The 143,728-nt window shown below is 44.8% G+C and overlaps 2 protein-coding genes across 4 annotated transcripts; both read left to right on the forward strand.

The window, feature by feature from the left end:
- Positions 1–20,562: 20,562 nt before the first annotated feature.
- On the forward strand, positions 20,563–74,185 carry Rab22a (RAB22A, member RAS oncogene family). 3 transcript variants are annotated; one of them, XR_016538687.1, is made up of 8 exons: positions 20,563–20,832; positions 21,454–21,533; positions 50,562–50,643; positions 58,998–59,069; positions 59,154–59,260; positions 59,838–59,947; positions 67,621–68,449; positions 72,090–74,185. XR_016538687.1 is itself a non-coding variant. In XM_090352566.1 (8 exons), the coding sequence occupies exons 1-7, from the start codon at positions 20,797–20,799 to the stop codon at positions 67,716–67,718; spliced, it is 585 nt and encodes a 194-aa protein (XP_090208692.1). In that variant the 5' UTR covers positions 20,563–20,796; the 3' UTR covers positions 67,719–67,743; positions 68,271–68,586. The 3 variants fall into 3 exon arrangements, 2 of the variants coding, with proteins under 2 accessions (XP_090208692.1, XP_090208691.1); XM_090352566.1 differs by lacking the exon at positions 72,090–74,185 and having other exon boundaries at positions 67,621–67,743; positions 68,271–68,586; XM_090352565.1 differs by lacking the exon at positions 72,090–74,185 and having other exon boundaries at positions 67,621–68,586.
- A 23,433-nt stretch (positions 74,186–97,618) lies between these two features.
- Vapb (VAMP associated protein B and C) lies at positions 97,619–141,227 on the forward strand. Its single transcript, XM_090352567.1, has 6 exons — positions 97,619–97,814; positions 122,549–122,701; positions 133,102–133,205; positions 136,448–136,528; positions 138,183–138,359; positions 140,388–141,227. The coding sequence occupies exons 1-6, from the start codon at positions 97,757–97,759 to the stop codon at positions 140,544–140,546; spliced, it is 732 nt and encodes a 243-aa protein (XP_090208693.1). The 5' UTR covers positions 97,619–97,756; the 3' UTR covers positions 140,547–141,227.
- Positions 141,228–143,728: the final 2,501 nt, after the last annotated feature.

The following is a 143,728-nucleotide window of genomic DNA, read 5'->3' on the forward strand; positions in this document are numbered from 1 at the left end:
CAGAAGATGGCTGCTCAATGAAGCGGGGTGGGAGGGTGGTTACCCCCACACCTGCTCCCACCAGCTTGGATCAAATAACCCAATGGCACCTTGTGTGACTCAATGACACAGGACTGTCAAAACAAAGTTGTATTCTGGAATACTCAGGAACAATCAACAAAGGCAAATGACCGAGACACAGCTGTCAGGTCAGGAGAAGATAACACAAGGGTAAAGCAGTGTGCAGTGTGTGCCTGAGGATTTCCATCCACAGATTCAGCAAACCTGTCTCTCATCTCATCTGGAAACGCAGATTACCCAGAAACGTCTCAGGCCTGACTGAGTACCGGCCTCAGCAACAAGCTTCACCCGGGCCTGGGTGAACCCATTTTATGCACATGTCTATAGGAGCTCTGCCATGACCAATTTTCCTTTCCAGCAGACATGTTCTCACTCTGTTCCTGATGGAAGGGAAGGGTGCAGAGAAAGGACACGGGGGGGGGGGCAGGGAATCGCCTAGACTCCAGGTCAGCACGGACTAGACTCTCCCATTGCCGCCTGGTGGAGTTGGTGCACAAGCAAGAGAGACAGACAAAGCAGAGCTCAGTCTCCCCCTCCTGCTGCCGCCCAACCTGTGTGATGCTGACCAGAAAAAGTGAAGATAAACAAGTTGCCCGGGCCTCCTCCAGGCCAGTTTCAGCAAGAGCCCAGCCGCCTGCCTAGTTCCAGGAAGATCGATGCTCACCTGCATGGAGGTGTCAATGCAACCTGCTGGTTCTCGCACCAAAAATTGGACAGCTGTGCCAGTAACACTACTGGTGCGAAAAGGCCCAGGGTCCCTCCTGGCAGACAGGAAACCGAGGCCAATTTAGGCAGCAACTGATGAGGGTTAAGTGCGAGGGTGCTCAGGTTTTTCTCAACTACTGACCACATTTTCCTCAACTCATTATTTTAAGTTAGTAGTAAGAGCTTATTAAAATTTTACACTGGTACATAAGTGAAAATGGAACAAGGGAACGTGAGTGGAGGGATGGGGTACACAGATGGAGAGGGATGCAAAGGGCCACACTGGACAAGATACACTGCTCCTGCTGACTGACAGCAGGAATACTAAAATAAAAAGAAAGGAAAATGCACTCCACACCAATTACTAGAGAATTTAAATACAGAATTACACTTTTGTTCAAAAAATAGCATGTGTGGGCTGAGAGTTTGGCCTAGTGGTAGAGAGCTTGCCTAGCATGCACAAAGACCTGGGTTCAATTCCTCGGTACCACACAGGTAACAAAAAGCCAGAAGTGATGCTGTGGCTCAAGTGGTAGAGCACTAACCTTGAGAAAAATCCAGGGATAGTGCTCAGGCCCTGAGCCCAAGCCCAGGACTGGCAAAAAAAAAAAATAGTATGTGTGTAATAAAAAATAGTATGTGTGGCAAAATCAAAACCTGTAGCTTTTATTTGAATTAAGGAAAGGAAGGGGAAAAACAAGGTGATGAAACCAAGGACAAGGGATGGACCAGTGTCCCAGGAATATTCACAAGGCAATATGTTGGAAATGAACTTCACAACTCGGGAGGGGGTTGGGGGAGGGGAAGTGGGAGAAAAACAAGGGAAGGGGTAACATTGTCCAATAAGTAATGTACTCACTACCTTATGAATGTAGCTATAACCCCTCTATACGTCACCCTGACAATAAAAGAAAATTAAAAAACAAAACAAAATGTGTAGCTTCGCAGCAGGACCACAGACGGATGGCTCCACACCGAGTCACAGGTGATGAAGGGCCACCGGCATTGGTTCCTCAGCAGACCTCACTCCAAATCCAGCCTGAAGCCAACTGGAAAACAACGAAAGTGCATGGCAGAGGCTCCCAGCTCTGGAGCTCATGAACAGCCCTTGAACCGCAGAGGCCCAGGGGCAAATCCTCCCACGACACCAGAGGCTTCTTAGGGTCCTGGGCACCCTATACACGTTCCAGAGGAGAAACTAACTAGCTGGTTTAATATCTACTTGGCAAGCCACTCTGTTTAATCACAGAACTAAAGACCTTGGCAATAAGTTCCACAAAAGAATAGCAGTTACTACAGAATATTAATGATCCTACTAGAGTACCCTTATGAAACAGGGAAATAAAAATTGTAAGCCATAAAATACTGGTTAATAGCTAACCCTTAATGGGTAACTTTCTATAAACTAAGAATAGTATTCAGAGCTTTTTGTTATATCCTGACATCAGCCATGTTTCTAAGAAGAACGCTGAAGCTCAGAGAGATTAAGAAAGTTGTCAAAAGTCACACAGCTAGAAAGTTGCAGAGTCAGAGTTTGAACCCAAGCTACTAGGCTCCAAAAACTATGATATGCTCTACTAACAAAGAGAAAACTTCCATTTTCATTTTGATTTCCTAGATCTTGGCTAAGTTCCCTGCCCATGGTTCTTTTATCTTGAAGACCCTTAGGACAGCCTCATAACTTAACACCCAGGTGGCAGAGCAGTGTCCTGACCTCTGGGAGAGAGCCAGTCTCCATGTTAGTCTGCCATCCTTTCCACAGAAGCTCTGGCCCAGGCACATCTGTTCCAGCTGTTTTTGCAGGCATGGGGAGGTGGTCAGCAAAAACAAGTTGAGGGAAGGAGGGATGGCATGAAAATCAATATGAATGTGTGAAAATGATGAAGAAACGAATCACAGGAAGAAAGCCATGATCTGCCTTGGCAAACTCACTCCACAGGCAGGCCAAAGTCAGGAGGATTATTAGGCCCCAGTGTTCTGCCTTCCAGCGGTTCTTCCACAGACATGCAGAAAAACTAACAAGCTGATGCTCAAGGCACCACTGAAAATGGAGAGCAGTAGGTGGTGGTGGTGGCGAAAAGACTTTGTTCAGTCTCAGTGACTAGGGAACAGGCCTGGCCTTCACAGTGGGCTCAACTAGCAAACCAGAAACAAAGCAGGGAAGCGAGCTTTGAGCCCCAGGCAACCGGGCAGCGGAGATCCAATCCCAGAGTCAGGACAAAAGCACAGAAGGCCCTGGGTCTGCAGCAGCTTCTGCCTTGAAGTGGTGTTCACTGCTAGAACCCAGGCTGAGGAGGCCTAGAGGAGAGAACGGGCAAGGGCACAGAGCAGAGAGGTAGCAGTGGCATGGAAGGCAGACCAGGCCCCTCAGAATGTAGAGGAGCACTCTACCAACACAGGAGAGAAAAGCACCCCAAGCCCACAAGGGCCCAGAAGAATACCACAGGTGATGGGCAATGATTCTGTTCCCATCAGCTAGACACAGCCTTGTAATGATGGCACACTGAACTGGACGTGTGGAAAGCACTCCAGCTGAGAAGCAGGCCTTCCCTTGATTTGCCCTGAGGACTGCAGAGCAAATCAGAAGGGAGCTCATCTGCATCCAGCTAACGTTAACCATACATCGTAATAAAACACAATAGAATTGGATTTACACAATGTAGTGAGAAAAATCTAACACAAACCACACAAAAGTCTTCATTTCTGACATTCAAAAGAATTCCACCGAACATGGGAAAACGATAAAGAACAGAAGCAAAATATATATATATATATATATATATATATGAGTGAAAGAAGAGCCCAGAAGGTCAGAAATGATAGAATTAATAAAGAATTTTCTTTAAATATCAACTAAAAGCACGATTATTTATCTAACTTGTTTGTCAGTCATGGGGCTTGAATTCAGGGCCTAGGTACTGTCCCTGAGCTCTGTTGCTCAAGGCTAACACTACCTCATCGAGCCCAGTGCCACTTCTGGTTTTCTGGAGGTTAACTGTAGGTAAGTCTAATGGACTCTCCTGCCTGTGGTTGGCTTTGAACCACAACCCTCAGATCTCAGCCTCCTGAGTAGCCAGGATCACAGGCACGAGCCACCTGTGCCTGGTTAAAAGAAAACTTTCCCATCTGTTACAAGAAAATATGTCCAAAAAAGAGAAAGGAGATCCAATTATGATTATTATATTATTATTTGCCTATTATTTTTTTAAGTCCTAGGGCTTAAACTCAGAGCTTGAGTACTCTCCTTGGGCTTTCTTAAGGGTAGAGCTCTACCACTTGAGCCACAGCACCACTTCTGGCTTTTTCTGAGTATGTGGTACCAAGGAATTGAATCTGGGGCTCCGTGCATGCTAGGCAAGCATTCTACCACTAGGCCAACCCCCCCAGCCCAATTATACCTGTGAGTAATGAGAACCACAGTCACCAAAAGCTGAAAAAAGTTACTGGCAGATTATGCAACTGAAAAACATTACAGAACTCAAAACAGATAACAGAAACAAACAAAATCAAGTCAGAAAGAAAAAAGAGCTGAGGACCAGTTCCTGACACATGTGTAAAATGGGAGAAAAGAAGACAGGAGATGAGAAATAGAAAAGATTAGAAGAAAAATGGCTTAACTTTTAATTTGATAAAAAAAAAACCCATAGGACTACATTTTCTAGAACTCATCAAATCCCAAGGAGAATATACATAATGAAATGTCAACCGACTGCTAAAAGCCAGTGAGAAAGAAAAGAGTCTAGTTAAAGGCTGACAGTGCTTTTAAAGGATAAGTGGAACTGAATCTTAAATGTAATTTGAGGAGAAAAAAAAGACATATTATGTGTTACTATATATATATTACATTGTTATACATATTATAATTACATGTTTTTAAAAACATGCAAACAGGAACACAGTAGACTTCTCATCAAGCAAGTAGTACATCTGTGGTAAATTCCTGTGATCCCAGCTACTCCTGAGGTGAAGATTTAAAAAAAAAATGAGACTCTTATTTTAAAACAAACTAAAGCAAAACCAAAAAAGGCTGGGACATGGCTCAAATAGAAGAGTATCTGCCAGCTAAGGAAGTAGGAACTCTTAAAAGTCCAACCCCAGTGCCACAAAAAGGAAAGAAAATGGTGGAAAGACATCTGTCTTTAGAATACAGAAGAAAAACAAACTCTGTCCCTGAAGAAATATCTTTGGAAAGTCTATGGAAATACAGATGTTTAAAACAAGCAAAAGCTTAAGAACTCACTGCTAGCAGACAAGATATATACTATGAGTAATGGTTTAAAAAAAAAGTTCAGAAAAGAAGACTAGAAGGAAATTGGAAGGTACTCAAAGAAAAAAAAAATGGGTAAACAGAAGCAGTACTTTTCTGTTTTGGGTTTTTTGTTTTTAAGTCCCTTTCAAAACTCACTTTAAAAGATAACAGACTACTTAATCAAATAATGCATTAGGGGGATTATAGCCTGGGTGTCCATAAAATCGAAGTAAGGCAAGAAAAGCAGACAGAAACCATACAAAGTGGAAAAGCAAAGGCAGAAACTGCCTGTCTTCATAGAGAACCTCATGGTCTAGGCAGAGATTTCAATGAAATTACAAAGACACAAAACACAATTACCAAAAAATTCACATGAAGCAATTGTCAATACCACACAATAGGACATGGACATTTTTCTTCAAGGGGGGGCCCTTGAGCTCAGGGCCTGAGGACAGTCCTTGGGCTTTCTCAAGGGTAGAGTTCTACCATTTGAGCCACAGCACCACTTCCAGCTGTTTCTATGTATGTAGTACCAAGGAATCGAATCCATGTCTTCGTGTATGCTGGACAAGCACTTTTACCACTAGACCAAACTCCCGACCTGACATGGACATTTTTAAAATATTATTTATGATAGCATTAAAAACATGAAACTCTCAGGAAGGAAACTTAAGAACTTCTGTATGAGTCCTATAAGAGAAATGTTAAACAAACAGAAAAACATTCAACTAGTTAAAGCACTTTCATGGATCTGAAGACTTGGTACTGGTACAGTCCCAACTTTTCCCAGATTTACTCATAAGTGTTATGCCAATCAAACAAAGCTCAACAATTAATTTTATAGCAATCAATAGGCTGATTCCAATTTCATATAAAAATTGAAAGAGCCAAAAATAGCTAAAACAATTTTTTGGAAAAAAAAAAAAAGACCCAGCACTGTGATTGTGGCTGCAAAAGATCAAGGAAAAAGAAAGTCCACAGAGTGAGACACAAATCAAAAGTCCATTCACTTTTCACAATGCCAAGGTAATTCTGAGGGAAAAGGACAACCTTTTCAGCAACAGGACCAGAATAACTGGATATATAAGGGGAGAAAAGGAATTGTGATCCTGTTATAATGCAATATAATTAACTCAAAATATTATACAAATATAAATTCAAAGAATAAGACAATAAAAAGTTGTAGAAGAAAACAAAGGAGAAAACTGGTGTGCTCTTGGGAAAGGCAAAGATTTCCTGGACTGGGCAAAAAAATCTACGTGCCCTAAGAGCATTCTGATTCATCAGAATGAATTACTTTTGTCCTCACAAGAAGAAAATGGAACACCGAGCCACAGACTAGCAAAGAAATACTTTTTAAAATATATTTTTGTCAAAGGCTTTATATCCAGTTTATACAAAAAAAATTTCAAAAAAGAGGCTCAGGATTTGAATAGACAAAGATTATATATTCACACACACAAAGAGAAAGAGAAGGGGCTGGGAGTTTGGCCTAGTGGTAGAGTGCTTGCCTAGCATGCATGAAGACCTAGGTTCGATTCCTTGGTACCACATACATAGAAAAAAAAAAGCCAGAAATGGTGCTGAGGCTCAAGTGGTAGAGCTCTAGCCTTGAGAAAGCCCAAGGACAGTGCTCAGACCCTGAGCTAAAGCCCAGGACTGGCAAAAAATAAATAAATAAATAAAGTAAATAAATAACAAAAAAAAGAAAGAAAGAAAGAGAAAGAGAAGAACAGCATCAGAAGTAATTAGGGAAATGTCCAATAAGCAATAAGATTAGCTTACATGCCCACGCTATTTTGTTTTTGCCAACACTGGGGCTTGAACTCTAGGCCTGGAGCTCTCTCATAGCTGGAGCTCTACTACTTGAGCCACACCTGTACTTTTGCTGGTTAACTGGAGATAAGACTCTCTTGGACCTGCTCCACCTTGGAATCCCAGTCCTCAAATGTGAACCAGGCCCAAGCCACAACACCTAGCTCTAACACATTTTATTTAACATAGTCAAAGCACCAGAGGGTTCAAGTGAGATGTTGCCCTTGGGAAATATTTTTATTCAAAATGGAAGTAGAGCACTGGAAATGGTAAACTTGCCCCTTTATCTAAAACATATTTAACAGTTTGAAGCAAAATTTATCACTTTGTGCAATGGAATTTGTAACGTATGGATAGGAAGCATGTGACATAGACATGACAAAAAAAATGGAGCAATGCCAGACGGAGGCTGGGGACTGAGCTCTGTAATCCTTGCTGCACAGGAGACTGAGATCTGGTGCATGGCCTTTGGAAGTCATCAGAGACAGCAAAGTCCATGAGAGTCTATTTCCAAAACAACCAGCAAAACGTCCTGCTAGACGTGTGGCTCAAGTGATAGAGCACCAGCTGAGCAAGCAACATGTGCAAACATGAGACCCTGAATTCAAACCTCAGTCCTATCCTCCCTGACCAAAAAAACCAACTGCCGGATTCTAATGTTTTACCTACATTGGTGCAATGTCACTGCAAAGAGGCTGCCTCTATTTCTTTAAACCCTTGGACCGTGTCATACAATGCCTGAAACGCAGCAGACAGACACTTAATAAATACCCATTTCTATCGAAATCAGTCTCGTGAGACTCTGATTACCAGCATTCAATTCACCACAGCCCAGCAGCCTCGGAGAAAGCTGAGAAAATCTAACTTCTCAGACAGGCAGGAGATGCAAGATCCAGCCTCAAACCACCTGGAGCAATGTTCAAAATGCGAGTTACAGAGTAACCAAAGACTGGAATTAATTCACTTCGGTTTATAAAACCGAGACATTTCAATCTCAGAAGAGAGAGAGGTCGAAACTATCAGATAAGCGCTAAAACAAAATTAATGAGTGCTAGCATTTGATGTGATGTGCGTGCATCCTATCTTCCTAGCAATGAAGACAATGGAATTACATTTTGGTACATAATGAGGAGCAAAGGAAATAAAAAACCTGAAGGCACTGAAATCTGAATTACAGGGAATTTTTTTGCATTTTTTAATGGCATGATCATTTTAGTCCTATCATTTAGAACTGGTTTGTCTAACCAGTTCCTGGGAGAGCTGTGCATTTAAGTCTGCCAGTGGCCACATGCAGCTACACAACAGAGGCCTCTGCTACTCCACTCATGGGTCCTACCCCCTAGACCGCAGCCCTGCCCCTCCCGCTTCCTGCCTGCACTCTGCCTGTCCCTGGCCTCACAGTAGGACAGCTTGGGAAAGCATAGCCCCATCTGTGACATATGGAAGATACATTAGATGTCATTAAATCACACCAGGGGGAAGTTATTCCCTTCTTAATTCTCTAACTAAATCAAAGGAATTTTCCTTTTGGTGCTGTATGTCTCCAACACTCCCCTAAGACCAGCAGGCTACAGTATCTATCCAGAACTTAATGTCATGTCATTTCTGTCTCATGATAGTCTGATTAAGTTCCATTTAGAAAAAACAGTACGTTAAAATGAATTAAGTAGATTACTTGATATAAAGAAAATGATGGCGGGCTGGGAGTTTGGCCTAGTGGTAGAGTGCTTGCCTAGCATGCACGCAGACCTGCGTTCGATTCCTCGGTACCACATGCATAGAAAAAAGCCAGAAGTGGTGCTGAGGCTCAAGTGGTAGAGCTCTAGCCTTGAGAAAGACCAAGGCCAATGCTCAGGCCCTGAGCTCAAGCCCAGGACTGGCAAGAAAAAAAAAAAAAAGATGGCTCATGCTTGCAATGCTAACTACTCAGGAGGCTAAGGCCTAGGGATGGAACTGTGAAGCCAGGCAGGAAAGTCCATGAGACTCTTATCTCCTATATTAACCAGCAAAAATGCCAGAAATGGTACTATAGCTTGAGTGGTAGAGTCTTAACCCTAAGTGACAGCATCCAGGCCCTGAGTTCAAGCCCCAGGACATCTGAAACACATACATCAATGCAACTTAGGGAAAAATATTCTTACAAATACAACCACATTCCTATCTAAGTAAATATTAGTTTTCTTGTGAATCAATTTCCTAGACCCTTTCAAAATAACATCCCATCCATGTCCAAATTGATAAGATTATCAGTGAAACCTTCTCCCTGTGCTTGTGAACAGTACCTCAGTTTTTTTAACCATCCTCAGAATGCCAGGTTTAACTAATATATATTATGCAAGCAATACCAGATGCCTTTCCTCATTCTGAGTGAATGAAAGACCCCGGTATTAGCTTCAAGGTCCACTGTGAAGGCCTCTGGATCTTTCCTGAGGTTTGAATAGTTTTCACTAAGTTTTCAAAGATAAATCAGTCAGCAGCTGATGAACCATGTAAGAGGTGGGCAGGCCCACTCAGTTCTCTTTGAGGGGCTATACCCACTACCTACCCCCCCAGCATCCTGGCCTCCAGCCACCACATGCTAGGGGCAACCTCCACTCCCCATTCCCCCTCAGTGAGAATTGCCTCCAGTGGAAGGCAGAGGGGAGCTAAGAAGATGAGAAATCTCTGGCGTGGCCACCGGAACCCCTCATTCCTCTCTCTGGCCTCACTTCTTGCCTGCCACAAGGCAGGGGCAGTCTCCACACACTCACTGCTCTAAGACAATAGTCTTTCTTCTCTTCAAAGTCTGTTGTTGGCCTCACCCACCCAGGGACTCACCCTGCTCTCCAGACTTCACAGGGACTCCAAGCCCCTCATCTACACCTCCTTTACCTGGATCTGCTTTTCTATTTTTCCAGAAAAGTCATCTTAAAGCCAAATCTACATCCTCTGTTTACTGCTTACCAGTGGAGTCCTAGCCCCCTCCTTGGCCCCCAGAGCTAGAATCTTTGATTAGCTCACTGATATGCCCGCTGTGCAGAGGCCCTCAATAAAAGTCGCTGAATGCATGAGCCAGTGGCAGCCATCTGTGGGGCTGGTTGTGCAGTGTCCCGACACTGTACGCCGCTCTCAAAAGGCTTTTCTAGAATTTATACTTCTGCCCACTGATAAGATGGTATGTTGTCAGGCAACTGGGACAGGAACAAGGGGTGAGGCCTGCATCAGGCTATCATGAGCAGTCAATTATCCTGGGCTCTGACAAGTCTAGGCCGCACATAAACATCAGGAATCTGAAGTATACAAGGCAGAAGTGAAATATGAAGTAGCAGATAAATAATTCCTTGTTCAAATTGTGTTTGTTATATATTTTACATATGGGAGGACACGTTACCACCTCCATTTATGAAAGCTTAATAGAAGGCAGAAAAGCAAAGTTTCCTAGAGAAAATAATTTGTAATGATAACTTCACACTTTCTTAGCCCAGGGAGCCAATACTGACCATAGGCTAGGTTCGTGGGCAAGCATGTAAGGAAGCCATCATGGCTCTACAGGTCAGAAGGAGAAGAGAAGATGGGGGAGGGCTGGAAAGAAATGCTGCTGTGCCTGGCAGGTCTGGGTCTTTCTATGCTGTGTGCTGGGGACACATACTGACCACCTAGAGTGGCTGAACTAGGCCCAAGGCTCCTCCTACACAGCTGTGTGGCTGCCACCTGCCTCCAAGGGGAAGGCGCACAGTTCAAATTCCATATCAGTACCTAGGCCACAGACCCCTTATCTCCACCATCCAACCAACCCAGAGCAGTTCTGAGTGCACACTGATCAGACCCATCCCTCCACAGAAAGGCCTGCCCACCTGGCAAAGAACAACAGGATTCATTATCACCTGAGGCCATGTGACTGTTTTTTAAAAAAGAAAAGAATGGGGACTGGGAGCATGGTTCAAAAGGTAGAGCACCTATCTAGCAAGCCTCTGACTTCAAACTCCAGTACCACCAAAAACCAGACACAAAAACCAAAACCAAAACACAAAAATGAGGGAGACAGGGCGAGGAAGAGATAGAGACTGAGACAGAGAGCTCCGTTCTGAATGGAAGGCGCCAAGGAAAGCATGTTTCAGGAGCTCACCACTCGGCGGAGGTATTCCGCTCCTCCATACTAGCTGAATGCGCAGTGATCAACATTTAGAAAGGCTGGTGCAGGGGAGGGGGGTACTGGAGGATGCGACTGCTACGGTGAGCACTCCAGCTCCAGCCTGCACCCGTGTTTTTGCAAGACACCATCTATCTCAAAGCAGGCCAAGCACGAACCAATGCCTAAGTCTGATGCTACACAAATGTGCTTCATAGGTTCAAAGTACAGTAGATAGACAATTTAGTAAACTTTAACAGGTTACTTTTCAAAAAGAAACAAAATTCCAGTATGAAAACACAATGGCAAACCTGCCCAGAGCATGTTTACTAATGGCTAAAGCTAACAGGAATCCCTAATTAACAGAATACTGAGTTTTGAGTGGTGAAGAGACAGGGTCCCCAGACTCCAAGAACTTCCAAGGGAACCAAACTAGGGTCATCACCCTTCACCAATAATGCTGCCATGAGAGCAGGGGCCCTGGGACACAGGTGGCACAACCAGGAGGGATAGAGGGCTCTCTGGAGAGACAGAAGAGACACAGAAAGCTTTCCTAAAGTCAAGTGACAAGAGGTGGACCTTAAAGACCAAGTATGAATCAGACACCGGGACCAGAGGGTGGATCTGGAAAAGGGAGAACATTCTAGATATGGCCCAAGGCCCAGCAGCAAGACCTCTCTGTCACCTTCACTTGAGGCTGGGGTGCCGAGATCTCACAAGAGGCCACCAGGCCCCAATTGAAAAGTCACTGTAATTGGTTTTGAGGCCACCAGGCCCCAATTGAAAAGTCACTGTAATTGGTTTTAAGTGGAAACGTGAGAAAAAACAAACACAATAAAACATGCCCAATGAGGTGGCTTTATTGGCCCAGACAAGAGCAGAGCTGGAGCTGGAGGCAGAATGTCGCAGCACGTCCATCCAGGCAAGCATTTTCATTAAGAATCCGTTCTCCAGGCATCCCCAATATTTACGACTTTCCATTCAACATGTCATCCTGTCACTATAACTCTGTGTGAGATATGACACCCTGGGCCAGACCAATTATCCACACGATCCAATATTCTGTCTCTGACACAGCACCAGGGACACTAGATGAGGACACGACAGACAGAAGTCTATGTCTGACTCGAAATGTTAGAATGACAGCAGGCAAGAAAGTCAATCTTATATGCAAAATGTGTACTTAAAAAAAAAGCATGTATTATATTGAACTTACACAAATAATAACTCGTTTTTAAGATGGTCTCAGTAGCCCAAAGTCCAGGCCTTAAATGATTTGAGGAAGAACTTGAATAAAGTACTTTCACTGTGTTATTGACAGTGGTTTTGTTTCTCCATAACAAATGACAAGGACTAACACAAATTTCTAAATCGGAACTATTTCTACTAGCTACACCAGATGAGCCACAATCCCTCTGAAAGATATAGAATATAGCTGATTCTTATAGGGGAATTGGCCACCACACAAGCCCTTGTTGACTTAACTCAATTTCAACAGCAAGTTGTACAGGCAAACTTCCTCTATATAAATGTCATTCTCTAACAAGGCCCACACTGATTTATGAGCTCTCATATGAGCAGGTCCTTCCAATGCATAATGTTTTATATTGCAAATCTTTGAGGGCTACTGATGGTTATTACTACCGCCATGCAAGGGGCTGGCTAGAAAAACCAACTTAATTCATGAGCAGCCGTCCTTTCTACGCCATGCATACATGGAAATTCTTCTTTGATTTGTGGCTTTAATCACAGCTTCCAAAACCTGTCATTATTTATGACTCTGACTTTTACACTGCTGGTCAATGGGAAACATTTACTCAAGATACCTGATAGGCAAGAGCTATGCCTGTCAAAACAGTTTCCCTATCTCCATCCCCCTAACCCACCAGGCCTGGAGAAGGTGACTCGAACTTAAAGCAACACTGATGGAGAAGACAATTACTAAACATGCACTGAGTTTCCTAGTCAGAGATAAAGCAGATTTAAAAAAAAAAAAAAAAACTAAGTGATATAAAAGAAAACCAACCAACTTTCTGGGGGGAGTGAGGCAATTCTATTTTCCTATTGTTCAAAATATCTGAAATAACCAAGCAAGCTTGGCCAATGATATTGTCTATCAGCTGATCACCTCAGCCACTTTTCTTAGGTGGGTACATTCCTCCCCACAAAGAGTGAACTCTAACATGGACCACAGAGCCCCTCTGTGGTTTCTATGGCCACCCCATGCTCACTCCCCTCTTCTCTTCCCTGCTGTCATTTTCTCTGTCTTAGTCCTTCCCTCTATCTGCACTTCCATCCTCCTCTTTGCCTTGACTTTTGTTTTCAATGAAAGCATAACATGCACAAAGTGTACAGGTACCACTACAACCTGATAAATTTATACAAGCTGAACCTGCCTGCAAAAGCTGCAGTCAGAAGAAGAGAACATTTGCCCAGCATCTCCCAGGCTCCCCTGCTGCCCATGCTCTTCTCCCCTCCCCCTATCGCACCCGGGAGCCACACTCCCAAACTGCCCACAGCCTCGACGGCTCTGCCAGATATATGCTAGCGTAGACAGTCACACTGTGTGTGCCCTTTCCAATCTGGCTTTCTCCATGATTGTGATGGTCATTCATCTTGCTGAGGAGTGCTGTAGATGGCCCATCTTATAGGTGCACAGTTTGCTGCTGTGATTACACACAATATTTGTGAAAGCTCCGTTTTCTGACTCTTAAGAAGGGTGCTACCATACACGTCTCATTCTGTTGGGGATGGAAGTACGAGTGGGACTGCTGGGCCATTTGAATCCTAGGTGCTTTTTGTTGTTGTTGGTGGTGGTGGTGGTTGTTTCGTTTTTATTTTCTTGAGGTTTTCAGAATAAATGCAAAGATTACAGATGTGTTCTAGAGTCTCCCATCCCTGAAGGGAAGCTTCTAACCCAGGCTCTCCTCCTTCCTGAAGAGGATATGCCTTCTCCTGCTCAGTTCACCCAGGAGGCAGTAACCTTCCCCAAAGTGACTGAAGCCAGGCCAGCGCCTGATCAATACATGACACCTGAGCAACGGCCTTCCCAACTAGTTCCTGTCTGGCATCTGCTGGGTAGCTACACTAATCCATGCTTACTGACTTCATCGAAGACCTCGCTGCCAATCGCCCTGGCTTCCATTGTGATTAGCAGTGAAGCCTCAGCGTCAAAGTCTGTGTGCTTCACCTCCCAGTCTCCTCATCAGTGAACAGATGAACTGGTATTTGAAGGCCAAACCCACTTTCTCTTGGTTTAGCTAGGTTTTTAAGGCAAATATTCTGTTTAAAGGGTTTTGCTGTTTTTTTTGTTTTTTGTTTTTTTTGCCAGTCCTGGGCTTGGGCTCAGGGCCTGAGCACTGTCCTTGGACTTTCTCAAGGCTAGAGCTCTACCACTTGAGTCTCAGCATTACTTCCGGCTTTTTTCTATGTATGTGGTACCGAGGAATTGAACCCGGGTCTTCATGCATGCTAGGCAAGCACTTTAACTACTAGGCCAAACTCCCAGCCCCCCAGCCCCCAGGGTTTTGCTTTTTGTTCTGGGATTTTATTTTGTGATGAGGAGAGCCAATTACAACTTTTTTCCCTGGAGAGAGTATCAAGGAATTTCTGAGGCTCATCTATTGAGGTCTTAGGAAATGGAATATTGGGCAACCAGAGTAAAAAGCATCAGGTGGAAGGAGGATGAGACTGACTGGGCCAGGAGCTGATGCTTGACAGTAACCCTAACTACTCCAGAGGCTAAGATTAGAGGATGGAGACTGGAAGCCACCCAGGGAGAAAGTTCTTGAAATTCTTACCTCCAATTAACCACCAAAAAGTTGAACGTGAAGCTATGACTCAAGTGCTTGAGCGCTAGCCTTGAGCACAAAAGCTCAGAGACAGTGCCTAGGCCTCCAGTTCAAGTTCTAGTACTAGCATGAAGTAAAAAAGAAACAAACAGAAGAGGAAAAAAAGCAAGAAGGGAGGCAGAGAGGAAAGAAGGAAAGGGAAGAAGGGAAGGGAAGGGAAAGAAAGACTGACTCTGCTTCTGCCACTCCCAGTTTGGTCCTTTGCCCACGTCATTCTGCCAGGAGGAAACAGGTACATGGTTTTGGTCCCCAGTAATCACAGGAAAGATGAGCCACCAAGTGTAAGCAGTCTGTCAAGGGTCATGAAACAAAGCAGGGCAGTTCCTACACAACACTAAGCTCTGCTCACTAAACCTAGTGAAAGACCCTGTTCAACTCTCCACCTGGGTCTGTAAATAAAGTTCTACCAGGCCAGCACCATGTCTGTGTGCTTTACAGCAGCTTCCAGACTATGGCTACAGAGGACAACCGTGTCAGAGGCCTTCATATCACTGTAACTAGCTCATCCTTTCCAGAAAATCAATTTGCCCAACTCTTAGAGGACTTTCCTATCTATGTCTTCAGTCTATTTCTCAGGTATTAGAGCTCTCAGTTAATTCCTATTCCTACTCAAAATATTTCACGTAGGGACCGGGAGTTTGGCTTAGTAGTAGAGTGTTAGCCTAGCATGCATTAAGACCGAGGTTCGATTCCTCAGTACCACATACACAGAAAAAAAGCCAGAGGTGCTGAGGCTCAAGTGGTAGAGCTGTAGCCTTGAGAAAGTCCAAGACAGTGCTCAGACCCTGAGCTCATGCCCAGGACAGGCAAAAAAAAAAAAAAAATCATTTCACTTAGCCAGGCAAATGTTCATAAAAATGTAACTGACACTCATGGATTCCAATGGATATAATCAGAGAAAAGGTGCAATGAGCTACGGGAGTGGCTCAAATAGTAGAGCGCCTGTTTAGAAGCACAAGACCCCGAGTTCAGTCATCCCCAACACAGACCAAAAGCCATCCAATGCTTTGGTTTAGGGCTTAAACTAGTCCAGTTTCTGCTTTGGGAGTACAGAACTTGATTAGAAGAATGTTTTTTGTTTTTTTTTTCTTGTGACCAAAGCAGGCAGCTGAGTTGGAAGTCACCTCTCATTCAAGGTTGACAGTCTCAGCGCTACGATGGGAAGAGCTTGTCTGTATTCACTGGCTGAGCTCATCCTGTTTTCACCAAACCTCCAGACATCATTTGGTGGCACCTTGCTTTCTCATAAACGGAAGCATGCCCTCTTCCAACATTTTTTCCACAGATACCTCTTGAAAACTAAGCATCTGAAAGAATACTGTCCCCCAAATACTAATGTATTCCAGGAGTCAGTCTTTTGAAGCTGAATGTATCTTACAATAACTCTGCAACCAATTCAGAATTGAAATCCAGCCTTCCAACTCCTCTTTCAAATGTTTCATCGTATGTGACACTTTCATCTCCTTCTTTAAAGCCTTTTACTATGGAAATGTTCAAACACGCTAAAAAAGAGTGATCCCCGACAACCAAGTTCTACAAGGTCAGCACTCTGCTGCCTTTTCCCCACAGGCCTCTCCCTGGAACTTTTTGTTTATTTGTTGGAGCATGTAAACTATACTTTGCATCTCAAGTCATTTCACTCATGACTGTTTCTGTTCGTCCTACCTTTTTTATTGGTGCCAGTATCTGGGGTTGAATGCAGGGCCTCACATATGATCTGGCTCAGTGTCCTCGCTCAATGCTGATGCTCCACCCCTCGAGCCATTGCTCCACTTTGGGCACTTTGCTGGTTAACTGAAGATGGAGTCTCATAGACTTCTCTGCTTAGAATGACTTCAAACCTTAGTCCCCAGATCTCAGCTTCCTGAGCAGCAAGGATTACAGGTGTGAGCCATGGGTACAGGGCTTCTATTAGTCCCTTCCATTTATACTAAACAACAACTGCGACACCACTATCACATCCACTAAAATGAATGGTTCTTCATTATTTAATACCCAGGTCATTATTTCCAACTGTTGCAATGTCTTTTTTTCAGCTGGTGTACTCAACCGCGGATCTAGATACAACCATTATTATGTTTTGCTGACAGTCTCTTTGGTCTCATTATATCTGCATAGAAATTCCTCTCGTTTTTTGCTCACCCATCACTAGCATCCATTAGATTCTAATTGGCCAAGCAAATCTTCCTGGCAGTAAATACCTCCTCCACCTCTGCACACCGTAAGCAAACCCTGACCTTCTGCATATAGTCTCATATGAAAACCAATAGCCAGACCATCCCTTCCCCCATACTCTCTGCTCTGAAGAGAAGGAATTTAAATTGCTTCAGCCAGCCAATTCTGTAAAATTAAATCATTTCTGTACTGCGATGGCCTGAAGACTCTGAGTGATTTAAAAACAAGGCATTCGTTTGTTATGGCTTCTTTTTGAAATTAGCCAAACTTAATCAAGAATCACAAAGTAAGCTTTGGAATCTGTTACAGTTAACAGTAATGACATTTATGGAGCACCTAGATCGTGTACAACATTGAGTTATTAAATAAATAAATAACAATGACCTGCATCACTGACTAAGAAACTCAGTCTAAACCAAGAAACACTGCATCATATAGATGAAATTGCCCACAGAGACAAAAACACAGTACTGTTCTAACCCCATGCCCCTACCACGGGGCTGAGGGCTGAGTACTGAGGTCAATCTGAGTGGTGCGATAAAAAGCAGACGAGTCAGAGAGATGGATCTTGACTGTCAGTTCACCCTGATTTAAGTCTTATCATTTGTGACATGCAATAATCCAATCTACCCCACGGAGTAGCAGCTGTTAACACTGAATTAGAAGATTTTCTATGAAAATTTCCACAATGATAATGAGTAAGATGAAATTACTGAATACAATGCTGTGCGAGGCACTGGGCTAACATGGTTTTCTTATCCTATCTCACCTAACTCCCACACCAGTCCCATGATGTTGTTCCTATTCTCAGGCATTTAACCATCGGTGAGTGATGTCCACCTCCCTCCTACTCCCCTTAACACAGCCAATACGACAGGGAGAGCCAAGGAGTGGGAGTCAGAACGTTAGAGGTCTTGCAGTTATTGATGGTGTGGTATTGCTACCCAAATTCTACTAGGGTGATGCATAAGGTAAGAGCTAGGGTAGCATAAACCGAGGAGAAGGGGACACCCTCCTCTTACGGCTACTCCATCCACTGTATTTGGAACTTCATAAAGCACAGCATCTATTCCTTCCACTTCTGCCCAAACAAGAAGCTCCCAGGCATGATTATATCCACAGCAATAATGGTGGTCTCTTCTTACTGGGGCAAATCGTCAACTATCCACTAAAAAAGAAAGGCTTATTTTATGACAAGGCTCAGACGTTCAACATTTGTAAGACTAGAACCAAAATTAAAATCTTCACTTTCCCCCATGCCAGCTCTTACTTGCACTTGGTACATATTCCCCAAAAGACTGGCAGAGTTAGCTGCTAGTAAGGAGGTTCAACTCCTCTGTGGCCACCATGATGTGAGAAGGCTGACAAGCCAAGAGGCCCCTGGCGGAGACCTGAGGCCCTGGCCATCAGCCCCAGCAGATGTCCTGGCAAACTGCCAGAACCTGGGCCACCAGAGAAGAGGCATCACAGACCTTCCACCTCCCAGAGGCCCACCTGGAACCAGAGGAAGCAGGAGTACCATCTCATCAACTCACAGAACTGTAAGAAACAATAAAGTGCACTGTTTAAGCCACAGAGCTTAGATTAGATAACCAAAAAACAGATCACCTAGAAATAGCTTTTCCATCTAGTCCAATAGGCACAAAGACAGGCACCTTGGTGGTGGATTAAGGTTTTCAATGAAGATGTCCGCTGACTGAAAGATTCAGCCCCCTGGATGTGAATATCCACTATCTGGCTTCAGAATATCAACTATGCCAGGCACCTGTGGCTCGCACCTGTAATCCAAAGTACTCAGGAGGCTGAGACTGAGGATCGAGATTTGAAGCCAGCTCAGGCAGAAAAGTCTATCAGACTCTTATCACCAATTAACTACCAAAAACCCAGAAGCAGAACTGTAGTTTAAATGGAAAAGCACGAGCCATGAAGAGAAAAAGCTAAGAGACAGTGTCGAGGCCCTGAGGATGAGTTCAAGCCCTGCACCAGCACACCACACACACACACACACACACACACACACACACACACACACACACACAGAAATTCAAATACTTATCAATAAGCATCCTATTAATAATAATAGCGTTCAATACTTGAGGATGCTTCATAGTACACATTTTATTTATTTAATTCTCACAAAAGCATTTGAAATCGGTCTATCATTAGGTCATGGGAGCTCAGTGTAGCACCAGTAACTGGTGCAGAACCACACCTGTATTAATAATGAAGACTTCACCTGCCTGTCATCTGACTCCAGGCTGACTCCTCTTGGCCTTCCAGTTGGGCTGCTTTAAGAGTTACCCCTTCAAAAGGAGAAAAGATGTATAAACAATTTAACACTGCACAATCTATGACAAGTTTTCAGTAAACACCAGCGATTGTCATTAGGAAACCTGCAGCTGGGGAAAAGAAGACAAGAAGTACCAAGTATGACTGGGACACAGAAATGAAACCCCAACTCCCATCCGCCATTCTGGTGGTTTGTACAGACCTCTTTCACTAGCAAGCATCCTTGAGTTTGGTAATTCTCTGGGATGGGTCTACTCTCCCCTGTGGCCTGCCAGATCCTGCAAGATGGTAGCTCCTTCTGATTCATCTTTGAAAGCCTTAGAATTGAACACATGGCCTGGGTGGTGACCAGTAGGTGCTCAAGAAATGCATCTCGAGTGGAAAGGAAATACTTCACCTGCCACAAATTAGAACTTGGCATTGCCAGGATGGCATCTACTCTAGCTATCAGCTATCTGCCCTTAAAATGATTACAAAAAAGAGAGAAAGAGGGAGAGGGAGAGGGAGAGGGAGTCTGGCCCAGTGGTAGAGTGCTTGCCTAGCATGCATGAAGATCCGGGTTCGATTCCTCGGTACAACATACATAGAAAAAAGCCAGAAGTGGCGCTCAGGCTCAAGTGGTAGAGCTCCAGCCTTGAGAAAGCTCAGGGACAGTGCTCAGGCTCTGAGCCCAAGCCCAGGACTGGAAAAAATGAAAGAAAGCATGAAAGAGGGAGGAAGGAGGAAAAAGGAAAAGAAAGGCTGGAAGCGCAGGAAGAGGCCAACCCAGGCGGCCGGCGGAGCCCACGGGGCGCCGTCCGGGGCGGGCCCACCCCGGGTGTCCCGCGCCCCGGGCGCCTGCTCCACCCCCCGAGGGCGGCGGCGGCGGCGGGAGAGGGGTGACAGGGAGGCAAAGTTTCCGACGACAGCCAAAGTCCCGGGCCCGCGGGGGCAGCGCCCCGCGCGCGAAGCCGGCCTGGACGGCCCGCCCCGCCTCCGCGCACCCCCTGTCCGGGACGGGCGCCCCAACTCCGCCTCACGGCCGTCTAAGTCGCCCTGCAAGTCCACTAAGTAAAGGGGTTCGCCTGCGTGCCGGGAGGCGCGCAGGGGCCCGCGGGGACCCGGCCGGGGGCAGGGGGCCGCCCGACGCCCCCCGGAGCCCGGCCCCACTCACCCGCCATCTTGGGATGGGCCCGGGCCGGGGGCGGGGCCGGGGCGGGGCCTCGCCGGCCACGCCCCGCCCTCCACCAGCCGCTCGCCGGCCGCCCCGCCCTCGCAGCGAAGGTGGCTGCCGGGGTGGGCGGGGAGGTCAGCTGACCCGGCCGGCGTCCCAAGATGGCGGCGGCGGCGGCGGCGACCCGGAGGCCCCGGCGGCTTCCTGGCTGCTGAGGGGGCTCCGCGTGGCTGGCGGACCGGGACTCGGCGGGCGAGCGGCTGCCGCCCTTCCGCGGCCCGCGCGGCCGAGGCTGGGCCGTGCGGCGGCGCCGGGGGATGCTGCCGGCGGCCGGGGCCTGTCCCTCCTCAAGTTAGGGCGGCGGCGGGCCCGCGCGCCGGCCTCCCCGGCCATGGCCTTGAGAGAGCTCAAAGTGTGTCTGCTGGGGGTGAGTGGCGGCGAGCCGGGCGGGCGGGGACGCGGGGCCCCGCGCTGCCCCTCACTGGGCCCGGGACCCGCGGGCCGCCGCGGCAGCCGGGCGGGCGCGGGATCCCGGCCAGGTAGCGCCGCCCCGCTCCTCCAGGTACCCACTACTTCCGGACCTCCCGGGTCGTCCGGAGCCGCCGGGGCCTCCCGGCCATCGAGGGGACTTGGCTGGACTTGTGGGACGTCCTGCCTGGCTTACGGAGTGGAGGGGGAGGGGGAGGGGGAGGGGGCGGGCTGGGCGAACCCGGAAGCCCCGGCGAGTCTGAAGCTTGGCCGTGGCCCCTACTCTGGCTCTGTTCTAAAAGTGAGGAAGGATCCCGTAACTAGGCCCTCGGATGTCCCAAAGAGGGTGCGGTCGTTCCTGAAGTTCCTGAAGTTCCTGGTCAGGCGATTTGTTCCTCAGAAGAATCTCCAAGTTTTAAAAGCTCCCGACCCAACCCAGCCCCTCCACTGCCGCCTCACTGGTGCCTGTCCACTTTTGCCCTCTCCCTTCACGCCGCGGGATGGCTTCTGAAATCTCCACCTTGGGCCAACAAGTTAGCACAGGAGCTTTTCCTCAGCCATCTATCTCATTCTTTTTCAGGATACAGGTGTTGGTAAATCGAGCATCGTGTGGCGATTCGTAGAAGACAGCTTTGATCCGAATATCAACCCAACAATAGGGTAAGAAACCAAGTGTATTTACCATCCATTAAAAGTATAATGAGGGCCGGGGGTTTCGCCTAGTGGTAGAGTGCTTGCCTAGCATGCGCAAAGACCCGGGTTCGATTCCTGGGTACCCCACATACATAGAAAAAAGCCAGAAGTGGTGCTGTGGCTCAAGTGGTAGAGCTCTAGCCTTGAGAAAATCCAGGGACAGTGCTCAGGCCTTGAGTCCAAGCCCAGGACTGGCAAAAAAAAAAAAAAAAAAGTATAATGAAAGCCCTTCCAAGCAAAAGTGATACAGGTAGGCCCTGGAGTTTGGCCTAGCGTGCACAAAGACTGAGGTTTGATTTCTTGGCACCACATACACAGAAAAAGGCCCTGAGTTCAGTCCTGAGGACTGGGAAGAAAGAGTTACAGGTGTACCCTCTGCCATCTTGCACTCTACCATGGGAATTGCTGGTGCTTGGCAGACCCAGAAAGACAAATATAGTGAAGTCGATTGTATTTTAAGGAAATTCTCCTCATATTTGGGGAAATGGAAACTTCAAAAAATTATGAATTACCACTTAATAATGGACTAGATGCAGAAACCTCAGCTATAAGTAATTACAGTTATATCTTAAAGGAAGGCAGATGAATACAGGTCCGTGTACTGTTTTGCAGGTGTGTCATTCAAAAGACATTCAGATGGTTTTCTAATTCTTCCTGAAAAGAAATCGAATGGGGTCCAAACCCTTCCCACACCCACATTAGTGGTAATAATGAATTCACATTTTTATGTTAAAATGTAAAGGTTCGTTTCTGATCTCTGGGATAATGGGAATTGACCATCTATAGATTTAATTTTTAATTCTCTAAAATGCTTTTCAGATGATTTGCATACCTATATTAACTCATGTCACTAGTGTATATTAATTAATAAGTTGAAGTTTTTGTGGGGTTTTTGGTTTTAGTTTTGGTTTTTTGTTTTTGGTTGGTCATGGAGCTTGAACTCTGGGCCTGGGCACTGTACCTGAGCTCTTCACCCTAAGGCTAGCCCGCTACCACTTGAGCCACAGTGCCAGTTCTGGTTTTCTGGTGGTTAATTGGAGATAAGAGTCTCATCGACCTTCGAGCAGGAGCTGGCTTTGAACTGTGACCCTCCAATCTCAGCCTCCTGAGTAGCTAAGATTATAGGTGTGACCCACCAGCACCTGCTGGCCATAAGTTGAGTTTTATAAGCTGAAATACATTATGGCTGGCAAACACTAAGAAACTCTTACGCTGTTTTTATTCTGAAACCCCAAATGATGTCCTGTTTTTGATTTGTGTGTGTGCGTGTGTGTGTGCGTACATAATGTTGACACCGAGGCTAAATTCAGGAATGGTGCACTGTTTTTGTCCTTGTCTGCTGAAGACTGCCACTTAAATCACAGTTCACTTACATTCTTTTGCTGGTTAATTGAAAATGGAATTTTATGGACTTTTCTGTGTGGACTGATCTATCCTTAGATCTCAGCCTTCTGAGTAGCTAGGATTACAAATAGGAGCCAACTCCACCTGGCTGGATTCCTTCTTTTATAGGAAAGTTTGGTGTTGTCCGTCATTAAGAAAATATAAGGCTTGTCTTCTGAATACACTGCTTTTCATCTCATTGAGAACTACTTTGCAGCCTATTAGGGAATTCCATAATATTGTCTACTGAGAAATTGTAAATTGTTGTTAGCGCCTGTGCTTAATTTTTTTTTTTTGATACGATCTTTGGTAAACTGCACAGTTCCTATGCATTTAAGGGATGGGTATGAAATCTACAACCATTTCTGGAATTAAATGTCTTTATTGAGCTAGAAACCAGTGGCTTATGCCCCTAGCTACTCAGGGGGCTGAGATCTGAGTATCCCATTTTAAAGCCAGCCCAGGCCGTAAAGTTCATGAGATTTATCTCCAATTAACTATTGAAAACCTAGAAGTGGTACTGTGTGGCTCAAAGTGGTAGAGAGCTGGCCTTGGAAGGAAAAAGCTCAAATACAGCGCCCGCACCCTGAATTTGTGTCCCAGGATCCTTCCAGCAGAAACTGGGCGGGCCAACCTGTGTAAGTCATGGCTTCACTCTGCTCAGGCCTACCTGTCTACTTGCCCAGGAAAGTGAAGTGATAGGAAGTATGACTGCAAGTACTAGTGATTCAGTGAGTGATACACTCACACTGAGTCAGAGCTGAAACCCCAGAACCCACAGATAATGCAGATACCACTTTGGGTAGTCTTGAAAGTGGAGAGAGAGAAAAATGGAGAGGACAGCATCATGTGTCTCCATAAGTCTTGTGGTGATGTCCTGGGCTCTCATTTCACTGTTGTCAGTGGCTTCCAAGCGCATGCCATGGGCTTGGGGTCCTGAGCTGGTGTGCTCTGTGCTCTCCACCTGTTACCTATCCTTGGTTTTTCATTTTGTTTAGCTGGTTTGTTTGGGGTTTTTGTTGTGGTGGTTTTGGAAACAGTGATATTTGATCTCAGATACTTACATTTGAGTGTTTGTTTTTGTCAATAATGAGAGTTGATCTCAGGACCTTAATGCTTATGTAGGTTTGCTTTCTACTTTCACTTTACCACTTGAACCACACTGTCAGTGGAATTTAGTGGTTATTTTGGAGATAGAATCTAGTGATCTTTTCTGCCTGGGCTGTTCCCCAGCATCTCAGCCTCCTGAGTAGCTAGATTATAAGCATGAGCCACCAGCATCTGGTCTGTCCTCCTTTTCTCTCTTTATTCTTTGACTTAGAAAGTGGCCTCCTCCCTCATGACCAACTCCATACCTATCTCCATACTCTGAAGTCCCCTCTCCCCTCCCTTCTTGTTTTTTTTGTCCATCATAAGGCTTGAACTTAGGGCCTGGGCACTGCCCCCGAGCTTTCTTGCTCAAGGCTAGCCCTCTACTACCTTGCGTCATATCGCCACTTCTGATTTTCTGGTGGATAAGTGGAGATAAGAGTCTCCTGGACTTTGCTGCCCAGATTGGCTTTAAACTTCCATCCTCAAATCTCAGCCTACTGAGTGGCTATGATTACAGGCATGAGCCATGGGTGACGGGCATGAGTCATGGGGTGCTTACCCCACCCCCTTTTTAATTACTTCTTCCACCCTTCAGACTTGTTCCCACCCTGCCAAACTACAAATAAACTGGTCCCTAGCCCTACTACTAAAATCCTGGAAGAAATTATTTTTTTTTCTCATCTGCTATTCTTTCTATGTCATACCAGTTCCACCTTTGAGGCCTCAAAATCGATCTTCTTGGCTGTAGTCACCATCTCGTGATCAAGTCCAGCAGCATTTTTTTCCTTAACGTTTCTTTGTTCTTTGAGTGCTAGTGATTTAGACCAGATATCAGCAAATGGTAGCCCCCTGTCCTATTCTACCTCTCATGTTTGTAAATGAAGTTCCATTGGAAGTCACAAACATTGGTTTATATGTTGTCTTTGTTTTGTTTAGGCTATAGTCAATTCAAATAGTGACTCAGTTCCTTTGGTCCACTTGGCACTTCTCAAACAAGTTTGCTGGACTCTGATGATTTAGTCAAACTCAGTGTCATGGAACTTGCCTGTAGACAAGGAGAGTCATATTCTGTAACTAGAGTGCAGTAAATGGCTGCTTGGCCATTTTCTGTGCTACACAAGAAAAGCATAGGGCTATTGAGTGCAAAGCCCTGACAGGCCGCCTCCTGGAAATAACTGGTTCCTACAGGAATTGTGGAAGGCGTGATGCATAGAAGCCCTGATGTTTGAATATTGAAAATTAGCAGTTTATACTTCCATAAAATATTTAAGGACACAAGTATGAAGAGCAGAAGTGTACAGATTGGTGGTGGTTGCATGAAGGTCAGAAGAGACCTGGAACAAGCCTTCAGGTGCCAAGAGACCATGTTATAGAAAGGCAAAGGCAAGGCAGTTTGGTGGGAGTGGGGTGGGATTTGTCAGGGTAAAGTGGACAGAATAGAGCAAGACTATAGGATGGCCAAGAAGGCTGCTGAGACAGCAGAGACCAGGTCATGGACACCCTTAAGATGGGAGAACATCTAACAGTTATATCTGCTGCTTAGAGTGCCTCTGTCTTCCCTAGTTCCTCTCTATCCCTGTGGCTTGTGTTGCCTCCCTAATGTCTTCCGCCTCCCCTGCCAATGAGGTAAATGTTGGTCTACTTCGAGCTGTGTCTCTAAATGTATCCCCCAAATGACCTATCAACAGCTTTACCTGTGAAGCTCACCTTGACCATTAGGTCATATGACTCAAAGTCAGCTTTTCCAGCCCTTCTCCTGGGGTCCTAGCTTATATTCCCAACCCGTAATTTAGATCCAGTTTCTAGCAGAATTCCATATCCGTGATTTCTTGTCCCCTAAATGCCTCACTCCTTGATTCATCTTTCCTAGTGTCCCAATATGTCATTCAGTGGATAAGAACCTGAGCACAGCAAGTGTCTGCAGCTGAAATCAGGCCTCGGCTCTGAGATAGCTGCGAAAACCTCCATGAGAACAGCTTAGCTGCTCTGTGGAGGATGGGAGGCCTGCATCCATCAGGCCTGTGCCTGATATAGGGAAAATTCAGTGACTGGGCAGAGGAGTACAGGAAGCTTGCGGTAAATGTCTGGTTGTTATTTATACTTGAACCACATGCTTTGATTCCATTCCTCTTGAAACATGCAGAACACACAGCCCAGGCTCAAGTATGCTGGGTAAAAGAATGATTCTGTCTGCATAGGGATGAGTCCCACACCCTGGGCACCCAATACTGTCGTCCCATCCTGTAGATTGAACTCACCACAGGGTCTGTGCCCAGGCACACTCTGAGGCTTAATGTGAGTAAGCTAATGAAAAACTGGGAGGCTACACCTCTCTCTAGACTCTACGGTCTTCAGTCAGGTCATCGATGTGGGCATCCTTCTTGAGTCCTTCCTAACTCTTCTCCACCCCAGCCAGTAGCAAGTCACTAGCTCCTGCCTGGTGCACTTCCAGAACCTGTCCACCTCAAGTCTTGTCTAACATGGAGGCCTGCGTTTGCTCTAGACTGCCGCCAGCCCTTCATGGTCGAGTCCCTGCAAAGTAAGGTTTGTGAGTGGACTGGCTCCATGTTGTTAGGAGAATTCTTTAAAATTATACTTTCAAATGCATAGCAAAAAGCCAGAGATATTGGAGCTCAATAAATGGTAGGGTTGTTTTTTGTTTTTTTTTAATGAACTCTTTCCTTAATTTTTTTTTGGCCAAGGCAAGGCAATGGAGCATGTTTGTTGGGTTTTATTTTGTTTTTGGTACTCATATTGGGACTTGAATTCAGGGTTTGGGCACTGTCCTTGCTTGAGCTTTCTAACTCAAGACTGGCACTCTACCACTTGAGCAATGGCTCCACTTCCAACTTTTTGGTGTCTAGTTGGAGAAAGAGTCTCCGACTTTACTGCCTGAGTTTGCCTTGAATCATCATCCTTAGATCTCAGCTTCCTAAGTAGCTAGCATCACAGGTGTGAACCACTGGCGCTTGGCCTCCTTGCAAGTTGTTTTGTTGTTGTTGTTTGTTTTTGCTTTTCTTTTTTTTTTTAAGGGGGTAGGCAGATATCTGACAATGAAATTGGCCACAGGGAACATGTGTCTTCGGCGTTAGCGGATATCTTCTGAAGTGTTGTTCTGCTCTCACCAGCACTGTGCCAGAGATCTGACATTGCCTGTTTGTGGCAGCATTTGTAGAATTCGTCGTCGCTGTTGGAGGGTGTGCAATGACGTCTGATTCTCTGCTCTCTATCCCTAGTGACTAAAACTACTGAGTATTTTTTTTTGAGTTGTGGTCCCATTTTTTTATTAGCACATAGTAATTGTACAAAGGAGTTTCACTGTGATTTTCCCTATGAGCCTGTATCATAGATATATCAAGTTAACCCCTATTCTTCTTTCTTATCTGCTTTCCTTTGTTGTACGGTTTGAGTGAGATTCATTATTCCCTTTTACACATAGATAGAATGTGCTTCAGTATCATTCACCTCCCCTTACCCCTTTTCCTTTTCCTTTTCAGTTTATATTTTTAGAATCTTGTGCTGACTTGAATCCACTTGGCTTTGATTCCCAAGTAACTGGAATCATACTCATGCACCAGCACCTCTGTCTCTTGGTGAATGCATTTCTTACATTTATCAGTCACTTAGGTACTAACTTTTGTAAAATGCTATATGTGAATTTTGTGTAGGCCTTCTGTATTGTAGCCATTTGTTGGTTCTGCTTACTGAAAATATTTCCACCACTCTGGGAAAAAGGGTCTTTTAATGAAGTAGAGTTCTTGTTTTTAATGTGGTCCACTTAATCAATATTCCTTTCTGATGAATGTTTCACATGTCTTGTTTAAGAAAAGTTGGTAGCTAGGTGCTGGTGGCTCACACCTGTAATCCTAGACACTCAGGAATCTGAGAATTATGATTCAAAGCTAGACTAGGCACAAAAGTCCATGAGACTTATCTCCAGTTAACCACCAGAAAAGTGGAAATGGCACTGTGGCTCAAAGTGGTAGAGTACTAGCCTTGACCTGAAGAGCTTAGGAACAATGCCCAGGCTCCGAGATCAAGGCCCACACCAACAAAAAAGAAAAAGCGGGGAGAGGGGGAGAGAGAGAAATTAGCTTTCCAAAGTTCTGGAAATATTTTCTTGTTACGTAATAAGGATTTTGTTTTGCTCTAAGATTTAGATCTGTGATCTTAACTGTTCAGGAGGCTGAGATCTGAGGGTCATAGTTCAGCCTAAACAGACCAATCTGGTAGACTCCTCACCTGTTAACCAACCAAAAACTAGAAGTGAAAGCATGACTTATATGGTAGAGCACCAACCTTAAGTGGAAAAAGCCAAGCAAAAGCAAGAGGCCCTGAGTTGAAGTCTCAGTAACAGCAAGCACACATACACATTTAGATCTAAAATTCACCTGGAAATGATTTGTGAATAAAGTGTAAGGTATAAATCAGATTATAGTCTGTTCCATCCCATTTTCTTTTTTAAATGACTATTCATAACCCACTGCTCAAAGTCATTGTTGTCCTAAATTGAACATCCATATATTAAAGCTGTTTTTGCATCTTTTATTCTGTCTTTGGTCAGAGTTTCTAACTTACTTCACGTACTATATAAATTACATACTGTAAAATGCAGCAGTTTTAAGTTGATATTTCAGTGAATTTGTACAAATACCTTAGTTTTGTGAGGCAGATCATTACCATACTCATTTTTATCACTTTACTATCAAAGTTGATTCTGTTTTATCCTACTGTTGGCCCTGACTCCAGGCAGGCACTGAAAAGTTTTCTGTTACTTTAGATTTGCATTCTCTATGATAGCTATTGTGTATGTACTTTAGTTAGTTAACTCCTTTTTACTGCTGAGTCTTAGTGCATTGTATGGTATATCAAAAGTTGGTTATTCACCAGGTGATAAACATTTGAGTGTTAACAATTTTTTGCTATTTAGAATAAAGCCACTCTAAATATTCACAAGCATATAGTTTCTTTCAGCTATCTAGGAATATGGTTTTTTAAGAAACTGAAATCTATTTTCCAAAGCGGTTTTGCCACTTTATGTCCCTCACCGTGTGAAAGTTGCAGTTAAACTGTATTGTTTTCAATTGATCTGTATCCTTTTCAACTCTCTGAATTGCTAGGCTTTTTAATTTTAGCCATTCTGTTAAGTATACAATTATGTCTCACTAGTGTAATTCATATTTTTCTTATGACTCCTGATGTGCTCATTTTTTCTTATACATATTTGTATCTACTCAAATCTTTGTTTTTAGTAGAGTTGTTTTATTCCTCCTAGTCTATAGCTTTTTCTTTTCTTCACAGTTATCTTTTGCAGAATCGAGATGTTGGTTCTTTTTGTCCCTCCTGTTTTTGGGGGGCCCATGTATTCTGCTCTTGAATTGTTCTTTTATAGCTTTGTCTTAAATTTGGGCCAATCTATTTCTGCTACTTGTGTTTACTATCACTTTGTTTCACATGTTAATCTAGTTATTTGAACATTTGTTAATGTTGAAATCAGCATTTACTGTATTAATGCATTGTATATTTCTGAATTTTCAATTCTGCTCCATTGATCTGCTTGGCTTGCTCAAGGTTATCTCTCTTATCACTTGAGCCACAGTGCCACTTCGGAGTTTTCTGTTTATGCAGTAGTGAGGAATTGAACTCAGGGCTTCATGCAAGCTAGGCAAGGAATTCCTCCATTGGATAGCCTTCTTTGAAGAATTACTGTTCATAAAGTTCATATACACTCCTGTTGTCATTTTAATATCTTCAAGGTCCTATAGAGATAGCGCCTCCATATTCTTTCTCTCTCTCTCTCTCTCTCTCTGTCTCTGTCTCTGTCTCTGTCTCTCTCTGTCTCTCTCTCTGTCTCTGTCTCTCTCTCTCTCTTACTTTCTTTCTTTCTTTTGATTTTTTGTTTTTGTTGGTTGTGGGGCTGGAATTCTGGGCCTAGGCCCTGTCCCTAAGCTCTTCAGGCTTATGGCTAGTGCTCTGTCACTTAGAGCCACTGTACCACTTCTTGTTTTCTGGTGGTTACTTAGAGATAAAGACTTTTGTGCCTAGAATGGCTTTGAACCATAATTCTCCAGAAAGCTAGGATTACAGGTATGACCTACTGGCACCTGGCTCTCCTCCATTTTTCTTTCTTTCCTTTTCTTTTTTTGCTAGTCCAAAGGCTTGAACTCAGCATCTGAGTACTGTCCTTGGGCTTTCCTCAAGGCTGGCACTCTACCTCTTAAGCCACAGCACCACTTCTGGCTTTTTCTGGTACCAAGGAATCAAACCCAGGGCTTCATGCATTTTAGGCAAGCACTCTACCACTAGGCCATGCTCCCAGACCTCTCCTCCATTTTCAATACCAGTAATTTAGGTCATTTTCCAGTCTCTCTGGCTATCCGTTTTATTGGCTTTCTTGCTGAAAGTTTTTGTGTATTACTAAATATTAATTATAGAGCTGAGGGTTTCACTGGATCCATGTCCCACATGTACATGACCTATTTTGTGATGTCTACCCCATTTGTCTTTGCAAACCACCTTCTGTCTCTGTCTCTGTCTCTCTCTGTCTCTGTCTCTTTCTGTCTCTCTCTCTCTCTGTCTCTCTCTCTCTCTCTGTCTGTCTCTTGTGTCAAGTGTTTATCCTCTCCCCCTCTCCATTCCACATATGAAAGAAAATAGGCAAGAACCATGATCATCTCATTTTCTGAAGTAGCAGGGATTACAACATGAACTACCAGTGCCCAGCTAGGGTTTTGGTTTTTTCTCTTTTTAAGACTTTTGACTTTCATAGATTTCCTTCCAAATTATTTTTATAAAGTTGTCAAAATTCTGGAAGTGGACCTGTGGCTCAAGTGGTAGAGCACCATCCTTGGACAATAAAGCCAAGCAAGAGCTCAAGGCCTTGAGTTCAAGTCCCAGTACCAGCCAAAAAAAAAAGCCAGAATTCTATACTAATACCTTTTTTTCATTTCTGGTAATATTTTTTGCTTTTAATCAGCCCTGCAGTATGTCTGTTCCCTGTTTCATTCATTTCTGTTCCCATCTTTATGGTTTCTATTCTGTCAGTGTACTGCTCCATTTCTAACTTTTTGAAATGGGAGTTTTGATTACTGACTTTTTGGTCTTTCTCAGCTGTATTTCTTTTTGTTTATATTCATTCATTCATTTGGTGGTAGTGAGAGTTGAACTCAGAGTGTACCTGCTCAGCTAGGCTGGTGCTCTACCATTTGGGTCATGAACCTAATTTTATATTCTTTCTTTCTTTCTTTCTTTCTTTCTTTCTTTCTTTATTTATTTATTTATTTATTGCCAGTCCTGGGCTTGGACTCAGGGTCTGAGCACTGTCCTTGGGTTCTTTTTATCAAGGCTAGAGCTCTACCACTTTAGCCTCAGCACCATTTCTGGCTTTTTTTTTTTTTTCTATGTGTGTGGAATCGAGGAATGAAACAAGGGTCTTCATGCATGCCAGGTAAGCACTCTACCACTAGGCCAAAGTCCTGGCCCCTTTATATTTTTTGTCTTTTCTTTTCTTTTTTTTTTTTTTTGGTACTAGGGATCAAACCCAGGACGTTGCACTTGCTAGGCAAGCGCTTTGCCACTAAGCTACATCCCAGCCCTTTATTCTTCATATTTTTTTAATCCTAACAGTGACCTTTATTGGATCCAGCAAATTACCATTTGGTCATTTATTATTCCGTTCAAAACACGTTCTAGTTTCTATTATGGTTTCATCTTTGACCCAAGTGTCATTTAAATAGATATGCATTTCTCAATTCCAAATGTAGGAATCATTTTTTCTTAATGGTTACTGGCATAATAATTGCTCTAAGATAATTTAACTAAATCCTTTAAGTCCTGACAGGTATATGATCCAACATGTGGTCAATTTTGACCACACGTTTATTTAAGAATATTACATTCTCTTCAGCTGCTCAGCTGTTACATGAGTAAAATTAAGTCACAGTTTTTAATTATGTGAGGTTTTTCTTTTATATTATCCTTGTAAAGTTTTTGACCTACATGATTTTGTCAGTTGCTGATAGAGAAATGGGATAAAGTCAACCACTGTGGTTGTAAGTTTTTTTATTCCTTTTCATCATGCAGTCAGTTCCATCTGTTTATAGCCATATTAGGAAGTATAAAACTTAGAGTTCTATATGCTACTGTCAACACCAGCATTATCAAATGTACTCTTCAGCAATAGGAAGATGTTTTGCATTACAGTATAATTTACCTATTATTGAGGTAACAACACTGTCCCTTGGCCAGTATTTGTATGCTGCATTTTTTTCTTATCCTTTGTATGTCTTTAAGGTAGGTCTTACAAGCAACTTAGAATTTGATTTTGATAAGTAGACTCCATGTAACTACCACCCTCATCAAAATGCAGAAAATTTCCGTCGCCTCAGAAAGTTCCTTCTGAGCCCTAGTCTCTGTATCATCATTGTGATTTCAATCATGTAAAATTACCTATTATGAATTTCACATACATGAAATAATATAAAACATGGTCATTGGCATCTGATTCTTCTCTATGAATGGGGAAGTAGTATTTTCCACATGAAGCTTTGTTGCAGGTATCAGAGTCCTCTTTTTAAAAAATTGGGGCACAATTATTCTCTCACGTAAATAAGACCATAATTTGCTTATCCTTTCTTCTGGTTGTGGACATCTAGACTTTTCAGCTTTCTGCTATTATGAATACAGATATTGTAAACACTATTTTACAGCTCTTTCTGTGGACATACATTTTACCATTGGGTAGATAGTTTCCATTGGGTAAATAAGGAAGAATTGCTTGCTTTAGGGCAGATACCTGTATAACTTAAAACATTATCAGTGTTCCAGAGTGGCTGCATCTTTTGTTTGTATTTTGTGTGTTTTGCCAGTCCTGGGGCTTGAGCTCAGGACCTGGGCACACCCCTTGGACACTTTTTGCTCACGGCTAATGCTGTGCTATTTGAGCCATAGTGCCACTTCCAGCTTTTATATGTGGTACGGAGGACTTGAACCCAAGGCTTCATTCATACATGCTAGATGAGCACTCTACCACTAGGCTGTGCTCCCAGCTCCAGTGACTGCATCTTTTCTCCTTCTGCTGGCAATGTATTATGTTGGGTATGTGCTCACCAGTGTTAATGCTTTGGTACCTACAATTGAATTCTCGCACTATGGCATCCCGTTGTGATTTTAATTTGCCTTTCCTAGATGAATAATACCAGGCATCTTTGCATATGTTTACCATTCATATATATGAGTTGCTCTTCAAGTCTTAGGAGAGTGTTTTTGGTCTTATTTCTTACTAACTTGTAGAAGTTCTTTATATATTCCAGATAAAACATTTCTACAGATATATTTATCATGACTATTCTTCCATTCAGTAGCTTGGTTTTTTTTTTAATTTTAATCATTATGTCGTCCAATGGAATTAGGTTTTAATGTTGATAAAGTCCACATTGTCAGTTGTGTCTTTGCTTCCTGGCCTTCTGGTCAGTCCCTATGTAATCTCAGCTTGACCTAAGGTCTCGAAGATATTCTACTACATTTTCTACTAGAATCTTCCCAGTTAATTTTATGTTAAGTTCTTTGGTCTATCTCAAATTAGTTTTCCTTGTTGTGTGAGCTGGAGGTCAAGTTCATTCTTTTCCTTGGCGTCTCTCCAGTTGTAGTTTCACTTGCTCAAAGACTTCCCTTTCCCCTTGACTAGTAAATATAACAACACTAAATCTCCATTTATTTAGATGTTCTTTATTTTCTGTCTATATTATTTCAGAGTTTTTGTGTGGAAGTTTGTTTTAAAAATATAAATATTTGGGCCTAGAGTTTGGCCTAGTGGTAGAGTGCTTGCCTAGCATGCACAAAGACCCGGGTTCGATTCCTTGGTACCACATACATAGAAAAAAGCCGGAAGTGGTGCTGAGGCTCAAGTGGTAGAGCTCCAGCCTTGAGAAAGTCCAAGGACAGTGCTCAGGCCCTGAGCTCAAGCCCAGGACTGGCAAAAAAAAAACAAAAACAAAACACAACTATATATATATATATATATATATATTTAAATATTTGAGCTACTAAAAATTAAATTACATTTTTTAAATTTTTATATGCAATCATTTTGTTACCTATCTGTAGAATGCCAATTTTTTTTTAATATATTGATCTTGTGTACTTTTAATCTTGTTAAATTTGTGTGTTAGGAGCTGTCCTGCAGTAAGGTCCTTGGAAATCTTTTGCCAGTCCTGGGACTTGAACTCAGGGCCTGGGCAGTGTTTTTGAGCTTTTACAAGGCTAGCACTCTACCATTTGAGCCACAGCACCACATCTCGCTTAACCCAGGACTTGGTAAGAAGGCATTCAACCATTAGGCCATACTCCCAACCAGAATTCTTTATTATATAATCATGTTATCTAAAAATATAGTCTGGGGGAAATAGTTGTTTCTTTTTTTTAAATGTTTTTGTTTAATCCCCTCCCCCTTCACGCCCCCCCCCCTCTTTCTTTTTCCTCCCTTCTGTCTTGGGGCTTGAACTCTGGCCCTGGATGCTGTCTCAGAACTCTTCAGCTCAAGATAGTGATAGCACCCTATCACTTTGAGACACAGTTCCATTTCCAGTTTTCTGGTGGTTCATTGGAGGTAAGTCTCACAGACTTCTATGTCCCACTTGGCTTTGAACTACAATCCTCAGATCTCAACCTCTTGAGTAGCTAGGATTACAGGTGTGAGCCACCAGCACCTGACTTGTTTTTCTCTTTTTTGTATTTGTTTACCGCCCCCCCCTCCGCCCCATGTCTTGTTCTACTGGCTAGGACTTGCAGTATCATTTTGAAAAAGAGTTCTAAAAACCAAACTGTTTGCCTTTTCTCAGAAAGCCTTACATGGAAAACATTTAATACTGTACTACTGAATATTTCTCACTGTTGAGCTGGGAATGTGGCCTATTGGTAGAGTGCTTGTCTAGCATGCATGAAGCCCTGGGTTCAATTCCTCAGTACCACATACCCAGAAAAGGCTGGAAGTGGTGCTGTGGTTCAGTTCCTCAGTACCACATACCCAGAAAAGGCTGGAAGTGGTACTGTGGTTCAAGTGGTATAGCGCTAGTCTGAAGGAAAGCCCAAGGACAATGCTCAGACCCTGAGTTCAAGCCCCAGAACTGGCAAAAAATAAAAAAATAAAAAATAAATTCTACTTTATAATGTTGGTTGCTAGTTGCCAGTTACTAAGGAAGGTTCTTTCCTTTTACGGATCCTCTCTAATGGGGACTTTTGAACTAAATACTTATTCAGATCAGGAAGAAAAGAGCAAAAATAACTATTTAACACATATCTTACCATTTCCTTTGTTTCTTATTCCTTGAAAATTGAGTTTTCTTTTAATGTCATTTTCAGTCTGAAGAACTAAGCATTTCATGCATTCAGGAATACTGGTGACAGATTTTTCTCAATGTTGATCTTGTGTCTTCTGCATTGCAGTTTCATATGTTACTTACATTTTAAGATTAACTATAGTGCTGGAGGAATGTTGCTTAGTGGAAAAGTACTTGAGTAACATGGGCAGCACCTCAATTTGATCTCCAGCACAACAGAATACTAATAACAGTAACTCCGTTCTTAAAATGTATATATTTATACGTGATTGTTTTTGTTGGTTTTGCTTAAATTTAAATGCATGATTTGTTAAACATAGACTTTAAGCAGATATTTAGTTGTCTGTTGCACATAACACATAGCAGCTTTTGACAGAAATGTATTAGTGCCTCCCATCATTTAATTATAAATGACAAATAGTATGATAATCCTGAAGGGCTGTAGTCATGGCTCTGTGGTACAGGACCTGACTCACAGGTGTGGGTCCCAGTTAAAACCCTTGTACTACCAAAAGAAAAAAAAAAAAGACAAAGAAGAAAAGAAAATCCTGAATACATTTTTGACACTACTACATTGCTTTCAATTAACACTGTGGCAGTATTCATTGTACCTGCTACTTTAAACGTCAGCCCCTGCTCTTTCACTAAATAAGATGGATAAAGCGTGCCTTTGTATTTTTTCTTCTTGATATTTTACTTTTCAGAAATGTTTCCACTGCCATCTAGTACTTTGTCATTTCTCCTCTTGTAAACTTACACTCTATTTCAAGTATACTAGCTTTAAGCTTAAATGACAGTGCCTTAACAAAAGAGAAAGAAAAGTTGTGATATGTGAGAAAATACGTGTTATATGTTTTCTCACAAATAGACCTTTGCCACTATTAAAATCTGAATTTTAAACAAATTCTTAGACTGATGGTTTATATCCATTAGCTCATTCAACTTTTAGTACCAGTCTTGTCTCTAGTAGCTTTTCCAGAACTACCACCTTCACCATGAAGCTTCATGAGTTTTCCCAACTCAAATTTGAGCTTCTTTAGCAGTGTTACTTTCCTAGCGAAGACATCATGGAGTGGATAAATGGATGGCAAGCCTTTTCTCTCTATCTTTGCCATTGCTTCCTGGAATCAGCTTATTAACTGCTTTCCAGTGCATCATGAGTTCCATCTTTGGGATTTATTGGACCTGTTACTACAAACAGAGAAGGTCTAGAGTATCTGGTTGTTTCATAGTCTTGATACCACAGCTTCCATCATGATCTGCCACTTGTTGACTAGGGAATCCATTTTGTCTTGGATAAGATCAATGCTGTGGTAGTCAGTTTTTGCCCACACATTCTCAGTAGGAAACTTGAATTTTCTAATTGCAACTTCATCATGTTGCAGATCAGCAAGGCTCACTCCAGACCCTGGCGCTTAAGGCCATCAGATGCAATTTTGGTTCCTTTCCTTGAGTCCATGTGACTAGTGTTTTCCCACTATTCCTTGTATTGGACATGGCTAGTAATCTCACAGCATACCAACCTTTCATAGAAGATAAATCATTGGAAGTGGTGCTGTGGCTCAAGGGGTAGGGCAGTAGCCTTGAGCTGAAGAGCTCAGGGAGAGTGCCTAGGCCCAGAATTCAAGTCTCATGCCCAAACAAAACAAAAAAAAAAAAAAGAAAAGAAAAGAAAAATCAGCCACTTTCCTCTTAGCTCCCTATCAACGGTCTTTTGTAAGATACTTGTTTTTACTTATTACCATGGTGCTGTTCCGAGAACCATAGGCCACCAGGTATTCTTACAACTGTCTACATCTGTAAGGTGTTATCAGCTAGAGCTGTTGATTTTTTTTTTTTAAAGTCCTGGGGCTTGAACTCAGGGTCTGGGCACTGTCTTTGAGCTTTCTCCAGGTTAGCGCTCCACCACTTGAGCCACAGCACTACTTCTAGCCTGTTCTGGGTATGTGGTACCAAAGAATTGAACCCAGGGCTTCATGCATGCTAGATAAGCAGTGTACCACTAGGCCACATCCCTGGCCCAGAACTGTTGGATTTAAATGTAGGTATTTTTGCCATGCTCAATCAAGACATTATGTGAAGAAAAACTTGATTTAAGACAAATCAGAGATTTGCTTATATCATATTCGCCCTTCCTGCTGGTGACTGAAGCTTCAGACTTTGTTTTAATACTTGAAGTATGACTTTAATGCTGTACGAATTGCATCATCTTGCTGACATTGGTACATGGTCCACGCAACCACCATCTAGCTGAAAGTAATGATGATGATGATGATATCAGTTTTTGTTACAGATCTAATGGGAGGGTTTTTGTTTTGTTTTGTTTTGTTTGAACTCAGGGCCTGAGCACTGTCCTCGGGCTTTCTCAGGGCTCGAGCTCTACCACTTGAGCCCCAGCACCACTTCCAGCTTTTCTAGGTATGTGGTACCAAGCAATCGAACCTGAGATTTCATGCATGCTAGGCAAGCACTTTACCACTAAGGCCAAACTCTCGGCCTAATGAGAGGGTTTCTGTGTGTTTTCATCCTTTTGCCACTTTCAGATGGTATCGTTCTCTTCCTAAATTTTTCCCTTGTGGCCTAATCATCATGCCTAACCATCTTGTATATTTTCATCATCTTTAAGCTAATCCTACCATCCCCAACTCTTTTTTTTGGTCCTTGAAGTTGTTCCAAGCGAAAATCACAAGACACTTTGAACTCTAATGGAGACCGCTGTGCATCTCTGCAGCACAGCAGCAGCAATCTGTACCCTCACTTCAGAAGGATACCTTTGCTCATTGATTTCTGAGTGTTGGTTTTTTCTTTTGTTTTTCTTTCCTTTAACACTTGATATATGTTACTCTGTTTTTCTTGGCCTCCATTGTTTCTGTGGTCTGACTGTCATCTATAATACTACCATAACTGACTTTTTTTTTTCTTCTCTGGCTACTCTTTTGATCCGCTCTTTAGTGTTTGTTTTCAGCTTTCTATACTATGCTAAATCCAGGTTCATTGAGCTTCATGAATATGAAACTTGATTTTTCACTCTGTTGGACACACATTTGAGGGTTAGGTGAGCCACTGACGCTCTGAACTTGTTTTCCCACCCCATCCATTGTTTGCACTTTCTTCTTAGGGTCATATAATTTCTAACAATTTAGCTTCATTAAATTGATCCTTCAAATTTAACCAGTATTCTAGTCAGTATATCTAGGTGAGGTTTTTGTTGTTGTTTTTATTTTTTATTGTACAATTTTCATTTGGTTCTTGTATTTTATATGCTAAGTCTCCATTTGCTCTCTGAATGTGACTTTTTCTGTAGGTCTTTATTTTATTTTATTTTTTGCCAGTCCTGGGCTTGAGCTCAGGGCCTGAGCACTGTCCTTAGACTTTCTCAAGGCCAGAGTTCTACCACTTGAGCCTCAGCACCACTCCCAGCTTTTTTCTATGTCTGTGGTGCCAAGGAATCGAACCCAAGTCTTCATGTATGCTAGGCAAGCACTCTACCACTAGGCCAAACTCCTGGCCCTGTAGGTCTTGATTATATTTATAGAACTGGTTTTTTTTTTTATTTCATTATTTCCAACACTGGATTGTCCATCTAAATTGCTGCCCACTGTTTTGTTGTTTTGTTTTAACTTAGTCCTTCAACCTTTATTAACCAAATTATGTATTTATTGGCAGTCTTGGACTTGAACAGGTCTTCACACTTGCTGGGCAGGTACTTTACCTCTGAGCCATGCCTGCAGCCTCTCTCTCCTGTTGTTACTTTTGACAGTGAGTCACAGTTTCTTGAATATCTGTTTTGTGTACAGGATGCTACAGGAGATGAGTTAATAGAGATTTTAGATTTTCTTCCTTGAAGAGTACAGTTTTCATCCAGGTGCTGGTGGCTCACGCCTGTAATCGTAGCTACTTAGGAGGCTGAGATCTAAGGATCTCGGTTCAAAGCCAGCCTGGATACTAAAGACCCTGTGTGAAACTCTTACCTCCAATTAATCACTAGAAAAGGGGAAATAAGGCTGTAGCTCAAGGGGTAAGGTGGTATCCTTGAGCTGAAGAGCTCAGGGACAATGCCCAGGCCCAGAGTTCAAGCCCTCAACCCACAAAACAAAATGAAAAAGAAATTAGGATTGGGACTAATCATCTTGAGCTTGTAGAAGTTTGGCTTTGTTTTTCCCCAAGATGATTATGGTGAAGTGTTGTTTTTATCCTTGTGGCAAAGCCTTCTTTCTGGAACTTTACTTTGGAAGTATCACTTACCTGAGTTTTTTTTTTTTTTTTTTTTTTTTTTGCCAGTCCTGGGCTTGAGCTCAGGGCCTGAGCACTGTCCTTGGACTTTCTCAAGGCTAGAGCTCTACCACTTGAGCCTCAGCACCACTTCTGGCTTTTTTTCTATGTATGTGGTACCGAGGAATCGAACCCGGGTCTTCATGCATGCTAGGCAAGCACTTTAACCACTAGGCCAAACTCCCGGCCCACTTACCTGAGTTTTTATTCATGATGTACAGTGATCCTCTGCAGTTTGGACAGAGTCAGGTCAAATTTCCAACCCTTGTCTCCTATACTTGTCAGCCTTCTAGCAGCTGCTGTCTGTTAGGTTCCTAGGAGCGTCCCAGTAGTGTGTGGAGTTTAGCAGGCAATTGTGGCTTCCGGGAGTGTGTGTGTAGATCTGCAGCTCCTTGCTGCTGATAAATGCCCTCTCAGGTTCCAGCCACACTGGTGGTCTACACCTCATCATCCATCCACCTTGATTCTTATATCTTCTTCCTGCAGTTCAGCCACAGACACTGTCTTTCCAAATACCTGATGTTCTCTCCCAGATCGGCCTTGGGACTTACCTGGTTCTTAAAATTGTTAGGATTCATTCCAGAGGTTTTCTCTATCTCTAATTAACAGTCATTGTCACTACACAGCAGTTCTGGATTCTTTTCCCCAGTTGACTTGTTTACTTGCTTATTATTTGTTCTAGGACTCCTAATGTTTACACTCTTAGAGGAGAAGCCTTATGAAAATTTTCCACAGCCCAATTAAAAATATGTTGTGTCTAGGATTTACATAATTATATATACATCACAGTCTGTTTCCTAATCTCCCATGTACTGTGTGTGCACACTCATGCGTACCAGTCCTGGAGCTTGAACTCAGGGCCGGGCATTACCCCTGAGTTTTATCCTTAAGGCTAGCACTCTTTCACTTGAGCCATAGCTCCACTTCAGCATGCGTGCGTGCGTGCGTGCGTGTGTGTGTGTATGTGTGTTTAATTGGAGATAAGAGTCTCAAGAGACTTTCCTGCCAGGGCTGGCTTTGAACCATGATCCTCAGATCTCAGCCTCCTGAGTAGCTAGGGTTATAGGTATGAGCACTGGTGCCCAGTCTTTGATCTACTTTGAGTCCTCCTTTTACCCACTTCTACTCTCATCCCACTGAAACTAAACCATTGCTGTAGAGTTCCACATCAATTTGGAATACAGATGTTTTTAATGTATTTCTTTCTACAAAGCATCTGGTGTTTTCCAGATACCTTTTTAGTATCATTTCTTTTCCCCTCTTGTTACCTGGGTTTCAGCTCTGGTCTTTGTACCTTTCAGGGAAGTCTACTTCCTCCTGTTCCCTGGCCTCAGTGTCCAGCCCTAAAATGTCGAAGTGGCACATAATTATGCAGGTGATTTAACGTACTTTCTTTCATAGCACTTTCACTGTAGGTGATTTAATGCATTTTCACAGCTTCAGTGACTCCAAATATTTTTTGTTTGTTAGTGCAGGCATATCACCTGTTTACTACTGACCTTCTCTTTCCACCCCAAGACCCCAGAGACCAGCCTGAGTATAGGTACTGTCACTATGAGGACCACTTGGCAAAATCCATCAAAATATAAGTAGCAGTAATAATAATGTCCTTATTATGTTCTTTAAATGTAATGATTCAGTCCTTGAATCAAACCTTTGTGTTTTCTAGGTCAGATATAAAAATCACAAAGACTTGTCATTCACATCCAAATAATCAAAACAAGCAAGGTATGTTTTTCTAAGTCCATTAGACAGTGAACATAAAAAGAAATCTAAATGAAGTAAACTTGAGAAGGTGACAGGCCTTTCAGGAGAGAACCCTCACTGCTTTCTTCCATTGAAATAAATGGAGGGCTGGAGAGATCTGCTATAGATGGGCACATTTAGATTGCTCAGTAGAGGCTTCAGGAGGGCAGAGGATCTTACAACAACTTATCCACACAAGTCACTGCTTCCACTGGGCTTAGGATGACTCATCCAAGACACAGGAAGCAGGGGTGGGCTAAACAACAAAGGTTCCTTAGACCTTGACCCATGCATTCCTGTCTCCTCTTCCTTGTCCATTTGCTATGAAGCTCATCTAATAACATGTCCATTTTAAAGTCAGGTCAGTAGGAGATAGCCAAACTGAAACAAGAAGGGAAGAAAAGATCTTTTATTATTTTTTTTAATACAAGAGCTGTCAGATGCTGTCAAGTCTTACATGCACATAATAGACTTCAGAAAAGAATTGATAGCAAAAACTTTCCAGAACCGATTGAGTGATCAGGGTATAAATTCAAGTATAACTCCAATCAGAATAAATACAACACAAACCATAGCCCAGGTGTGTTTATAGAGTCAAACTGCTGAAAACCAAAAATAAAGAGCAAATCTCAAAAGCAGTCAAGGCTGGCCTTTAGTCCCAGAATTCAGGAGGCCATGAGTATTGCAAGTTTGAGGCCATTCTAGGCTACATGGTGAGATCTTGTTTTAAAAACATAAATAAATACCTGACATATACATAACTACGTGGACTGTCCTCTAATTTCTAACGTTTGGGTTTAACATTTGGGTTTTTCTTATACTCTAGCTTGTCTAGGATAGAGACAGGAATTAACTAAAAATGAGCACAAGGGAACTTCTAAGGACGAAATGTTTATCTTCCTTTGGGTCATAGTTACGTGAGAATGTGAAATTTCAAAACTCACTGGACTCTAGACCTACACAGTTCATTTTATTGTACATTTATTGTGCAATTATATCTAAAATTGTGCAAAAGTATTTCATGGGAGTTTGACCTAGTGGTAGAGTGCTTGCCTAGCATGAACAAACACCTGAATTCCATTCCTTGGTTCCACATACATAGAAAATTGTGCTGTGGCTCAAAGGCTATAACCTTGAGAAAGCCCCAAGGACAATACCCTGAGTTCGAACCCCAGGACTGGCAAAAAAAACAAAAAAGGTATTTCCATACTATTATACCTGAATTAAAAATAAAGCGTGTGTGTGTTGTGTGTGACTGTCTACACTAAAGTGCATATGAATACGTATATGTGTATGAATATACATGTATATATGTGTGTACTTATTCATACATTCCTATCCAAATAACCAAAATAAGCAAGCTGTGTTTTGGACAGCTGAGCATTCAAAGAAACTTTAATGAAGTAAACATATATATGCGTGTGTGTTTATATATATATATATATATATATACATATATACATATATACCTATGCACAAGGCAGATGACTCACAAAGGGAGTTTTACTTTAGGTCACAGTTTTGGAGGCTCTGGCCTATGATGAGGAGCACAGCCTATTGATGGTTTAGGGAGCATGTAGTGGCACCAAGCTGCCTACCTCACACAGCCAGAAACAAACAAGACCCAGGATCCCACAATTCCTCAGAGGGCATCTCCCATAACACGAGGACCCCAATAGCACTTCCCCATGGAGCTTAACTAGGGACCAAACTGTACACAGATGTGCCTTTGAAAGACATTCATGAAACTATTCCCAGACTTGAGAAAAGAGACTTGAGGTGCAGAGAGATTAATTGACTTGTATGCCTAGTGGCACAGTCGGTGACAAAACTAATAGCCAAGTCTGGGAAGGCTCTTTGAGGTCTTCCTTCCTGTTCATATACTGTTATCTTCTGCTGCCTGACCCAGCCATTGTCTGTGTGGAACTGTCTCTTGCAGATAAGAGCCTCTGAGATCCCAGATACAGGTTAGTAATTGCACAGGGTTAATACTTGCAGCATTGTCACCTAGTAAGATCTGGCTATCTGAATTACAGTGCACTCACTCAATGTAATTCAATAAAGGGAGAAACACCTGAGGAAATTGTTCATGCAAATGAGTAAGTGTAGAGTGAAGAAAGTCAGTTTGGAATGTTACCATCTTGTTGAAAAAAAATCAAAGGAATGTGCACTGGTGGCTCAAGCCTATAATCCTACCTACTCAAGAGACTGAGGATCTGAAGATCATAGTTCAAAGCCTGCCCAGGCAGGAAAGTCTGTGAGACTCTTATCTCCAGTAAATTACTCGGAAAAAGCTGGAAATGGCACTGTAGCACAAATGGTAAGAGTGCTACCCTTGAGCACAAAGAGGCTTAGGGACAGCACTCAGGCCCTGAGTTCAAGCCCCAGGACCTGGGGCAGGGGGGAGATGCAGGGGAAATCATATACATAGACTTCTCCCTGACTCCTGCGTTTGAGCTACGGAAGCATAGGAGTGTGTGTAATTTCTGATTTCAGTTTAGAAATGACTGTGGTGGCTCCTCACACATTGACTGCATTCGCAGAGACCCTGCCTCACCTCTAGTGAGAGTATTCCTTTCCTTTGCCCAGGTCTTACCCTTTGTCCCTTCCTACCCATCAAGCTTGCCTCCTCTTTGCCTAGGATCTTCCCTTCTTCCTGACCTTTTCTGTCCAGTTGTTCTCACAAGTGAGTGCCTCCTTCCCTCACCCCCCATAATTTCTGACTATATCTCTTTTGCCCTGGAAGTTCCCATGGACAGTAAAAGTAGCAGAGTGGGGAGTTGCCTTCTGAAGCAAATCAGATTACACCATCACTTCCTTCCCTCCGAGTGGTCCCTCACTTAGTTGTCCTGCCAAAGCATCATATGTGGGCAGTATCCAGGTAAACACTGGCTAGTTTATATTGATTATGCAAGTATCTGTTGGAAAAAGTGAAACTGAAACTAGGTGAGTCTTTTCAGTTTTGTAAAATTATTAAGCGGTTATACAAAGCAATTCCATAAGTTAAATTGTAAGGTCAGTGCTTCTTGGTTCTCCTCCATTTCCCCGTAAACTAGTTGGGTTTGTTTGGTTTGTTTTTTTGTTTTTTGTGGAGGGGGGAGATCAGCCATGGGGCTTGAACTCTAGGCCTAAACACTGTCCCTGAGCTCTTCAGCTCAAGAGCTCAAGGCTAGCACTCTACCACTGTGCGCGGCCACAGCACCACTTCCGGTTTTCTGGTGGTTCCTTGAAGATAAGAGTCTCATGGTTTTTCATGCCCTGGCTGTTTTGGAACACAATCCTCAGATCTCAGCCTCCTGAGTAGCAAGGATCACAGGTGTGAGCCACTGGTGCCCAGTTGAAACTAGTTTTTAACTTTACTAATATTGTTGCTTAGAGCTCATTTTACAAAGAGTAAGTGATTTTTCCGAAATACTCAGTACTACAAATGGAGCAGGTAGAAAAGAAAGGGCAGTCATAAAGTACTGGCTCACCACAAAGAGCGCTCACAGCCACCGGCCCTCAGTAGCCTCCAGACTTCACTTACCACTCCACCTGTACCAACCCTGTACCAGGTGGCCTCAAACACATTGACAGTTCTCTGCTTGGGTTCCAGTTTTGCTTTTTTAGATTGTGGCCCTTGGGGTCTTCCTTCATCTGTGGAACTGTCTTTCCTCAACTTCCAGGTGCAGCTCACAGTTCACCTCTTCTCTGAAGTTACCCTGTAATAATCATTTCTTCTTGATACTGTGACAGATCGGAAAAGTCATGGACAGACACGAATTTAATCCTATACTTTTCTGGTGATAAAGGCTCTAAAATCAGTGGGACTGAGAGTTTGGCCTAGTAGTAGAGTGCTTGCCTAGCATGTACAAAGACCCGGATTTGATTCTCTGAGGAGAGAATTTGTTTCCTTGCCTCATCTTCAACCGGCTGGCTTAGCTGTGGCCTCTTCCTTCATCTTCACAGCCCCTCACTCCATCCTCTACTCCCATCTCCTTTTCTAGCTCTGGCTCCTCCTTGTCTCAGTGTGAGTTCTATATCAGGACTGCCCTATGTGATCCGGAATGCTCTTCCAACACAAAATTCTTACATAATCACATCTGACAAATCTCTTCTGCTATGAAAGGTCATCTGTTCACAGGTTGTGAGGTCAGGATATGGCCTGGCATCAACCCTCTCATTTGTACTTAGACTTGACTTTACCTCTCTGCCCCTATACCTTTCCTGAATTCTTGCTATCTCCCAGGGTACTTAACCTTGTAATCGTGTTTACATAGCCAGTCCCCCAGTGCCAGCCCCTCAAGAACAGTAAGTAGTAGGGCCTTGATTCTCAACTTGTCTGCCCAGTATTCCCGCCATACAGTGAAAGGGCAAATGTTCCAAGGAGATCAGAAGAATACTGTTGAAAGAGCAGCAGAACCCAGCTTCCTGGCCTTGTATCCCAGCATCTCTCCTGTGCCTGGTTCTTGTCCATAGTGCTCATTTGTACAGTGGTGGTGGAGTGCTAAACTGCACTCTGAAAACCCAACAACAATAGGCCTTGAGCCCAGACAGCTGGTTTTCTTAATTGTAGTGTTTATGATGCAAAAGGATTGTGCCTGGAAGTTATGTGTGACAAACATATGAGAGGAGAAGCTGAATGAACTTGCGTTAGTTTGCATTAGTTACGGGGCTATCAATTGTTATAGCTCTACATATTTTTACAGTATATTTCCCATGAATCCCATCTCCCTTCCCACAACAATTTCAGCTGGTTTCATTGTTGTTTTCATAGGTGCAAACAATCCACTTTGATCATAATCCATCTGATTTTCGTTCTTGTTCACACAGTGCCCTCCCACTACCCCCAGCAAAGCCTGTTTAGGGAGGCTAAATTGTTTTTTTAGGTAGCTTTAGGTTTAAATAGTTTACCAAAGGTTTTGTGTGACTAAAATGTGGATAAAAATCCTGGGGTGATCTTATGTACCCTGTGAGTGCTGAGTGCTGAGAAGAGAGCACTAGGCAGAGTGGTAAGTTAGGTCTGTCTAGTCTCTACATGTGACTAGTCTCACAGGGCAGAGTTTACTGAAAGGATTATGGATGTGTGACTATGGAACACGAATCACATAATTTGGTCTAATTAGATTTGATGGTGTCTGACGATGGTTTATCAAGATATACAACAAATATGCTGTTAAGTATTTAGAAGTTAGTTCTGTTGTTAATCTTAGGATTTATGGAGTTGTCCCTCCTCAGACAACAGTGGTATCCATTCAAGGAAAATAGAGGTTCTGCAGTATTAGTATCAGTCATACCTGTGTTCTGAGAGAGTTAAACAAGTTCCTGCCATTAAGAAAAGAAAAATTTTAAACATCTTGAAGCAAGTATTTTCATTGGGAACACGTACTCTGTCCAAAGATCGTGACTACTTGGTGTGCATGGAAGTCATATTTTTAGAATGTCATGAAAAATGGAGGAGCGTATGAAAGGCATTCTGGCTTTAGGAAATAATGCTGGTAGGGATTTTAGATTAAAGAGGTAATAAGATCTGCCTAGGCAGACTGAAGAGAGACGGTTTAGCAGTGAAAAATAAGGTTATCAGACAAGTAAATGGCAGGCTGGAAAATAAAAATGTATCATTTGAATGGCAGGGAGCCATTCCTTGTTTTTCAAAAAGCAAGATAGTGAAGTTATCCTACCCTCCACATGACTTAACTTGAACGTCACAGGAGTGATCCTGGAGTTGAAGCCATGATGAGAAGGGAGTTATAGTAGTCCCGCCCAAAGACAGGGTTCCATTTGTAAATCCATTTCAGGGATTGAGGTTGGAATGTAGATTAAATATAAACTGAAGAACCAGCAGCTCTACTATAAAATCAGACACAAGTAATAAAGGACAAGATATAGTTGCACACTAGTTCTGTCCTGTGAAAGGCAGACACTATGTCTGGAATCCTTGAATTTGGTATGCTATGGGTAGGGCAGAAACAAGCTCATCTTCACCATGTTAAGTGTAATGAATTACCTGTATTATGTAGAACTGCTGTTCTGAACAGGGAAAGCTAGAGAGCTATAGCAAGAAATCCATTATTGAGTCAAGCAGGTGCTTCTGTTCTGGTGCTAACCCAAAGTTCACTGGAGAATACTTGAGAGCAACAATAAACAACACCCACTCCCCAGTCTGACCTGCCCTTACATAAGGGAACCAAATCTAATTGCTAAGGTGGAGGCAATATTTCTTATAGATATGCTCTTGACAGAGAGGGTCTGGGAGTGTGGCCTAGTGCTAGAGTGCCTGCCTAGCATGCACAAAGCCCTGGATTCTATTCCTTGGTACCACATACACATCAGTGTACGTGAATTATTGTACCTTCTATCTGGCAAATACAATGTAACCCTTCTATTAATTACAATAAAAATATATATATATAAAAAAGAAAAAGCCAGAAGTGGTGCTGTGGCTCAAGTCATAGAGCTCTAGCCTTGAGAAAGCCCAAGCATAGTACCCAGGCCCTGAGTTCAAGCCCCAGAACTGGGGGGAAAAAAGGCAGAGATTGCCATACACCAGTGGTTCATACTATAATCCTACCTACTCAGGAGGCTGAAATCTGAGGATCACAGTTCAGAGCCAGCCCAAGCACAAAAGTCCGTGAGACTGTCATCTCCAGTTAACCACCAGAAAACTAGAAATGGCGCTGTGGCTCATGTGGTAGAGCACTAGCCTTGAGCTGAAGAGCTCAGGGACAGCATCCAGGCCCAGAGTTCAAGCCCTATGATGGAGCAAAAAAAGAAGTCAGCAGAGCTGCCTGTTGCTCTGGGAGAGACATGGGCCCAGAAGAGTAGGATGTGATCATCTCAGGGAGGTGAGCTAGGACTTGGAGCAGAGGAGTCTCTGATTCAACCCATGAGTGAGCAGCAGAAAGGCCCCTAACATGCCATGAGAACTCAAGCATCAACAAGGCAGCAGTTGGGAGTGCACAAGTTGAAGGTGGAAATCACAGCCAGTATGGAAAAAGCCATCCATTCTAGGTTGGGAATGTTGACTGGGGAGCAACAGAACTTAAAATCCCTGGTTGCTTGTGGTGGTTGTTGTTCAGGGAATACTATGAAAGTGAATCCCCTGAAGAGCAGGCAGTGGGGTTAGCAAAGAACTGAAGAGCTGGTGTTAGAATGTGGCGTAATTGCTGAGTGGAATGAACGATGGTCTTCGAGGCAGCCCAGCCAGCAGAGTAGGATCTTTGTGCTAATCACTAGCCTGTTGATTTGGGCAAGGCAGTCCTCTTGCTGAATACAGGAGGCAGGGAGAGATGTCATTGCTGCCTTTCTTCGTGTTTGAGACAAGACAGACACGATTACTTGGAGAGTTGGTGTCATTGTCTGGTGAAGTTGCTACTGAAAGCCAAGCCAGCACGTGTGGATACACCCAAGAGAGCTTTGAGCACAAGAAGACAGGAGAGTAGTCTGGAGGTGTGAGGAGTGTTGAACGAGGGGTCCCAATCCTTCAGGACTCTCACTACCTCACCACTGTTTTCTGTGAACGTGGAAGTCTGTTTTCATTAAGGGGTTGGACTTCAGTCTTTTCTGATTCTGTAATGAAACATTTCCTTTGTCAGCCTTGGACATGAAGCATACCTCCAATCCTTTCAGCATCTTTGCCTACATATACAGCATGCGTGGGTGCCATCTACAGCCTGTAGGGAGGGGGGTTGCGGGGGTAGAGGGATTGTCACTATAGTGTGATACCACAGCCATAATTGATGGAGTTGCATTGCATGCTTTTAGGACTAATTGCATAGTAAACTCAAACATTTCCTGGAGCTGCATTTAAATACTACTAATAATAATGATAATGCCTTGCATTCGCATAGTGCTTTACCATTTGCAAAGCACTTGCACATACATCATCCCATTTAATTATCTCTATAAACCATACTTTTTAAATGCTTAGGTTGCTCCTAAGTGAGAAATCATGTGTCACATCTTAATCAGACACAAAGTTCTTGATAGAAATTATTTATTGAGTGCTATAGAGGCTGTCTTGCTTCCTGTTCACTTTCCCATCATCACAATCAGTAGTTTGCAGGATATTTGATGTTCCATAAGTTTATATAAATATTTCAGAAATTCATTGTATCAGAGTTGACATTTATCTGAAAATGTGTGGCATGTGTTCATTGTCTTGTATAGAGTGATTAGGTTATGATTCAGAGCATAGCTTGGCACTCAACCCCAGATGGCTTATTACCTAGTAGAAAAGAAGACAGAGCCATCTCTAGGCTCTGAACCAGGCTGGGATGACATGGAGACAAAGGGCTTCCTGGGCTAGGCCTTTGGGCAGAGTACCTTCCTGAGAGTGAGAAAGGGTGACCTAAGAACTACTGTCCCTCCATCAGGGCCATGGGGGCCTTGTGAATAGTGGTGGCTTGAACTCAGGTCCTCACACTTTCACTTAGCTTTTTTGCTCAGGACTGGCTGAAGGAAAGCCATGGAGCCTCACTTACCAGAACCACTCCTGCTTCTAGCTTTTTTTTTTTTTTTTCCTTGCTGGGTAATTGGATATAAGATTTATCTGCCAGGGCTGGCCTTGAACTTTGATCCTATGATCTCAGCCTCCTGAGTAGCTAGAATTACAGGCATGAGCCACCAGCAAGGTTGTTTTATAATCAGGACTCAAATAGTTTCCAGGGTGCTGTGCAAGTCAGGCCATCCCTGCACAGGTCTCCCTTCTCCCTATCTCTTGATCTTTGTTGAGTGTCTTAATTTTATTAACTGCAGTGTTACCCTAGTTCTTACTAAGATGTTTATATGGGTATGTGGCCTGGGAATTAGGGAAAGTCAACCTCAAAATGGCCTAATAATATTTAATGGTGCTCAGAATTCCTGAACACACTGATTTTTAGCGACAGCTTCTTAATGCTTTACTAGGGAAGTTGACATCTGGATAACCAAGCCATGCAGAGTTCTTTTGATTTTACTTAGGCAAAAGTCTTCCTTCTTTGTGCTGGGCAGCTGTGCCTAATGCTTTATTTTGACAGAGACTGTGCAGCCAGCATCTAAGTATCTCATAAATACTCCAGAGAGAAACACAGTTAGGATATAGTGCAGAGCTGGGAGTTTGAATGTTAAGTCTAAGTGGTGTTTCCAACTGGGGCTGGAAACGTGCTTTAAATAATTGTATTCTGATCATTTAGGTCTCTCTTTATAGGGCATCTTTTATGACCAAGACTGTCCAGTACCAAAATGAGCTACATAAATTCCTAATCTGGGATACAGCTGGACAAGAACGAGTAAGTCACTCTTTAATTTACTATATGTGTTTCCGAGGCCCAAACCAAATTAAAGCTCCAGCTAAACTGTCAACGTTCCTGTCATTTCATGTTCCTCACTTCTCTCCTGTGCGCCAGAGACACATTTATTTCCATTTGCGTAAGCCAGCCTTTTTCTTTTCAATTAGAGCCACAACCTCCTCTGATGGATAATGGATAATGGGCACTGAGGGCATTTTTATACTTTTTAGTGTCTTCAAGTAAATGCTGACTAACAGGCCTGATCAGATCCCACTCGAGCATTGTGTATAATTTGAGGCTCTCTCCTCTAGTAAAGATATAAAGGAATTAGTGGTAGGAAGGGAGAGTTAAGCACAAGTCATTTATAGCCGCCTTTTAAAAGCTAAAGAGGGAACTTTACAGCATATAAAGTTTGAGATGTAAGTGAAACGGATGAGCTAACTAACACCAGTGCCTGGCCGTAAGTACTTAATGCCTAGCGGTAGCGTTGACCAGAAGGGCTATTCACCTAAGGAAGAGCTAGACCAGCGTGGGACCAGCTGGCAGCAGCCCAGCCTGCTAGGATTTGAGGAAGCCCACCTAACTATGAAGGCAGTGAGAAGGGAGCTATTTCCCCTCTTTTTGGGCACCAAGTCCAGTTTCCTTGCCAAGGTGCCTGTGGCAGCTACCCCATTATTCAGCTGTGTTTAATTTTGTTTTCAAACAGTACTATCGAAACAGAACATCTGATGGATGCACAGTGCTATCTTAAGCTCTTAAAAATATACCAGAAGTAATAAGGAAAAATAGTCTTGTCATCAGAGTCTTATCTGAGACAACATAGATACTATGTATGGTATAAAACCCGACAAGAATCATCACAAACAAATGGAGGAAACAAAACAAGCAATTACTGGTGTCCTAGATGTAGACACTGCATTTGTACAGATTTAATGTCTTAAGTTTGTTCTTTTGGGTTTCTTCCATTTTTTTTAATCCTGGATGTCATGCTCCCATGTAGTTACTCATCTGAGCTCTGTCTCCTTGTGGCCTTCCATTCCCCACTCACTTTTCAGTGCTGTTGTGAGCATCTAGAATGGGGCTCTTAGGGCAGTTGGACCTCTGCCCATTACCATTCTACACAAATGCCACTTATCCCAGGGTCCTCTCACATATACCTACATACAACCTGGATCTGTTCTATTAGCCATGAACTGGTAATCTTTTTCCTCCTAGCAATATATATGCCCTTCTGCAAAACCTCACTTCCACTTGATGATGCAGCAAAGCCTTCATCATAAAGAATCATTCTGGAATGTAGACCCCATTATGCTTGCCATCAGAGCCTGTCCCATGGTACACAGCAATATATAACCTTTTTATTAGAACATGAAAAAAGAAATACCCAGGGGTGTATGCTTCTCCTTCCTGCTCAGCTGTAGCAGCATAGAACTAGCTGGCTTGACTGCCTCTTGTTTACTGCTTCTCCAACAGGAACCTGCCTCCCCTCGAGGCAGGGAGGGTTGGGGTGGGGGGGCATGCATCTTCAACTAGGCAGGAGATGCTCATGGGGGCCAGACTGGGGGGTAGGCCCTGATTAAGAGCCCTTCATTAGGGAGCATCAAGAGAAGAGCCCCACTTAACAAGCAATGTTTTTAGCCAGTTGTTGGTGGGCAAGCACATATCCAGGGTTGCCAGATTGTAGGATTTAAGAAAAGGCAGGCATCTGATAGCTCATCACAGATTGTTTAAAATGCAGGAATCATCACACAGGATGCATCTGTAGGCCTGTTCTGGTTCAAGGACTTCACAATTGTCCTTGGCAGGGCCTTCAAGCCCCTCATTTTGCCAACCACACAGCTAGACTACATTTTTAAATCCCCCACCACTCTGGCCTCCAGTTGCAACCTGCCCATGGCTCTCCAGTGTGCCTCCTAGTTTAAACCTCCATACCCTTCCACCCATTATCCCTGGAGAGCCAGTAAGCCTTCAGAACCTACCTCAGGTCTCAGGTAGAGACCTCAGACAAGATGCCTGCCATGCACCTGTGTAGTTCCAATCCCAGTCCAGAGATTTTTGGGGGTTCTTCCCTCCCCTTCTGCCCTTCACACTGCTTGCTCTGCATGTCCTGGTGACTCCATTGTCTTAAGTGTATCTCACATGTGTCTGTGTTTGCCCCCAACTACTGGCACTGAGCTCTCAGTCATCTTTCACCATCACTCAAATGTTCTGCAGCGTTTTTTGTTTTGTTTTTTTTTATTGGTCTCTGTACTTTCCCCCCACTATCCAGCCCAGCCGTGTCACTTCCGCCCTTTCAGAAACCCTGCTCTAGTCCCTCCTAACACTGTTTAGTGACTACCTTTGTCCTCTGGCCCTGTTTGGGAGAGGCCTGAGGAGCCCATATGCCCTGCTCCACTTCTGTCTTCAATGCCTCCATTGGCCTCTCACCCAGAGGTTCTCATACACTTGTCATCAGGCCCCTCCTGTATTAGTCCTTCTCATGGGAACTTGCACTGCTCTCCACTCACAGGCTCCTTACCACTTTTTGGTCCCAGGTTCAATGTCACACCTTGGAGTTTTCCCTAACCTTCTGTACCTAACCAGGGTCCCAATTAATTCTCTTCCATTGACTTTATTACTTTTCTTCAAGACACTCATTATGAGAGTATAACTAGATGTCCTTCTGTGTAACCTTGACTGTCTCTCGCTTTGTACATTGAGAGCAGAAACTGCCATGTCTTGTTCTCTACTAATGCCATTCCTAGCACACGTGATGGAGAGCTGATATCCAGGTAGTAATTAGGTGGACAAATCAGCAAATTAACTCTGTGCAACCTCAACAAGCTTTGTCCTCATCTGTGTGATCATCTCCTGTTCCCCTACTCATCTGCCTTCCATCAGACTGCTCTCAGGCCCTGGCATATGGTGTTGATATCGATAAACTTAGGTCAACTGATGGCTAACTCCGCATAAGCCCAGGTAAGGACAGCCTCTCTACCTTCATTACCATGTGAAGAGTGCCTCCAATTAACATGTTCCAGCACTTGCATTTTTGTTTAGTTCTCTACAGAGATAAGATCCATAATGGAGCCCAGTGCTGTTACAGAATCAAAACCCTTTTTTGATGTGCTTACATCCTCCCCATTTTGCCCTAGCATCTGTTGCCTCTCGTAGCTTTGATACAAGTTATTGTTCTAATAGTCAAGTTATAACTGACTGTAAAATGATGTCCTTAAGGGGCTGAAAGTGGTTTTGAGCGTTTATCCAATATTACATGATGCCTTGGTCAGTGGGGTCTCCTTAAATTATATGAAGAGAGAAATGGTGATCAGGATGCGGGTGTACAAGCTTAGAGAGGAGTCCTGTGTATATCAAAGGGTTAAGAAGAGCCTCAGCAAAGCCGACCCAGAGCCTTCAATCATTTCTTGTAAAAATTGTCGTTTTTACATTATAGGAGGACCATGAGAATCAAGTGTGCAATGAAGGGTTTTCTATTGTGCCAGCATATCAGATATTTATCAGAAGATTCATAACCAGGTTATCAATTAACTTGCTTCAGTACTCGTCTAAAAAATTAGATCCTGGCTGTAAAAAAGAGCCTAGATTCTTTTTTAGCTGCCAGGTAAAATGAAGCTTGTTTTCATGATTTTACATTTATTTTCTCAAGACAGCCTTTGTGAGTCCTCTTTGCTCCTATTATTCACAGTTCTGAATGAGTTCATTTAGTCACCTTTTCTTGCCAGTTATCCTTCCCTAATGGTGCGAGTGTTGAGATGGTATAGCACTGCATGAATGAGCACTGTTGAATACATGTCATAAATATACTGTAAATGTAGAGAAACACGTCAGATGCTTACCATCTGTATGTGACAATATAGAGGAAAGCATTTTAACCACGTCTTATAGACTCTATAGTCAGACTTTAAAGATATACATCCCTGCATGATTCTTCCTGGTGGCCTGAGCTCTGTGAGCTCTGAGGAAACACTCGTTTATTATGACAGCAGTCATGAAGGGAACTATTTGCATGTTTAAAATCAGGGGTAAGTATAGGAGTTTAGGGTCACCTAGAGCTTGGGCCAGCAGACTGTGATCTGTGGGCCAAACCCAGCCTGTTGTCTGTTTTCTTCTAACTAAGTTTTATTTTATTTACATAACTATGCTTGTTTGTTTACATTTTGACTGGGTGCTTGTACTTCACAATAGTACAAATAAGTATAGAAATCTCATATCCCCCAAAGCTGAAGCTGTTTATTACCTGTCCCTTGCCAGAAAAACTTTGCTGTCCCCTGTTCTGGATCCAGCTTTGGAGCACATATGTCTTCAAATGTTACTGTCTTCTCCCTTTATACCAAACAAAAAAGAGAAGGGTTTCAGTGTGGTAGCAGAGACACTTAAAACATCCCATAAACCACAATTATATGTAAATATTTTTAAATGACCATTTGAAGGTCTACACAGCAACCAAATAGTCAGGTACTGAAAAGTAGGCAGTGTTGGGTACCACATGCCTTTTTATATATACTGTCCCCATCAACGTGCCTCAATCTGTGTGACACAGTAGTGAAGATTCAAGCTGAATGCCAATTCTTTTAGTTTGTAGTATTTGATCACAGAGTTTGGGGCTGCTCGAGCATTTAGAAGAAGAGCAGAAAGATGAGTCCAGCAAGGAGAACAACCTGAAAATCTCTTTATATATCCTCTCAAGTCTTTAGTTGACTCCAAGACAGGAAGAAAACATTACCAAACCTAATAGAGACCAACCGCCAGAGTGGTAGTAAGACTGTACAGAGATTTCACACATTGCTCTGCCCAGCAGAGTTGGAGTTGAGTCTAGCCCATTGAAACTTCCGGAGGGCCAAGCCTGAGACCAGGACATGGCACTAAGGACAAACCCAAATAGACCATCCTGACTATGCAAAACAGCCTCAGAGTGATTAACCAGTCAACTAGCCTTCTTCAGAGACATGATAGAAACAAGGTCTACCGCATGTCGCTCACACTATTGAGTGCATACACAGAATCTCCATACTTAGGAAGAAATGGGAAAAGGAAACCCAGTGAGTAGATGTAATCCCCAAAATGGCTCCTTACTGGAATTTGTGGTATCCAATTAAAATAAGTTCAAAAAAGTTTTTTTTTTTTTAAGTAGTCATGGTCTTACTCTCACCCAGAGTGGACTCTAATACAGAGAATCAAATGCAAATACTGGACTGAAAGTCACGTTATCTAAGATGAAAAGTTCACAGGGTGGGTGATAGAACAAATTAGACAACAGGAAACTACAAACATACTCAGTACCATAGAGGCCAAGTTTAACCTGTGTGAAATTGGAGACTCAGGGAGAGTGGAGAGAGAGATGGAGATAGGAAAAAATACATATTCAGTAAATAGTGGCTGAAATCTTTCCACATATGGTCAGACCTCAGCTCACAGTCCAAGCAGTTTAGAACACAAACATGAGTGCTATGAAAATCTGCGTAGATAAATCATAGTCAAACTGCAGAAAACCAGAGGTGAGGAGAAAATCTTAAAAACAACTAGAGATAGGACAACATATTCAGAGAGTAATGTAAATAAATAATGGCTGACTTCCTACAGAAACATTGGAGAGCTACAACCACTGGCACAGGGTATTTAACGTGCTACAGCAAAAAGCAGAGGAAAACACAGCAACTGTCAGCCTACAAAAAGTATCTTTCAAAATAGGGCCATTTTCTAGGGGGGCGGGGGGTGGGGAAGAAATGAAGAATTGAGCAGCTGCAATCCCAGAAAGTTTTTCAGACTGAAGGGAAGTGACTGCAGTGACACTCAAATCTCCAGGAAAAGGAAACAAGCACTAGAAATCCACCATTTCTTTTTCTTGTCACCTTTAAAGGCACTTGGACATTTAATGTGAATATTACACATTGAGCTGTAGAGCAGAATAGATGTACATTTTAAATATTTGATGACAACAGCCGAGAAAGGTAGGATAAAAGGACTTTGACTTTTGCAGGGTTCTGGTATTTTACATGAAGGCTCTTAAAAATAATACAAGAGCCAGGCACTGGTGGCTCATGCCTGTAATCCTAGCTATTTAGGAGGCTCAGCTCTGAGGATCGCAGTTCAAAGCCAGTCTGAGCTCAAAAGTCCATGAGACTCTTATCTCCAATTAACCACCAGAAAAGTAGAAGTGATACTGTGGCTCAAGTGGTAGAGCACTATCCCTGAGCTGAAGAGTTCAGGGATAGCACCGGCCCCAAAGTTAAAGTCCCATGACTGATATAACAATAATAATAATATAAGAAAGCATAGCTAAAAAGTCAATAGGAGAATTAACCTATGGAGTAGGAATTTTCTATGTAAAACAGAATTATTACCTATTCCCAGACACATCAAGTGAGAACATAAAATGTGAAGGAACCGAGCATCTCACTTAAAGGAGAGGGGTGGTCAGGTTGTACCAGACAGTAGGACTCTGCCACATGATACGTAAAGATTATCTAACCAGTGCCAGGAGTTTGTCCTAGTAGTCTGAGTGCTTGCCTAGCATGCAGGAAGACCCAGGTTCAATTCCTCAGTACCACATACATAGAAAAAGCCAAAAGTGGTGCTGTGGCTCAAGTGGTAGAGCTCTAGCCTTGAGAAAGCCCTGGGACTGGCAAAAACAACAACAACAAGCACAAAAAAACATATATATCCAATCAAAGCTGAGCAGTGGTGGCCCTCTCCTGTAATCCTAGCAATAGCTAGATCTCAGGAGGCTGAGATCTGAGGGTTGTGGTTTGGAGCCAGCCTGGGCAGATAAACGCAGCTAATCTTCAGCTAGCTAGCAAAAACCCAAAGTGGATGAGGTGTGGCTGAAGTGGTAGAATGCCAACTGTGAGGGTAAAGCTGAGAATGAGCACAAGGCCCTGAGTTTCACACACACACACACACAATAGCTGGAGAGTTAGAGCATGGAAGTGAGCATTCTGGTGCAAATCATAAGAAAAAAATATTGTTGTGGTTATGTTCATCTCAATAAATAGAAGACAAGTTATGATCAAGGTTAAAACCAGCATGGAAGGTGGGATGGGACGGTGAAGTCTGTGTCTTCTGGAGAACTTGTCTAGGGATATGCATATGTGTTGATTTATCACACATCTGTGAGGAGGGGGAAACAACAATAATCTTATAAAGGACATTGCCATCAGAAATACATGAGAAACAGAGGCAGACTTACCTTGATTCCACTCTGCTCCTTTTCATTTCCTCTTAGGCTATAGAAGGCAAGCCAACATCTAGCCATCTTTTTAACTTAGTGATATCATCACGTTTTGTAGTGTTTTGTTGCTTAAAGATCTTTGTTTTTTTTCTCTCATAACTTGATGTTTTATTGGAAGTTAGCAGACTTTTGCCCAAGGACAAATATTTCTCTCACAGAGATGACTAAATTTTTGAACATGGAGACTTGGGTCTGACACATTCAACCTGGTCTCATACATTCACCAGTTCTTGGTCACTTCGGATCCTGAGTTCAAGGATGTGCTGTGCACACCTGCTGTCTCCTATTTAACATGAAAGTTTAAAGGCTAAAAGTTTATAGACTGGTAAGCCAGTCTATACTTGTGCATGTGGATTCTGCACATGTGTCATATGCTCTGCTTTAAAGGTAGCTGCTGCTTGTGTATGGGGTAAGCCACCACCAATGGGGTGGTACTGTGCCACAGAGTGATGGCATAGCTCATGTATGGGTAAACTTGGCTTTAAATACTGACATCCCATTTGGTGTGACATATGTTTGTTTGTTTCCCCATTCCTCCTTGCTGCATCATTGCATATAAAGGGGAGGGTCACAGAAGCTGTGCATGCTCATGGGAGGAAAATGAGGCCTCACCTTAGGAACTGCATGGAGATGTTCAAAAAGCAAGCTGTACTCATTCAAACAGTATGCACTTAACTGTGTACTTAGGCTAAGGACAGTCGTCATTTAGATTGCAGGGTGATCTCTGACACCCCAATATACCCACTCCTCTAGAGAACTGTTTACTGCATTATTTTTATCTCCCTTGTAGTTTGAGAAGCCAGAGTTTAAAGGACTATTGAACAAATGAATTTGGGAATTACAACATTGAGTTCAATTAAAAAGCCTTTTAAGCTGAAACAATTGCTTATAGCACCATACTTAACTCCTATAAAACTGTATTCTAAACTATCTTCTAAGAGACATTTTGGTGTTACATTAGAAGTTTTTGCCTCTTGTAATTATGGGTTCATTTTCTTTAAAGCATTATGTCATCTTCTGTGGCTTAAGAGAAAGATTTGCTTTTTTGTGTGGGGATAATGGTCTTAAAAGTCTAGTCAGAGAACGTGTGTAACTAGTCCCCAATTCTGTTATTTTCCCTTTGCAGTTCCGAGCCTTGGCACCAATGTACTATAGAGGGTCGGCTGCGGCTGTCATCGTTTATGACATCACAAAAGAAGTAAGACTTTAGCCCCATTTTGCTTAGATGCCTTTGGACAGCTTAGTTGATGAGGTCTCCAGCTGCCCTCCCTTTTTATTACAGGAGACGTTTTCAACATTAAAGAACTGGGTGAAAGAGCTCCGGCAGCATGGCCCACCTAATATTGTAGTCGCCATTGCAGGAAATAAGTGTGATCTTATCGATGTCAGGTGAGTTATTACAGCAAGATTACCATGCGATTATATGTTCCTTCTCTTAATGAGCAATATCCAGTGTACGAATCTGGATTCTGTTTTATCTGTGACATTGAAAAATTTCTTTTGTTATATGTTTGGAGTCCTGAAGTTTCAAACTAAAATTAAGACTTCAGGCATTTGAAACTAATTATATTATATAAAGAGACAGGTGTGTAATTTACTTAAACACAGATCGTCTCCCGTTGACGTTAAGATCAGTACCCCTTCTTCCCCCCCTCCCCAGCTTCTGTGATACTGAGTTACAAAACACAGAAAGTAGGTTATTGACAGTTCTTCAGTCCCACTGATTCCCAGAACGAGATCTGTTTCAGGGACGGGAGGGAGAGGATCCCCAGCATCCCATCGCACTCTCTGTTGTTGAAACAACAGACAAATGGTATCATTTGAAGAAAACCCATGTGTCTAGGCTCATCCCCCAGCCACTTGGAATGTCCTTTGGCATCCTGTATCGGGCTAACCTCTGGGCAGACAGGGACGACATTGAGATCTTAATGTGTAGAATTTCTGATTTGCAATTATTGCCTTCCAGAGAAGTCATGGAGAGAGATGCAAAGGACTACGCTGACTCCATTCATGCAATTTTTGTAGAGACCAGCGCAAAAAATGCGATAAACATAAATGAACTCTTTATAGAAATTAGTGAGTATCTCTGTGTCTCTTGCGTTTCCTCTGTGTAGAGCAACTTCAGACAGAATTCTCTTCCTTGTTAGAATTTCTCCTTTTCTTGAATCTCCTAGTCTCCGATGCCCTCCTCAGTGAAGTGAGACTTCAAAGAGGAATGAATGGCTGGTTTCCCTGCCATTGCTGTCACTGCATCCCCATGACTGTCGCTCTTCTATAAAGAATGTTCCTGCAGAATAAATAACTCGCGGGGCACTGAGGTCAGAGAAACTGGCATCTCTCATCCTCTCTATTTAAATGTGTTTCAATTAACCAACTAAGGTCATCAAAAGCAAACAAAATAAATAAAGGGAAATGAAATGCAGGTATAATTTCAATGTAGGACACCCTCAAAAATTAGTACCAAGCAAAGAAAAGACAGGAGGGCCTCTTTCCCTCTGCCATTCCTTTCTAATGTGTTACTGTGATGACTGTGGATGAGAGAGGCGCTATAGGCCTTTGGATCCTCTTACAGATTATATCTGTGTTTATTTGTTTCATTCAAATTCATCAAAATATTTATTGGGAACTGTTCCAGACTCTGGGGAGATAACATGGCAAAGATAGACACAGTCCTTGCTCTCTTGGAACACACAGTCTGCAAGGACAAATAAGTAGGATCATTTCAGATAACAAGACCTTAATGAGGATGGGACGAGGACCTGCCTGCCTGCAGGTGGTCAGGAAAGTCCTCTCTGAGGAAGCAGGGTTGGAACTGAGACCCTCCAAGCAGGCCCTATAGAAGTGGGCTGTGATTAGGGGGTGCCGGTGGCTCATTCCAGAAATCACAGCTACATAGGAGGCCGAGATCTGATGTTCATGGTTTGAAGTCAGTCCAGAGCATCAAAGTCTCTCATTTCAATTGAACTCCCAAAAGCTGGAAGTGGAGATGTGGCTCAAATGATAGATAGAGCACTAGCTTCAAGCAAAAAAGCCCAGGGACAGCGCTCAGACCCTGAATTCAAACCCCAGGACTGGCGCGAGCGCATGCGCGCGCGCATTCTCTCTCTTACTGAGATCTAAGACAGTTGAAGCAGAAAGGGCTCTCAGTCTTTGTGAAGAGGAACCATCATAAACTTCAGCACCTACCCGGGCCGAGCAGAGACTTCCCTGGTGGAGTAGACTGGGGGAGAAGCCCTGAGGGCTGGGCTCAACTTTAGCAATTGAGATCCTGATAAAGTATAGGCTTCTAGTTGCCCTGATGTTCAAATTGTTTTCTAGATTTTGTTCTGTGTGCATATGTGTGTCACATCTATCCATCTGCTGTTGGGCTTCTTAGCTGATTCTGTTATTTGAAAGCGTGATTGGATGGCATGCAGTAGGGGCAGTGACTTAACTGTCTGCATGTTGTCAAGCCCCGCAGTCCCTTCCTCCCTGTCCAGGGGATTCATTTTGATAAGTAGTATTTTAAGTGCTCATGGAGTTGTGACTAGGTCCCTCTCCTGTAGGTATCCTCTCTGGTCTGATTCACTGTATCTGAATACTTAGAGTCCTGTATAGATTATGTCCTAGTTTCCATATATGAGAAAATATGTACACCATTTCTTCCTCTGAGCTTGGCTTATATCACTTAACATAATTTGTTCTAGTCCATCCATTTCCCTTCAAATGACATAATCTTATTCTTTCTAATGGAAGAGTAAATTTCTAGTGTGTATGTGTGTGTGTGTAGACATATATTTATATAAACAGCATCTGGGCTGTTTGTATAATTTGAATATTGTGAATAGTGCAGAAGTCAGCGTGGTTGTGTAAGTGTCTAAAGACACAGTATCCTGACTTGTAACACTCTAGGTAAGTGTGGTATGCCTGGATCATATGGAAGATCTATGTTTCGTTTTTTGAGGAATCTGCAAACCATCTTTCCAAAGTGGAAATACTAGTTGACATTACCACCCCACATCCCTGCCCGTGTTGTTTTTGAATTTTTTAAATTGTGTTTTATGGTCAGGGTAATGTCTAGGGGGCTTACAGTTACATTCAGCAGGTAGTGGATACATTAGTTCTCTCACATTGATACCCCTTCTCATGGTTTTATCTCCCTTTCCCTCCCCTTACCACCTCCCAATCATCTTGTTTCCTCCCTTCCCTTCCCTATTTCAAATAAACACGTAAACGTATATACAATATACCAGGTAACAAAGTGAGATACAGTAACAACATGAAATCAATCATAAGGGAAGAAAAGATAAATAGCTTCAAATAGTACATTGGTTTTGAGTTCTTGATGTTGACCAATCTAACTTGGATGAGATGGAATCTCAAAGTTGTTTTGATTTGCATTTTCCTTTATGGCTAGGGATGTTGAGCATTTCTTCATGTGTTTGTCATTCTTCTGAGTATTTGATTAATGGTTTGGGGAGGGTGTTAATTTGAGGGGACTCCTTGTATATTTTAGATATTATGTCTTTGTTGGATGTATTGCAGGTAAAGATTTTCTCCCCGTCCATTGGCTGTCTTTTTAGCTTAGTAACTTTGTCTTTTGCTATGCAGTAACTTTATTTTGATGTGATCCTATTTGTCAAGTCTCTTTATTTGCTGTGCTCTAAGTCTGGGGAATGTGTGTGCTAATAAGGCTGGTCTCAAAACAGGATTCCTCAGTCTCTACCTCCTGTTAGTACAGAAGAGTTCCTGCCCGGCTTCTGTGGGAAAATTCTTTTTGTTTTCCTCTTTATTTTATTTTTTCCAATTTTAAAGGTAATGTACAGAGAGGGTTACAGTTATGTAAGTAAGGTAATGAATACATTTCTTTTCCATCTGTGTTACCCCCTCCCTCATTTTCTCCCGCTTTCCCCTCCCCCAAGATCATTTTCACATAAAAACTAGTATGATAAGCAGTGCAGGTCAGTGTTAGTGGCTGCCATGATCAAGGCTCTAGATTTAATCCCAGGGAAGGAAAAGAGCCTATTTTAAATGCATAAACTAAGTGTATGTTTATAGTCTTTTTTTTTCTGATCTTAATTTATTTATTTCTCTGAAGTATTTATAAATTGGTTTAGTTTTTTTCATATATTTTTTATTGTAATTAATAGAAGGCTTACATTATATTCACCAGATAGAAGGTACATTGCTTCACAAATATTGATACCCTTTCTCATGTCATAGTCCCCATTTCCCGCCCCCTCTCCCCCCGCACAACTTGATTTCCCCCTACCCTCTCCTATTTCAAATAACCAATCAAGCATATAAAATATATCAGCTAACAAGGTGAAATATTGTAACAATATGAGATAACCAAGGGACAGTAAAAGCGGTAAGAGATAACATAGTACGTTAAGGACAACAATCACTCATTATATGGCTTTTGTTTCTTCATCCTGGAGGTCCTTACATTTAGCGCCATACTATATAGCCTTATTTATCTAGATTTTGTTCTATGTTTCTAGTCTTTTCAAAATGGAACAGCATGGGGGCCTAGTGGTAGAGTGCTTGCCTAGCAGGCACAAAGACCCAGGTTCAATTCCTCGGTACCACATACATAGAAAAAAACTGGAAGTGGTGCTGTGGCTCAAGTGGTAGAGCTCTAGCCTTGAGAAAAGTCCAAGGACAGTGCTCAGGCCCTGAGTTCAAGCCTCATGACTAGCAAAACAAAAACAAAAAACAAAAAAAAAAACGGGCAGCATGGATGTTTTGCTTATTCCCTAGCTGATGTCATAAAGCATGAGCACAGTATCTGTGACACTGGCTCTGTGTGGAAATATAACAGATACAGAAAAGTGCACCATGTTCAAGTTGTCACAAAGAAGTAAAGCCTGTGCTCATCCCCCAGGGTGAAACATGGCAACTCCTGCTGCCCCCTACGAGAGTAACTCCATCCTGTTTGCCAGCTACTCAGATTTAGATTACATATATTTTGTACTTGGTATTTTATATCTTGTTGTGTGTGTGTGTGTGTGTGTGTGTACTGGTGCTTGAACTCAGGGCTTGGATGCTGCCCGTCAGCTTTTTTTCTTGAGCCTACTGTTCTACACTTGAGCCACAGCTCCACTTCTAGCTTTTTGGTGATTAATTGGAAATAAGTGTCATGGACTTTCCTGCCTTAGCTGGCTTCAAACTGCAGCCCTAAGATATCAGCCTCCTGAGTAACCAGATTTCAGGCATAAGCCACTAACACCTGGCTCCTTTTATTTTGTATTCCACCTTTAGATCATCTATATCATTGTGTTAGCTGTAAAATGTTCCTCTTTATGGCTGGTTAGTGATAATGGCAAGCTCCGGGCTAGAGAGGCAGAAGCAGGGATTACCTGTAGTGTAATTATCATTCTACTCTTGGTGGCATTGGGATAGTTGTTTCCAGTTTGGAGCTATTACAAATAATACTGTTCTAAACATTCTGGTCCTAGCCTTTGGTGAACATCTATACACCATTTGGTTAGTTATCTTTATACCCAAGAGAAGAATTGCCTGGTCATTGGATTTGAATGTGTTCAGCAGGCTTTACAGCCTGTTTGCAAAGTACAGGTTGTACACCTGACACCACAACAGTGCTGGGTAAGAATCCAGCCCTCTCTGTGTTTCCATGACAGTGATCAGTTGAGTACCTGCCCAGAGACTTATTTACATCTGTATGATACCTGGTTTTCTATGAAGGTACTGTTAAGTCTTTGGCCTATTTTTCTATTGGACTACCTATATTCTTTGTCTTATTTGTGCTTTATTTTGGATGTAAGTCTTTGGTTGACTCTATATTGGAAATCCTTCTCTATAGTATAGCTTGACTTTCATTTTTTAATCAATCCTTGGATGAACTGAATTTCTAAAAGCTAATTGGATCCAGTGTGTCCTTATTGTCCTTTATGGTTAACATAAAGGCTTTTAGTTACTGCTTAGGAAACATTTCAAGATGTTAACTTCTTCTGAAAATATTAACTCTACAAAAATGATGTCAAATTTCACAGTTGTCTCTCTGATGCCAGCTGTTTTCCAGTTTCCATTTAGGGAGAAAACATGACAAGAAGCTTCAATAAGGTTTCAGTACATTTGTAATTTATTCACACCGGTGTCTAAGAGCACTTGAAAAGGAGTAGAACACTTTTCAGTTGGCATAGAAATCAGAATACAACCATGCACCAGTGACTCATTCCTGCAATTTTAGCTACTCAGGAGGCTAAGATCTGAGGCAGTAAAGCCCATGGGATTCTTTTTTGGAGGATGGGGGAGGCAGTCCTGGGGTTTGAATTCAGGTCCAGAGCACTATCCTTGGACTTTCTCAAGTCTAGAGCTCTATCGATTGAGCCATAATGACACTTCCAGCTTTTTCTATGTATGTGGTACCAAGGACTCAAACGCAGGTCTTCATGCATGCTAGGCACGCACTCTACCACTAGGCCAAACTCCTCGCCTCCTTATCTCCATTTGACTCTTACCTCCATTTAATTATTTTTGACTCCAATTAACTACTACTTTTGACTAAAAAGTCAAAAGTAGAGTTGTGACTCGTAGTAGAGCACTAGCTTTGGACACAAAAGCTCCAGGACAGTCTTCCAAGACCAGCGCACATGCTCACACACACACACACACACACACACACACACTCTCACACTCATACCATAGAGTGCACTACCCACCAGGTCACAGACTGCCCAAAGATGTGGACATTCAAAGCTTGGCAGCCAAGCACCAGAGAGTTGTCAGATCCCCTTTCATTCTTGTTAATGTCAGGAAATGTATCTACCCATTCTTTCTATGTTTACAAAGTGTCTCTGTGCCAGGTACAGTGCTAGGTAGAGCCTGGATCTTAGAAAGCCATGGTACCTTATGCTTCCTGTATGGTTATTGTTGGCCACCTATGCTTATTTGCCTAAATTGATAAGTTTCCATCCCCCACTATTTTATATGTGTCTTCGTCGGCCTTGTCAGTGAGAAGATTCCCTAGCCTTGATACAAATGTTCAGCCTGAGCCTGGTATCAGTGGCTTACACTTGTGACCCTAGAGACTCAATAGGCTGACATTTGAGAACTGCAGTTTGAAACTGGCCTGACCATATAAATCTGAGACTTTTACTCCTCCAGTTAACCAGCAAAAAGCTAGAAGGAGAAGTGTGGCTCAATGGTAGTGTACCATCTTTGAGCAAAAAAGCCAAGCCACAAACCTCTGAATTCAAGCTTTGGTACCAGCACCAAAACGAATGTGTTGCAGTGTTCTTCTAGAGTCCTGATGAGTCTTAGAGTGTGAGGTGTTGGAAATAGGAGGTAGAGGGGCATTCATGAAGCCTTTGCACAAGAAGCAACCCTTGAGTTATCAGCCACAAGGGTGGATGGGTGATTTAAGAGTTCTCTCAAAATTGACATTATGCTTCACAGAGCAGTAAAGTGAAGCCTGCTCATTCTCATGCGTTGTTGGTGACACCGCCTCTTCAGAGAGCAATTTGGCAGCATCTGTCAAAAATTTAAATTGCACATCCCTCTTGCATTTGTGCTAGGTAGACACCAGGAGTACAGAATGTGTCAGACAAATACCCAAGGGCCTCATAGTGTGGCCTGGCACCTCCTCTCTCTTCGCCTCCTGTCTCTTTGCCTCCTCTCTCTTCACCTCCACTCTCTTAGCCTCTCCTACACCCACATCATTGTTAATATCATGGCAGCATTGTGAATAAGTGTTCTTCAGAAGAGGGACGGGTAAACAAATGCCAGTGTGTGTTGTGGAGCTGGCAGAGCAGCAGCTCCTCGCTGATAGAAGAATCCCCATGCGGGCTAGGAGTTTGGCCAAGTGGTTAAAGTGCTTGCCTAGCATGCACGAAGACCCGGGTTCGATTCCTTGGTACCACATACATACAAAAAAAAAAGCCGGAAGCGGTGCTGAGGCTCAAGTGGTAGAGCTCTAGCCTTGAGAAAGTCCAAGGACAGCGCTCAGGCCTTGAGCTCAAGCCCAGGACTGGCAAAAAAAAAAAAAAGAAGAATCCCCATGGTGTATCAAGTGGGAGCCGGGTGGCAGCGGGGAAACGGGCGGCTGTTTGCTTCCCACCTGCGCAGCCAAAGGTTGGGCCTGGGTGGCTAGATATACTGTGGGGGTGCGTGCCTGACTCTGGAAGATGGGTCCTAGGTCTGGTGGCTTCAGCCTTGAGACAGGGTGTGCATGTTCAGGTGGAATCTTTTACCACACAAAGTGTCTTTAGTAGGTATTTGTTTAAATTACAAGTGCTTGCTAAATGCTGTGTGGGATCCTTGTTTGGCGCCTGAGGCACATAGGACACACACACAGCTCACACGCTAGAAGGAACGATACAGAGATGAGCATGGCCCCTGAGCAAGGATGACTGGCATGTTCCATATTTGAAGAAAGAATGACAGGGAAGGAGGGAGGGAAAGAGGGACTATGGAAGTAAAAAAAAACAAAAACAAAAAACTGGTGAAACCCAAGAGGGGAAAGGGAGGGAGAGAGAAGAGACATTATTGGGAAAGCTGACGCCTTAAGAGTCTGGTGGCGGGTGGCGGTGATTGATGCCTTGGATCTGACAAATGTCCTGGGCAGTGCAGGGTGCCAGCATGAGGGGAAGTTGGATGAGATTTGGTGGGCACTTTTCAAGTGTTCACTAAGCTGCCTTACTGTGAGGAAACCTGTCCATTTTTATCAGCAAAATGGTTGTGTCTGAAAGTCAGCAGATGTAGAAAGTTGGCGCTCATTCTCTCTCCTTTCTTCCTGGTTGATACAGGTCGAAGAATTCCATCCACTGACGCCAACCCGCCATCTGGCGGCAAGGGCTTCAAACTCCGAAGGCAAGCATCGGAGCCAAAGCGAAGCTGCTGCTGACAAGCCAGCCACACAGTAGGTGGTGGTGAGTGTTCGCAGGAAGGCTGAGCCTTGCTGCCCACGTCCACCTCGCACTCTCCAGTCTTCTTCCTGTAAAAGGACTCCGAAATTGACCGCACCCGTCTCCCTTTGAAGACGAATGTCGTGGGGTTCCCACACGTGGACTTGTAGTTTAAGACCCTCTGGTGTACAAAGGGACCACGGTGTCCCTGGCTTTGGACCTTGGTGAAGGGACATCTGATTGCATGGATGACAGGACTCAATTGCTGGGTGCTTTTGTAATCAAGATTTTATGTAACATTTGTAAAGGGAAAATTAGCATTTTTATGGTTCTTGGCCTGGAACAAGCCTTTGTGAAACTGGTAATTTTCTTTGTTTCCACTGTTAGAGGAACTTGTGTCATTTCACATGATGGGCAGGACAGGTGGGGGAGTGGGCTGCTGTTGGACGCTGAAATGGATTATTGACGGGACGAACCTGGGAAAGTACTTTGGTTGTGGGTCAGCCGCCAGAGCAGCGCATGCCCACTGTTCGTTCTGACCTTTCATGCAGGTGTCTCCAAACACATTGTTGGCACCTTCTAAAGGAAACTCATGGTTGAGGTGCTGGTGGTAGAGAAGCAGCCTGGAGTGCATTGAACTGCACATGTTCTGAGCTGCCTAACAGTGGTTTAAAAGGGAGGATGAGAAAAGAACATCGTGTAAATGCCGTCCGTTTTCTGTTTAACCCAAGTAAGTATTTTGGAGGGTAAACAAGTATCTATTGCTTAGCATATGTAAAGTTGTAGTCTATATTTATGAGACCATCATTTAAAGATGATAAATTATGTAAATACATTAATAAATTCTACGTTTCATTCAACACTCCATTTAATCTTGCACCTAGTCTTGCGTATGCCCGCCCATCTTTCTTGAGCCTGTCCACATGAGACTCTGAAACACATTTATGTAGTTCAGAGGCACAGAGCACTTAGCTTATAATCTTCCCAGCCTTCCCTGCCTGTCCCCCTATCTCCTTCCCTGCACATCCCATCTGGAAATGATAATAAAGACATATGCCACTTTGACAAGCCTCACTAGTCCTTCCTAGCTGGAGGGGAAAGAATCAACTCCAAGCCCATGTCCTGCTCCTGAGCGTCTGGGCTTTTACAGAGACCTCAGCCCAACTGTTTTAAGAGTGCTCTCCTTGTTAACAATTTAGCTTGTCTTTCCGTTTCCTTTATTTTCCCCTGCCTCTGTTAGTGGTTAACACTCTTTTCCCTCAGGGAGCCTAATGAGGTTTTTAATATAATCTAAAAATAAAGCACTGAAGAGAGGTTGGTGAAAATTTGTTCCTGGTCTAATTTGGCACCCTTCCAACCTGCCTATTGTACGGGAAGGAAATTTACAAGATTAAATAGGAAATGAAACAGCTTGAATTTCAAACTAAATTGTGTTTCCAGAGCTATCTTTAACTGAACAGTCCAAACTTTTAGAAATAAATGTTATTTTTTTGTAGCCTCTACTTGAAATGAATAGATTTTTAATGAAGAAATTATAACTGCGATCAGGTTAAAAAATGATTTCTGTTTCCCTATTGTATGTCTGAAGCACTTGAAATTATTTTATTCCTATTGAAACCCTACAGACAGAATACAGTTAGTAAAAATTCTAACACTGTAAAATTCATAGTCTCCAGTCTTCCTAGCATCTTGCTTCTAATCCAGCACTCCAATAGTAAACATCTGGAAAAATATTCCCATACTGAGCTCCTTATACCTGCCTGAAGGGGGCTTGATTTGATTTTATATACATTCACCCCAAGGGCATCCAGCCACTGCCCTAATATATGCCAGCATTCCTGCTGCTGGTCCTCCTGTCTCCACAGCAACAAAACAGGAATTATGGAAGAAGCAACATTAGGTGCGGGGGAGGGAGTCTGTCCTGTTTCACCAAGAAAAAAAAAAAGACACAACTCCCTAACCTTTGTCAGTAGATGCAAGTGATCAAGGCGATGCTGGGTACCTAGGCAAGCAGGGTCTTAAGAACCTGATCCCAGTGCCTCGGGTCCCGCTGTGACATTGCACCGCATTGGTCCTGACAGCTGGTGTCTGGCTGGTCTCTCACACTTCTTGCCCACAGGACAGGTGACACAGGGCACTGTGCTCCTGCATTTCTTAGCCTTTTCTCTTCTTCCATATTTTCTCTGGCCTGCCAACAACAGATACCTGTTTCAAGCTCACATTCCACACTCTGTGAAATACAAAGGCACATATTAAAGTGAGGAGCAGTGCTTTGTTTTGAACACATTTTGCATGAACCTAAGTAATGATCTCTAACACCCATTTCATATTTCCTTTCTTAATGCTTAATGAGAAAAGGCTAGACTCCAAAGGAATTGAGAACAGGCCCATCCATAAAAATCTTTTGGTTCCCTTATGACGCAGGACCATTTTCAAGAAAACTTCCAGGACTAAAAAGAAAAGAAGAATCATTAATTAGCTGAAAGTGAATATTGATTCCTTTCTGAGAAATTGAAATAAGCTCTTTGCAGGTGTCCAATCCTAGAAACCATTGGTCTCTAGATCTCTCCTTTTACATAAGTGGTTTTCTGATTCTGTGATAACTAATTAACTATCATTTGGTGATTAAAAGAATATAAAGTAAGAGTATGATTAAGTGTCCTTCATGTTAAACTCTGTAAGAAGTGATTGGGAAGAAGTACCTCCTGCAAGCTCTGTTGCCTCCAAGGAGACCTTGGTCACCTGCTTGACAATCCCCCCGCCCCCCCAGGCAAGTTCTCACACAAAGCTTTATGCTTTCAGAAGCCCTGTACGACCTTCTTCTCTGTTGACAGTGACATCTGAAGTATCTGCCTCCTCTGTCATTTTTCCTGGACACCCACGCAGGACCTCATCTTCTTTAAGTGGGCCAGTGCCCTTTCTGATCTTTGCAATTGTCTTGGCTTTTAAATACAAGAAGAGAAAGATAACATTTGATTTCAGAACTTCTCTTTGCTATATTTCTTTTCTCAACTTAAGAAATAGTTTAGGAGGACTTCTAAAACCCAAGTGCTACAGCCATGAAATTGCCCTGTAGGTCACCAGTCCAGGGCTTTCCTGGAATCACCAAACTGAAATGTCTTTTTTTTATGACACTGTATTTAAACAGACAGGTTAGATTCAGACTACCCAGCACTAATCGGCAGGTCAGTCTCCCAAGCTCCAAGAGGTACTTGTTCATCATACATACATCTGTTATATTCTAGCGCGAAGATGGAGGGGTTATATAAATTCTGTTTAGTGCTTTTTCACTCCTTGCAGAACACACCAAGAATGTGATTCCTGGGCCCTCAGAGTACAAGCTACGGGCACACAGTATGTGACTTAGATTTATATAACAGAGCCCCCAAACACCCACATCTCCACACAAGCCTGTGTGAGTAATGGCAGTATCCTCCCCTTCCCTTCCAGAGAGGCCCTTCACTCCGATGCCTCCTGTGTGCCTGGCTTACAACTCTGGGCACCATGCTGGCAGCCTGCACATACAGTCTGGCTCTCCTTACTCAGCTCTAGGCTGAGTATCCAGCGATGTGGGTGGACTCCACAGGCCCAACCTGTGAAAAACCTTCCTCATTTTAATTTATTTGAAAAGGATGAGCAAACACAGTTTGTTTACTTGTTCCACTTCAAGAGACACTCTACCTCCTAACAGTTCATCTTTCTTAAAGGGAGAAATGGAAATGCACCTTCAAGAGCCAAGCTTTAACTATATACCTGCCTTCAAGCAGCATGGCTCATCAAAAAGAAATTTTTCTAATGTTGCAAGGCAATGTTTAGGATATTCTGGGGGACTGTATGATTTTTTTTAATCAAGAAAAATTAGCTAGGAGATAAACAGAATGCTGCATAGTTTCAGAGAAGAAGGTAGCCCTGGGGTTCAGCCTAGGACTTCAGGAAACCGCTTCTGCAAATTCCTTTTGACAGCAGAGTTGCTTGTCCTGACTTCCAGTAATAGAAAACCAGGCAATTTGATTATCCGATTTGCAAGAAATGTTAATGGAATTCCAGGGCATTTGTCCTGTTTTATGTGCAAATGAAAGTCTAAAAAATATTAGAAGGGTATTACATTTTTCAGGAGCCTCCGTTTTTCCATCTAAGAGAATGATAAGTGAGAGACCTGTTGTGATGGAGTTTCATTAAACATAATGAGAAAAGTGAATAAATAGAACCAAGAGTCATCATCTTTCTCAGTTTGTCCTTCAGGATTCTCTTAGCTTATAGGAAAATGATTTACTCTCTGAATCTAGAAGGACTTCCAGCCACATAGATCAAGTTTAATTTGATGGTCTGTACCCTCAGAAATAACTAATATCTGTGTTCTTTCTTTCCAGAGTGTAATCAATTACAAATATGCTAGAATATTTTTGGCTTCAAAACAAAAGAATTCAGAACTTCAATAAAAAAAGGAATTTCAAGCCTTCCATCTTTAGATGGTAAGATTAGAATATATGAACAGTAGACGGTGAAATTAAAACTGTGATGACTAAGAAATTTAACAACCAAAATTTTTTAATTTGTTGCAAGTTCATTTTTAGATCTGCACAGTGCCCAGTGTCTCATCAAAATACTGCGTAATTGCATTGAACACAATTCTGGGTAGCTTTCCACGAACAAGAAAACAGGACTTCAAGTGCCAAGTTATATCTGCCAATTAATGGGCAGTCCTAAGATAGTAATGATTTTTTTTCTAAGAGCTTTCTTTAATTGACAGTTTTAAACTGTAGATCTTAATAGCCTCCTTAATCATGCAGCAGAAACAAAACATTCAGATTTAGTGCCACTGCCTTTCCTTGATTCAGGAACTTTCCAGTGCTTCGGGAAACAAAAGTGTTCCAGGAAGTACACTGGAGGAAGTCATCTTGGTAAGACTGCATTTTGCACAGAGGGCCCATCGTGTTCACATGAAACTTAAACTGTCCCTCCTCGAATCACCCGTGGTCACCTTGTATAGGAGCTGGGCCACCTCCTCCTTGAAGCCAGCACTGGGAGTTTGTGGGACTCCCAGCATGCACTAGGCCATGGTCATCCCCCCTGGACCCCCAAGTGCTGTTTGCTTTTCTACCTAACTCTCACCTCGTGTGGCCATTATTTTTCATTAAGCTTGAATAATCCATTTTTGCCTCCTGAGAAAACAATCTACAGTAGTAGTTGAGTTTCTTTGCCTCTACCTACTCTGTGCCTGAAATGTTAGTATATAAAACTGATCAGAGGAACCAGTCAGCTCAGCCTAGAGGAGAGAGATGACTGGCAGCTGGCTAGCCAGGGCACCTGATTGGTGGTTCTGTTTTTAAACCATGTGTTGCGCTGCGTGGACAGAGCTTTATTGCCCAGGAATAGGCCTTTATCTTTTCACTCTCATCCACCTCAGTCTTTCCACCATTTCTCCTGAGGAGTCACGTATCCCCATCCATCTGATCCTCTTTTAACAGCTTTCGTCTTGCCTTCTCTATGATCAAGATGGACTTCTTGCCTTATTCCTGTCCTCACTCTTCTGTGGGCACTCCCCTAAAGGCGTACTCTCGCGGTCACCTCCTCAGCGCTCTTGACATCAGCAGGCTCACGTGGCAGAGGTTCTGCCTACTCATTCAGGTTGCTTCTGATGCCAGATAGGTACAAAGTCAGCTGAATATGAGGTGCTTCGGGACTTCCAGAGAGGGAATGGTAGCACTCGCTCATAAGGGAACACCACTGATTGGTGCATTTTTAAGTATGTGTTTTGCCATTGGTGATCAGGTAGTGTCAGTGTCAGAACTGTGAGTTGGTTCTACAATATTTGTTCATGTATGGAAAAGTCCAAATCAGAAGTCTAGAAGAACAGTTGCTGTGGGGATGAGCCTAGACGTAAAAGATAAAACAGACTTTGCTAAGCCATTGTACCAGCAGTTCTCAAGAATGTCATCCCTTGTCAAGATCCAGTACAAGGAGTAAGGTATTTGTGCCTTTTTATAATAACTTCTATTATCTTACGGAAAAGAACTGAGTTGCTTACAGTTTTGTCTGCTTTGTAGCACTGCATAAACAGCCTAGATATTTAGCTGTGGCTCCACACTGCATGCCACATTGCTTACCTGTAATGAAATATCACATCAATGGTTTGCCAAGCTTCTGTGATATCTGAAGACGTTATTTTTTCAGTCTTGACCTTGGGCTGGACCTAAGTCTCTGTAAACCATGTAATGTCTTTATTGTCAATGCTGGAAAAAAAACTAGACCTCTTGCTTTTCGATGCAGTATTTTTCCTCCTATGCCTATGCTGGGAGTTGATAGTCTGCAAATGGCGGTAGAGTTGGTATATTTTTCAACGATGTTGTTTTAGCTGGAATATTCTATAATATACTTCTACAGAGTAGAATATGCTAAATCGCTATGAAATTTGTTGTAAGAAGAGTGTGACCGTTTTGTTAATAAAATGCTATGTTTACAGATATATGCATTTTTGCCTTTCAGTGGTTTCTCTGCAGTATTATTCCTCACGGTATGTTCTTAAAATGTTTTGAAGTCATTTCAGAATGATTTGAGGGACTGATCCCAAGATGTAGCTGTGGTGATCTCTCTGAGCAGCCAGGTGTTTGTTTCCATGGATTCAGCCTCCTACATTCTGGGCGTGTGTGTGTGTGTGTGTGTGTGTGTGTGTGTGTGTGTGTGTGTGTGTGTGTGTGTGTGTGTGTGTGTGTGTGTGTGTGTGTGTGTGTGTGTGTGTGTGTTTGCTGGTTCTGAGGCTTGTTCAGAGCTAGTGCTCTGCCATGAGCCACAGCTCCGCTTCTAGTTTTTTTGGTGCAAAGTTGGAGATAAGAGTCTCATGGACTTTCCCTGCTCTGGCTGGCTTTGAACCTTGATTCTCAGATCTCGGCCTCTTGAGTAGCTAGGATTAAAGGTGTGAGCCACCGAACCCATCCTCCTGCGTTCTTTATCTATTGCACATCCCTTGAGTTCTTGGGGTGCTTCTCTTTGGAGATGAGGGTGTGCTGAGTGCAGAAAGGCAGGCCACATCCCTCGAAGAAAAGGGACAACTCTGGGGCAGCCTCCTTTTAATAAAAGAAAAGATAGTTGTGCTTCCCTGTTGAAAATTTTTGTCAAGATACCAGCATTCCCACCCCAGAATTAATTTGTGCCTCTAGAATCCCTGTGTTGCTCATGGCCTGTGCAGGCATGGCCCATGTGTTCCTGTGTCTCCTGCCACCCTGTTCATTGTGCTAAGAGGAGAGGGGAGAGACGAGGGGTCAGACACTGGCAAACATGGGCTTGGGCCTCACCTTCATCCTTTCTGGGAGGCCAAGGTCCCTCTGCAGGCTTGCTAAGCCCTCTCTCTCTCTGGGTTCCTTAATTTCCACAAGATTACATCTGTCATCCTAGCCACTCAGAAGGCCAGGATCCAGGGGAACATAGTTTCAAGCCAACCTGGGAAGAAAAATCAGAGATCTTGTCCAAAATAAGCAGTTAAAAAGAAAAAAGAAAAAAAAAACACATGCTGGAGGCTTAGGATTCAAGTTGTAGAATGCTTGCCTACCAAGCCCGAGGCTCTGTGTTCAAACCCCAGGACCACCTAAAAAGAAAAGAAAAGAAAAAGAAGCATGTATAATTATGTAAACACATTTAGCTCAAGAGTAAGCAGTAGCATGTGATTTATTTTTGCAAGTCATTGCCTGATGATTCCCTCTGATTCAGGTAAAATAAATGATAATGGTTTAGTTACTTGCTATTTTGATTTTTACTCTTTTTTTTGGCAGTACCAGGCCTTTGCTCAGCTGGGGTTCTAACATTTGAGTCATCCTAGTTGTTTTGAGAGACTCTCAAGGCTTTTCCGCCCAATTTGTCTTTCTTTTTACATTAAAAAATAATAACATGGGGGGATGGGGAAGTGGGAGAAAAACAGGGGAGGGAATAACAATTTTCAACAAGAAATATACTCATTACCTTTAACTGTAACCTCTTTGTAGATCACGTTGACAATAAAATTTTAAAAACAAAATCAAAAAGACTCTGAGGGTCAGGAATTGTGTGGCTTAATTGTAAGAGTGCTTGCCTAGCACACACAAAGACCTGGGTTCGATTCCTTGGTTCCACATACATAGAAAAAGCCTGAATTGGTGAATGTGGCTCAAGTGGTAGAGCTCTAGCCTTGAGAATGTCCAAGGACAGTGCTCAAACAGAGTTCAAGCCCAAGGACTGACAAAAAGAAAAAAAGAAAACACTCTGAAAATACCATAAATCTTATGCACAGCCCATGTATGTAAAGGTTACCTAACTAGCTCTCAGATTAAAATATATATGTATATTTGACCATATCCGAATAGCCCAGCCCAGACCCCTTCCTGCACTGTCTGTTCTGACTACATAGCCATGTTTGGTTTGATTTTACATCTTAGTTACATATTATTCCATGTATTTAAAGATGGAATATGAAGGATTGATTCCTGCCTTAGTCCCTCAGGACTGATAAGACACTGGGCACACACAGACAGGCTTGACCACATGCCTGTCCACAGGCGAGGTTCTACCGATCTGGGCCTGGCTGAGGACACTGTCCTCGGCCCCCAGTAGACCACAGCACCTCAAATCAAGTGTACTGTTCAACTGTGGGCCTGGCCAAAGCCACTGCCCTGGTCCCCCAAGACACCAATTTTCTGTTTTCTTGTTAAGCCCACCCCCAAATCCAACCCCTCACACAACCTTCAAATCCACGGGAAGGTGCCCTCGCTGGCAATAAGCAGTCCTCACCTGTGGACAGTGACGAACGATCTCTTCCTTTTCTGGTCTCCATTTTCTTAACACCAGCTACTCAAGAGGCTGAGAGGAATTGTGATTCTGAGCCAGCCTAAGCAGAATACTCGGTAAGACTCCATCTCCAATTAGGCAGCAAAAAGTGGGACTAGTGGTGTGACACAAATGGTGCAGTATCAGATAGGCAGGCAAGCTGAGCAAGAAAAGGGGGCCCTTGAGTGTAAGCCACACTATCAACAGGAAAAAAAAAGAATATTCTCTATGAATAAACCACCATTTATTTGCCCATTCTGTTTTGATAAGCATTGAGTTTTCTTCATGGTTGTACCACAGTGAGTATCTTCAGTGCCCATAGGTGTTTTTCTTTTGATCATCTACCTGAGAATGAGATTTCTTCATGATGGGAAATGTATATTGTTAGTTTTATTCATGTGTGCGTTAGGTCAGTGCAATTTTCTAAGGCCAAGTGACCAAGTTCAAGGCTTCATCTGCCAACACTCCAAGTCTGTCCTTGAAGTCCAAAAGTGTGTTCTCCCTTCACAGCAGTTGTTTCTGAGGACTGAGGCTTGGATGTCCCATTCCCATCTTTGCCTACTTTTAACTCCATGGTGCACATCCTTATCAGGATTGTGTGTATTCTTTGAAATTTACTGGAGCCAGATGCCAGTAGTTCACGCCTGCCATCCTGACTGATATCTATTGATGGTGGTTTGAAGCCAGCCCAGGCAAGAATGTCCATGAAACTCTTATCTCCAATTAACCACCAAAAAAAAAAAGCAAAAACAAAAAGAAGAAAATAGAAACTATATGGTTCTAGTGTACCCTTGAGCCAAAAAGCCCAGGGATGCCAGGTGCTGTGGCTCACGCATGTCATCCTAGCTACTCAGGAGGCTGAGATCTGAGGGTCAAGGTTCAAAGCCAGCCCTGGCACAAAATGACCTGAGACTTGATCTCTAATTAACCTCTAGCAAACAGGAAGTGAGACTTGGCTAAGGGCATGGCCGTAGCCTTGAGCTAAAGAGCTCAGGGACGACACCCAGGGCCAAGTTAAAGCCCCATGACCCACAAAAAACAAAAAAAAAAAAATGGCCAGGGATAACCACCAGGCCCTGAGGTTAAGCCCTAGGATCAGAGGGGGGTTGGAAGGACTGGGAGAGAGATTGGCTCAATAAGGACACTGAAGTTACACGTATCTTCTTTTGTCTTCTAAAAAATAGATATGGGGCCAGGAGTTTGGCCTAGTGGTAGAGTGTTTGCCTAGCATGCATGAAGACCCGGGTTCGATTCCTCCATACCAGGTACATAGAAAAAAGCCTGAAGTGGTGCTGAAGCTCAAGTGGTAGAGCTTTAGCCTTGAAGTCCAAGGACAGTGCTCAGGCCCTGAGCTCAAGCCCAGGACTGGCAAAATAAATAATAAAAAATAGATATGCTTGCCAGGTAATGGTGGCTCACGCCTGTAATCCTACTTACTCTGAAGGCTGAAAAGTCCCTGAGACTCTTACCTCCAGTTAACCACTAGAAACCTGGAAGTGGTGCTGTGGCTCAAGTGCAAGTGGTAGTGTGCTAGCCATGAACTGAACTGCTCAGGTACAGTGCCCAGGGTCAGAGTTCAAGCCCCACAACCGACCCCCCCTCCCAAAAAAAAAAAGCCTCATCAGTTTGAGGGGGAGTGTATAAATGTCACAACTCTTCAAGCGGCCCAAGACCTCTGGGAGAAGGCAAGCAGAGTGGTGTCGGTGACTACATACAAGCATAGAATCTTGGTAACCTGTCAGTGGAGGACCAAGAGAAACAGCAGCAGCCACACCAGAAAGGGAACCAGCAAGGATGTTGAATAGATACGAGCAGACGTTTGCACAAGTGTCCAAGCAACTGGTTGCCTGCTTTCCAGCATACAAGAGCTATTTGAAATGCTTTTCACTGGAATGTAAGATGATTTCCATTAGGAGAGTACGTTATGAGAGAGAGAGCTCTGAAATTTTTCATTTTCTTCCACTCATATTGGGCAAAGACATGATTCTGCACTGAAACTGTCAGCATTTATCTCAGCTTCCTAGAGTTGAAATACTGGGAGTATTGAGGTATCCGTGTGTGTGAATGTGTGTGTGTGTGTGTGTGTGTATGTGTGTGTACACACACATGTGCACATGCACTTGTAAGTGCTAGGGGCTGGAATTTGGGCCTGGGTGTTGTCCTTGAGCTGTTTGGCTCTACCACTTGCTGCAACTCCACTCCTGGTTTTTTGCTGGTTAAGTAGAAATACAAGTCCTGTGGACTTTCCTGCACCAGCTAGGTTTGAGCAGTGATCCTCGATTCTCAGCTTCCTAGGGTTATAGTCATGAGCCGCTGGTGCCCAGCTTTTGCTTTGTTTTGCTTTTTGGTAAGACTGGGGTTTGAACCCAGGGCTGTGTTTGCCAGGTCAGTGACTTGTAGAGCCTGTTAGGTTGAAGAAGAAGAAGAAGAAAAGTAAACTTCACAGCTCGCACCATTTTTGCAGACATTTAGTAATTATGACCTTAAGTAGACTTGGAATGACTTAGCTTTTTTATTTTCAGCATCTCCCAGGCAACAAGTAAAGAACCCAGAGGCTCATCTAAAAGGTGCATCTATGATGCCACTGTTAATGGGAAAAGAAAGGGCCAAAGGGTCCATTTCTCCTTATTAATATTCACTGTAGAATGAAACTTCCGGCCTCTGAGTAACAAAATGGGCGAGGTACCGCTCCATTAGCAAAGGGCACTTTAATTGTGGATCTGCGGTGACAGCGAAGCTCACTGAACCTGCCTGCCTAGAGGTATACTATCATCAACACTGAAAATGCCGGGGTGACCCGAATGGTGGGGCAGGGCAGGGCAGGTCTCGTTGCATATCAATGGGAACACATCAGAGGGTTTTTTTAATTTATTTTTTAATGGATAGGGATGGCCGGGACTCACCTAGTCATGGAGCTTAGACTCAAGGCCTAGGCACAGTCCCTGAGCACGTTTTGCTCAAGGTTGGTACTCTGCCACTTTGTGCTCCCATGCCACTTCTGGCTTTTGAGTGGTTGATTGGAGATGAGTCTCAAAATGACTTTCCTGCCTTCAAACCACAATCCTCAGGTCTCAGCTTCCTCAACACTTAGGATTACTAACATGAGCCACCAGCGCCCAGCAAGTTGACTTTGGTTTGTTTTTTTTGTTTGTTTGTTTGCCAGTCCTGAGCTTGAGCTCAGGGCCTGAGCACTGTCCTTGGATTTTCTCATGGCTAGAGCTCCACCACTTGAGCCTCAGCACCACTTCAGGCTTTTTTCTATGTACCTGGTATGGAGGAATCGAACCCAGGTCTTCGTGCATGTTAGGCAAGCACTCTACCACTAGGCCAAACTCCTGGCTCGACTTTGTTTTTTATGTGAGCTGTTTCCAACACAACAACTTCAGGTTAAAGGTAGCTTTGCTTTTCTGTTCTTAAATTCATTCACAGTGAACTAAGAGACAGTAGTGTTGGTAGGCAAGAGACAAAGTTAACGACTTTGTGGGTATTGAAAGGACAAGTTATGAAGTCTCAAGTTATTAGGATTTTTTTTTTGCCACCAGTCCTGGGGCTTGAACTTAGGGCCTTGGGTTTTCTCAAGGCTAGAGCTCTACCACTTGAGCCACAGCACCACTTCTGGCTTTTTTCTATGGATGTGGTACCTAGGAATCGAACCTGGGTCTTCATGCATGCTAGGCATGCACTCTACCACTGGGCCAAACTCCTGGCCCAGGCATGAGGCTTGAACTCACGGCCTGGGTGCTGTCTCTGAGCTTTTGTGCTCAAGGCTAGTGCTCTACCACTTTGAACCACAGCTCCACTTCTGGTTTTCTGATGGCTCCTTAGAGATAAGAGCTTCACAACCTTTCCTGCCCAGGCTGGCTTTGATCCTCAGTCCTCAGATTGCAGCCTCATGAGTAACTAGGGTTACGTTACAGGCCTGAGCCACAGGTGCACAGCTGGGGGTGATCACTGAATGCCGCAAACTTCCCTGAAAAATCATATCAGTTCAATGCCTGTCTGGAAAGCTCTAGACCCAGAGTTCAAACCCCAGTACTGCCATAAAGCAAAACAAAACACAGCCATTAGAAATAATGGCGATGGTGGAACTAGGTGCCAGTGGCTCACACCTGTAATCCTGGCTACTCAGGAAGCTGAGCTCTAAGGATCACAATTCAAAGCCAGAGGGGGCAGAAAAGCCCAAGAGACTCTTACCTCCAATAAACCACTCAAAAGCCGGAAATGGTGCTGTGGCTCAAAGTGGAAGAGCACTAGCCTTGAACAAAAGAGCTCAGGGACATTGTCCAGAATCTGAGTTCAAGCCCCACAACTGACAAAATAAAAGCACAAATCCTGTTAAGTGAGGTAAGCCAAGATCAGAGAGACAAATGGCACATGTTCTTTCTGCTATGCAAAAGTTAGATATAAAATGCACTGGGATATGACAAATTATGTAGGATTCTAGATATTCCCATAGAGTGAGACCGATAGTCTTAGGAGAGACTCATACGGGTACAATGCCTAAGCACTTCTTCATACTTATAAAAACATAGAGGTGGGGAACCAACTCCTAAGAGATGGAAACAAAAGACTTATTTAGGGTTTTCTTTTTCTAGTGATTCTGTGTTCTGTATGCATGATGCATCCACACGCATCTCAGCAGGAGCAGGACCCAGAATCTGAGGGAAAAGGGTGAAAAATGCAGCAGGGGCACACACTGGACAGACATCCACAGAAGTGAACTACAGAACTCATGGGAGGGAGGGCGGGAGGGAGGGAAGAGAATGAGGGAACAGATGACACCATGCGAACGGAAATGTGCTTATTACCTGACTAATGGCAATGTAAGCCCTCTGTATATCACCTCTAGAATAGCAGTAATTTTTTTAAAAGCCTTTGAACCAACAGTGAAAGTCCTTTTTAGCATTAGCTGCATTTAAATGATGTGCCAGCCAGGCACTGGTACTCTGAAGTCCTAGCTATTCAGGAAGCCAAGATCAGAGGATTGCAGTTCAAAAACAGCCCAAGCAGTAAAGTGCATGACTCTTATCACTGAAAAAAACAGAAGTAGCAGTATGGTTCAGGTGGTAGCACCAGCCATGGAATTTTGAAAAAGCTAGGGGACAGCAACCAAGCCCTGAGTTCAAGCCCCAGGACTGGCCCCGAAAAATTAAATAAAAAATAAAATGAGGCTGGAAATGTGGCTCAGTGGTAGACTGCTTACTAGTATGCATGAAGCCCTGGGTTTGAATCTTCAGTACCATAGACCAGAAAAGGCCACATGTGGCACTGTGGCTCAAGTGATGAGGCACTAGACTTGAGCAAAAGAAGCTCAGGGACAAAAAGAAAAACAAAAAGCAATTATGAGCAAGTTTTAAATGGTCCTAGAGTCTTTGAGGAGAACATGTGGAGAAGTGGAATTAAATTGTATTTACCATAATCTCAGAAAAATGAATGAGTCAAGGTCATTGTTCAAGGAGGCTTTTGGGCTACTGAAGGACATTTCTTAGAGTTAAATCAGTGGATGTCTGAGTTAATGTGTGATTTTGTTTGCTATGGTGTACAAAGCTTATAGGGTTACTGTAAAAAATAGCAATCAATCATGCTATATAAGTCAGTAATTCATTGTACCAATAATAATATAGATTCCATTGTTAGCCCCAGTATACAGTTGCATAACAAAATTATGTGTATTTAGTTTTTTGCACTGGACCTGGAGTTTGAATTCTGGACATGGCTGTTGCCCCTGAGCTTTTTTGCTTAGGGATACCGCTTTACCACTTGAGCCACAGCTGCACTTCAGCTTTTTGGTACTTTATTGGAGATAAGAGTCTCATGAGGGCCGGGTGTTGGTGGCTCACACCTGTAATCCTAGCTACACAGGAGACTGAGATCTGAGGACCTCGGTTCAAAGCCAACCCCGGGGCACTAAAGAACCTGAGACTCTTACCTCCAATTAACCACCAGAAAATGGGAAATGGGGCTGTGGCTTCAGGAGTAGGGTGGTGGCCTTGAGCTGAAAAGCTGGGAGACAGCACCCAGGCCCAGAGTTCAAGCCCTGTGTCCCACCAAAAAATAAAAAAAAAAAAGTTTGTTTCATGGGGGAGGGAAAGGGGGACAAAAACATGGTGAGAACGGGTATCAAGGTTCGAGAAGTAATGCACCCATTATCTAGGGAATGCAACTGTAACCCCTGCAGACAATAAAATACAATTAAAAAAAAAAAAAGAGTCTCATGGATTTTCCTGCCCAGGCTGGCTTCAAACCACAAACCACAATCTTCAGATCACAGCCTCCTGAAGAGCTGGGATTGATTACAGGCACCTAGGAACTATGTGTTTTGTTTTGTTTTGTTTTGTTTGTTTGTTTGCCAGTCCTGGGGCTTGAACTCAGGGCCTGAGCACTATCCCTGAGCTTCTTTTGCTCAAGGCAAGCACTCTCCCACTAAGCCACATTCCCAGCACAACCATGTGTATTTAGTACCTGCCTTTTTTACCATGGGTCTGCTGGAGCATTCTTTGTTTCTGTAGCAGAGGCTAAACAACATAAAAGTTTGTCTTCATTTTTCATAATGCTGTTTTCTTTTTAATCGCCCACATATGGATATGTGTATACACACAAAATGAAGAAAAGACAAATGACTTGAATGGCAAAGGAAAATGAGAAAAAGACAAAGGATTCTGCGTCGGAGAATAACAGGAAGGGAGGCAAAGGTTTCCTCAGGAGACCTCGGGCCCAGAGCAAGAAGCAGAGGAGCTGGGCAGAGCCAGGGACAGCGAAGAGGCAGAGAGCCCCTTGAACTGGGCAGATGGTGCCCAGCTGACTGCAGCTGAAAGCCGAAGGTGCTTCTCTTCTCCTCTACCGGCTTTCCTAGGCCAATCCATCACCATTTATTATTTGTATTGCCAAACATTTCTGCCACTGCAGAACCCTGCCTCTCTGGCTCAGAGGAATAAATAAATGACAGATCAGGACACGGTTTGAGGGCCCAAGAACTCACTCTGCATTATCACAGCACAAAGAAATCAGGGCCTCCGTAGGGAATTAAGCTTTCTGAGACATAAGGAAATGACAGACAGTTCTTTTATGACCTCCTTCCCCTTAGGAGGAAGTAACAGACGGTATTTACTACATTTTCCTGTTCCCCCGTTGCTACAAATTAAGAATCATCTGCTTTTACTTAGCTTCATTTAAAGACTCGAGGAGAGGGTGATGTTTTCACCGAGATACAAAAACAAATGATGACAGTGTTTCTGAAATGTCGGTCTGTTTGGAAGACTTCCAAACCCTGGGATGAACAGAGGTCCTCAAAAAGTAACAAATGACAAGAAGACCCACCATGCTGGTGGGTTCTGGTCCCAAAGAACCCCAAAGCTCCCCCCAGCAGCTGACACAAGCAATCTGCGCTCCTCCTTAAAGGCCTTGGTGAGGAGACAGAATGTGCCACGCACATGCCCGTGCGCGTGCGCACACAGCACGGAGCACTCTTCAGCCTTCCCTTTCCTTAAAGGTGAAACCAAAGCCCAGAGCCTGGTAGCCAGGGCCCGGCCAGCCTGGGTGAGCTCTGCCTTGTGGGAGCCGGAAACACACAAGGCCCCTCTTGACTGATGGGTCATGACAGAAACAAGCCCTTCATAGTCGCCTCTGAACCCAGGTGAGATCCCATCATGCACGCTCCAACACGCAGCTGGCAGCAAGTGGCCTCATGGCGGCTACTCGAGCAGGGGCAGTGGATGGCTTGCTCTGGGAACCCAGGCATAGCTCAGCTCCAAGACCTCACTGTGTCTCAGCTAGAGACTCTCAAGTCACATCCCACTGCCCACCTGACTGTATCATGCCCTCCTCATGGAGCATCTAGAGTAAACCACCCTCAGGGGCGACTCAGGGGTTCCCTGTCCAGAGGACATTGCCAGCCACCTAAACAGCTTTGGTGAGAGACTATTCGTCCCGTGCCCCTGCCAGGGCGGCCTGCACCCCACATCTGCCACTCCAAATAGGAACGTAGCTGGCTTAGCAGTGGAGGGTATGCCTCACTAGTATCCCAGGTTCCATCTCCAGTTCCACCAAAAAGGGTTTTGGTTTCCTCCCCCCACCCCAAGTTGGAGCAAAGCCCAAGATGCAAGGTCTACCCATGACAAGGACACAAAGCCTACATTTGCATTAGCAGATGTAATTAATCCCTGTGGTGACGGGTCACTAGAGTCCATGGTCTAAGAATTCCTGAGTGGGGAGTGCGGGACCCGGGGGTGCCACAGCCCCCTCCCCCCCCCCCCGTCTTTTCCTCCCCCCTGCCTGTCTGTCTGTGGTCTGTTGTCTTTCCTTCCTGTGTGGAGGACCAGAGGTCATTTCTATACAGCTTCTGTTCTCAGATGGGAGAGGCCAGCAACCGAGGAGGCGGCGGAGGACAGGAAACTGCATTGCAGAGAAAGTACAGGGCTTTCAATCAGCTCAATGGAAATAGCAACCTTTTCTAATGATGCTTTCACTCACTGGTTGCATAAGCTGATTTTTTTTTAACTTTTATGTTTTGTCCTTTGTTTTGAGTGGCTTGGGGAGAGATGCACAGGGACAATGGGAGAGGGTGAAGGCCCCCCGCTCCCTGGCTGGCCACTTGAGGCCATCCTGCTTCTGCTTTGTTTCCTGTGGATCAGGGAGAGACCCAGGGGTCAGTGTACCTTTTATGTGGCGTGCTCAGCCGTGTGCCTGACCTCAAACCATGGCTGGATAAATGAAGGTCACACCATGGAAAATCACCAGGGCTGGGGAAGAAGAGGTTTGCCTATTTTGTGAGCACACAAACACACAGATGGACTTAGCTCCTGTAACCCCCTGTTCCCCAGTCTCCTGGGCAGGATGTGTGGGGGGCCTGAGAGCATGCCCCACAATTAAACAGGTCCTCATCCAGCATTTATCATGGAGTTCGTGGAGGTGCAGGGGGAGGGGGGGGGCGGACCAGGAGGTAAATATGTCGCCCTGACCCCTGAGGAGAGCAGAATCTAATTATCTTCTAGAGCTCCTTGGGGGGAATCTCCTTAATAAATCAATACGAATGATTTGTAATTAGAATATCAATTATTTGTATGCAAATGTGGCCTTCTCGGGGCTTGGGGACAAGTCCTAAGGATTGAAAAGACTTTCTCCCTCCACCCTAGTTCTTAATTACATTATTTCGTTCATTCATCAAACATTCATCTAGCACCTTTTACATGCCTGGCACAGAGATAGGGACCCAAAGGGATTTCTAGCCATCCGCTGCTGTGCTCACAGCAATAAAGAACCAGAGATTTCCCAGCCTGGGGAAGAGGGAGTTTTGGATGAGAGGGGTGAGAATCTATTCCCGAAAGACCACCTAGGGCATAAAGACCCCCAGCCAAGGAGAAAGGTCCACTCCTGGGGCAAGAAAGCTCCATGAAACTGCCCCTGCCCCCCTTTCTGTGCTTCTGTGACCTCAGGTGGGTTATGAGCTACTTGCTGGCGCTTGGAGAGGTGGTTTTTAGTGGATGCTGTGTCCGGGCTTGTCTGGAAACTTCAAGTCCTGGCACCCTGCATCCTTTTCTCTCTCCTCCCTTCGTTCCTTCTCCACCTTCCATAGCAAGTGATGTGCTGTAGGCCCTTCTGTGGGCTGTGCTCAGGGTGGAGAGTTCAGCCAAGCAGAGGTAGCTGGCACCAGTACTCATGCCTGTAATCCGAGCTATTCTGGCAGCTGATATACAGGACTGCAGTTCAAAGCCAGCCTAGGTAGGAGAATCTGTGAGTCTCTCCTTAGAGATTAGCTACTACAAAAAGGCCAGAAGTGGACCTGTGGCTCAGCTTTGAGGGAAAAAATAATAGGCCAGGAGTTTGGCCTAGTGATAGAGTGCTTGCCTAACAAGCACGAAGACCTGGGTTCGATTCCTCGGTACCACATACATAGAAAAAAGCCAGAAGTGGTGCTGTGGCTCAAGTGGTAGAGCTCTAGCCTTGAAAAAAAGTCCAAGGACAGTGCTCAGGCCCTGAGCTCAAGCCCCAGAACTTGGGGAAAGAAAAGATAATGTCCAGGCCCAGAGTTCAAGGCCCAGCACAAATACAAAAAACAAATCTCAAGCAGCAGTGGTCTCTTGTTAAGCCCGCTCCCAGGGGGATCCAGATGCAGATGTGGACTTCTGAGGACTGCTTCTCCATGCTCTCCTCCTCCACCTTCAGGTTCTCCTTTTGGGCCTGTGCCTCAGTGTCCTCATCTGTGCACCACACAAACACAAATGAGGCTGCCTCGTAGTGAGAGTGTGCAGGAATGCTCAGGACACGGGCCAGGTCACTGACAAGAGCCTCCAGTCAGGGGTGGTGGCTGGGGTGGCAGCGCTCATTCCTGGCTTGGCTTCCCGGAAGAGCATCTTTGAAAGAAACAAATTGGTAAATGCACTGTGGGTCCGGTCAGGTCCCGGAACAGAGTCCAGTTAATAATGTCCTCATGTGTATCATGTGCGTGGACACACAGATGGCCCAAGGTTAGAGAAAATGATACCATTAGAGGGCCCTGCATAAGGGATGTTCTAGAACTCCCTGTGCTGGGTTGTCCACCTTCCTGTAAATGTACAATTACTGCAAAATCAAAAGTTTATTTAAAAAAATACATTGTCCCCTTTCAGCTAGAATTGACATCTTCCAGTAATTCCAGAAATGATGGGCATGAAGGAAAACAGGAGAAGCACCAAATGTATGTTCTCTCGGCCTTTTACAAAACATGGAGTGGATAACCCACCAAATACTGTTGGAAATGGGGGCCAGGGGGCCACGGAGCACAAGGAACATAACGGAGGTGTCAAGTGTCAACATATACTATGTGGGTGGACTGTGGAGGCTCACATCTATAATCCTAGCTACTCAGGAGGCTGGGACCCGAGGACTAAGATTCAAGGCCAGCCTGAGAAGACAAGTCCAACAGACTCATCACCTACTAACCAGACACAGAGGTGTGGCTCAAGGGGTAGAGCATCGCTGGAGTGAAAAAGTTAAGGGAGACCAATAAAGCCCTGAGTTCAGGGCCCAATGCCATGACCAGTTTTCAAGGATAAAATCGGAACGGTCCCGCTTCAGGTAGATCTGTGCAGACGGTTCCCTGGCCTGGCCTTCTCAGCCGCCTGGCCTCCCACTGCATCCCCTCAGCTGCGTCTACCCCCGTTAACGGGCAGTGTGCGTGGCTGATTCCATTGTGGCATCCCAGAACCAGCCTAGGCTATCCCACACACTAGTCCAACCCCTGCATGACGCCTTGCAGGGTACAAGGTACTTGGCCAGTCAGACCATGCTCAGGATCTTGAGATGAAGAGATGGGCAGAAATGGTTCAAGTGAGACCCTGAAACGAGGAGGCATTCCTCACTACCACAGAAACAGAAAAAGTTGCACGTAGCACTGTGGCTCAAGTGGTAGAGCACTAGCCTTGAGCAGAAGAATCTCAGGGACAGTGTCCAGGCCCTGAGTTCAAGCCCCAGGACCAGCAAAAGAAAAGAAAAAGACCCCCAAGCAGCCAGTGTGAAGATGAAGCACAGGTCTGAGAGAAGATTCCAGGCCTTGCCCATCACACTGAAGGTGGGGCTGTGCCCAGGACAAGCAGGAAAAGGTAAGGGACTGGCAGACATCTTCTAGAGCCCTCATCTGGATCGCACTCCTACCCACACTTGCATTTTAGCCTCATCAAACCCATTTTGGAGGATCTGAGTCATCACTGAAACCACTTTGCTATCACAACCATAGAAAGCCACTGCATGGGCTGTCACCACGCCAGTCACAGAGAGCAAAGCTAAAGAAGTGTGACACATGTCATCCACCCTCACTTTACTGCCAGCCTCAAGACCTTTGCATGTCACTCTTCTGCTTACGGGACCCTTGCCCACTCATTTCTCCCGCCCTCTCTTGCCCCTTCCCTTCCTCTCTATTGTTCTCCTTCTCCTTTTTTTTAATGGTATGTTAAGATCTCATAATTTGGGGGTGGGGGTGTGTGCCAGCACTGGAGCTTGAACTCAGGGCCCCGGCACTGTCACTTAATGTCTTACAAATTGAGCCACAGCTCCACTTTTGGGCTTTTTGCTGGCTAACTGGAGGTAAGAGACTTAGGAACTTTTTTTTCCTAGGCTGGCTTCAAGCCATGATCCTCATATCTCAGTCTCCTGAATAGCTTGGATTACAGATGTGAGCCACCAGTGCCCAGCGTTCTTAAAATTTTTTAAAACTTGGGCCAGGATTTTAGCCTAGTGGTAGAGTGCTTGCCTCACATGCATGAAGACCTGGGTTCAATTCCTTGATACCATTTACATAGAAAAAGCCAGAAATGGTGCTTGGCTCAAGGGGTAGAGCTCTAGCCTTGAGAAAGCCCAAGGACAGTTCTCAAGCCCTGAGTTCAAGCCCCAAGACAGGCAAAAAAACAAAAAAAACTTGTTTTTTTAATATAATTTGAACTTTTACATTTTTCCTCAGACTCTAGAATAAAGTTTAGTTTTCTCTCTTTCTTTCTAGCTTCCTTCTAGTGCATTTTAGAATTAATCGGATTATAGTCTTACAATTTTAGCAAGCATGTAGTCTGGTAGAATGTTAGAGTGACTGAGGAAAAAAAAAGTGAAGAGATAGTGCCTAGGTCCCTCGTTCAAGCCAAAGATCAAAACAACAATAAAAACAAAACAAAAATAAATAATCAAAAAAAGGGCTGGGTACGTGGTGCAAGTAGTACAACACCAGATTTGAAACCCAAACATCCCCTGTCCTATGAGGAGCCTCTCCTAGCAGCAGGGCTTATGGATGAGGAGACTGGACTTGATCTTAGGTTCAGAGGGGCTGCTTGGGTTTTCTGCACCCACCATGCAGTTCCTGTGTTTACTGTCCTAGGAAGGCAGCCACTAAGAGCAAGTGCCTCCCACAAGTACAGAGGCCTGGCCCGCCCCTTTGAGGGAGAAGCAGCTGATGGACAAGTACTTAGAACTTTGCTACAGGGGAGAGTTGCCTTATCTTATATATCTTGTCTTCATGTAGATATTGCCTCAAGGAGATTCCCTTTTCTTCTTCTTCTTCTTCTTCTTCTTCTTCTTCTTCTTCTTCTTCTTCTTCTTCCTCTTCCTCTTCCTCTTCCTCTGAGTTTGTCAGTAGTGAAGTTTTGAGCTCAGGTACTTGGGCTTGCTAGGCAGCTTTCTACTACTTGAGGCACATTCCAGGCCTATCTAGTGGTTTTTCACCTAGGATCTTGCCTGGCTTTGCCTGGCAGCCTGGATGGCCGTCCACCTACTTACACTTCCCGCAGACCTGGGGAGACAGGTGTGCACCGCCACACCCAGCTTTAGTTTTTTGTTCAAGTGGAGTCTCATGAACGTTTCACCCATCTGGCTTCAAACCACAGTCCTCTCAATCTGTACGGGGATTATAGGCATGTGGCTAGACTTACAGGTAAGAGCCGGCATGCCTAGCTTAGGTATTTATTTTCTATGCTGGGTCATACTCCAATACTGTATTATATATTTTTGTTTCTCAAATTGTTCCTGCCTCCGTCACTAGTGTTTCTTTCAGTTAGCTCTTGAGTTCCTGTGACATGTTTGTGGTTTTGTTTCCTGAGCACTTCTTATTTTCTGGCCCTGCAATCTGCTCCGGGTTCAGCTCATCCAGCACCTTCTCCCAACCCAGAATCACCCATGTCACTTGGCAGTCCCACTTCATTTGTGGAGGAATTGGTCAAGAAACTGAGGGCCTGGGCCTGGGTGCAATACATTTTTTTTGCCAATCCTGAGGCTTGAACTCAGGGCCTGGGCACTGTCCTTAGCTTTCTTTTATATATATATATATATATATATATATATATATATATATATATAGTAATTAATAAAAGGGTTACATGATGTTTGCCAGATAGAAGGTGCATTAATTCACATACATTGATACCCTTTCACATGTCTTGGTACCCATTACCCTCCCCCCACCCACCACCCTGTCCTTAGCTTTCTTAAGGCTAGCACTCTACCACATGAGCCGCAGCACCACGTCTGGCTTTTTCTGCATATATGATACCAAGGACCCAAGGCTTCATGCACGCTAGGCATGCAATCTGCCACGAGGCCATGCTTCTAGCCCAGTACATTTTTTGGGGGGTGGGAGGGGGGGTCATAGTGCTTAAACTAGGCCTGGCACTGTCCCTGAGCTCTTCAGCGCAAGGCTACCGCCCTACCCTACAGCCAAGCCCCACTTACTGTTTTCTAGGGGTTGAACTGGAGATAGGAACCTCAGGTCTTTTTGTGCCCAGGCTGGCTTTGAACCTTGATCCTCAGATCTCAGTCTCCTGCGTAGCTAGGATGACAGGCGTGAGCCACCATGCCGGGCCCAATCTTTTTTTTTTTAATTTATTTTTTTGTCTGTTGTGGGGCTTGAACCCTGACCCTGAGCTCTTGCTCAAGGCTAACATTCCACCACTTGGCTGGCACCACAGCACAACTTCCATCAATGTAATACTGTTAACATGAAAACGATTTGGCCGAGTTCTGTCTCTGGCAATATGGAGGGATAACTAGTAGAGAGCTGAGTGGCCCCATCGAGACAACTCATTCTACAGAAGACATTTTAAATACAACGATAGCCTGGCCCCGCAGAACTGTGATTTCACCATGAAGGAACGGTGAAACTAAATGATAAACTGAGTCCCCAGACTGTTTTCTTTTTCCTTCCTTCCTTTCTTCCTTTCTTCCTTTCTTTCTTTCTTTCTTTCTTTCTTTCTTTCTTTTTTCTCTTTCTTTGTGTGTGTGTGTGTGTGTGTGTGTGTGTTTGTGCGCAAGCGCGCACGCACGTGTGTCTACACTAATACTGGAACTTGCACTCAGGGCCTGGACACTATCCCTGAGCTTTTCCACTCAAGGTTGGTGAGCCACAGTTCTACTTGAGGCTTTCCTGATGGTTCACTGGAGATAAGAGTCCCACAGATTTGCTTTCCTGCGACTTTCAACCTGACCCTCACACCTCCCCATCCTCAGTAGCTTGGATGACAGGTATGAGCCATCAGCGCCTACCCTCAAGACTGGCTTTGTCGTCTCTGAGTATGGTCGAAGCCAGTGGCAAGGGCTTTCCTGGGTTTCACTGGATGGAAGCCAAAGATCAGGCCCCATGGAAGTTGAGGGGTCTAGCAGAACAACCCCAAATTGCTGCCAGAGGAAGAAGGTCAAGTGTAGGCGCTGTTGGGGAGTTGGCGGGGTAGGGGTGGGGTTCTTGCTTGTCAAGAACCATGAAGGAGGGCAACCTTCCTAAACATTTCTAGGCCACATTCTGGGGGTCTGAAAACCTTGAACTACAAGTCTTCCTGGCTGGTGCTCTTTACCCTTACCAGGGGGAGACAAGGCACCTCCTGAGGATGAATGACTAGGGGAGGATTCCTGTCCTCTGTCTTGTCCTCTCCCCACCCCGCGCCTGCTCTCCTCTCCCTGGCTTGTGGGCTCTGACCTGCTGTGCACCACATTCTGCTATTCAGAGTCCCTGATCAAACACATGGATTGATAAGGAGCCTCTCCCTCCAGGCCTTACCACAAAAGTCCTATACCAGTCCAGCCCGTGTGCCAGGAAGATGGGGACAAGCCTGGAGAGAAGCATAGTCTGGGGCCTGCTTCTGGAAGGAACCTTGGTGCTTTGGGCATGTTCTCTGGTGTCACGCGGGACAGATGCATGTGGTTCCGGGTGGAGGCTGTTTGCAGAGCAATATCCTGGCTGCCAAGACTGACAAGATGGAGATTTAGGTTCTAATCAGTTGATCTGGAGACTGAAATAAGTCATGGGCAAAAGATCATCCATCGTGTCGACAGCACCAAGCCCCAGAGAGAGCTGTGCTGCTCAGGCAGCCGCACCTCCAACTCACAGCAACACGATGGGCAGGGGAGGCTGTAATCTGGAGCCCACCACCCTCTGCTTTCCGTGGCTGCTTTCAGCTGTTCCCTGTTAAGAAACTGTGAGAACAAACGGAGCCGAGAGCTTTGCGACTCTCCAGGATCACCAGGCCCGGGGCTAGCTTTAAGAAACTGCCAAATCCATTCTCAGTGCTGGAAGGATTTCATCTTGAACTTGGTAGCTGGCCCTACACTCCCTGAAGTGCCCCAGCTGCTGTCTCACCGCACCCTGAGAATCACCAGAGCCCTTGCTGGTGTGGGAGACCTTTGGGCCATGGTTGCTGTGTGAAGGTGCCCAGTTTGGGGCAATAAGCTCCATGGTACTAGTGACTGGTGCCAGACTCCGAGAGCTCGGACAGTAAGGTCAAGGATTGCAAAACAGGGCAATAGGACACCCTTATCGAGAGCCAAGTTGATAACCACAAATATGAGGCTAAGGGAGGTGGGAAGGGCCTTCAATGCTGGTACATGGGAGGCTGAGACAGGATTGTGAGTTCTAGGCCAGCCCGGGCTACTTAGCGACAGACACCCGGCCTCATAGAATAAATAAATAACTATGTACACTACTATAGAATCTTCCTGCTTTCTAAGCTGTTAAGATGTTGTCTAGCAATCCCTGATCATGAGTGGGCACCATTCCTTATTCTAAACATGGAGGCATGAACGCAGATCAGCAGGTGAGTTTCAGGGCTTCCCTTTGCCAGGTCTGCCTTTCACTTCTCTGTTCACCCACAGTAAGGGGCTTTACCGGGTCTGAACGTCTCAAAGAGGATAGCAGAAGAGGCTGGCTGGGGGGGGGGGGCTGCTCCTCTGAACTAATGTAGGAGTGGAGGTCCCAGGAGGGGAGCAGGCTGTTCTGAGTTTTCAGTTTACTTCCTTGTGCTAAAGTCAGAGTCACGCTTTTCAATATCCATTCTTTTCTTCAAGTTCCCAGTCTCCTCATCTGCCTCACTGTAACAGCAGCCATGACCAATTAGTCTGACCAATAGGTCTGAAGATGTATCCAGAATGTGGGATGTGGAGATAAGAGATTAAATTACAATAGTTGAATCTTACTTTGAGATTGAGGTTAAAGCTGGATATAGGTGGCTCGTGCTTATAATCTTAGCTCTTCAGGAGGCTGAGATTTGAGGATTCCAGTGTGAAGTCAGTCCAGGCAGGAAAGTCTGTGAGATTCCATTAATCAAAAAAAAAAAAAAGGAGGAAAGGAAGGAAGGAAAAAGAAAAAGAAAAGCTGGAAGTGGAGTTGTGCCTCAAGTGGTAGAGCACTAGCCTTGAGCAGAAGAAGCAAGGTCAGGGACAATGACCAAGCCTCAGGTTCAAGCCCCAGGACAGGCACTAAAAAAGAAATTAAAGAGAAAAAACAAGATTGAGTTTGAGGAAGACCGCAGTCAGAAGCGGTGGCTCCGTGGCAGAGTACTTGCCCAACAAGAAGCCCCTCAGGTTCCAGCCCCAGCTCTCAGGGAACAGGCAGAACATCAAATCTAGCATAGTATGAAAAAGTATGGAGCCTCTCCTCAGGCTTGGGTTGCCACTGTTTTTGTTCTTTCTTTACCATGATTAGTATATTTATTACACATTAGAATGACGGAAAGTCAGGCTACTCATTTGTTAAATCGGGTGGATAAAGGCAAACAACAAACTATAAAAGAAGATTCTGAAATGATGATTAAATAGAACAAAGGGATTTCAGTTTTAGTTCTATAAATTTGTAAAATAACAATCAAATTGTAAAACCGTTAAAATGAAAAATATGATAGCTTAAGAAGTGTTTGACAGACTCCTTTATTTGTGTCAGTACTGGAGCTTGAACTCAAGGCCTCAGGCTTTCCCTGGGATTTCTTGTTCACAACGAGTGCCCTACCACTTTAGTCATGCCTCCAGCCTAGCTTTTTTTGCTGATTCATTGGAGAAAGAGGCTCACTCACTTTTCTGCTTCTGCTGACTTTGAACTAAGATCCTCCAGGGTCTGAGCCTTCTAAGAAGATAGGATTACAGGTGTGAGCCACATACATCCAGCTGATTTTATAGACTTCTTTCTTCCCTCCTTTTCTTCCTTCCTCTTTTTATTTGTCTTCCTAATGCATTTCATTTGTAGCAGGCTACATAGTTATGTGTATAAGAATGTTAATTAGTATAACTGAAGCAGAAGTTTCATGAATAATACAATGCACTGCAATATTTCTTCTTTTCCTTCTTTCTCGACACCGATAACCTAGTACATTGATTTTATAAACTCCCCCTGGGGAGCCACTACTGTTTGAAGAACACTTGCTGAGTAAAATACTAATCAGAATTCCCCAGAGTATGGGGTTGAGGTAATATTCAAAAACCACTCTCCACTCCCCAGGTCATCATACGAAGGGAGACGGTGGCTCATAAAAGATAAACATGGTATGATTCCACTTACACCACATCTTTGGCAGAGCCAAATCCATACAGTGTAGAATGGGTGTTGCCAGATCTGGGCCAATGCCAGGTGGGGAGTCACTGAGAGGTACAGAATTTCAATTTCAGACCATGGAAGACGTTTTAGAGATAGATGAGGGATGGTGGTGACATAGCAACATGGACATACTTGGAGTCTTGGAAGGGGGTAGAGGACTGGAGAGAGGGAAGATAGGCAGATACCCTTGTAATAAATAGTCCATGCGTATTTGTGAAAATGGAACCAGGGAAGTGGAGGGGATGGCAGGGGGGCTGGTTAGAAGCTTGGGGAGATGACGCAGGGTGAGATGGACCAAGATGCATGGAAACCTCTTTGTATAGATCGCAAGAAATAAACAGAAATGTGAGCTGGGCACCAGTGACTCACACCTGTGTACTCAGGACTGAGGTTCAAAGTCAGCCCTGCAGGAAGGTCTCCAATGAACCATGAGGTAATAGGAAGGGCACTGTGGCTCGTGGAGGTAGAGCGCTGGCCTTAAGCCAAAACAGCTCAGGGACAGAGGCCAGGCGCTGAATTCAAGGCTCATGACCAAATAAGTAACTAAAGAACAAAATAAATAAATAAATACTTAAAATAACACAAAACAAGTTGAACAGGTGGCCCCGAATGATCACTTAAGCCTGTAATTATGGCTATTCAGCAGCAGAGATTAGGAAGATGGTTTGAGACAAGCCTGGGCAAAACATTAGTGAAACACCATTTTTACCAGTAAGTTGAGCATCCTGGATATTTCTGTAATACCAGCTATGCAGGAGGTGTAGGTGGAAGCATTGTAGTCAAGGCTATGTCAAAGAGGAGAATTTACCACCCTCCTTGAAATGCAGCTAAAAAGCAAAAGTGTTTAGGGTTTATTTCAAGTAGAGTGTGTCTGCCTAGCAAACAGGAGTCCCTGAGCTCAAACCCACTATGTCCAAAAAATAAAATTTTAATAAAAAGGAAAACAAATAAATGGTAGATGGAAAATTTTGTGGGATGCACATTTAACTAAGAAAAAAGTAAATATAAAGATACTGTCTGGAGAGTGAGGACAGACGCGAACCAGTGAATTCAAGGCAGGCTAACGTGAGTGTGCAAACCAGATGAAGGGATTTCTATGAAACAGTGTTGGTGGCTGTGCCCTGTGGAAGAGCGTAGGGCCTATCATCTAGAGATTGCAGTTTGAAGCCAGCCTGGGCAAGAAAGGTAGGGAGACTCCATCTCACCAAACACACTGAAATGGCTGTGGTGGCTGTCTGCCATCCCACACATGAGAGGACCACACAGTCCAAGCCAGTTCAGACAAAACATGAGAACCCAATCAAAAATCAAGGAAACCAAGGGCCGGGGGTGTGGGTCACATGGTGGAGCATCCCCCAGCAGGGGTGTGAGTTCAGATCCCAGTACAGAAAGGAAAAAGAAAATAAAAACAACTTTTGTAGACCAATAAAAACTCAGAGGGCTTGCACTCACAAACCCCAAACAAAACTTAAAAGCATACATGGAGTCAGACGTTAGGAGAGCATCCCAGTGGTGTACGTTCAGATGCAAAGAAAAGATGAGCAAAGAGATGGGAACTGCGTGTAGAGCTGGCTTTAGAAGGCAGCTGAGCGGTATCTTGTGAGGTTGGTGGAAAAGACAAAGTACCAACCACAGGACCACGCAGACACGGATGTTTGAGGGAATCCACAGTTATAAATCATTACATCCTTACAGTTTAATGAAGCAACGTAACGAGACCTTAGGATAAACTTGATGACAAGAAGATTGAAAGAAGATTAAAAATAAGTACACAGCTCAAAAATTTAAGGTAACCATTAACAAAATAGTAAATCAAGGAAGGAGAAAACCGTAAGAGAAAAAAAAATCCTACAGAAATGGAAGAAGAAGGAGGAGGAAGAGGAGGAGGAGGAGGAGGAAGAACCATCCAAGTGGTTAACACAGAAACAATGCAGTTCAAGAACAACAAATTCAAATATATCAGTAAATGTAATAAGCATGAATGGACTAAATGTCCCAGCTAGAAAAACAAAGATTATCTTTTAAACAACTTTTATTATTTCAAAAAAATCCACGCAGACAGAAAACTGGCGTCCGCGGCTGCGGGCCATGTTCTCATCTCCTCGTGCGCTGGTGTCCCGCGGTGGGCACGGTTTAAGCCTCGACGAGGACGTTCTCAGGTCGGATGGCCGTCCAGGTTCCCAGCATCTGAGACGCCTTTCTTTACGCAGAGGCCTCCAGCTTCTGCACCTTCATCAAGGACTCGTCCCGGCGCAAGCACCGAGTGCGGGTAGTGCTCCGGGTGTCCGGCAGAGGGGCGCAGACGAGGCCACAACGCTCGGCAGTTCGCTGCCTTTGTAATATTATTTACGGACTGTCGCGGGGCCTGGCACCTACGCCTCGCCCGTGAACCTCGTTTCTAAGGAGCATTCGCATCGTTACTCGAAGTCTCTAACGCAGCCGCGCGCTCCGCAGGCGCAGGGGACCTGGCAATGCGGTGTTAATTGTCCCTGTTCTGTCAAGCCCGCCCCCTCGGGCCAGGGACCGCCCCTCCTTCCTAGGACGGCGAGGCCCCGCCCCCTGCGGCTAAAGCCCCGCCCCGAGGCTCGGCCTGCGCCTGCGCACTGCTCCGAGGGACTCGGCGCGCGCGCACACAGCCTCCCTCCCGCCTCTGCTGCCGGCGCCGGGCGCCGCTTCCCACTGCCGGAGCCAGCCAGCTGCTGCGTGCGTGCTTGCGTGCGTCCTTGCGTGTCTGCGTGCGTACGTGCGTGCGTGCCGTGAGCTCGCCGGCACCGCGGCCTCGGCCTCGCCCTCCGCCCCTGCGCCCGCACCGCGTAGGCCGCCCCCCCCCCCCGCGCGCGCACCCCGCCGCCGACCCCCCGCCCGCGTCGCCGCCCCGTCCGGGTAGGATTTAAAGGGGGCGCGGCGTCCCGTTCCGGTGACCTCCCGGGGCCTCCCGCAAACATGGCGAAGGTGGAGCAGGTCCTGAGCCTGGAGCCGCAGCACGAGCTCAAGTTCCGAGGTGAGTGACCCCGAGGCCGCCCCCGGCCCGGACCCCGCCCCGCCTCCCCGCCGGCCCCAGGCTGCGCCCCGGCCCGGGCGCCGCCGGAGCCGGGCGCGCGGTGACGTCGCCGCCCCGCCCCCTCCCGACGGCGCGGCCGGCCCTGCGCGCGGCCGGCCCGGGCCACGTGCCGCTCCGGAGCCGCCGTCGAGCCGCCCCTCCCCCGGACCCCGCCGAGCCCCGCGGACGCCGGCCCGGCCCGGCCCTGCGGGGTCGCTGCGCTTCCTTTCGACGGTGGAGTGGAAGCGCCATGCGGGCAGCACGCGTTCCGGGGCGGGGATGGCTGGCGATGCACGCGAGCTCCGCCCCGGCACGTCGCGCCTCTGTCCGTCCGCGCGTCTGTCCGTCCGCGCCGGCGCGCGTGCGCCGTCGAGGGAGGCGGTGCGGAGCGCCGGCCCGGGGCGTTTCGCCGGCAGCTCGGCTTCCCGCGTGTCTAGTCCCCCGTCGAGGGTGCGCACCCGGAGGGCTTTCTTGGCGCGGTTGTCGGATCGCAGCCTCCCGAGCAGCCGGGATGCGGGCCGCGCTTCCCTGTGGGTGAAGGGAGACACCTGATGGAGCCTGTGATGGGCGCGGGCGGGAGATCCAGGCGGCGGAAGCCCGCGCCAGAGCGGGCCCGGGTCCGCGTGCGGGGGAGCAGCGAGGAGGATCCTGTCCAGGTGCGCAGGTGTCACCCGGAGCACCCGGACGCCGCCTCCCGAGCGCACGCTGCGCCCCGCCCTGGCGGGCTCCCGGGAAGCACCCCACACCGCCGTCACTTGGGGTACCAAGTTCCCCGTGCCAGGCCACCTTGTACTAGGAGCCGAAGAAGGCTTTCCCGCCGACACCGAAAAGCAGAGCAGGCCGCGAGTTCCGCAGCAGCGCAGGGCTGACGGGTGGTCCCCGTGGGACCTGAGGACGCCTTGAAGGCAGCGCGTGTGGCCGAAGCCGGTCCAGTCTTGGTCGTTCCCAGGCCAGCCACGTGTGATGTAGCCCTCGTGGACGCCGGGCACCGCAGTATGCTGCAGCTCCCTCCCGAGCTCAGCCTAAGCGCGGCCTTGCGGAGCCGCCACCGCCGTTTTCAACAGCGGCCTGTTCTCCAGGAAATACTTTATCCCTGTGTGGACTGAGATACTCGACGCGCAGTTGAAAGAACAGATTATCACAAAATAGGCTCTGTGTCATATAATTTTGCATACCTGATTACTGCGTACTGGTTAACTAAGTTTCCGTTAGAATCTTTCATTTGGGGCTCTGAAGGTTCAAACTATAATTCTAGATCACAGGATGCTGAGATCTGAGAATGGTGGTTTGAAGCTAGCTTGGGCAGGAAAGTGTGAGACTCTTTATGTCTAGTTAACCCCCCCCCCCCAAAAAAAAAAAAAACAAACCAGAAGTGATGAGCAGTGAAAAAGCTAAGGGACAGCTCCTGGGCCCTAAGTTCAAGCCCCACGTTGGCACACCACACACACACACACACACACACACACACACACACACACATACATATATTTTTTTTCCCCAACCTGTTTGTGAGGATATAACTCCAGTGTAAGTAGTGTAAGTTGAGGGATATTTTTACTTGAGTTTGTGTAGTACTCTTGAGTTTGGGAGAGAAAGGACTCCAAATAGCTAACCGTGAATCTGGTGAGCCATAGTTTTCTTTTCTTTTTCTTTCTTTATTTTTTTTTTTTGTCTGTCTTGGGGCTTGAACTCTGGGCCTGAGCATAGTCCCCTGGAGCCACAGTGCCACTTCTGGTTTTCTAGAGGTTAATTGGAGATAAGAGTCTCACAGACTTTTGTTCCCAGGGCTGGCTTTGAAGCTCGATCCTTAGATAACAGCCTTTGAGTAGCTATGATTATAGGCTTTTTCTTTTTCTCTCTTCTCTGCCCTCACTTGAGCCACAGCAACACTTCTGGCTTTTTCTGTGTATGTGGTACTGAGGAATTAAACCCAGGGCTTGGTGCATGCTAGGCAAGTGCTCTACTACTAGGCCACACTCTTACTCCCCCAGCCATGGTTTTCACATGAGACGGGCGTGGTCCTCCTGTGAATTGCACATTGTACTTGCTTTGTGTGTCAGATACCAGAAACTGAGTCACCTGGGTTGCGTTGCCTTCTCCCCTAGTGCTTCATGTCTAGGGGAGAGTCGGAGAGGAAGACTGCCCAGGCAATCCAGAACATCCGAGGAACCCTGGAGGTGAGCTCCTGAAAGACAGTGTGGATCTCAACTGAGTTACCTTTGTTCCCTAAAATCCTGTCGCTTCTCCTTTATTGGATGTCCCTAGGATTGGTTCTTCCGAACCCCGACCCCAATACAAATGCTCTTCTAAAGTGTTACTATGGAACATGAACACTCAGGCTTTTGTCTCACATTTTCACTTAAAAGTGTGACTTTGGGTTGCCACTTCACTCCCCAAAGCCTTGGGTCACCTTTGAGTTGACAGGGTTGAAGCCATGTTTCTTTGGCTCTTGTAGAAGTTATTGCTGCCCTTTCAGAGTCAGTACTGGGGTTCTCCCACTGCTTTGTGAATACACAGCCTGTGTGGCTATCGGTGGTTACCTTTAGGTAACTTGTTTGGTCACTGCAGCCTCTCTACCTGCGAATGTTGGCAGATTAATCCTCTTGGTGCTGGATGGCCAAGGAACGATGGCCAAAGTATCACTGGATATTTGTGTTAGGGAAGTGGTCCAGAAGAAGTTGGGGTATCAAATAGTTGGAGGGTATTGCATCTCATTTTAGAAGACTCATCTGTCTGTAGGCGTGTGAAACTTTATGAGGTGCTTAGTTTGCTTTAAGCTTGAAGGCAAAGATGATAAAATTAGAATAGAGGCGCAATACTTGGTTTGCTGTACAGAGATCATTAATTTTGGGATGAGAATTGGCACATCTCATTGATCTTTTTCTGGTTACACGGTCTCAACTGATATCATTTTGCTTAAGAAGGTAATAATTAAATATAATTCAGAAATTATAAAAAAGAGGGGCCTGGAGTTTGGCCTAGTGATAGAGTGCTTGCCTAACATGCATGAAGATCTAGGTTCGATTCCTCAGTACCACATATATAGGAAAAGCCAGAAATGGTGCTGTGGCTCAAGTGGAAGAGTGCTAGCCTTCAGTTAAAGAGCTCAGGGACAGTGCCCAGGGCCCAGAGTTTAAGCCTCACTACCTACAAACAAACAAAAAATAATAATAATTCAGAAGACTAGGGGTGTGTCCTAGTGGTAGAGTGCTTGCCTAGCATGCATGAAGCCCTGGGTTCAATTGTGCAGTACCACATACACAGAAAAAACTAGAAGTGGTGTTGTGGCTCAAGTGGCAGAGTGCTAGCCTTGAGCAAGTGTTCAAGGACAGTGCCCAGTCCTGAGTTCAAGCCCTGGTACTGGCAAAAAAAAGAAAAGAAAAAAAATTATATATATGCATATGTATATGTGTGATATATATATATGTATATATATACTATATGTATATATATACATGTATGTATGTAGAAGAAAAAGAACACAAGCATGTACGATCTTGTTCAGTGTTTTTGTTTTTATTTTTTTGGCTGGTCATGGGGCTTGAACTCTGGGCCTGGATGCTGTCCCTGAACTCTTCAGCTCAAGGCTACCGCCTAACCTCTTGAGCCATAGGGCCATTTTTGGTTTTCTGGTGGTTAATTGGAGATAAAACTCTCCTGGACTTTAGTGCCCTGGGCTGGCTTTAAATTGCGATCCTCAGATCTCAGCCTCCTGAGTAGCTAGGATTACAGGCGTGAGACATGGCGTCCAGCAACCTTGTTCAGTTTTATGGGAAGTATGTGTTAAATATCCAAGGGAGAAAGACCAGTGGTTTTCTGAAATGCTGCTATGACACAGGGTTGGTCTCAACTTAGTGCATCTTGATGACTTCTTTAAATATTAGTGTAAGCAGTTGCTACTTTGGGCTGGGGACCCTTTTTTTTTTTCTTCTTCTTTCTCTTCTTTTGTCGGTCATGGGGCTTGAACTCTGGGCCTGAGTGGTGTCCCTGGGCTCTTTAACTCAAGGCTAGCACTCTTTCACTTGAACCACAGCACCATTTCTGGCTAACTTTTTGCCACTGGAGCCACACCACCACTGGCTAGGGACCTTTCTGAGAGTGAAGGGTTTTGGAAACCTGAGAGACAAAGAGAGATTCATTGTCCTTTTTTCGGCTGGTGTCAGTTCTTCCCAGGTCTAATCCTTTCCTGTTGTCTCCTTCCTCTGAGGTCTAATTGGGTCCAGCTCTGAGAGAGCTTTGTGAGCAAGTCACTCTCAGAGAATCTTTTGTGTCTTCTTCCATCAAATTCCATCTGTGATGAGTATTATGTCTAGTATGTTTTGTGCTGTTGTCCAAGATTTCTTTGCATCTTAGGACACTCTTCTGGCAATGGTACATGAAAATGCTGGTAAACCATTCTTGCTAGGTTGAGGCTCAAACCTACCTTGCCTTGCTCTGAGCCTAAGCCAGAAGCCTCCAGGGATGTCTGGGTCTTGCGCTAGTTGGTGGTAACAGCACCAATGGACTGGTGTTTATTAGCACTGTGGGAAGTAGGCACTTGGTCACTGTAATTGCTGGTTTAGGGACACTGTCTTTGTGTGAGGAAAACAGGCTTATTAGAATCATTAGTTCAGCCCCTCAAGTTGATGCATAATTTAGGGTTGTTTAGGAGGTTATAAAGAAAAGTCTAATACCCCGTGGATATATTCGGTTCAGTGCAGTAATTATCTCTCAGATGCTAAGTACAACATTAATTCTTTAGCTTTAATATAGCACTGATTTCCTTAACATTTCATGATTGCATAGAGCAGACTGTGTTTTACAGCACAACAAAATGTCAGAAGTGTGCTTAAGATTTTTTATGGTAGTGGTTTCAATCCATTCTGAATAGATTATCTTCATTTATTTAATTATTAACCAGCTTGCTTGTCAAAAGCAAGTGGGATTAAATTTACTAAGCTGGAGTCAAACTTAAATGATCATAGACAGTACTCTACTTTTGAAGTCTTTCCCCCCCTCCCCTTTTTCTACAATTTGAGTCATGCCCCCAGCCCTTATCCCTAGAAGGAAAATGTGAACTGGAAGTTAACTTCCTTTTATCTATATCTCCACTTCCTTTTCTATACGCTGAACTCCTGGGGTGGGGGGGGTAGGAGGGTGGGTCACCGGATGGGAACACCGGGGGGTGGGGGGAACAACACAGATCCCTAGCCCCCTGCTCACCTTTGGAGCTTTGGAGCAAGCTTGAGAAACAGTAGTGTTCCTTTGATGTAAGTGGTTATAACCTGTGCCATGTTAGCATCATAATTACCTAATGGCTTTTCATCTGAATGTGGATTTATTAAAATAATTAGTCTGAATTGATGCTTATTAAAGAACTGGACTCTTAAAACATTAATGTTATCTTTTATTTATTAGAGTTATATAACATCTTTCTTTCACATGCTGAAGGCAAAATCCTGGGCACCTTGACATGGCAATATTACCCCTGAGTATTGGAAGAGGAAGGGAGGGGACCCATTGACTATCATTCACATACTTCCCCCAGGCTGGAGCTTTCGAACCTGAAACTTGAATTTTTGCATAAAGAATTATCTCCATATCGATGATATATGAGGACTGCCGCACACATCCTTGTCTGTAGAACAATTTGCCATCCGGAGAATGACCACGACTGGCAGAAATGCGCACAGCTTTCAGCAAGATGACAAGGAGGAAGCGCGCAGGAGCGCTGGGCTCCATTCGTCAGGGCAGGGTTGCCATAGAGCCTCTTTAATAAAATCAAGTAAAAGCCTTCTGCAGTGATTCTGCACAGAGGATTGTGGGAGAAGCGAAGTTGCATTATGGTTTTTAGGCTGGCTTCCTTGTTTTCTGTCATTTTAGGCCCCTTTCAGGCTGTCATCAGTGTATCAGATCCTGAATTGCTTTGGCCTTGCTCAGTGGGTTTACGCATTCTTTGAAGTTTTTACCTGGCAGACCTAGGCACTGGGCTGTAGGAAAACAAGTCTTGTTTAAAGAGCTCTTTAGAGACAGAGTTACTGAACTTGATGGTCATTTTAAGATTATTTAAAAAAATAAAAACATGATAAAATAGCATCTCTAGAATATCCACTTTTCGAAATGTTAAATGCTCTGTTTAAACAAACGCTGTCAATGCCAAAATCTAGGGTTTACTAGATACATTACATGGGATGGCAGTGGGGAAAAGACTTGATAAAATGGCATAGCCCGATGGGAAAACATATGTGTAAAATATTAAAGGCAAATGTTTAAGTTGAATTATTTAAAGGCATACGTGTGTGTTTGTATTTAGTGCGTTTTGTTGTGGGTGCTGGTAATTGGTTGTGATGGGTAAACGTAAGATGTGGAAGGTAAATGTTTAAATGAGTAATTCAAAGGCGTATGTGTAATGTGTTGTACGTGTTGGTGATTGGGTTGCTTGTGGGTGCTGGGGATTGACTCCAAGGCCTTGAGCAGGCTGGCATTCTATCTACCACTGAATTGTACAACCTGTGCCCGCTATTTTATGTTAATTGCCCCAAACTGGAGATACAGAAATACTTTCCTGGGATTTTCTTCATCTGTTTGGCAGCATTATTACTGTAATTTTTGGAGCTTACTCAACAGCTGGGGTTGGAACTTGAAGCCTCATGGTCTCTAGACAAGGCTCAGCCATCTTTCTTTTGGATTAGCAGGTTAGTATTTCTCTTTTCCTATACCAGATAATGTCTTCACCAGGTTTTTGGTCTATGCCTGTGTGTGTATGCCTGTGTATGCCCCAAAGTCCTTCTGGTGTATACTAAGTGTTTGAATTCACACACAGTTACTATTTGAACAGACTCCTGTCACCTTTGCCTATTTGGGGAGGAATTAGGCAAGTGACGATGTACAAGAGGAGGGCATATCGAGACTGCATTCTTTAGATTGTATTGGAGATGGTGGGTGTACCTGGGCCATCTTTCTGGAGCTGATTGTTTGTGGTGTGCACTACCATGTTAGGGTATCAAGGTCTTTGGGGTTGTCTTCTAAGGGTATGAAAAGGGAAGGTGATAGCAGAGGACATGGTCGTAAAGGAATGAGCTGGTAGACTTTCCTTATTTTCACTGGGGGTTGGGTTGGGTCTTGGAGTTAAATTATTATTATTATTAATTATTAATACTACTATTATTTTGCCAGTCCTGGGACTTCCTGCTTCATGCATGCTAGGCAAGCACTGTAAGAGTAAGCCATATTCTTAGCCCCTGGAGTTAAAAATTGTGACAGTGCTTTTTTTTGGGGGGGGGTCCCTAAGCATCTTTTTGCCTTAGCGCTCTACCACTTGAGCCACAGCACCACTTCCAGATTTTTTAAATAGTTTATTGGAGATTTTAGTGTCATGGCCTTTCCTGTCTGAGCTGGCTTTGCATTGCGCTCCTCAGATCTCAGCCTTCTGAGTAGCTAGGATTCCAGGCGTGAGCCGCCAGTGCCTGGTGACAACACACATTCTTTAATGCCAGAGTCAAAGGGAGGGGTGCATATGCTTCATTTCCAAAAGATACTGACTGGACCCAGAGACTGGTAGGTGCTTCCTAGTCCATGTCCTCCTGTATAATAATGATCCCCTGTGACGAGGGGATGTCCTCCATGACCAGTAACTGGCCGCCAAGGAGGCCAGAGTAGTAATGGCAGTGCAGAACTCTAACCGGGGGTGTTTAGAGCCAAAGCCCTGTGCATGCACACCCATGTGCCCCCACCCCCACCCCCACACAGCCTTAGAGCCATCAAGCAGGCACTAATGGCTCACAGGATAATTTCTTACAAATCTCAACTCATTAAGGTTTTTTTTTTTGGATCATGCGTCTGGAACTTGGCTTGGGTGCTGTCCCTGAGGCCCCACTTCCCGTTTTCTAGAGGTTAATTGGAGATAAGAGTCCCAGGTCCTTTCGTGCCTGGGCTGGCTTTGAACTTTGGTCCTCAGATTTCAGTCTCCTGAATAGCTAGGATTACAGACATGAGCCACCATGCCCTGCTTCTTTTTTTTGTGTGTGTGTCCGTGGTGGGGCTTGAACTCTGGGCCTGGGGGCACTCATTGAGCGCTTCAGGTCAAAGATAGCTTTCTTCCACTTTGAGCGACATTGCCACTTCGATTTTCTGGTTAATTGGAGATAAGGGTCTCATGGACTGCCCTGCTAGGCTAACTGTGAGCCTCAGATCTCAGCCTCCTGAGTAGCTAGGCTTATGAATGTGAGCCACCAGCGCCTGGCAGGATTACTTCTTATGGTCTGCTTGTCTCCCACTGGGAGCTTGGAAAAGGCTGCACCAATTCTGCCCTGGGCTTTGGATTTACCAGGGAAGGTAGCAGGTGAGATAGGTGAGGTTGTTGGGTATTTTTGTAGGTAATCACTTACTAAATTCTTGCAGTGGCCTAGGCAGTGGGGTATAGTTGTAACCCTCAGGTTATTAAGCTAGATTATGAACTGAAGTTAGGAATAGAATAAAAAATCTGTCTGGCTGCAAAGCCATGTTTTCTTTCCTTGTGTTGGCCTCGTTTTCTTTTGTAAAAGATAGGTTGGGTATGTGACTGCCCTTGGCTTTCTTAATTAGTACATTGTTAAGGAGATGACAAGGAAGGCTGGAAACAGGACAGTGGAACAGAAGGCACTGAAAGAGAGATGGGATAGATGGGAAAGCAGAGGTGTTAAATTGTAATTGTCTCCTTGACACCTCTTACATAAAGGACAGTTGCTGTGGACATGAGAGGAGCTGCCAGCGACTTGAAGAGAAATCTCATTTAATATCCTCACGTGGTGGTTACTCATTACGCGTCATTTATTATTAACGTTGAAAGTACTAATGACCAACTGTGTTTCTGCCTCTGGCCACCCCTACTTCAGGTCAATTATTTTGTAATTCCTCTTACATAAACCATGCATTTTGGGGTTGATTGGCCCCTGTGTCAGCAGTTTTTTTTATTATTCAAGTATTTAATCAATTCTGTGTCAGCACAAGGGCGTTAACTTCAGACCTGGGTGCTGTTCTGTACTTTTATTTGCTCAAGACTGGTGTTCTACCACTTGAACTACAGCTTCACTTCTAGCTTTTGGATGGTTAATTGGAGATAAGAGTCTCATGGACTTTTCTGCCCAGGTTGGCTTCAGACTGTGATCCTCAGATCTCAGTCACCTAGTAGCAAGTGTCAGTGGCCAGCTTTTTGTTTCAACACTTTGGTGTCTCCTTCACACAGGGTAGAAAAGGGGAGAGGAGGAAGTGGTGCTTTCCTGGGAAAGCACTTACATCTCTTCCAGGACCAGGTATGTCAGACCCTTCATACCTCCACCATGATGTCCTTGTTAGCTTGAGGGGCTCAGATTGAAAGGCTGCAGGATTCCTTCCAACTCCATACTTGGAAATGTCTATTTTAGCTGATGGGAGTGGTGGGAAGTCCCTGAGGCCCCCTCAGATTTCCGGCACTTTTTGCTAGTGGGCTCCTGCATCTTCTGCACGTCAAGTGCCCTCTTGTTCTCTTCCAGGGGCTCACTGCTCCTGTTAGAAACGTGTTCTGGGCATTCTTGGAGAAATTCTCACTGACTTGTTTCTGTGTCACTTCTGTATGCCACTGGCATATTTTGTTTGGTTGTCTGTGCTTTGTTTACTTGTTGTTTGAGGTTCTAGTACGGTTTTGCCTCAGGGTTTCTCAGTGGTGATGGTAGAATTTATTCTTTCTTTACTGTTGTATCCTTCTCTTAGAATACTAGAGATGGTAGATGGGTCCTCTTTTTTTTTTAATATATGTTTTATATTATTTATTTATTTTTGCCAGTCCTGGGCTTAAGCTCAGGGCCTGAGCACTGTCCTTGGACGTTCTCAAGGCTAGAGCTCTACCACTTGAGCCTGAGCACCACTTCTGGCTTTTTTCTATGTATGCGGTACCGAGGAATCGAACCCGGGTCTTCATGCATGCTAGGCAAGCACTTTAACCACTAGGCCAAACTCCCGGCCCCAGATGGGTCCTCTTTTAGCCTTTGCTATGACCGTGGATGCACAGAGGAACGTGTAAACAAGAGACTTGTCCTCGTAGGGGCGCACTCGAGTCCCTCTGCTGTTGAACTGTTTGGTTAGCGTGGAGCCTGGTGACTCCTGCCCCACCCCACCGCATTAGGTGCACTGGGCAGGATCCATTTTGCCCTTTACCACCTGGTGCCTGTCCAGCCTACCTAGAGCACAGGCACTGGGTCTCAAAGATCCATGTCTTCTAGAGAGGTTCAGTGAAAGCGGATCTACCCCTGTGGACATTTTAGTTTTATTTTTAAAATTGTTGTTCTTGTTGCTTTTCTTCTTCAAGGGAAAATTGTGTCTTTCCCTTCTTTGTGCGCCTAGAAATGAGCACAGGGCTTGGCACTTCACCACGTGCAGCAAACATCTCTTCCAACTTTGGAACGGCGAGTGGCTTCCTGAGCTGTGATTGCCCTTGCTTTCCTTACTGCGCAGCCTGAGGGAAGAAGGGGTCCCTGTCTACAGTCTCACTGCCATGCAGTTGTCGTCCCTCAGGACAGCATTGGTCACCCCGTGTGTGTGTGCGTGTGTGTGTGTGTGTGTGTGTGTGTGTGTGTGTGTGTGTGTTCCTTCGTACTCGACACTCCACCTCCCTGGGCATCCTGTTTTCCTTCTGCTGCCGTGGGCACTTTTGTCCCTATCTGTGTATGGTCAATGATGATGCTTGTTGTGGGGTCTTCCTCGGGCCTCCTTCTCCTGTTTCCTTCCTCTCTGCCTCTTGAGTGCTTTTCTATCAGTGCCTCTGTGGCAATGGTGGCTTCTCCTCCTCCGCTTCACCCTAGCATCATCATGATTGTCTTCATCATCCCTCTGCACCTCACCCTAGCCCATATATAGAACTTCGGGCACTGTAAATGCAACCTGCTCCAAGCAAACACCACACGACTCCCTCCCCTTTTCTTTCCATCCTCTTCCTGCTCACGCATTGAATGGCATTTACACAGTTGACCAGTCCCCAGAGCTGGTGACTCAGATCTACCCTGCTCCCTCTTTCCCTGTGGATGACTAATAATCTCCTAATGGACTTCCTGTCTGAGTCTTTTCTTTTCCACACTGATGGAGCTTTCAAAAATGTGCATTTGATCACATCTGTTGCTTGCATAAAAATCACAAAACTTCTCTGTGAGGCCAGTAGAATACAGTTTCAGTTCCTCAGTAAGTCTTGTGTATCTTTTCCCCACCTGTGTTCGGCATCACCTCCCCTCGTGTTTGTGCTCCATCATCAAGTGCTCCACAATTTTTGCATATGCCGTTTCTATCACTAAAAATCAGTTTCTTCTATTTCACTACTCCAGGCCATTTCCTGACACTTTGCACTTACATTATTGTTTCCTGGGCAGTCAATTATTTGACATCTTCCTTGTTCATCAGCAAGTACTTAGTCAGTTTTGTACTGCCTTGCTTCCCCAGGTCCCCGAGTACAGAACATTGCACATGGCAGGTTCTCTGGCAGAGCGGTGTTGTGTAAGAAAACACGAGAAGATGACAGAGACTTGCTGCAGCAGGGCTGGGCCTGCAGTCTGGCCAGGTGATCCACATCATGTTGTTCAGGAAGTAGTTGGAGGTTTTTGGTGAACACTGGGGATGCTCCCCCCCCCTCCACTGTTGTTTTCACTTGCCTTCTCCTGTCCCAGGGTTCAACCTGGCCTCCTTTCCCATCCCCTGCTCCTAGAGGTGACCTCTGTTTCTGATGCTGCGATTTCCTCTGTACCTGGTTTTTCCTGTGCCCACAAACACGCTCGGGCTGTCCTTCCCCATTTAAGCAGATGCCCAGTCTTCTGCTGTGGCCACTTTGGGAGAGCAGTAAGCGCCAACCACCACTGTTTTCAATTCGCTGTCCTCACCTTCTGCCCAGAGTCTTCAGGTCAGAGTTTTCTGTGTGACCCTAGTTGGTGACTTGTCATTTGTCTGTTTCTCACCTCTTCCTGGGTGTGTCTTTCAGGATCTATGGTTCATGCCTAGTGCCTTCCCCCCCCCCTTGGATAGCACAAACTTCCCAGTGGCCATCTCCAGGAGACTCTGGGGTCCCTAGTCAGATGCCTCCTGGACACGCCTGCCCTTTGCGTTGCCATGGAAACATCTCACACTCACCCCGCCCTACTGTGCTGCTGCCTCACCCATGGGTGTCCCATGTCCACTCCCTCCCTCCCGCCCTACCCCATGAGCCATAGATCCACTTCCAGTTTTCTAGAGATAAGGATCTCACAGACTTCCGTGCCAGGCTGGCCTTGAACTGCAGTCCTCAGATCTCAGCCTCCAGAGTAGCGAGGGTTGCAGGCATGAGCCACCTCTCTGGGGGTACATTATTTCTTGAGCATTCTTACCCTTTCCCATGTTTTTCTCACACGTTCCCTTCCCTCACCCCCTCCCACTCATCTTGTTTTTCTCCCACCTTCCCATTTTCAAATACACAAGTATATGTAATATAACAGGTACCAACGTCAGATATAATAGCAACATGAGATAAACCCGAAGGGGAAAAGAAATAGCCTCACATAGTACATTAAGAACAATAATCACAAAGATAAACAAACCTCTTGTTTCCATATCCTGGAGTTCATTTTGCTTAGCCTCATCCTATCTGGCCATATGTACCTAGCTTTTGAGCTATTATGATCCTCTGTTAGGAGAATCCTCAACATATACTAATTGTTACAAATGAGGGAAACCTATGTTTCTTTGGGTCTCCAGCCAGGATTTTTTAAACTTGAAATTTGATCATTGAAATGTAATTAAAGTTTTATTGGTGCTAGAACTTATAGGATCACGTCCACAGTCTGTTTTACAGGTCGGTGGAGCTGACTGATTGAGTGGCCTAGGCAGCTGAGTGAGTGATGAGGACGTCTGGTGCTGAGATGAGGAGAGTGGGCACAGTAGGAGGATGTATGGGATGGGCACTTTGAGGACAGGGCCTGCACAGAGGCCATGTGGTAGATGCGAATTGGGAATTCAGCAGCAGCATGCTGGTGAACCATGGTACAGGAAGGCATAATTTCACCCAACTGGAGAGATTAGGCAAGTCTTTCCACACAGAAGACACTGAGCACAACTTTGAAGGATGAGTACAATTTCCAAAGGCAGAGAAAGGGGAAAATGGGAAATATTTTTTATCCAGGTCTCACAGCCTTTTCCCTGGGCCTCTTGTTGAATTTGTTTAAGGAGCTGCTGACCTGGTTGATAATCTCTTTTCACTGGTATGGCCACTTAGGTTCTCTATTGAAAAGGAAGCCAGGCCAGATTATGCTCTAGCTGATAAACCACATTCTGCTATTTCTCACAGTTCACAAATTGAAAAGTCTAGTTGGAGCCGAGAGCTGTGGAATGCTAAGTGTGCTCTTTGTTGTCGGAGGCAGATGTGAGGCTGGCTGTACTGGTTTCGTGGTATGGAGGCCTTCTCCCACTACCTGCCATCTGCCCTGGCTGGAGACTCTGTTCTGAGAGGCTAACAGTGTGCGCTGGAGCCTGTCGCCACTAGCAGCAGCAGCTACACTGCTGAGAAATTGGGACCTTTCACTATTTTATTCCTCTGCATCCTGACTGGGTAGATATCCTCCTACTTTGCATAAGATTAACCATGATTAGCTGGGCAACAGTAGCTCATGTTTGCAGTTCTTTGTTGTTGGTCGTGGGACTTAAACTCTGAGTCTGGGCACTGTCTCTCACAGTGCCGAGCTCAAGGCTATACTACCCTACCCATGGAGTCACAGCACCACTTCCCGTTTTCTAGTGGTTAATTGGAGACCAGAGTCTCACTGACTTTAATGCCCGGGCTGGCTTTGAACCGCAATCCTCAGATCGTAGCCTCCTGAGTGGCTAGGATTACAGGTGTGAGCCACCATGCCTGGCTCCTGTTTGCAATTCTTAACTACATAGGAGGTTGAGACCTCAGGATCTTAGTTCAAAGTCAGCTGAGCAGAAAAGTTCAAGAGACTCTTATCTCCAGTGGTAGAGGACCAGCCATGATCAGAAAAGCCTGAAAGAGCCAGTGGCCCTGAACTCAAATCCTAACACCAACACACACACACACATACATACATACATGCACTTGAGTAATGTTTGGGCCTCTGTTGTTACTTTTTTTGATCACTACAATCTCAGATATTTGGTCTTTTAAATAGGAACAACAATGACGAAAGCCACTAGATGTTTGCTAACTGGAAGTGTAAAGATTATGCTTAGACAAAATTCAGTTTCATTCGAAATACTTTTGGAACTGATAAGTGAGAATTCATCTGTGGATAAGTCTTCAATTGTGGCCTACAATCTCTTAGTACTGGATATAGTTACATTATATAAAGCTTCTGTTCTTATATATGCCTGGCCGTTTTTCTACCTAAAAATCTAATGCACTGAAGACAGTATTTAGCTGGTGCCAGTAGCTCAGGCCTGTAATCCTAGCTACTCAGGAGGCTGAGATACGAGGATCGTGGTTCAAAGCCGGTCTGGGCACGAAAGTCTGTGAGACTCTTATCTCTAACCACTAAAAAACTAGAAGTGGTGCTGTGGCTCAAGGGGTAAGTCAGTAGCCTTGAGCTGAAGAGCCCAGGCTCAGAGTTCAAGTCCCATGACTGGCCGCTCCCCCGCCCCTGCCCCCCAAAAAAGAAGTAATGTACCCACTACCTGATGAGTTCAAGTCCCACAACTGACAACAACAAAAAGACAGTATTTATTTTTAGATGAGTGAATGCTTCTAGTCATAAAACAGCTCCCGTGGTGACTGCAACTTTTTCAGAAACTGCTGGATTGTTTTCTGAGGCTGCTGCATATTTTAGATTCCCACTGGCAGTTGTGTGCACTTGACGCCCTCCATGCCTCTCTAGCACTTGTCTGTGCTTGGTGTGGAGGGATCCCCGGGCACATGAAGGGCTCTCGTTGAGGCTTTGTTTTGCGTTTGCTTAGTGAATAATAATGTTGAGCACATTCATGTCTGTATTGGCCATTTGTGCATCTTCTTTGGAGAAGTGTCTGCCCATCTCAGAGTTATTTTTACATCTCTTATCATAGATGTATCTAGTTTGAACGTTTCCCTACTGAGAGGATTGCCTTTTTCATTTTTCCCTCTCCTCTCCTCCCTTTGTTGCCCAAACGGACTGGATGGTATTGGTTTCTCTTGCTGTAATAGGGGTGTGGTGTTTCTTAGTTGATGTCTCAGGACATAGGAGAGGACATTTTATTAATTTAGAACAATTTATATTCTAAGATGTTTTCAGATTTTTTTTTTTTTGGTCTAACATGGAGTCTTTGTGTGTGGTTACTTCAAACTAAGCTTATACCTGGGTTGGGAGTTTGGCTTAGTGGTAGAGTGCTTGCCTAGCATGTACGAAGACCAGGTTCGATTTCTCAGTACCACATTCATAGAAAAAAGCCAGAAGTAGTGCTGTGGCTCAAGTGGTAGAGCTCTAGCCTTGAGAAAGCCAAAGGACAGTGCTCAGGCCCGGAGCCCAAGCCCAGGGTTGGCTAAAAAAATAAATAAGTAAACAGAAGCTTATACCATTGGATTTTCAGGTAAAGTTCTTCAACACAGCTTGCACCATTAAAATACACTGGTTGCAGAGCTTTACTGTTGTTCCCAGTCATTGATTATTTAATGTGTGCACTAATATCCAATCAAGGAACTAGACTTACTGAACAATGACTAACTTTTCCATGTCCTTACTCTTGAGTTCTTGCTTCAGAGTTCTCTCTCTCTCTTACTTTCTTAACACTCTCTCAAATGACTTATTTAGGAAAATAATTGAATAATTCTGATGTAAGTAGTATTGACACAAGTGAATTTGCCCAGCTCCCATTCTTAGGTGTCAGCAAAAAGGTAAAACACTTCAGAGTCAGGTTTTGGTTTGACATCCTTGGGATTCCTGGCCAGTCGGTAGGTCAAAGAAGAGCACCTTTTGCAACTCACACATAGGGAGGGGCCCTGCTGCTGTGGGTGCTGCTCTGCTCTGTGTTCCACTGTGGTGAGAACAGGGAAGGAGAGATCCCTCACCTGGTCTTCAGGGCAGTACACACCATGGATCCAGTGGAGTCCCAGAGGCATTGCCTTGGGGGAAGGCAGCTCTGGGTGGATGGACAGAATCTTGGGCTGGCTGGGCATTCATTCATTCATGCATTCATTTATTCATTCATTCAGTGAGTTCATAAAACTTCTGGGCTATGCCTAGAACTCTTCCAGGTGTCAGTGATCAGTTGTGGACAAGAGAAACCAAAACTGTTGTGTCCATGGAATTTCTTTCCATCTTAAGAATCACGTCAACAGGAGAGGAGGAAGCTCCTGGATCCATGTCCTGCTGTGCAGATGGGCAGGAGGGCGGAAAGGAGAGGATCCTTGTAACGAAAACAGATCACCAAAGTGTGGAATTTGGAGATGCCTGTCAAGTGAACACAAGGGTTTTACTTTAGAGGGCTCACGTGCCCCTATTTTAATATACTTTTCCCATGTACTAGTGTATTGTATTGAAGCCTCAAGCAAAATTTTATTGCCCATGCAGAATCCATCGGAAGTCACAGGCTTTCGAGTCAGATTATTACCTTCCCAGCAGGTAATCTTTTTAGGGTAGAAGTGAAATACGGTAACTTAGTTTTTTTGGAGGGGTTGTGAAAAGGAGAGAGGTGGTGTGTTTGCAAGACTATAAAATAATGCAGCCCTTTTTATGCAGGAGGAAAAAGCTGTTGTGAGGCTAATAACTTTAAGCTTATATCTGGAAGGCTGAGACCTGATGGATTATACATCAAATTGGTATATAACTTACTTGGTAACGGTACATAGTGTGAATTTTGAAAGTATTGTAGCTACATTAGGAGATAAATTACAAGGGAAGAGTATGTGTGCATTTGGAACAGCAGAATTTCATGAAATCCAAAAGAGAAACAAAAGCAATCTCTTTGCAAATCAAAACATCTTTATTCTTTCCCCTCCATCTGCATTTGCACAAGCACACATATATTCATCTATACTTCCAAAATATCAGTAGTTTAGAAATATGAGGGTGCTATTGGAGTGGTTTAATATAAAATATAGTTCCTCCACCTTAAAAAAAAAACATCAGGTATTTTCCAGAGCAGATCTAGGGTCACAGCAAAACTGCACAGGTGTAGTTCTCATCACCCTGGCCCCACACAAGTTTACTTTATGTCATCGTCTGTCCCTACCCATATCAGCACATGGTCATCCACCGTCCCTTGTCTGCATCCAGGTACAATGGTGTCACTGCTTTTGTGGGTTTGGACAAAGGTAGAGTAGCTTGGATCACCATTAGAGTACCAGAATTTCTTTGTCCTGAAAATTCTGTGTCCTGTCTTCCCCTCACTGTTCCCCCTGCCCCCTGCCCCACCATGTCCTGTCACCTTCCCTTACTCCATTAGCCTCACGCCTTTTTTTTTTTTTTTTTCCCCAATCCGGGGCTTGAGCACTGTCCTTGGGCTTTTTCAAGGCTAGAGCTCTACCACTTGAGCCTCAGCACCACTTCCAGCTTTTTTCTATGTATGTGGTACCGAGGAATCAAACCCAGGTCTTCATGCATGCTAGGCAAGCACTCTACCACTAGGCCAAACTCCCGCCCCCCTTTCCTTAAAAACAAACAAACAAAAAACTTGCTCCATAGTTTTGCTTTTTTCTAAAATGTCTTATGTTAACATTAGAGACTGTCACTTAGGAGACTGGTGCTTTTGTGTGGCTTGCTGGCTTATTTGTTTTTAGCACTAAATAGTATTCTATGATCTGTCCATCTACTGAAAGATATTTGGTTTGCTTCCAAAGGTCTTGCACTTAAAAATAATACTGCTGAAAGTGGCACTGTGGCTCAAGTGGTAGAGTGCTAGCCTTGAGCTGAAGAGCTCAGGGATAACACCCAGGCCCACAGTTCAAGCCTCATGACCGACAAACAACAACAACAACAACAACAAACACTGCTGTAAACATCTGTGTAGGTTTGGGGTGACCATACATTTATGCTTTTTCTTTCCTAAGTGAGTACCAAGGCGAGTGGTGGATGGGTTGCATGTGGAGGATGTGTTCGTTCCTCATTCCACTGGCAGTGCCCGTGTGCCCCGCTCTTCAGCATTCCCTCCATGCAGTTGGGTTGGATAGTAGAGGTCCTGCTTCCAAGTTCTTTCATCTTGCAGCTCTCCAGTGATGTGATGGGATGTGTTTTTTCATATGCTTTTTTGCCCTGTGCACAATTTGCATGATTGTTCAGAGTTTTGCTCATTTGAAATCAAGTTAATTTTCTTCCTTTGATTTTTTTTTTGTGGGTCATGGGACTTGAACTCAGGGCCTTGGTGTTGTCCCTGAGCTCTTCAGTTCAAGGCTGCTGCCTTACCCTTGTGCCAAGCCCCACTTCCCTTTTTCTAGAGGTTAATTGGAGATAAGTCTCAGGTCCTTTTGTGCCAGGCTGGCTTTGAATCTTGATCCTCACATCTCAGCCTCCTGAGTAGCAAGGATGACAGGTGTGTGTCACTGAGCCTGGCCTCTTCTTTTGACTTTTTTTTTTTTTTGCCAGTTGTGGGGCTTGAACGCAGGGCCTGAGCACTGTCCTTGGACTTTTTTTTTTTTTTTTTCAAGGCCAGAGCTCTACCACTTGAGCCACAGCACCACTTCTAGCTTTTTTTTCTATGTATGAGGAATCGAATCCTGGTCTTCATGCATGCTAGGCAAGCACTCTCTCACTAGGCCAAACTCCCAGCCCTCTTCTTTTGACTTTTAAGAGTGCTTTGCATATTTTGGTGGATGATGGTCCTTTTTTGGCTATTTTTTGTCAGATATTTTTCTCCCCTGCTTTCCTTTCTTTCTCTTGACAGTACAGAGTAGCTGTTTTTGCAGAGGAGATGTTTTTATTTTTAGTGGTTTAAAAATTGTTTTTTCATTGGTTTCTTTCATGGATTGCTCCTTGGCTGTTGTTTCTAAATCCAAGGTCATTTAGATTTTATGCTATGTTCTAGGACTTTTATAGTTTGGTATTACAAATGCATTTTATTTTAATTTTTGTGCTAGAATTGAGGTGCTTAGTTAAAATACAATTGTATATTTTCCCTTTAAAACATTATATCTGGGCCCAGAGTTTGGTTTAGTGGTAGAATGCTTGCCTAGCATGCATGATGATCCAGGTTTGATGTAGAATGCTTGCCTGGCATACATGGAGACCTGGGTTCAATTTAGGATGCTTGTGTAGCATCCATGAAGACCTGGGTTCGATTCCTCGGTACCACAAACACAGAAAAAGCCAGATGTGCTATGGCTCAAGCGTTGGAGCTCTAGCCTTGAGAAAACCCAAGGTCAATGCTCAGACCCTGAGTTCAAGTCCCAGGACTTACAAAACAAAACAAAATAAAAACCATTATATCTGTCATTTAATAGCAAATGGGCTGACAAGATGTTACCAGGTTCATGAGGCAAGGAAGAATTTTGAATTCATTGGGAGTTTTCCCTGTTCCTTTTATAATTGGTGGTACAGGAGTCTCTGAATATTGTAGAAAAGTGTTTGAACCATACATAGATCAGGAGAGTGCTTGAAGTACCTAACAATACTTTTCCACAAAATGATGTGTTTCCCACATATTAGTATCAGTCAGTTGTACCGAAGAGTCACCAAGTGAACTTAGATCTTCTGATTGATACATTTAGCCAGCCAGTTTTGAAGACTATTCAGACCCTGGAACTTGACCCTTTGAGCTTTGGCTTTCTTCCTTGAGCTTGAGGCTAAGTAACACTTCGTAAATTTAATGTTCCATTTTTGTAACAGACACCAAAAAAAATCAACCTTTTCTCCCTTGAGTTTTAATGATGTACATGTTTCTGTGTAATTGGCTTTACAAAACTGGTCAAGCCCAGGCCCAAGCCTAGCCTGCCCTGCCCTTCCCTTTCCTTCCCCCACCCTTCCTCCCTCCCTCCCTTCTTCCCTTCCTTTGTCCCTCCCTCTCTTCCTTCCTTCCAAATTTTATTGTAAAAGTGTTGCAATTAAATAAGGCTGAACATTGTTACCCCTTCCTCATTTTTCTCCCACTTTCCCTATACCCTGACTTCTGCCCCCCTCAAGTTGTAAAAGTTCATTTCCAATGTAGTGTCATGAGAGTACCACTGTTGCATCCACTCACACTTTGTCCTTTGTCACACTGTTTTGTTACTCCCCTTTCCTTCCCCAAATCAAATAAACATCTATACAAGACACAGGTTCTAACATTAAAAAAAAAACAACAAAAAACAATGACAACAGGGGATAAACCAAAAGGGGAAAAGTGAAAGAAAAAAGAAAAAATAACTACCGAGCACATTAAAAACAACAGCAACAAAACGCTCAGGTTTCCGTATCTGGGAGTTGATTTTGATTAGTATGACTTTATGTGATCATGTACACATAGCTATTGAGCTATTGTGATCCTCTGCTAGGACTATTACAAATGAGAGAAACCCTGGGGGGGGGGGCTGTGTTTCTTTGTGTCTTGCTTATTTCACTTAATATGATTTTTTTCCAAGTCTTTCCATTTCCTCACAAATGGGGTGATGTCATTCCTTCTCATGGAAGTGTATATATACTACATTTTCTTGATCCATTTGTTGACTGAGGGGTCTTCTTGCTTAAAGATAATTGAAAAAGACAAAAAGGCAAATATTTGGGGAGGGTGGAGGAAATCATACTGTGTTTGCTACACCTAGAACCTTCTGGAGCTTGTCAAGGAGTTTGTGTACATTTAGTTAATGCTCTTCCATGAGCATCATTTTTTTTTTTTTTTTGCCAGTCCTGGGCTTGAGCTCAGGGCCTGAGCACTGTCCTTGGATTTTCTCAAGGCTAGAGCTCTACCACTTGAGCCTCAGCACCATTTCGGGCTTTTTTCTATGTATGTGGTACCAAGGAATTGAACCCGGGCCTTCGTGCATGCTAGGCAAGCACTTTAACCACTAGGCCAAACTCCCGGCCCCGCCATGAGCATCTTTATCAGACATACATAAATGTTGACAGGTGGACATGAACATAAAGAGAACATAAAGAACACTTCAGATATATTAGGTAGAAGAATAAATCTTTTAAGGGGTAGTTCTAATTTCTCCCAAATTCATGTGTCCTCTTATTTTTGGTTTTCTTGTTTTTCTTCTGGTTCTCTAGATGCTTAGCTTCTAGTTTTATATAGATACTATCTGAAACAATAATAGAAAGAAAATGATTAAAAGTATGTGTTATGTATCTAGAAACAGAAATCCTTTTTTATCTCTTAGAAGAAAAAAATCCAACTTTTGAAAATTTCATTTGTGAAATTGACTTTGTACTTTATAAGCAATGTTTAAATTCATTGGTGATAAATATGCATGTTTGTATAGTACAATCCCATTTTTTACATAATGCTTTAATGGAAATGGCAGTTTTATGAAATGGAAGTGACTAGTAAAATTCTGAATGATGTTCATAAGCCTTTCCATCATTTTTATTGAGGTTTTTGTGTATTCTAATTCATTAATACAGGGGAAAAGGAGAACACTAACATGGTTTATCTCCTATAATTACTCAAATTGAATAGAATTTATTTTCAATAAAATTCTTAGAGAAAATTGCCCGGAGTGGGGAGAGGAGGAGGATTGGCCTGTTTTTATGAAATGTCTTCATTGTCCCCTGTGGGACGTGGCTGTTTTGCCCGTGATGTTGTTTCGTTGCATGTAATTACAGCATAGCTGTATCCAATTTTCACAAATAAAAGCTATCAAAGTCTAAGAAATCCCAGTATGTAAAGACCCAGGATTAAGTGTTAAGGAGAAATAATCTACTTCTTTTATTCTGCTTATTGCTACAAATACTGCTTGTCTTTTAATACTGTAGGCTACTTTTAAAAAATATAATTCATGCAATTCATTTAGGTTGCTATATACTAGATGAACCTAGGGAAATTTCCACAAAACGCTTGATATCTGTGATTAAATTTGGTTTATTTTGTAGTGTCTCCTTCCTCCCTCCATTTCAGCAGGGAGGAGGGTGAAGAGACACTATAAGCCAGTTAGTAAGCTTAGTTTCACCACAGGGAGCATGGGGGACCGTTATGTACTCTCATAGCCTTCAGATCTGAACATGGGTCCATGTTCTTGAGGAAGAGCCTCGTTGAAACTGTTAACCTTAAGCTTTTTTCTAGAAAGGTTGATTTCCATTTCTCAGGTCCCATTGACAGAAAGCTCACCCCCTCAGAGTCACCTTGTGCATGGTCTCCTTCCCAGCACTGGGGCTGCTAGAGTTGGAGCTGTGCTTTCTGGAGTCCTCATTGGCGGCTGGAGGGTTTATGGATCTGAGGGTGCCCATGTAGGTTTGCATGTCTCCCTGCTTTCTTTGGCCCTAGAATACCGGAGCTGTTTTTAACTATCTTTTTTTAGCTGGTGCTTACTGAAGTGATCCCCACCTGAAGCAGGCAGAGAGAGACTTGGTTGGAATTAGACTTTCTCTGTCATCTGAGTCAGTCCACATTATTGGAGGGTGGGTGGGGACTGTTCCAGAGCGCTACTGCTTCCATAATCCCTGGGATACTGTCTCAGCACCACGTGTCCTGTTTCTCTCTGGAGGCCAAGTATGGAATGTCATCTGTATCCCGCTCTCCTCTGCTGCAGTGTGTCTGCCTGCTCTGCTGTGGTAGGGAGCGGCAAGTGTGGAAGGGTGGTTTATGAGGGAGATAGTACCTAGAGGAAATACTAAGACCACCTCTTCTCACTTCTAGATAGAATTCCACCTCCAGACCCTTTTAGAAGCAAAGGCTTCTTGGAAAGATCAACAAGTGGAGAAATTCTCATGGTACCTTGCTTTAATTCTTAGAGGTGCTGCCTACAGAGAAGTGTTTTCAGTATAAGTAATCCAGTCCTCAAACCACAGCTGGCTGACCCAGTGACAGTTACTTCTCCCATACTGGGATCTATGCGTTCCTGCCATCCCTGCACCATACAAAATAGCACAATAACTATAAGCCTAAGAAGAAAGGAAGGTGCTCAGCACCCAGTACTCTGCTGGCAATGCATGCACAACGACAAGGAACCTTCTAAGACCAGGTAGTGCTGCAGCAGGTAGGGCTGAGTTCATCTGCAAACCATGAGTTACTCTGACCTAGAGGAAAGAGAAGTGAAGTGAGACGGTAGAGTGTGGTACGTGTTTATTGTGTTTGTGCAGCTAGGCTCAGCTGGGTGCAGTTTTCACCCAGGTTTTCTTGCAGGTGAAATTAGGCATAAGCAAATGTGAAAATCATTTTATGCTCAAATTGCCCTCCTAATATGCACGTCAATCAATTTGGACAAATTTGTGTTTTCCTGTAGCAGAACCGACTGTAGTTTATTTGATTTTGGAATTGAGTCCCTTTTCCTTTCTTCCTGTCCACTATCATTGATTTCTTAATTTGTGTTTAAGTTATGCCCTTATTAGATTGATTTTTCATACTTTGAACCCCTCTAGAGGAAACCAGGCTGAGGTTTTAATTTTGCTGGAGAGAAACCACAGGTAGCTTCTTTCTTGGGGCCTTTACTTGCTGTTGGGCAAAGCGCCAGGGATACAGACGTAGTCAAAGACTGGTAGACAAAGACATGACACCTGGCTTACAAGAGTGTCTCACTGAAAACGTTGCAGAGTCCAGAGTTAAATATCTTTGTTGTATCTGCAGCAGGGGTATGAACCAGTATGCATTTCCCGGTGACTAGAGTGGTAGCATACACGCCTCCCTACCCTGCCTCCTTCCCTGTAAGGTAAAGGCTGGAGAAAACCTGTGTGGCTCATCTGTTGGAAAACTTGAAAATACCCAAGACATCTCATAATTGACCTTCTCCCTCCAGACTTCTTCGTATGTATGCCCGGTGATCAGGTATCCACTGTGGATAGCCCAATGAAAAGCAGCTTTCAAAGTAGTATGAAAAGCACAGTCTCATTTGTCTTAACCCCATCTTGTGCCCCTTACCTCGGCACATTTGTGTGCGTGTGTGTGCATTGTGTCTACGTGTGGGCCAGAACAAGCTCCAAACAGCAAGAGCTGGTTACCTCCAGGGACAAAGGCTTATTAAGGCCCTCTTTATACATATTTCATTGTTGGGTTTGTTTTAAGACGCATGTTTTACTCTTTTAATTAAAAATCTAATAACATAGGAAATGAATAAATAATAGTAATAAAAAATATCCTGAAGGCACAGAGCTTTGTTTCAGTCTTCCTGTAGCCTGGATAGTGGAAGCTGGATGTGATGTCTGAGGTGTGAGATGCCCAGCTGGCTCTGGTGATGAGCCTGCGAAGGTACTTCTGTTCCTGTGTTATGGGCCATTAGCACCCCAGCCTTTCTTACCTCTGCTGCTCTTGATAACTCTTGGGCATCCGGGTTTAGTCCATGAGGCACTCGCTGCTTGATTTTATCCTGTTCAGGTGGAAGCAAGTAGGTAATATAAGAACTGGTCTTGGGTTTGGGCCATCTAGTTACAGATTCTAACTATGGTTAGCTGCATGGAAGCCTGGACAGGGAGCCTGCCAGCTCATCTGTAAAGCAGTTGTCCTCAGAGTTTGGAGGTCTGAGGTTTTGTGGGTTTGGAGATTTACTGGGCACCTGATGAGAACGTTCTTTATGGTGAATGTGGGTTGGTGCTGCTTGCCAGAAACCGTGGCTCCTCCCTTCACCCTTCACTTCCACAGCCCTCCTCCCCAAAACAAGTGGGTCCTTATACATGGCTCACAGATTCAGTCACTGTCTCTCTCACCCCCAGGTCCATTCACCGATGTTGTCACCACCAACTTAAAGCTTGGCAACCCAACAGACCGGAATGTGTGTTTTAAAGTGAAGACCACCGCACCGCGTAGGTACTGTGTTCGGCCCAACAGCGGGATCATTGACGCTGGGGCCTCAGTCAATGTATCTGGTAAGTCTTAAGACTCCAGGCATGGGCAAGGCCCTGGAGCCAGGGGCTTTCTTCAGGCTTGGCTTGGGTTTACAGTGTAGTGAGAAGACTTCCCTCCTGTGCCCTCTCCTTCCACCTCTGGCTGGAAAGCCTGGTGGTCCCATCACCTCTGTCTCCATAGTCAATACCTCTTTGTTTCAGTGTTTGCAGCCTTGGAGCCTCACTACTAGAGCACATTTAAAGTGGTGACTTTAGACTTTACTTCAGAATGAGTTTGGCTTTCACTCCTTTGAAATTAAATCTGCCCTTTGGCAATAAATAAAAAAGGCCTAAACAAACTTAATTTTACTTTGTGGGAGAAAGCTAAATGGAGTTATTTTCTTATTTAAGCTAAATGATTTCTGACATTAAGCTCATGTCATTTCCAATGATGGGTAACTTCACTTTACTGATTGTGAAAAGCTAAGGGAGATGAGGGCTGAAGAAAGTGGAATATATTCAAGGGTGTAAGTTTTGTGCTGTCTAATGGATTTCTTCCTGTTTTGTCTGAGAGTGCATATATATTCCAAAGCCCAACTTTTGAAAAATAGGCTGGTGAAGGGCCACATCAAGAATTTGATTTCAGAGTTAAGGAGGTGTGGACCAGGAGTGTGCTCTACCACTGTGCAGCGTGCTCAAAGTCCTGTGTTCGACTCCTAAGTACCACATACACAGAAAAGGCCAGAAGTGGTGCTGTGGCTCAAGTGGTAGAGCGCTAGACTTGAGAAAGGTCAGGGACAGGGCCCAGGCTCTGAGTTCAAGCCCCAGGACTGGCAAAGAGAAAAAAGATAAAAAAGAGGTATGAGCAGTGGATTAGTGTTTCAATGTATTTAAGAAATAGAATAAACTTTCAGCTCATTAGAGCTTGTGGAGCCAGGGTGCTGTGGGGAGTATGTTCATGCTCTTAATACCGGTGACTCCATGTCCAGAGGCTTTGGCATCATTAGGGGCGACTCTTTATTTGAAGTGAGTATCAGTCTGGCTTTTTCCATGATAGATTTTGATCGTGATACATTTGGCTATTCATTTGACACCTAGAAGAAAATGATTCACCTCTTTGGAAAGATACAAGGTGTTTCATTATCTAATCATCCCTGAAAGCTCTCCTTCCCTGCATCTTCTGGTGTCTCTCATTATGGGGCACCCACACCAGCTCCTAGGGTAATTTTCTCTGCACCTAGAAGGCCAGGGGTGGGCCCAAGAGCAGCCAGAAGGGTGAGACTAGCGTTGATTGAGACCCTCCTTGTACTAGACCTGCACGTCCCCTGCCTTGTGTCATTTCTGTCTTCTGGCCTATAAGGATGTTCTGCTCCCTCCATTTGCACAGAGATGGAGATTGGTGTTTGCTCAGTCATGAAGTTGGCACAAGCCAGTGCAGCAGCCCATTCTGCCTGGCCCTTGCCAGTGCTGTGTGAACCCAAGTGCTGAGGAAGGGAGAAGCAGAGTGGCGGCACTTACAGATGTGAAGGGTCCAGATGGCTTATGTTTTTCTGTTGAAATCTTTTATTCCCTTCTATTTATAACCATGTTTTTCTCTTCCTTACCCTGTCCATATCAAAATTGAGCAAATTTGAGTTGTTGGTAGATGAAAACTACTAATTTTCAAAGTGAATGCGGGTGGGGAAAGCAACATAGTTTTCCTGATCAGATGATGTTGGTAGATAATTGCATCGTGTAGGTGTGCTCTCCGGTATCAGGTATAATTGTGTGTGTCCATCTGTCAGCAAGAATTTTTTTAAAAATTTAATTTCACTGTATTTTAGAAGTGGTACTAGGGTTTGAACTCAAAGCCACCTACTTGCTAGGCAGATACTCCACTCTGAACCACACCCCCAGACTCTAAAAACACTTTTTCAGGATTATTGCATTTAATCTTTAGAATTTAGAGATTTGTCTTTTTTTTCTTTTTTCATTCCAAGATATGAATCATGGAAATGTTTTAAAAGTAATAACACCCCCGAACACTTTTCTTGATTTATCTACTTAATGAAGGCTGAGGTTTAATGATTATGGCCTTCTCTTTGCAAGTAGGAAAGTGGGGGCACAGAGTGTGGATAGGACCTGTGGATAGGAACTGTTTATTGACAGAGCTGGTATTTGGAACCAAGTGCCTTGGCTCCGAATGCAGTCACTTAGTGTAGGTTACAGTACTGCCTCAACAGATTTGGATGACCACACTTCCAAATGAGTCCATAGGTGATTTATGTGGGGAAGGAAGCAAGGAAGAAATGAAGCTTCCTTATCCCGGCAGGCCTCCCCAAGGCAGGACAAGATTGTATTTACCTGGTGCGCCTCTCAGTGCTAGAGGAGACTCTAGGGGAGCTGCTGTGAGTGCATCTCAGGGAAAGGACCCTCCCCCCGCCCAGGGGTTGCAGTTTCCTATGTTCATCTGATTAGATATGCATATCTTGGGAGAACACACATTGTCCTTGACTGGGAGTCCTCCTGTAGCTTTGATTTTTTTTTTTTTTTTTTTTTTTTTGCCAGTCTTGAGCTTGGGCTCTGGGCCTGAGCACTGTCCTTGGACTTTCTCAAGGCTAGAGCTCTACCACTTGAGCCTCAGCACCACTTCTGGCTTTCTTCTATGTATGTGGTACCGAGGAATCGAACCCGGGTATTCGTGCATGCTAGACAAGCACTCTACCACTAGGCCAGACTCCTGGCCTCGTGTAGCTTTGAGAGAAACAGAGAAGCAGATGTAGTTGGCAGGCCATAGCAGTGCATCCAAGGCCCGCCTTCTTCTCAGGTGCCTGGTCAGGTGTGACACGTACACTGCTGGAAGATCCCTAGATTGGAGATGAGGACCCTGAGCGGGAGCCAGCTCTATTCTTCAGTCAGTTGGCTAAGTGCTGCCTGCCCCATCACTCTGGAGGCCCTGGTGTGTCTGTGGTAAATGGGGTAGGACCATTATTCCAGAGCTGCTCAGATGGTATACCAGAGCGCCCTGCCCCAGGGGGCTGCATTGTTCTCCACTGGCTCAGACAGACCTGGCCAGATTCGTCTAAGAGAGATGACAGGACATTTGCATTGCCTTTTAATCTATGGATTTTTCTTCTTAATTTTTAGAAGAAATTTGTATTTTTTTCTTCTTTAATATGTATTTGCTGTATTTGCTTTATAGTGAGAGGCTACTAGGGAATTTTTAGATATAATTTATAAAATAGTAGCCATTGAATCCACCTAAAGTACTGTTGACATTGACCTGTTTACCACACTGAATGTGGCTACATACCTGAAAAGGATGGGATTAGTGCACGTCGCCTTCTGCAAAACCTTAGAGAAAGTAGAACTCATTCTCTTTAAGAGGAAAAGCGGATGAGAAGGAGGAAGAGAAGGTGATGGTGCCATGTAGGGAACTGGCTAGAGGCTGAGGTTTTGAGGGGTCCCTCGAGTTGGGGTATGACTCACAGATCCAGGCATCTTTCAGCCACACCCGCTAAGCTCCTCTCACCTTTCAGATTAACCTGATATTGATATTCAAGGGAGCTTACATTATTTTTCAAAAGTTCAGGTTCAGACCTATTGTGCTGTTTTCTTCAGAACACAGCAAATCATTTATTTATTTGATCCTTAAAAGCACAAAACAAAATTAATTAAAAAAAAAACTCCCCCTTTTATAAGCTCAGGTGGTAAAGTCACGGTTGGACAGAGATGGTGTGTGTGTCAGGAGAGTAGAACATGAGAACGCTCCCAAAGAGATTCTGGTTGCTCTAGTCTGTGGCTGTGTCCTTCTCTGTGTCTCTCTTTGTCTTTCTTGCCTCAGTCTCGTTCCTAATAGTCCCCTCTTCTGGATTCACGTCGGTTTCTGTGGAAGGCGGTGGGCAAGCGAGTATTGGTGTGTGTGCTCAGCTTGTGCTTAGTGGTCCCAGATGCCCTGGTTGGGCTCGAGAGCCTCTTGCACACCATCTACTTGATCTGGTCTGCATGCTCTGGGTCCGGGCCTCTGCAGCACAGGCATCTGGAAAGGAGGCTGCCAGAGCGATGACTGGATCACCCTGAAACTACTTACTCACGGAGTGTAGAACTGTCTGATTTAAAGAGTTGTTTGCCGCAGTGGGGCTCTTCCCTTTTGCTCTAGCTTCAGAAAACTCAGTCTGTTTTCAGAGCTGTATGATGGGAAAATACTTTTAAGGCAGGTAATTTCTGAAAATGTCTTTGTGGTAAGCTATTAGTGCTGGTGGATTTTGTTAATACTGCAGTTTAATAATGAGGGCGTTTTCCATTAATATTCCAAACCATGTTTGCCAGCGGATGCAGCAGGTGAAGTGGTAAAATTATGGGCCCATCAAAAATACTTACGCTTCCTGTAATATGATATTAAGTTTAATATTTTTATAACCTTCACTGAATTCTAATTTCACTAAGTAGCAAGCACGCTTCCATTTGCAGTACGGTTATACGTTGTCCGTGTACCACACAAATTACAAATACGAAGTATCTACGGGGAGGTGGGCATAGGAAAGAGTCATTAAAGATCCCAATATTTAGAGTACAGGTACATTTTCCTACGTATACCCTGAGAATTGAAAATGGATTAAAGACAAACACAAATCTCCCAATGTCTGAATCTGTGTTCCAAATTCTCATTCTGAGTATTAAGGAACAATATTCATTCCTGACATACAGTCTTTCAGTGCTCTTTACAATCACATTTAAAGCATGAAGTTCTTCCAATAAAATCCAGAGGACAGAATTAATATCATTAATTCTTCTTGGATGGAAACATGAGTCAATTAATGTAATTGGGTAGTATTGCAATTGATAATTAATCCTTTTAAGATTTTGCTGACTCAGTTTAATGCTGCTATTTGGTGGCCCTACACCACTCAGCCTTGGGCCACAGCTTTTAGGTGACTACCAGTGGAGTGAAAATGCTTCTGAAAAGATGCTAGCATTTGTCTATGAAATGCTGTCAGTGAAGCTAGACAGCGGACTGGACTGTGCATGTGTGGATAGTGAGTGTGGTGTGCATATGAGTATGTTTTATTGGTACTAGGCTTGAGCTCAGAGCCTCCCTGTATTAATACAAAGGTGGTGTACCAGAGAGGTTACAGTTACACGTCAGGTAATAAGTGCATTTCTTTTTGGACCCTCCCAGTTTTTCCTTCCTGTCCCCACCTACAAGTCTTTTCTTTTTGATCATGGCTGGTACTCTGCCACTTGAGCCATGTCTCTAATTCTGGCTTTTTTTGATGGTTAATTAAAGATAAGGTCTCTTGTATTTGTCTGCCCAAGCTGGTTTCAACCTTCAGTTCTCGGATCTCAGCCCCTTGAAGAGCTAGGATTAAAGGCATGAGCTACAGTGCCTATCTAGTTTGGACTTTTTAATAGCCACATTCTTCATGCTTGATCTTTGTTTTGGAAATCTCTGATGAGTGGAACCTTACCAAAAAATGGTTTCCATGAAGATAAGAACAATTCAGTCATACTTGAAAGGTTCTTTAATCTTTTTCATCAGATTAGATTATGGTTTAAACAGATTACCAACAAAAATTCCACTTAATTGTGCTTTTAAAGGCTTTCAAAGTTTACGGTACTATTTAGGTTTCTTCAGAAGAGTCCTTTTCATTTTCCATGTTTGCTCTGTATACTTTGAAAGGTGTGATCAAGAGATGGTCAAGTACAGGCAGGTCATCTCAACAGGCCTCTGCAGCCCGACCCTGTTGCACTGAGCCGGGTTGCAGGCAGGGTAGCCCTCAGTGAGGCTCTGTCAGTAAACCTCCCATGCTCTGACCTCCTGTCCAGCCTCGACTCTGCCTACCGGTCTTACGTAGACCTCTTCTGCTTTCTTGCTTATCCCAGAAGGAAGGGGACAGGCAGTTGTGATGGCACTCGGCTGGTGGTGAAGAGCTCTAGCGCTACCCCAGGGAGCACTTGCACAAGAGCAGGACCTGGAATCCCTGGAATTAACTTCTGGAGACCCTGCTCTGTCTGTTTCCCTGTTCCATGCCAAGAGACCTGACTTAGTGGTCTACCAAGACAAGAGTACCACGGGGTATCTCATCACAGCACAGAGAGCATCGGGAAGAAGCTGGTGGTGTTTCATTGTTCAGTTGTAGGAGATGGAAAGGCTTGTTGAGGAAGGAATTTATCAAAAAGAAGCAAGGAAGCCTTGCTATGTGGCCTGTGCCTTCTGTCACACACATGATCCTCTTTTGATCCTGGCTTACGTATTTTTACTGGTCTGCACAAATAAATTAAGCAGGCTGAGAGGACAAAGGGCAGTTTATTTATAAATAGGTAAAATTAGTTATTCACCTGCTAGACTGCCCAAGAAGGTAGACATGATTTCAATATTTTGAGAATCCTAGAGGCAACAATATATTTTATGTGGTCACGGCTCACAGTTTTAACTCAAATGTCAAGCTTTGAGCTAGAATTATGTCTTCTCACTGTGGGAGCACTGGCCATTGTCAGGTGATTAGTAGGAATTCTGCTTGGCATTTACGTGTGTGTGATTAGTTTCAGAAGTGGAGAGTAGTGACTTCATTGGTAATTATAAATACAGTTGGGTGGAGAAATGGTTTTTTGCTGTTCAGGCTGTATGAAAGGGAAGAGCTCTAATGCAGCATGAGACAGGCTGAGGAGATGGGCAGCTATGTTTGAGCCACATGGAAGAGAGAATGGACAGAAGAGAAGCTAGCTTGCTGAGAGAGAGAGAGAGTAGGAGCTCTCTCCTGGGCTCTGCCAGAGGTCTTCCAGAAGGGTGCGCTCGAATGTGGGAAGAGAGGAAGGTGCATGCTTCAAGCCCATGGGAAAAGGCCAGTTAGCACCTCAAGTGTGCGCTTCCGGAGAGCCAGTCCCAGTCTCCACCGAACTGAAAGCCAGAGGAAGAGCCCAGAGTCGGATCAGTAGTAAGGGGCTCCCAGGGGAAGAAGCAGGGTGTGAGGCATTGTGCGGACCCAGATCCATTGGAGTAGTGGGGTGGAGCCGTTTCTGTTTTTATTTTTGACAGAATTGGGGTTTGGATTGGGGCCTTGAGTTGTACCACTTAAGCCATGCCTCCATGAAGCAGTTTGTTTTTTACAGGTTCCATACACACTGAGCTAACAACCTTTTCTAGGTCTCTGCTCCTGGAGGAAGCACCAAGGCTGTGTGGTGTGCCAACGTGTGAGCAGGGTGGGGAAGCCTAGGAGACAGGACTCTCTTCTCCACCTGGAGGAGGCTGGGATGGAGGCATGTAGAGGCTTGGTTGGACCGGAAGGGAGGGCTTGTCTCCTGTTTGGGAAGCAGTGTTTTGTTAGGGGAGGATTTGATCCAGAAGTTAGTAGTAAGGAACAGGGTGTTGGATCTCATAGGGGCCCTGAAGGTAAAATTCAGAGGGAAAGAAGCCAGGAGAAGGGTGCAAGAACCTTTCGATGGGGTTCACCTTGACATGAGTCACTGGTGCATGAACCAGTTGCAACCATTGTAAAATGGAGAGATGCTCCCAAGGCCTGGTTCCGAGACTTGAGAGGAGGCACATGCAGCAATGCTCGTCTGACTTGATTATGGTCAGGATGCCAGTGGATGCCACCTCTGACTTTACTGGGTTCTCTCTCCTGGTGGTTTTCTTCTTGCCTTGCCTTGCGTCCTGGGGCTTGAACTCAGGGTCTGAGCACTGTCTTTGGGCTTTCTCAAGGCTAATGCTCTACCACTTGAGCCACAGCATCACTTAAGGCTTTTCTATGTATGTGGTACCAAGGAATTGAACCTGGGTCTTCATGCATGCTAGGCAAGCACTCTACCATTAGGCCAAACTCCCGGTGGTTTTCTGGTTTGTTTAATAAATAAAGTCATCATTTCTCCAGGCAGTATGTGTTTTAAGGGGCAGGTATTTTTGACTTCTCCTCTTTGGAACAAATTCTGATCTTATTGAGGTGCTGATGTGGGTCACACATCCTTAACAGTGCCTTACTTGAGCAGTCTTGTGGTCTAGCGGGCATCACATCCCTAGTATGGATGTGAATGCCCAGTCTTCAGCTGTCTCCTGGGAACATAGTATCAGCAGATAATTCTAAAAGGAGGATTGATGGTTTCTTTAAGAGGGCTTTATCATCAATGTCTTTGATATTCAAGTAAAATAAATTAAGTTAATGGGAGGCTTTTTTGTAGCCTGCCAGGGAAAAGAGTCCCTAATTTCTGTCACAGTCTGCATGTGTGGATCTGGAAGCACAGCATCTCTCCCATCTTGTCCTGGAAAGTTTCAGCTGACATGAGATGATGATGGCCGGTGCTCACAAAACTTTCCTGTTCTGCTTCAGTTTTGGTTTTGAGGCTAGCGCAAGCTGGCCTTGAACTTGAAATCCTCATTTCTCTGTGTACAGAGCGCTGGGTTTAGATAGGTGTTTGCCATGTTGCTCAGCTGGCATCTAAACTTTTGGGCAAGCGTTGGGCTTGTGCGTACAGGATGTGAAACTGAGGTTTGTGAGCTTTTCTACTGCAGTCAGGGTCTGATAGCCAGGAAGCCCTAGGGCAGAGGCAAGACATTGGTGGCAGACAGCTGAAGGGAAGGGCGCATGTCCACCCGCACACAGAATGTCCAGAAAGTCCACACTCGAGCAGGCCTCATGTGGTGCCTAGGCAGTAAAATGGAAGCCGAGAGACAAGACTTGGAGCTCTGAGTGCAGCCCTGCACTTGGTTCCCCACGGTTCTGCATGAGCTGTGAACGTGCCCTTGTGTCAGCTGCCCTTACAGCGTTGTTGCCACCATCGTGTATGCATGGCCTCCTGACGTGTGGCCAGGGGCGGGGGGTTAGATCCCTGAGGTCTGTAGGTCATGCTTGGAGAAATTAGATCCAGAGCCCTGGTTCCACTGTTAAATGTGCTGGGCTGGCCACAGCCTCCACGCCTCCATCCTTCCTTCAACGAGGCAGAGAGCTGGGTTGTGTGATGGGTTGCTTGTTGGGAGGTGTGACAGGAAGACAAAGAGAATACACTTTCTTTCTTCTGTTAGTTTGTACTCAACTGGTGCCAAGAAAAGTGACTTTTCCTTCTTTCTTTCCATCTTGAGACATAGTGAAGGCATGGGCAGGGTGTGGAAAATGAAAAAGAAGGGCCTCACAATAGGGTGAACGAGGGTCCTGAGTTCCTGGGGCCCCATTGGCCCTTGGCTTCTCTTGTGTGCACTGTCCTGAGGCGCTGTCTGTGTTTCCTTCTATGGCTCTGCTGTGGGGCTTGGATGTGACATGGCTTGTGGTGGGGCCGTCCGTAGGTCTTGGCACTCTGCTTCTTGGATCATGACCTCATCGAGCCACTGGCCCTGTGGAGCCCACACTATTTGCAGCTGTGGGCTGACACCCGCCCTTTCTCTCTGGAAGGAGGCTCTTTGGGCCTACGGGAATCCCAGAGAAGAGTCCATGGCAGAATGCCCAGCAGGAAATAGGCTGCCAGTGCTGGCGCAGGAGGCAGGCTGCTGGGCCTGTGGTGTCTGTGGGTGTGAGCTGTTGGCTTGAGTGTGAGCTGTCCACCTGGGTGTGAACTGGCTGCTTGGGTATGAATGTGTTCTTCCATGGTGTAAGACAAGTTCACCTTTCCCAGTTTGTTTTTTTCATCTGAAAAATAGATGTGCATATAATACCACCTCCACCGCTACATTCACACCATGGTACTACCATTAGTGACTAAAATGAGACACTAGAATAGAGCCCAGTGTTTGGAACATGGACACTCTGAAGGCCATGGTCGGCTTTCCTTGCAGTTGAGGCTCTGTTTCAGAAACTGACCTCCACATGCACGTTAGCCAGAGCCTTGGAGCATCTGGTGTATTCTGAAGCATCTGTTCTGTACCAGAGGTAGGCCTGAGGAGGCAGGCAGAGGGAAGGCCCCGCCCATGTTGCATCAAGTGACCCCTGCTTCTAAAAGTCCTCCAGATTCTGAGGAAGAAAGTGGGAGAGTGAGTTGGGATTATTACCTGCTGGTGAGATGTCTCTAGTGTTCTGTCAGCAGAACCCTATTTCAAGCATTACCTTGATGAGCTTCATAGGAAATGGGGTGGAGAGAAACTAAAAGCATTCTTTAAGCAGCTTGGATTATTCCACTTTGGTTCATAAAAAGATCATTTTTATGTGTTTTCTTGAGCACAGCAGGCATATGGTGTGTCTCAGCTTCCCTGTGGTGAGGGGTGGGTGGTGATGCTGGGTGGGCGGCGGGGAATGTATGCCAGGACTAGAAATCAGGAGGCCTGAGTCCCAGTCCTGCTCCCGGCACTTCTCTCCTAGTCGACTTCTCGGACCCTTGGCTGGTGACCCCACTTACAGAGTGGAGATGCTGGTCTTGGCTTCTGGCCTCCTGGGGGGGTACTGGGGTGAGATGAGAGGATTCCGTCAGAGCACAGCGCTAGCATTACAAGTGGCCCTGATAACCGCGTTCTGACTCTCCTAATGAAATATTTTCTTTCTCAGTGATGTTACAGCCTTTCGATTATGATCCCAATGAGAAAAGTAAACACAAGTTTATGGTTCAGTCTATGTTTGCTCCGACTGACACTTCTGATATGGAGGCAGTAGTAAGTACCGAACAATTCTTCTTCTTTTTAGCAAAAACAGCACAATTAGGTGTAGAATTCTGGGTGCATGCATTTCAAAATATGTCAAAGTTGTTTACAGAGGAACTGTTTCTGAAGAGATTTGTACTTTGACTACCTGTTTTTTCTTAAAACTCAGTAATTTGAACATGTCCATGGCTTTCTAGAACATGTTTCTTCCCTGACTTCATAAACACAGCGAACTTGAGCAGTGCTGGGTCCTAGTGGGTTGATGGTGGAGAGGTGGGGAAAGTGTCTCCTCGCCTCCTGACACTGCCCCCCCCCCCCGCCCCGTGCAGGGATGTTCCTGCCTTGTTTCCAGAGCGTAGGGGTGAGGGTGCTGCATGTCACTTTCCACTTCCTCTTTCGTTCCTGGGAAGGGGAGCTGGGTTCTGGTAAGCATGGTTTGGTGAGTGTGTGTCTGTGTGTCTACTAGTATCCAGCTTAGGGTCTGTGCATGCTAGGTAATCTGAGCTACACTTCCAGCTTCATTCTTTGCTTTTTTTTTTTTTTTTGGTCAGTACTGGGCTTGATCTCAGGGCCTGAGCACTCACTGTCCTTGGACGTTTTCCTCAAGGTCAGCGTTTTACCACTTGAGCCACAGCACCACTTCCGGCTTTTTCTAAGTATGTGGTACTAAGGAATCAAACCTGGGTCTTCGTGAGTGCTAGACAAGCACTCTACCACTAGGCCATACTCCCAGCCCTAATTCTTTGCTTTTTAACTTTAAGTTCTCCCTTCTCATTTCTCCCTTACCACTGTGCAACAATACATGTTCAGCTTATTTCTTTTTTTGGTAAAATTAAGATGATTTTGTTTTTATAAGTAGCAAAATTTTTATTGGTGTTTTTACAAAAAGAGAGATTATAATAGAGAAATATACTTGTGTGCGTGAATCTGCAAGCCTTCTGGGTACTGCTAGCCTAGTGGTGTAGGTTACCTCTGACCACCTCCTGCCTGCCAGCCCGGAGAGCAAGAGCCCCAGAGTGGGTCTTCATGTCAGTAGCTGACACAAGTTTGTTGTTTTCCCAAGGTCAGTGTCACGCAGCACTATGTAAGCTTTTTGCCTCTGCTACCCTCCACCTTTGGTTTTATCTTTGAAAAGGGACAGTGGCCCTCTCTACCCCTATTTCACTTGGGGGTGGAAAAGAAGAGGTAGTCCAGTGTTTCTGAGTTTGAGAGGGATCAGTGCTAGAAAAGTTTGCTTCAAGTGATTCTTCCATTTCCTGGAACAGGTCATGGCAGCTCATGCTAATGTTTGTGGTAGGAAAGTAGTATGCTACCCACAGAAGGCACAGTGTCCCGGGGTGCATTTTCCCGGCCCTCTGTGCTCAGCGCAACAGGACAAGGGCCAGGCCATCTGACTTTTGAGGCTAAGTGCTGCCTTCTGATAATGTTGGCGCCATATGCATGTTCCAGAGTCTCCTAAGGCTTTGTCACTTGTGTGACAGGAATAACAGTCCAGCTCAAGCAGGTGTGAAATAAGTGAGCTCAGTGTGTAAACGCTTGGCCCAGTATCTGATGCCTGTTCACCCAACTGTTAGAGGCCAGCTGGTGCCCGGAGCATCGAGTGTCATTTCAGCTTCGTCTAGGATGGTGCGATAGCAGCGAGGGAGGTGCAGTACCAACGGACACAGACGGAAGTTTGAGAAATAGACAAGTGAGCTAAAGAAACTGTAATTCTTGCACCTAGTAGACCTGACTTCACATGGGCCTTAGGCTTCCTTTTGCTTTTACATATTTCTTATTTTTACCAACCAAGTATTAAAGGTAGAGCAATGAACACCTGGATGTGAAACTTGTGCCCTATTTCCTTTCTTTAACCAATTTTTTTTGTTGTGTTTTGCTGAGCTAGACACCTCCATCAGGCTGGGCGATGTTTTGCCGTGAGTGCCTCAGAGCAGGGTCCTTCTCTTGGTTCTGTAGGCCCAACCAAGAAAAGGAGCCACAACTCAGCATTGTTACCTAATCTCAGAGTTTCCGAATATTTCAGAATTGCCCTTCAGTTGTTCCCATTCTAGTTGAGGCCCTCCTCCAGCCCAACCACACCTCTTGTTTTTCGTGGCTTTGAATTTTTTATTATAGTCCAAGCCAGTGGCTTTGTACAAAGCCTCCACATCTGGGTCCTTCTGCTTGTCCCCTTACAATGAAATTCAGGTTGTTTCTCCCTAGGGAGGTCTGGTGTGCACTGCATCAGGAACGCTGCACGTGTGTTTGTCCTTCTGTGGGCACTTAGAGCATGTCTTCCCTGGACTCAGTAGAGCAGATACTGGGGCGCACTCCTCGCTATCCCGGCTGTCAGCAGCTGTCCCAGCTGGCTTTGACACCATTGGTGACTTTGCTTGGTCTTCCTATGCCACACCTTACACACACCCATGAGGCATATGAGTAGAAGAACAGACTTCAGTAGGTATTTATAGTGTCTTCACTTAATATTCTATAACTCTCCTCCCCTCCCCCGCTCCCCCATCATGTAATTGCATGCTCTCGAGTAGTATTGAGTGGCAGCCTGCTATTACCCCATTGCTTGAGTCTGCCATGTGTCTGGCAGTCCCTTGGTGTCAGAGTAGATTGTTTCTTGCTCTTGGTACCTCTTTGTTCCAGCTGCCTCCTGTGTGGCTGAGGGAGGGAGAAGGGGAAATGCCTTCCTTTCTGAAACACCCTGGGCTCCGCCCATCCCAGAACATGGGCTTAGCTAGAAAGCTGCTCTCCTTGGCAGGCTGAGGGCAGGAACCTCAGGGTGGGGTCGGCCCTGACAGCCGCAGTGGAAGAGAGCGGCCTGCTAGCCGTGTGCTTGCTCCATTGGTAGCTAGTGGTTGGGTTTTTGTTAAAACCACTCCCAAATGGTAGACTGTGCCGTGAGCATGTGTCCATTTTCTTAGAGAGCCAGTGTTACTTCTGCTTGCGCAGACACATGGGAAGAACCCTTCTGTGGAGCACGCCTCCTGGGCCAAGGCCACCCTAGACCAGCAAGAGAGGAGCTGGTGGGTTTTTAGAACAGGAAGCTAAGCATCAGGATTTACAAAAGTAATAAATATTCAGGAATGCTATTGTATGTAATCTTGTCATGTTCAAAATACTGAAATCCCACAAGACTCTTCTTTACTTGATATACATCAAGACTTTCTCATTAAGAGTATTTTTCTGAAATTGTCAGTTATAGGAGGAAAATTATTCTTCAGCAGCTTTATAATATCCTGATTATTAAATTTAAATTGTTTTAGTGGAAGGAGGCAAAACCGGAAGACCTTATGGATTCAAAACTTAGATGTGTGTTTGAGTTGCCAGCAGAAAATGATAAACCAGTAAGTATGTTTATAGTTAACAGTAATTGAATGTTGCAAGCTGATACTTATTTGCATACCATCTCCTGCAAAACCAAGATTTAAGTTGGCAAATTATTTTCCTTCTAATGTATGAGGGGAAAAAAAAGCTGAAGTCAACAATAAATGGGCCTTTATGAAATCAGCTTTTGAAAGTCTTACAGAAAGACACCTAATGGAAACTGTTTTTCCTTGAGAAGCAAAGCCTGTTGGCTTGTGGGAGGCTGTGGCCGCTGTCACACAATGATGGCCATGGGGGGGTGACTTGCCCTTTGTCTTGGTGTTTGTGCAGGTAAGCACGTTTACACTTGCTTGCAAAGCACCCTGCCTGGCCTTCCCTCAGTACCACCTTCCTTTACTCCGCTTGCCTGTACCCTTTCCATCCCGGCTGCACTCATTCCTTCCTTCCTTCTTTAGTTCTGGAGTTTGAACTCAAGGCCTGTGCTGCTAGGCAGGTACCCTGCCACCTGCACCATGCCATCAGCTTCTAAGGCTGCTTCAGATAAGGCTTTCTCTTCCTCTGTGCAAGTGCCATTTGGCTGGATTGTACTTTCTAGTGGGGCTCTCATGTGTACTGTGTGGTATTGTGCAGTGTCTCTGACCTCTGCCCACTAGATACCAATAGTACAGGACAACCCAAAGTGTCTCCAGACATGGCTTCATGTGTGTGGAGATGGGTTTGGGGATGTCCCTGTCCCCTGCCTTGTCCCCTGTTGAGAAGCATCTCATCTGCTGTGCTGTCGTAGGGAAGAGGGAGCATAGCACCACTGCCCTGCTTGTGTTGATCCTCCATAACCGGCAGGACAGCGGGCTGTACCCTTCAGGGCAGCTAGAAATGTAAATTGCATTAAGAGCACATGCGTGTAAAACCCAGGCTACATAGGAAATAGCCTGTACAGGGAGGAGCTAGAGTGGGTGCTCTGAAGACGCACCTTCATCACACGAGCCCAGATGATCTGGAATGCCGCTAGCTGTGTCAGTAGAAAGTGTTTTCTTCTGTGACTGTCCACTGTCACTTTCCTGTTCTTTGAACGGAAGAACTACCTCTGTCCTGGGATTGCTGTCTCAGCTCTGAAGGGTTGAGCGTGGCTTGGGTCCAGGGCATGTAGAGCTACATGCCTTCTCTTGACTTTGCTACCGGAGCCCTCAGGCCTTCATCCCAGCACCTGAGTGCCGTGGTGTCGTCCTGCAGGCGATGGGTGGGTGGGTGGCCTCTGCAGACTGAACTTGCTTCCCTCATCCTGCCTCCGCATCGCTCATCCCACCCCCTGCCAGCCAGGTCTCCAGTGGTGACAGTAATTTGTGGCTAATAATTTCTGAGCTTGAACCATTACAGTATGCTAATTCTGCATGGCAGGAATTTGATGGTGCCCTACACACAGCACTCTTTCTCTTTGAAGTATTAGCCTCAGCCCAACTTCATTATCTGCCCTTGTTCATAACTTCTAGGACCCAGTTGCTTTCGATTATCAAGGTGCTAGATAAAGGGATCCATTTTTAAAACAAATGTGACATTTTCCAGTGTGGATGAAGTGCTACCACATGTGGTGTGTGCCAAAAACTACTTCGCTTTGCATCTAAAAAAATTCTTTCTTACATAGTTGTGACACTTGAACTTTCATTTATTTCTGAACAGCATGATGTAGAAATAAATAAAATTATATCCACAAGTGCATCAAAGACAGAAGCACCATCCGTGTCTAAATCTCTGACTCCGTCCCTGGATGACACGGAAGTCAGGAAGGTAATGGAGGAGTGTAAGCGGCTGCAAGGTGAAGTCCAGAGGCTGCGGGAGGAGAACAAGCACTTCAAGGTGCGTACATGTGTCTGTGCCTGAGCGTGCGTGCGTGTGTACACATGTGCATGCCTGGTCCACCTGCCCACCCTTCCCTGGGGCCTGGCTGGGAAGCAGGAAGGGGCAAGCCTCTGCAGTAGCTGTCAGGCTTTGGCTTTCTTTTAGGGCTTGGGATTTGCTCCTTTTTCTCCATAGGGAAGAGTTTGTGGTTTCCATGGGCTCTCCCCATGGACAATGTACCCCAACATTGAGAACCATCGTTCAACTATTTAAACGCTTGTCCACTGAAAGGACAAAAAAAAAAACAAACACCATTCCCACCTCCATTCATTTAATTGGAAAATGTCCCTGGTGCTGCTCACTTCCTTGGGTAGAAGAAACTCCTTGAAGGGCTAAAAACCAGAGCTAGGCTGTTTGGACCCAGGCAGGCATCTGACTTTTCAGCCAGTGTGCTCATAGATGTGCCCGCGCAGTGGTGAGGTAAGACGTGCAACTCTTCCAGTAGAAGAGAAGAAAGCCAAGAGTGGCCTCATGTGGCAGGGCAGGCAGGTCAAACGCCTCTGTGGTCCCTTCAGCTGTATAGAATGAGTGCTGCTTTACACAGTCATCAGGAGAGGGCATTGAGGAGGGCCTCTGGAGCACATGGTCACCCTTCTTCCCCGCCAAACCAGTCCCATGGCCTGTTCCCTGATGGTTGTCTTTCCTTGTCTTCACTCATTTGGGAGGCAGCCACGGTGGGGCTGGGGGAGCGGAGCCCCATCTTCCGCTCTGCATGCTCTTCATTTGCCTCGTTTAATACAGAGTGAATTATGAAGCTAGCACTCTACTCTGGCTACAAATCTAAGATAGGCCTAAAGCATCTTTTTGAGTGTATTTCTCTTAAGAAATAGTGTGTGTGCTATGCCACTTAAAGTGATGAATAGGTAGGAATAGCGTATACATAGGCCCAATAAAAGAAACACTGTGTTTTGTTCTGCCCGTCATGGGGGAGTTAATCCCTGCTGTCAGTCATTGAGCATCGTGCTGTGGTTTCGGCCGTGCCCGGAAGTGGAATCCTTTACCTTATTTCCAGAGCCAACTTGGCATTAGAACATACTTTATCCTACAAAATACTGATTCTTGTTTTGTGTTGATTCATTTTGATTTGGTCAACGAGTGTAGTGAGATTTCTGCTGGCTGCCCAGCACTGGACCCAGGTGTGAGCAGTCCCCACACTGCGAGGACGCTCCCCACTAGCGGAGTCACAGGGGCAGTGACACAAAGGCTCGCACCCTGCAGGCCCCATTTCCATTGCCTCTGGGGTGAAGAGGGCGGAAGCACTGCTGGTTTGGGGAGTCGGGGGTTAGCATGTGGAGTCATTAGCATGAGGACGATAGAGAAGAGTCTGGGCAGAGAAAAGTCCATGCTGCTGGCCCTGTGCAGGAATGTGGACCCAGTGTGGGACATGGGCAGTGGCCTTGTGGGTCTGCAAAGTGACCTGCAGACGTGGCAGTGGTGGGGGGTGAAGGAGAGTTTCTGTGACCTCCTGTCTGGGTAGTTGGTGACAGGTGATCATGCACCTCTGTATGTATGGGAAAGGATATTGCAGCTTTAGTGAGATATCCGTGCCTCAGGGGAAAAAAGCTAGTGATGCTGTGTGCAGGTCTGCCATATTTAGTGTTCCAGGTACCCCTTGGTTCCCTGTGTGTGTGCAACTCACCAGGCGCCCGCTGCGGTCAGAGCTCTGCAGATGAGCTGCAGGGTCCCACTGTGTTGTTCCTTGCGATTGGTACACGCGTGCCTTAGGATATGAAAAATGGATGCTTGGGTGACTTGAGAGCCAGCTCATTAGACAGGAAGAGAAGAGGGTTGAGGCTGGGCGAGAAGAGAAGAGTAGCCAGAGAAGTGGATGGGGCTGAGGATGCCAAGGGAACCAAGGCTCTGCCCGGCAGGGAGGCCGCCCACTCTGGCAGATGCAGGGGCCTCATTTCCCAGGGGCCTCAGTTGGCCCTTCCCTGCTGCCCGGTGTGTGCTGGGTGATCTCTGAAATGTACCTTTGCTCCGCAGGACGAAGACGGGCTTCGGATGAGGAAGGCTGCGCAGAGCAACAGCCCCGTGTCCACTCTGGCTGCGCCTGGGAAGGAGGAGGGCCTCAGCACCCGGCTACTGGCTCTGGTGGTCTTGTTCTTTATCGTCGGCGTCATTATAGGGAAGATTGCCTTGTAGAGGCTGCATGCAGAGGATGCAGATGGGATGGATGGAGCCACCATATCATGGGATTTCAATGTATCATAACCATGTGTAAAAAGAAGTTAATGTATGATGACATCTCACAGGTCTTGCCTTTGAATTACCCCTCCCCACGCACACACACAAATGCACACACAAATATAACATAAGTTAACAGTCTTTTAGAAGGTTAAAATGTATAGGAAGTGATTGGGGGAAAGGAATGCGCTCTGTTATTGCTGAGGGAGCTGACGAGGGCCTACGATGTAGAGAATTACCTGCTTTAAACATGGGTAGGCCTGGGTTCACATCGCTGGATTACCTCTCTTAAAGCAAGACACTCTTCCTCGCTGTTGGTGCTGGCCTGTGGGTGCGGGAGCCGGGTGACTGTGGAGGCACAGTGACCCCCGGCCGCCCACTCCTGCCCAGGCTGTGGTCCCGGTCTGCACATCCGTCCATGGAACCCATGCAGAGCAGCAGATGCCACAAAGCGTGACGCTGCTATGGTGTCGGACGCCCTTGGACGGACGTCTGCCGCCAGAGGCACGTGGCGACCGACCCAGCACTGGAAAGAAAAGTCAGTGCTTTGTTCTGTGAAAGGGACCAAGCTCACTCACTTCCTTTGGTTCTGTAGTAAAACCGAGCTGGTATCTGGGATGTGCGAGCATATTTAACTTATTTAGTGTGTCTCATCTCATGTGTTCTTACTGTCGCATACGGTTGCGTGCAGAGCACCCGCGGGTGGGGCTGCCAGCGCTGCCAGGCGCTGTGGTCCCTGGGTGCCGCGGTTTCGGGTGGGGGTTCTCCATCGGTCAGCAGTGGCTCTGGTAGGGAGGAGAGTCTTCGTAGTGACGCTGCACTCCTGGTCATCCACTTGAAACAGAGAAGAGTGGCCATTCTTCTAGATTGTTCTTCCCCTGCTCTCAGCCACCACTCTTACTTCCAGTGCAGACCCAGATCTGTCCTGAGGGCCTGGGGCCCTGGCTGGCAGAGGGGGAGGGAGGGCCAGGCGGAGCGGGTGGGCGGGGTGGGAGGCTCCTAGCAGATCCATCTACTGCTAATGGAAGTCTGTGAATTAATTTTATGCCATAAAAGACCAATCCAATTCTGTTTGACTATGTAGCATCTTAAAAGAAAAAAATTAAAATAAAGCCCCAAAATTAAGAGTTCTTTTGTCATTTTGTCACATTTGCTGTGTGTGGGGAATTATTATTATTTTATCATCATTAGTTTGCCATTGGAAGGCTGATTTTAAAATGAGCTCTGTCAGTGAGAAATATGAGTTTAATGATAGGACTGTACACACACGTGCGTGTGCAGCTCAGATTAGGGGGTGCGCCAGCTGCCGGTCTGCTGGCCCTGCCCTCCCGCCGCTCTGGCCCCCAGTGGGGGTGGGGGGTGGGGCTGTCATGGCGGCCATGGGCCCCTGCTACCAGCACAAACCCTCAAGAGGAAGCCTCCCCCCACCTTAAGTAGTTGTATAAAGGAGCTAACATTGAACCAACCAGGTTATGAACCCAGTGCGCCTTGATTTCATCATACTCCTCCACCCCTCCAACCCTGCTCCTCCCCTCAGGAGGAGGACCCTGAGCCCCTGGGCTGCCCACTGAGCCTGGGGGGGGGGCTGTCTGTGGGAAGCGCCCCGGGAGCCCCAGCAGCACGGGAATCTGAGTACCACTGCTCAGACCACAGGAGCTTGTCCACGAGTTGGGACAGCCACCTACTGAGAGTGGCTCCCTACGCCCCCAACCCCCCCCCACAGGTGGTGGAGTATGCTGTGGCTATCTCGCAGGGGATGGCCAGTGGCTCCAGATGCAGACATTTCTGTGACAATGAAATGAAAGTGGAGAAGGCCAAGTCATAGGAGACGGTTGTCTCTTTTTCCTAACACACGTAGAAGTGTCTTCTCCCACAGAGCTGGGTGCTTGCCAGTCCTGGCTGACCCAGGGAGGGCAGCTGGCAGTGGGAGAGGGGCAGAATGGCTCACATGCCACGTCTTGAAGGGTGACTGGGGTGGTGGGTGGTGGTGGATCATGGGGAAAACGCTAACGGCCGGTGGAGCTGGCCGTCAGAAGCAGCCTGGGCCAGTACCTCGTGACAGATGCATAGCCCACTGTTACCCTCCTGACTTTAGAAATTCCAGCCACGGTGTTCGTACAGAGATGGAAGCAATAGCAGAGTCCTGTAAATGGTTATTGATTGTATTTTTAAATTGATCATCTAAGCTTGGGATGGTACAGATACCCTTGATGATAGCCGCCTGTTTTATTTGCAGGTGTGAGGACCTGGCTTTAATTTTTTTCTCCTCCTACTTTGCATGTTTCCCCTCTCTAGTCTTAAACCGCTGGCACCAGCAGCAATAAATACTGATAAGATCAAAATGGATTTTTTACCATTGGACAGTTTATGCCCAGAGAGATGGCTTATACCTACATAACACAGAAGGGGGAAATGAAGGCTCTCCAATGATCCGTGGAAACCTAAGTGCTTTCAGACAAATCCTAGGAACAGAATTGCTATGGAAAGATATCAGCGGCCAGCTTGCAGGCTGTCAGATAGGACTGAAAGCTGTGAGAGCTCGCAGCTAAATAGCCCTTCAGACTAATTTGAAAACAAGCTCCTGTGTGTGCATGCGGGCGTGTATGTGTGCAGCATGAGGACCGGATGCAAGTAGCCTGACAGTTTTCAAACGGTGCCTTTATTTTTGTGCACACAAATCTTGGTGTTTGCAAACTCAATCCATGCCAAAATGCAGTACCATTTGTCATTTGCAGCTCCACAAAAATAACTGGCCCAAGTACAAATTTCTGATTATGTTTCATAAAAATCCTTGGTTTAAAAAGGGGGGCGGGGAATCCAGAGAAGGAAGTATTTGCCTTTCAAGTTACCCCTCCCACTAGAGTGACATTTGACCTCTAGGCCATCGGTGGGCATGGAGGCCAGGGCTCCCCCTGCTGGCAGTGGCACCTCTGCTTCCTCCAAGGCTTGAGTGGCTTGGGGATTCATGGAAAGGTACCTCTGGGAGGAGACTGGTTTTAATGGCGCTGGGAGTGTGTTTGCTGTTCCTGAGAATGTCTTGGCGCTGGGGAGGAGCAGAAATGTGTGTGGACTCCCCCTGTGCAGTGCAGATGGTCAGGGGCAGTGGCCAGCCTACAGGCCAGTGAGGCCAGCTATTCCTT

Source organism: Megascapheus bottae, chromosome 18, assembly GCF_031878675.1.
Source record: "Megascapheus bottae isolate mThoBot1 chromosome 18, mThoBot2.hap1, whole genome shotgun sequence".
Classification (NCBI taxonomy): domain Eukaryota; kingdom Metazoa; phylum Chordata; class Mammalia; order Rodentia; family Geomyidae; genus Megascapheus; species Megascapheus bottae.

Coding starts and splice junctions, on each gene's coding strand:
- Rab22a (XM_090352565.1), top strand. CDS start 20,797: ATGGCCTTGAGAGAGCTCAAAGTGTGTCTGCTGGGG. Junction 20,833..21,453: donor TCAAAGTGTGTCTGCTGGGG/GTGAGTGGCGGC, acceptor ATTCTTTTTCAG/GATACAGGTGTTGGTAAATC. Junction 59,070..59,153: donor TTTATGACATCACAAAAGAA/GTAAGACTTTAG, acceptor TTTTTATTACAG/GAGACGTTTTCAACATTAAA.
- Vapb (XM_090352567.1), top strand. CDS start 97,757: ATGGCGAAGGTGGAGCAGGTCCTGAGCCTGGAGCCGCAGCACGAGCTC. Junction 97,815..122,548: donor GCACGAGCTCAAGTTCCGAG/GTGAGTGACCCC, acceptor TCTCACCCCCAG/GTCCATTCACCGATGTTGTC. Junction 136,529..138,182: donor CAGCAGAAAATGATAAACCA/GTAAGTATGTTT, acceptor ATTTCTGAACAG/CATGATGTAGAAATAAATAA.